General features: G+C 38.1%; 1 protein-coding gene across 1 annotated transcript; it reads right to left on the bottom strand.

Annotated features, from left to right (window-relative positions):
• Window positions 1–29,134: 29,134 nt before the first annotated feature.
• On the bottom strand, window positions 29,135–120,210 carry LOC122805788. The gene is made up of 3 exons (XM_044076054.1): window positions 119,506–120,210; window positions 60,934–61,122; window positions 29,135–30,178 (listed from the first exon to the last, which is right to left on the bottom strand). The coding sequence occupies exons 1-3, from the start codon at window positions 120,208–120,210 to the stop codon at window positions 29,135–29,137; spliced, it is 1,938 nt and encodes a 645-aa protein (XP_043931989.1).
• Window positions 120,211–144,179: the final 23,969 nt, after the last annotated feature.

Here is a 144,179-nt window from a genome sequence, read left to right as displayed (position 1 = left end):
CTGTTGCAGTGAGCATTATACACTAAAGCATAACTGAAATCTATGACAAGAAAAAAAAAATATGAAGTCACTAAGAGTAGGTAAAACAGTTGGCAAACAATTGCATTAACTAATAGATAAAACGTACAGCAAGATTGCTTGGTCCACTGTAAGACAACTAAAACTACTGGAGTGGAATCAGGCATAAGGTATATAGTGCAGCATTTACAATTGGAGTCTTAAAAGACAGAGCAGGCAGCAAGCCAACAAGTCTAAGTAGCTGTAAGCATAAAACTTCTGTAGCTGAATCAGACATAATGTATACAGTACATTTACATTAGTGAGTTTTAAAAAGCAGAGCAGGTCTCTAGTCAATAAGTCTAAATAGCTGTAATCACAAAATTATTTGAACCAGGCATAAAGTATACAGTACAGCATTTACATTAGTGAGTTTAAAAACACAGAGCAGGCCTCTAGTCAACATGTCTAAGTAGCTCTAATCACAAAAATGACAAGTAAAATAAACTTACAGAGCAAGCTGAGAAAACACGGAATGAGTCCGCAGCAAGGAAGAAAACTGTTTGAAAATGGAGCCTGGAGTCCCAGAAGGTAATATCACTTCCTTCCTGCAGAGGTCTGATTGGTGGGATGGGGTTTGAGAGAGTTTACAATACTCTGTATGATCTGTAAATGATCATATGAGGTATTAGTTTCTCTCATTGTGGTGTTTTTCCAGGTCTATTTTTACTTGCTGCTGCTTAGTTTACTGTGGCCAATTTCATTCCATTGACTATCCAATAACCTATTATACACCTACAGAATATATTAACCAAAATGCAACCATATCTTTTGTAGAGGTTAACACAAATGGCAAGCTCAGTGAATGAGCTTTGTTACATGTCCCCCAAATCTCTAAACATACTAAATGCAAGGCTGCGCCAACTTGTATTGACTGCTCTTCCCAGTTTCGACTGTTTGGACACTTTAATCAGGCCTGATTCTGAGGCAGTATAGGTAGCAGTCAGATGCATAGGAGTAAAGCCACCACAGTGGGCTGTTTTAGGTGCCCTAGTTTTGATTTTACCCATAAAACTGAATTTGATTGCTTTTTTGTAGAGAACTGAGAGATGTTTAAAAATGTTTTTTTAAATCAACTACACCTACCCGGTGTGTGCACCATCTCCGCTTAGTGGTCTTGCGTTCTGTCTACTCGTAATGCCAGTAAATGAACTGGAACAGCACAGAAACAAGAAAAACAACCAGAAGTACCACTTGCTCAGCCCTCGACACAGGTCGTAATGTCTCCTGTCTACTACCAGTGGGCTCCCTATATTTTCCTACCCAGGAAAGACATTAAAACTCCACAGGAAAGAAATCAAAACTCCACAGCAACTACTGAAAAGAACACCACCTCCAGGTATCCTGTGAAGACAACTTGTCCTCAATGTGCCCTTCAGAGCGTCATTCCCCATTAATAAAAGAAGGCTCAGTTCTACTACCTGTGGGCTCCCTCTATTTTCCTACCCAAGAAAGACATTAAAACTCCACAGGAAAGGAATCAAAACTCCACAGCAACCACTGGAAAGAACACCACCTCCAGGTATCCTGTGAAGACACCTTACCCTCAACGTGCCCTTCAGAGCATCATTCCCCTTAATAAAAGAAGGCTCAGTGTACGTAGCATAATACTACAATATCATATTATATATCACTTTTTTGCTTGTTAACTATTTAGTATTACATCTTGCCTCCCACGAGATAGCAGCCAACCGCAGCCCGCTCGTACCCATTGCCCTTCCCCAATTTTCCAACTTTTCTTTCCTAATTCCTTAACTAGATTTAATATTGGAAGTATTATTCCCTGCTGCCATTTCTCCTGTCGCCATTAGGTGGCACTATACCCCTAAACTAGACTGTACTCTTATATTATCAACCCATGGTTAAGAACGTAGTTAGACCCTTTTTCTGACAAATTCTCTTACCCTGTTCATTCTTCTCCTTTCCTGACTCACCTCACATATTTCTACCCTTGTCCTTTATACTTTTTTCCTGGTTTTAGATTACAAACTCTCTATAGCAACACTTAGCTGTAGACTTTTTACAGCTACAGATTGTTTTTCCCCCACTGTGGCTTGTCCATCCTTTGGCTCTACCCACTCCATTCGCCCTGTGAGCTCACTCCGCTCCCCTATCCTGCCCCCAAATCTCACCTGCCCCCAGAGCCTCTACATTTAACCCTACTAAACCACACCCACAGCCAAATAAACCTATCCCACTACAGCCCACACTATCAATCAAACTCCCACACCCTAGAAATCTAAACATTACCTCCTACTTTTAAATACGGCATATCTCAAATCATCCTTTCCTGCCCTTCACCTCACCAAACTACTATCCTTAACTGAAACAAAATTAAATTCTTCTTAACTTGTCTTCTGCCCACCCTTACTATACTAACAAACCTCACAACATGCCACCATAACTTACCTACACTAAATAGCAGTTACCACAGCACAAACCTATACACCATACCACACACACACACACCTTTCCCCATTAGTGCTACACTTTTCAAAGACAGCCAAATGCTACACATACATAAATTCCAAATAACAACAACAAATACCACTAAACTATCAGGTGTATACTACATAAAAATAACATAAAATAAAACACACATTACTACATGCTGAACAACTGCTCACATCAGGAGACATACACCCAAACTCAGGACCCAAAAATACCTTACTCCCACCTAGACATAAATCAGACCTACTTATCATTAACATCAAAATAAGAAGCATAATAAACAAACTTTCTGTTCTGCATGCATTTAAGAAGCATTACTACCCAGATATAGTCACAATTACAGAAACCTGGTTAAAACCCAATATACAAAATGAGGAAATTCTCCCACCAGGCTACAACATACTAAGGCACGATAGAACAAGTAGAAAACGAGGAGGTGTAGCCATATTCTTTAAAAACACTCTCAACATAAAACCCCTCAATAACTCAATTCCTTCATTTCAAAATGCTGAAACCTTAATCTCAACTCTTCTCATTAATGATACCAAAAAAATTAACATCATCTGTTACTATATCCCACCAGTCAATAACTGCTCCACCATAGAAGAGATCTTACAATGGACCTCAGATAAGCTCGCACAGGAATAATTTCTATTAGGTGATCTAAATACAGACTGGTTAGCCTGCAACTCCAATATCCCTACAAACCATCTAAACCTCTATGGCTTTGCACAGCTCATCGAAGAACCAACTAGAATAGATAAAAAAATCCAATAAGCAGCCAATCCTAGACTGGACACTAGTTAACTGCTCTAAAGAAAAATATTTCTCCGGATGTCTTTCAGACAGCCTAAGTGACCACCTTCCCACATTCCTACAGTGAAGGCACACAAATCCCTATAATCTTTAGACAAGTTAGAGATGAAAGTAATCTGAACAGTGAGAATCGAAACCATATCCTAAAACATTGTAAATGGGACCCACTACTAACGTTAAACTTAGACAGACCAAGCAGTTGAATACTTTAATAACACTTTCATCAATGTTCTCAACTCAATAGCACCCATTAGAAGAATCAGAGTAAAAACAAACTATGCACCATGGCTAAGCAGGGACACAAGAGCCCTTCTAAAAGCCAGGGATAAAACATGGAAAAGCGAAAAGACTAACTCATCCAAACAAGACTACAAAAAACTAAGAAACCAAGCAAAAAAACAAACATTACTCGATAAACAAAACTACTTCCTTCACGTTCAAAATAAACGCAATAAAACCCCCCCAAAAATTCTGGCATGCCATCAACTCACTACTTAAACCTGGCAAAACATCCACACCAACTCCAGCCACTAACAACACTGCAGATATTGCTTCCCAATTTAACCACCACTTCACAAAAACCATCTTATCCCTCTCTACACAACTCTCCAATAACAGCCCACCCCAAACCAACCCACCAAAAATACCCTAGCCCTCACCCTCTCACCTGTCCCTACCGCAACAATCAAAAACCTTCTATTAAAACTTAAACCTGCCACCCTTACTGCAGACAACCTACCAGCCAACTTCTTAAAAATAGCAGCCGATTCACTATCTTACCGTTCCCATCCTTATAAATCGATCCATTCAAGAATCCTACGTCCCACAATTATGGAAAGTATCTTACATTCTCCCCCTTCATAAAGGTGGAAACTCTTATTTTTCCAACTACCATCCCATAGCTATCCTGCCCCCCTTAGCTAAAATTTTGGAGAGATGCATTCACTCTCAAGTGATGCAATTCTTAAATACTAACAATCTCCTCTCTCCCACACAACACAGTTTCCACCAACACCATAGCACCACTACTGCGCTCCTTGCTTTCACAAACACAATTAACCAATACAGAAATAACAATTATGTCTCAGCAATATTCTTAGACCTAAGGCATTTGACATGGTATCACACCCCTTACTTCTAGACTCTCTGACCTCCCTGTCCTTTGCTCCATCTACCATAGCATTGTTTAAAAGCTACCTAACAAACAGTTTGTTTTGCCATTGTACAGACTGTTGTCTATCTCCCTTACTCCCACCCACTGTAGGAGTCCCACAACGTTCAATACTGGGTCCACTACTTTTCACAATATTCACCAACAACCTCCACAGGTCCTCCCAACATGCCACTCTAATACAATATGCAGATGACTCGACTCTCATCTGCACAGTGCTACCTCTCACTACTCTGCAAAAACGTACCCAGGAATCCTTTACCTCAGTAGAAAGTTGGATCACCCAGATCCAACTTATACTCAAACCAAACAAGACCTAGTTACTCATATTTGCTCCTAATAAAACTAAAACCACCCAATCCCCTTTTACAATCACATCCAGTAACGGCACTAACATCTCCCCTACTGACAACACCAAACTACTAGGAGCAACTATTGATAATAAACTGCTGTTCGACACCCATATATACTACTGAAACACAAAAACCAAGTCAGCAACACCAAGACCCACCACAGGAAGTATCAGAATTCCAAAAAATATAAAATAAAGCAATTTATTGAAGCGCTTTTTGTTGCTTGTAATGTAACAACTTCTTCAGAAAAGCTACACAGTTTCAAACAATAGTTTATAAGTAATTAAGACATGTCATGTGATGACCACACCTCCAGTAAGTCAAGTTCTTAAGGAAACATTTACTAAAAAAACACGTGTTCATAAAACCTGAATACAAAAGCTGCAAGTTTGTCAAATTAAAAATGTCATCAAAACTGTTATAAATGGTTATGCAGAAGGCATTAATCTGTTAGACTCAAACAATAATAAAGTTAGACTAAACTTCAAAAATACAGAATAATCAACCAGTTATATCTCTCTAGAATATTGTGGAACTAAGATGAATAGAATTATATTCAAACAGAATACCAATTACCGTCTCAAACTTCTTAGTTTCAGAAGACAGGCAATGTTACAAGCATCATTTAAACCCGGTACAACAAATGCATTCAAACGGATTTGCCATTCCAGTTCATGTTCATCTAAAAGTAAATTCAGTGGGCCACCTCTCAAATAAGCTTTCATTTATTATTTGGTGACAGTAACTCTGGTGACCATGAGTTAAGGGTGGCTAGTACTTATAATCCCCCACTACACCCTACCCTGAAGATGTTTGACCAAGTATGCAAATTCGATTTTCGATTCATTTTGAATCCTCATTCTTGTCCATCAAAAAGACTAAGTAATGTGAGTCAAAAGGAAAGTGTACTACTGCAATCCATGAGGAACGGTAATGTCAGGGTGGTTAAACCAGATAAAGGTGGGGGACTAGTAGTTTTTGATCAACATGACTACACAGTTAGAATGAGGTATCTTTTAGACACAGAGGCTGACTCTAAAGCATCCTTGAGTGAGGTCAACACTGCATATGAGCGGATAAGAGGCTGTTTCAATGACTTCTTCATTGATGCCATCATTGACATTGGTACGTTTACTTTCATCTCCCTTCCTTGGCCAAAAATCCCATTTATGTTTGTGATACCAAAAATCCACAAGGATGTGGAAACCCCCCCCATGAGACCATTAATAGATGGGAGGGGTTCATTAACTTACCCTTGTGCCAAGGTAGTGGATAATATTTTGAAAAAATAATTGGTGTCAGAATCCCAAGTATGCAAAGACTCATGGACCTTTCTAGAGAATATTAACAACTTGGAATTTAACCCCAATTGCAATTTCTTAACTATCGACGTTAAGGACTTGTATACATTTATTCCACACTTAGAGGGCATAGAATGGGTAAGCCTCTTGCTTAAATCTAAGAAAGCTCCGTCACATAAAATTACCTTAGTGGAGTCTTTTATTAGACATCATTCTTACTAATAATTACTTTTTATTTGATAAGGATTTTTATTTACAGAAACAAGGGGTTGCTATGGGGTCACCCTGTGGTGCCAGCTTTGCCAACTTGGTGATGGCGTACTGGGAAAGTACCTTTGTTCTTGAAGCTGAGCACTTCAGGGCGAACCTCATTTATTACACCCTTTTCTTTGATGACATCTTTGTGTTATTTAATGGAGATGGCATTCAGGCTAAGCTTTTTATTTCATTTTTGAACTCCACAACTGATTTCCTGGTATTTGCATCAACATTTCATACAGCCACGATTGACTATTTAGATGTGAAATTTTTTAAAGATAAAGTCAACAGGGGGTATGTATCACAGATTTTCAGAAAACCCACGTACTGTAACTCATTCCTACACTTTTCCAGCTGCCATCTGTTCCACCAGAAGCGGTCCATTATAAAAGGCCAATTGATAAGGACAGCTAGAATGACCACACTTGAGTTCGATTTCCATCAAGAGTGTGATTTACTTAGGAAGATGTTTGAAAAGCGTGGGTATCCTAGTGACTTTATTGGACCTTTAGTCAGTGAAGTTTCTGATAAAAGAAGACTTGGAATCGTCTCTCCCATCCTTGGGCTAAATAGTTTAGAACAGGACAGTCTTGTTCCTCACATGGTAGATTGTCAAAACAGTGTATTTGTCCCAACACAAATTCCATTACAAACTTTAGCCCCTAACTTCAAAGGTTGATTTATCACTAACTTCAGTAATGATAGTGGCCAAGTCAAACATATTTTATGTAAAAACTGGCAGTTTATCTTGAGTGATATTTCACTATTCAGTAAATTAGGTCCAGTTCCAAATATTGTATTTCATAGAGGCCACAACCTTAAAAACTTACTTGAATGTGGGGGGGGGCAACAACTTAAAACACATAGGTATGCTGGAACAAATCTGTGTGAATCTTGTAGGATGTGTAGATTCATGGAAGTGGGCAATACATTTTGTATAGGTGACAACAAGTACGAGATTAAATTTAAACTCAACTGTAATTCTAGACTAGTAGTCTATATAGTAAGATGTGTCTGCTGTACTGCATTCTACGTGGGGAAGACTGAACGTAGACTGCAGGACAGGCTTTATGAACACACCTATGCTATTTCAGTCAATAAAATTGACAACCCACTAGAGAGACATATAGCAAATAATGTGGGCCACAAATGTACCTTTAAAGCTATAGATCAAGTTCAAGCTAATTTGAGAGGTGGCCCACTGAACTTACTATTAGAGGAACATGAGCTTGAATGGCAAATCCGTTTGAATGCATTTGTTGTACCAGGTTTAAATGATGCTTGTAACATTGCCTGTCTTCTGAAACTAAGAAGTTTGAGACGGTAACTGGTATTTTGCTTGAATATAATTCTATTCATTTTAGCTCTACAATATTTTAGAGATATACCCGGTTGATTATTCCGTAATTTTGAAGTTTAGTCTAACTTTATTACAGTTTAATGCCTTCTGTATAACTATTTATAACAGTTTTGATGACATTTTTAATTTGACAAACTTGCAGCTTTTGTATTCAGGTTTTATGAACACGTGGATTTTTAGTAAATGTTTCCTTAAGAACTTGACTTACTGGACGTGTGGTCATCACATCATATGACATGTCTTAATTACTTATAAACTATTGTTTGAAACTGTGTATCTTTTCTGAAGAAGTTGCTATATTACAAGCAACGAAAAGCGCTTCAATAAATTGTTTTATTTTATATTTTTTGGATTCCTGATACTTCCTGTGGTGGGTCTTGGTGCTGCAGACTTGGTTTTTGTGTTTCAGTAGTTTGTCGGATTTCTTTCCATGGTTTATCTGACACCCATATATCACTAACAATCAAAGTCCATAAAAAATGGGTACCTTATATAGACACAAATTCCTATCTGATCAAGCACGCATCACACTCGCCCAAACTCACCTACTTTCTACACTCATGTAAGCTGCACCTATCCTTACCAACCCTAGAAAACAGAATCTTGTGCAACTACAGTCCTGCTATAATAAAACTGCAAAATTTGCTAACAACTTTACCTACAAAACCCGTCATTGTCAGGCACTAAAAAAACTCAAATGGTTAGAACTCCCCCAACTAATTAACTATCAACAACTGATACTAGCCTACAATATAGTATGACATCCTGACAAAACCCCATCCCTAAACAAACTCCTAACCCAGTATACAACAAATCGCCCCCTCCGCTCCTCGGAAAAATCTCTCCTCCATCTCTAAAGCCAATAACTCCGCAGGCAAAGCTCTTTTCTCCCACAACATTGCCAAAGAAATGGAACATCCTCCCTACTTCTCTGACCTCAGCTCCCTTAACTGTACAGTTCAAAAATTCTCTCAAGTCACACCTATTAAACTCCTGGTTATGCCCATGCATCACATAAGACACTGTCCTGTAACTGCATAACAGAATTATAGATGCAGTCCCCTGATGTTCTACTATGAAACTCTATAACTGCAGCAATGATTAATGCAGTCTCCTATTGTTCTGCTACAAACTCAGGAACTCCCACTATAAAATGTAATTCCCTTTTTCGGGTTAACTCTCGTCTTCCTACTAGTGAAATCATCTTCCACACTATCTGCTTGTTTTCTATTATACTCACAGAAACCTGTTTATCATAAATGGAAGCTGATATAAAAACATGTGTATTGTAAATGTAATTGATTGTTGAGCTGCAAGGCAAAATAAGGTGTACATAAAATATGTTTATTATTAATATTAATAATGTAGAGCATTACCTACAATGTATGTTTATCTCTTCTATATAAGAATTTGGAGCTTTTCTCCCCGGGCCTCTGCTGTAAACGGACTTGTGTCCAGTCGGACTATCCCGGTTAACAAATGTAAAATAAATAAATAATAAAATGTAAGTATCTGCTGAACATCTGCCCTTGTTGGGAGACTAACCCTCTGCACCCTCACTGCGTGTGTGTGGACAAAGCAGTAACTGATTTGGAGATTGTACTGCCTTAGAGTAATTGAAACTCTTGTTTGGGCTGAAAACTAAGTGTTATTTTGACTCCAAGTTACTGACAGCTAAACTTTTAATGTAATTGGTGGTGGTGATGGGGTCACAAACGTTCACATTATGTGTTTCAGGGGTTGTAATGTATTATGTAGGAAACTTTTGCCACTATTGCATATGGTTTGTTGTCTTTAATGTGCTTGATATTTCTAAATCACTGAAACCATCAGTAAAGCATTCAGAAGTCTATTAAGAACCTGAACCAGGTATGGGGAAAGTCCCCCCCCCCACTGAAAACAAACAAAAAAATCTGGTCTCTTGGTGGAAATGGTGAAAGCAATATCTATATCTTCCAGAGAGGGCTTTTATGAGGTCCACTTAAATTTTGATTATTTGGACACTTTTTTGTAAGGACTACAGCCTGAAACAAGTCATTTCTTAGCATGTTTTGGCTGAAGCTGTCCTCTCCTAAGAACTACTAAAGAAGTTCTACCCTTGATACCCCTTTAAAGAGGAGGGCTGTTTCTATGGCTGCCTTAGAGTAGTGGGCAATGACCTGAGGAAGAACCAAGTTCCTACTTCCTTTAATAGACAGAACCCTAAAGGGTAAGGAACATTCTTACAAGCCAATAGAGGGAGCTCCAAAGTCGGTGACCCTGTCCACCATGGTCAGGAATCACTAAACAGACTGGCTTAGACATATGAGAATAGCCTTCATTGTAAAGGCCTTAGTGGAGAAGTTGTACTTGGGGCTTTTCCTGTCTGAGGCTAATGTTCAGCCTAAGTGGGCAGTAGGTAATCTCCCCCACCTACAGAAGGGTGATGCCTGTCTGACACTTGGTCATAGACTGGCATCACAATCTTAGTAGCTCACATCCCAAGGGACATGAAAATGCTGTCAGACTCCCTGAGCTGTCCTTCCAATCTAGTCTAGGAGGTCGGGATTCAGGAGCAGTGCCTGTGTCTGATCTTTTAGAATTCCACAAATAAAACATTTGCTGCTTTGGAGATGTTCTTCCTCTTCTGCTGACTGCAGTAGGGTAAGGAAGAGAGAAACATGGATAAACTGTCCATTCTATACAAGTCCTGTACACCTTTATTTTTCCTACAGATTGTGCCCCATTACCAAGTTAATGTAAGAAATTACAAAAATTATTCTGATTGGTCCATGGTGTCTTAGAAGAATGGAGTTGCAGATACTGGAAGTAGGAAGGGGCTGCATTTCATTCAGACCCTAGATCTTCTGTTGGAACCACTGCTCCTTCTGGACCTTACAATTTAAGTTTTAGCTAGAGGCTAGCAGGAAGTATCCCACAAGACAGATATGCTTCACCAAGTGGACAATGCCCCAGTAAGTCAGTTGCTTGTCATTTTGACTTTAATTTGGGCAGTTGTATGATATTTGGTCTTGCTTATTCAGTTATTCCATGGTTGTCATTTATATGTAGGACATTTTCTGGCTACTGTGACATTGGGCAGTGCAAGATTGTTACCCATGACCAGATGATCAAACAGTTAATTGGAGTGTTGCAGGTTTGCCTACATTTTGAAGATTCCCTCTTGCAAACTTTAGGGTTTGAACTTCAAGGCTGATGGTATTTGCCATTCCACAAAGTCTATAATTCAGTAAATGTATTTTCTGGTAGTTGTCACTTCACTTGCATGATCTTGGAACAGATTCTGGACTGTCCCCAAATTATTCATTGTTCCGTCCTCTGATGTAAAACCCAGAGAAGGGAGAACTGTTCACTCTGAATATCAATCACCAGCTCAGGCTTAACCTGAAAGGGAAGCTGGAGTTTTTATAATAATTATGCCTTTTGAAGTGCTGACACCTGCTAGGTAGAACATCCTTGAGTAGATTGCAAACTGTATTGTATGTTGCTAGAAAATGTAGTGGTCAATGGCCATTCCAGTTTGGGTGCGAATGCTTCTGGTGCTTTAAGAATGCCAATGAAGGCGCGGTTAAATTAATTTGCATAGACTGCCTTTCTGCAGCTCTGCATTTGCCATAATATTTGGCTGCTAAAACCTGTGTGTGCTTTTTGACTGGTTCAGTACAATGATAGTCAGAAGCAAGCTTGGCTGTATTTGTGCAGCAGCCACCTTGTCCTCCGTTCACATCATTACAAAATTGCTTCCCCATTGCAATTCTAGGAATCTCATTTGATTTGTTACATCAGGGCTCAGTTTTGTAATCTGTGTTCTTCTGGTTGTCCGGTGGCTTTCTTTCCACCCAGCTGGATTTAGTGTTTGGGCTTCAGCTCATTTCTTGAACTTCCAAGGAAAGTTCTATAGTTTAAAGATAATGTATTTTCTTACCATATTGGTTGGCATAAGAGGGAGGCTACCTATGATATGCTCCAAATATCCTTCTGTGTTTGAACATCCACACTGACTGGAATTCACTGAAAGTTTGACAAGTATATCCTTCATTATTTATTCTTTATTTGCATTATATGTGCTCACTTTGTGATTAGGGTAACTTTATGGCCTAGCGAGCAACACAAGCTGTTCTAGTACCGTATACAACATCAAGGGCGAGTGCTAGCATAGGGCACACCCACCACTATCCTTCAGTAGCTGCTCCTTTCAGGAGCAAACACTAAAAGCAGGAAAGAGGATGACCCCCATGTTATGGTCAACCATGCAGGACCCTGTCCTAGATTAGTTGATAGGGTTAAGAATGTGTTAGTCATTTGTTAGTTGACGTCCTAAGATGAAATCCCATAAAGTTATTTTATAAGAACCCTCACTGTTTCTAATGAAGCCATTTATTTTGCAACATTTGATATAAATTCAACTGCTGCATCTCACAGCCAGCCCTAATTACCATACACAGTTGAAAGAATAGCTCCTTACGTTGTCAGATGACCTTCCCACTTCCATCTAGAAGCTGTGGCCATTGTTCTTATACAGCTGGTTTTCCATGTATGATGTAACCATTTTGGACTTTGATCCTTAAAGTACTTTTGCCTTTATTTCTGTGACTTTTATATGACTTCTAATGAAAAAAGGATACTTACAAATCTCGCTGAAGGTGATGAAGACAAAAATGTAGAGCAACAATGAGTGAGGACTTCAGAGCACCACCACGGCAAATTAATTCTTCAGATTCAAAACAACTGACCAAATAAAAACAAGTGCTTTATTAAAAAGCAAACACTCAAAGACAAACTGAATAAAATGAGAATGATAAAATCCGATAAGCCTTTCGGCTATTCAGCCTTCATCAGATCGTAACGCTTATTTCTATGTCATCATTTAAAAAGAAGAAACTGTCCAGTCATCTTTCTGATTCTAAAATAACAATGAGGTTAATAGCCAATGGTTGTGGCAAAAATTTTGATTTCTTATAGGGAGAGAGAGAAAACTAACAACCAATCAAAAGATCAGGATAAACTCCATTTGGTGTTGTCAGAACCAATCAAATGGTAATAATAACCACCAATCATTGTTCTTCTCCTCTGTGTCTTTTTACTAATTCGTCCATATCAGCTTCTATATTTAGTAAACAACCTATGGCGTTAACTCTTCATTGTGCTTAACAATCAATGAAGCAAAGGGAACACATCTCTCCTTCACAGGTTGTTTATGAGAGCAATTGTCCAATATAAAGTGCAATAGAAATAGTCTCTTATTGGATCAATAGCGGAAGCAATAGCCAGTGGAAATTAACAGTGTATCCTGCTTACTGCAAGGTTTCAAAAAACAACCAGTCATCAGCTCAACCCCTTGTCAAAACATGATCAGACAAAGCGATAAACTAATGGTAGCTGTCACTACGTACATAACTCCTTTAATTCAACGTGGTGACAGTTGCCAAAAAACATTTTCCAAACCCACAAAAAAAAAAATGAAATGAAATATAAAATCACAGCATCCACAAAAATCGCTGCATATAGCTTAAGCGCAAAATAAGTCTTCAACATCAATTATTCCTAGGGGTTCATTACCGGTTAACTAACAGAAGTATAACCATATTTAATAAACAACCTATGGTGTTAACTCTTCATTACATTTAACAGCCAATAAAATAAAGAGAACTCAACTCTCATTTATAGGTCGTTCAGGAGAGTGATTCTCCAATATATGGCACGCAGGGCCAATCTCTTGGTCAATAACATAGCCGATATCCAATAGGAATTCACAATGTGTCCTGCCTGACTGCAGAAAATGACCGGCCGTCAGCATCAGCCCCTCGTCAATCGAAAACATAAACAAACAAAAAATGTAGAAGATATGAAAAATATATAAAGGATCACAAAATTCACAAAAATCACTGCATATATCTGGGACACAAAGTAACTCTCAGACAACATCAATCATCCCTGGGGGCTTATCACCAGTTAACTGAGAGGAGCACAACGTCTGTGTTCAGTAAACAACCTATGGCGTTAATTATTCATTGTATTTAACAGCCAATAAAATGAGGGGAACTCAACTCTCCTTTATAGGTCATTCAGGAGAGCAATTCTCCAATATGTGGTGCGCTAAAGTCAGTCTCTTATAGGTCAATGAAAGAGCCAACAGCCAATAGGAATTCACAGTATGTCCTGCTTGTTACAGCACTGCAGAAAACTACTGGCTGTCAGCTAGCCTCTTATCAAACAAATAAACAAGCAAAAAGGTTGCAATCACTATGCACAGGGCTCCTACATTTCAATTCAGCAGTGGCTGCAAAAAGACACTTTTCTGAAACCCATGAAAAGATATATAGTGTAAAAATCACAGAAATTGCTTTATATAACTTAACATAGAGCAGCTCTTCAACGGGCATCAATCACTCTTAAAAGCTCATCACCGATCAAGTAACAGAAATATAGCAGAGTCAATGACTGAATTTTTCTTTGGTTATTTGGCTTAGTTTTTGACCTAGCTCAAAATTAACTATTTTGTGTTTATTCTGAATGAGTCATTGACTCTGTGATTGCAACCTTTTTGCTCGTTTTTTTTTTTATAAGAGATTGGCTCTATCGTGCCATATATTGGAGAATCGCTATCCTGAACGACCTATAAATGAGAGTTGGGTTCTCTTTATTTTATTGTCTGTTAAATGTAATGAAGAGTTAACGCCATAGGTTGTTTATTAAACATTGTTATGCATCTGTTAGTTAACTGGTGATGAACCCCTAGGGATGATTGATGTTGTTGGAGACTTATTTTGCGCTTAAGCTATACGCAGTGATTTTTGTGGATTCTGTGATTTTATATTTCATTTCATTATTATTTTTTTGTGGGTTTGGAAAATGTTTTTTGGCAACTGTCGCGGCGTTTAATTAAAGGAGTTATGTACGTAGCGACAGCTACCATTAGTTTATCTCTTTGTCTGATCATGTTTTGACAAGGGGTTGACGCTGATGACTGGTTGTTTTTTGAAACCTTACAGTAAGCAGGATACACTGTTAATTTCCACTGGCTATTACTTCTGCTACTGATCCAATAAGATACTATTTCTATTGCACTTTATATTGGACAATTGCTCTCATAAACAACCTATGAAGGAGAGATGTGTTCCCTTTGCTTTATTGGTTGTTAAGCACAATGAAGAGTTGACGCCATAAGTTGTTTACTAAATATAGAAGCTGATATGGACGAATTAGGAAAAAGATACAGAGAGGTGAAGAACAATGATTGGTGGTGGTTATTACTATTTGAATGGTTCTGACAACACCAAATGGAGTTTATCCTGATCTTTTGATTGGTTGATAGTTTTATCTCTCTCCCTATAAGAAATCAAAATTTTTGCCACAACCATTGGCTATTAACCTCATTGTTATTTTAGAATCAGAAAGATGATTGATCAGTTTCTTCTTTTTAAATGATGACATAGAAATAAGTGTTACAATCTGATGAAGGCTGAATAGCCGAAAGCGCTTATCGGATTTTATCATTCTCATTTTATTCAGTTTGTCTTTGAGTGTTTGCTTTTTAATAAAACACTTGTTTCTACTTGGTCATTTGTTTTGAATCTGAAGAATTAAGTTGCCGTGCAGGTGCTCCGAAGTCCTCACTCGTTGTTGCTTTATATGACTTCTGAAGCCTCTTCTATACGATTTTGGGTGCCTCTGAAATGCCTTTAATCTGCAAATGTCCTTAGGTTAGTATATATATCTTATGATATGTTTTTCTAAGAGACTACATCCATTGCTGGTCATTCATTATACACTTCACTACCAGTGTCACACCAACTGCCTGTTTACATGGTCTGTGTTGACACTTGACAACATCAGATATATATGAATACCTCTAGCTGGCATTTGTGTTTTGCTGCTAATACATTCCCATGTTTATCTTATTTACTGCACTCACTTTGGTGGTGCTGCGGTAGCGTTGTTGCCTCACAGTAAGATGTTGTCCTGTTCGATTCTCAGCTAAAGCGTCTTCTGTGTGGAGACATGCGTGAATGGGCGTACCTTCGTTGAAGGTTGTGCGTCAGAGCTGGCAACTCGGCATGTAAAATTCTACTGCCAATCATTAGCAGACTGGAGTTCCACTGTGGCGACCCCTAACTGGGAAAAGCTGAAAGACGCAACAACTGCACTCACTTTTTGAAATTGGCCTTTTTAAAATGACCAGTGATGAACTGGATGATAAATTACCTTTACTGCATGTTTTTTCTCCATTTCAGTATGTTACTTTTGTTTAAAATTGTCAGCCTCAATGCGAGGTCTAATTTGAAATCCCACAAAGCTGTATTTCTGTACAGTAAATAGGAACAAGTCAAACTCATAACTGAAATCTTTGTCTTCATACATTCAACAGAACATTGAACAAGTTTGAATAGGCCTTTGACATACCTTCATATAATTTACCTTCAGGTCTTACTTCCTGCTCTGTAAGCTCAACCAATAATGGTCTTGTGTCAGTAATCTCACCTAGTCTGGCTGTTCCCATATCTTCATTTAGAAGAAATCCTGGCCAAGGCTGATAACTCTTCTCTTTCCCTGGGGTCTGAAGAAGAGGATTCACCTTCACCTGACACTCCTGTGGAATAACTGCCCTTTGGAGATGCACTGGTTCATGTGATGGAACATTTTTAGTGGGACTGTCTGCAGGTCTATGAAGTTCAAAAAAGGTATCCTGAACTCTTGCAAATAGATTCTCCTCTGCATTCTGCAGTTCTTCCAGTGCTGGATGCCTTTTTGGATACTTTCACTGTAGCTTGTCAGGCAACTGATTCTCAGCCTCCTGTCCCTAAAAAAAAAAAAAAAAAAAAAAAAAAAAAAAAACAGGTTCTATAAAGTTCCTGAAGCTCACGTTTTTGTATAAAAACCCTTCCTCTGATCATACTGTTATTTCTCTGGCCACTGCTAAACCATCCAAGTTGCTGTTCTCTTAAGCTTTTTCATCCTGATAGGATGAACAGATAGGTAAAGTATATACTTCCGCTACCTTAGCTTTAAAGGCTCTTAATTCCCAGACCTATATGACTAGGTATGCACTAGCTGTTCTGACAAACTTTGGGACATTCTGGCTGATGTCCCTGTTTCAGAGGGTAAGACATTACCCTTTGTGCTGTGCTTTTCAAGTGGCTCATCATTCCATTCAAATGCAGTTATGATGCTGCTAAGGCTTCCTCTAGGGAAGCTGCATCAGGGTCTGTAATGAGATGGTGGTCTTGGTTGTACCTTCAGACTGTGCCTGAATACATAAACAATTCAGCAGCAGCAAAGAGAGAGTCTGGTTGTCTAAGGGAGAGTCTAATAATTTGGCCTTTAAGACCCTTAAGAATCAGGGTAAAGTTATGCAGAGTCTAAACATTTTTTCCTCTCCTGTTGCTAAGATTTACAGAAATTATCCATCTAAGCCTTCTTTTGTCCATAGGCAGCCTAAACAGCCTTCTAGGGCCAAGAGTGCTTCTAAGATAGTTATTTTGGACAAGCCATTCTCAGGATTCTAAGGGCCAGAAGCATCCTTTTTATTTATAAATCTGCTTCTGTTTGACACTCAGAAAATCCTACTCATCAGCCAGATTTTTCTGTCCCTCAGGCTATCTTTTTTTTTTTTTTTTTTTTTCCTGTTGTGCAACAGATAATCACAGACACCTAGGTGCTTTCCATCATCCAAAATGGTTATTTATGGTCTGGAAGTCCCTTCCTTTATAGTCGAGCCTTCCTCCGCCACCTCCTTGTCAGCTCTCGCATTTTCCTTTGCTTCTTCAGGATCTGGTACTACAGGGAACTATCCAGCCTGTTACTATTCTCAGCAGGGAACACTGTTTGTATTCCAGGATGTTTCTTGTTTCTAGGAAGGGGGGTCATGGAGGCCTATTCTAGACGTGTCCTTTCTCAGCACCTTTTTCAAGGTTCCCTCTTTCAAGATGCTATCTCTTCAGGCACTCTCTCCTCTGCTTCAACCTTTTCTGATATCCCTGGATTTGAAGGACACTTACCACCCACATCCCTTTATACCCTTCATGAAATTTTTACATTTTCACATTTCTCTGTTTCTTCTTCTCATTATCAATTCTCTATTTTGCTTTTTTGTCTTTCTGAGGGTTTTGCCAAATGTCTGACCCTTGTGGTAGCCTTCTGCAGTTTCAGGAAATTCAGATATTGCCTTACTTGAATGACTTTTTGATTTGAGCACCTCTCAGAAGCACCTGCTTCAGGATCTTCACTGTTTCCATGCAGTGTGGGATTCACCCTAAAGTCTGTGCTGATTCCTTCTCAGGACAAAGGGTTCCTGGGTTGCAAGATTCGGACCATTCCAATAATGGCTTACTTCCTGGTTCACACTGTCCTCTCTTTACTTATTTACAGACCCTTCTACCCCTGACTCTTCCTGTATTTCCTGCAAGGGAATCTCTCAGTACTCTGTGGAATGTGGCTTCTACCATTCCCATGGTTCCCTCTGCCAAACTCCACATGAGGACATTTTCAAGGGTATTCCAAGACTGTTTGACTCTAACACTTCATCTTCTGGACTGTCTGGTTCCTCTCTTTCCCTGTCTCAGACTTGAGCTCTGCTGGTGGATACACCAGACTTTTGAATCCAGATCTGCATTTTCAGGTTCCTCTCCCTACTATGGAGTTGTACATGGATGCTTCTGATCAAGATTGGGGAGCCTCCTCCAACAACCTTAAAGTCCAAGGTATTTAGCCCCATCAAAAACTGGCAGACCATATCAACACCAAAGAGATGAGGTTTCTAATTCTAACTGACGAGGCTTTTCACCCCCTTTAGGTGCTGAGTCCTCTAAATGCTTAAATGTCTTGCCTTCTTTGGGGGCTAGCACTTCAGGCTTGGAATGTTGCAGTCCACCATAACTTGGTTCTTCAGGTGGTTTACATTCCTTCAGAGCACAATCTTGCGTTACTCTTTTAGTAGGTGCAGGATAAATCCTCAGAAAGGGATGCTTTACAGGGAAGCATTTATGGACATTGTAAATCAGTAGGGTACTCCACAAATAGGTCTTCTTGCCTCCCCTCTAAACGGACAACTTCCCCTATACTGTTCAAGAGTGCCAAGTCCTTTGGCTTGGAAAATGGATGCTATGTCTATTTCTTGAAGGGGGATGTTTATGTATACCTACCCACCTTTTCCTCTGTTACTAAAGGTCCTGCACAAAATCATGTGGCACAGGCCCAAACACATGCTGGTGACTCCCTTTTGGTCCAGACAGCACTTTCTTCCCCTTCTCTCTCATCTGGCCAGGAGCAGTCATCCCAAGTTACCTCACAGGATTGATCTAGTCACATGGGCTCGTGCATCTCCTCATCCACTCACTCTTTAGTTGACTCTTTGGATGGTAGGGTTTTGATTCCTTTTGGACACCGATTTAGACACAGATTTTCTGAGGAAGTACTTCAGGTTTTGCAGGAGACCAGAAAGCTCACTACTAAAAGATTCTATTTGGTGTCTTAACAATGGCCTGGACCACTTTTTCTGTGGTTATTCCTACAGTCCTTCATTTGTGTGGGTCGCTTGGAATATTCATCTGTTAGTCATCAGCCATTTCTCCTTGTCTGCATCTAAATCCACCTTTGGCTTTCAGTTTTGAAGTTAAACAATTTCTGAAAGGTGTCCTTCATATTCTGCCCCCAAGAAAGACTATTCATCCTTCTCCTTGGGACCTTAATTTTGTTCATGAGAAATTGAGTCCCCTTTTTGAAGCTGCAGTTTTCCCTACAACATTGTACTTGGAAGACTGTATTGTTGGCAGTTTTTACTTCTGTCAAGAGGATCTCTGAACTCTTTGTTTTTTTACAAGGACAGTGTGTCTGTCTGTACCAGTCCTCTTATGTCCAAGGTCGTTAATGATTTATCCTTGAATCAGTCCATTCATCTTCCTCTCTTCTCTTCTCCACAGAATCCTAGAGAGATGCATCTTCCTACCTTGGATTTATATAGACAGCTCCAGTATTATCTAGAGATGACAAAACATATCAAGGAATCTGAACAGTTTTTTGTTTCCTTTTATACCAAGAAATTAGGTTTGGTCGTATCCAAGCAAACCGTCTCCTCCTGCATTTCTAAGGCCATTATTGTGCTATTCTTTTCATGACAAGCAGGTTCATATGTCCATGCTCATTCTCCCAGGGCAATGGTCTGTTTTGGTGCTTTTTCTCAAGGGTCTGGGTACTAGATCCATTTTGGAAGGTGCTACTTGGTCTTATATTTGCACTTGCATTCAAGCATTTTAAGTTGGATGTTATTTCTAGGGCCAGGGCAGAGTTTTCCAGGGATATTCTTCATGTGTTTTTGCAGGGATCCTCTGTGGCTTCTTCCTCCCATACTTTACAGTAGCTTTTGTACTCCTAGTGAGAGTGCAGCATACTGTAAGAGATGACAAAGGGCCTAGTAGGATTGTACAAGATCTTGTCATAACAATAGATGCTCTACTTCTCACTGTTGCAGTATTTTGTCCTTCTCTCTTACCCCGTTACATTTTTTGCCTTCTTCCTGGCCAAGGGGTCTTTCTTACACCATTTTCTTGTCTTCCTGGATGTACATGTTTCTTTTCTCTGAGGTTGCTCTGGGTTTCTCTGGGGCACTTCAGTTCTAAGGATTAGGTGCTCTTACATCACACATGTACCTTATGCCTTGCACGTAGGACATACATCTGATGTATGGCACCTGGGTAAAGGCTTTGGTATTCTGGCTGGATGTTCAGCTATCCTCAGCAGGATATCTCAAAACTGAAGAAGTCTAGAAAGATGGTGGAGTCTAGGACTCCAACTTTTTTACGGATGTTGAGAGAATTAACAAAATTCAGCAAATCAATAGTTGAGCTTTGAGGATGGAAGCTGTGTTTGATTGAAGACAGAATCTGGTTATCTGTAACAAGGCTGAGAAGCTGCTTATGAATACGTTTTTCTAATTTTGATAGGGGTGATAAAATGGCAATTAGCCTGCAGTTTGAACAATCTGTGTCGAGTCTACCCTTGTATAGTAGAATGAATGCATTTCTCTATAGAGAGGGAATTTTATTTTCAGATATGGATCGGATTATCAGAGTTGAAACTGAGTAGCATTGGAAGCCATTGCATATTTTAAGATATTCACCAGGTAGATTGTCAGGGGCAGTTGTATTTTTTTTTGGTATCTGTGAGAACTGGTTGGAAGAATAAGTGATGGAGGTTATTTGAGTAGGGACATCTAAAGCTTGATTAGTCACCTGGTTGGGTAATGAATATATTATATTGTCTATATAAAGTGGGTACTGAACTGGTTGGATACATTATCATTTTGTTTGTTTTTAGCACTGGCTTCATACCATGTCATGAAATGAGCAGTTTATTGATCTGACATCCAGAACAGCTTTTGATTTATTACCTAATGAATATGTTTTGTTAGCTCCCACTTTACTAACACAGACCAATAAGAAACCGGTTTTATTTTTTGTTTAGCCCTTCCACGCTTTGGTCTCCATTTCTTGAGTTAAGTTGTTAAGGCTCACCATGGGACAAAATTGGCTTTGACTTTTTTTGTTCTGAAGGGCTAGAGTGTTTAGAGCACCTAGGGAGATTTTATTAAATTCTGGCTGCATCATCTTTGGAGAGAGTCTCTAGTGACTTCCAGTTAAGGAGATGTGTATTAGTGTCATCATGAAAAGTAGAACTTTTTTATACCAGGCTGTAATGATGTATTTTGGGGGTGTAGCTTTATTACCTTCTGGTGTTGATTCATAAGTGATCACTTAGGCTGTCTGACAAAATTCCATGGATTGATATTTTATTTGGTGTGGATGTTGGGATCCAGATGAGGGGTGATTTGTCTGGCTGTGGTTTTGTTGCATGTAGTTGGTGTGGTTATAGGATAGGTGAACTGCAGTTGTATATTAGCTGTATTTTCAGATTGATTGGTTCATAAATCTATATATTATCACCCATTATTATGGTTTCATGAGAGATTTTGCAGGAGGCCCAGCAGGGAATACCTTAGTGTTTTGCTGTTGTTACCTGGGGGTATGTAGCTACTATGACTGTGCCTTGTGTTTAGTTTTAGCATGACTAGTACAATTTCTGAGTTAGAGAAAGTTGGCAGGGTATGGTGGAAAAGGGAGTTATCTAGTGTGTTTTGTAGAAAATAGTGATACAGCCAGCTCTTTTGTTGGCTCTGTCTAATCTGATAATGTTAGTTATAGTGTGGCAGGACAATGTCTTAATTCTTTTTTATTTCCTGGCTGAGACCTGTTTCTGTGGCAATAAATAGCACTGCACACTTCAGGTATATCAATGCATGCACTTCAGGAAGATTGCTGTAAATGCTTCAAAAGTTGGCATGGTATATATGAAGGCCAGGGTGGGCTGTGGGTGAGGTGGTAGTGATAAAGGAATTAATGGGGATATTCTGTTTGGTGGCTGAATATGCTGAGCTGGGTCTGGGTTTGGGGCATGCTACTGCCATGGTTATGGAGGTATAGTGGCATGGGTAGAGTAATTCTAATTTGATTTTGTTTTTAATACTCAGTTTGTGGGTAAATGGCTGTACTTTTGATGATTATACTTGACCAGTAGGGTATACAAGGACTAGTGTGGGTCAGGTGTGATTGGGAGATGAGGTAGGATATATGAGGACTATCATAGGCCACTTGTGATTGGGAGGTGAAGTAGGATAAACACGGGCTAGTGTAGTTCAGCTGTGATTGGCTGATGAGGTTCAGAAGTATTTTGCTTTGTGGACATCATACTTGAGTTTAGCTGGAATTAAGCGTGATTGGTACTGGGAGGATGTTAAGTGTGCAAGTAAGAGGAGCGGTACTAGTATGAGGAATTGTGACAGAAACTGGTTTACAAAATGTGAAAAATGGAGGGCTTTGAAGGCCAGAGAATGCAATTAAGATATGAAGAAGGGAGGGTTTATTTGGAAAAGTACAAGTTGAAATGTATAATAATAGTGTTTGTTCTGAAGGTGGTGATTTTGGGATATATGGGCGAGTGTAGGTGTGGGGGTTACTGATATGAATCTCATTTCTAGAGGACAACAGCCCACGTGGATTCCCAACCAGAAGGAGCTGTTCTGGTAAGTGTGATCCAGCTTTGACTGGACTGTAGGTTAACTTAAGTGAATACTAGTAAGTGTAGTCTACCTGGACTTCAAGGCTTATTTATTTTTTTAATTTTTTAATATTAATTATTTACCTACTGGTCACAAGTGTACCTATTCATGGGTGAACTGGAAGCACTGTGAGTGTGTCGCTCAGAATCGTGCATTGGGCAAGTGGAGGCTATGTGAATCAAATCTTGTACTACAGGAAGCAGTTTGGCAGCGGATCATAGCCTTTATCCCGTGCATAAACTATGACCCTCCCACACAGAAGGCTGCTAGAAAAACTGGACAGGGGATTTGGTGGGGGTTAGGACCAAGAGTAAGGAACTGAATACCTCCATGGCTTGAACAGTAGGACATGCAGGCTTCTGTGGTTAAAAGGATTTTGTCAGAAATTAGAACGAGTGACTAGTGGGGAATAGGAAGTTTTCCTTGGATCCAGTACTCTCTTAAACTGTAAAAATATTTGAGGGTCAACCTTTGTTACTGACACCAAAAATAGTTACAGTAGTGGAGGAAGAGTCTAGGGAAGGATTTGGAAATGTAGAATAGATTGCTAGACCATTGCAGTCAATGACTGGTGCAAACAAATACTCTGAACTACTTCCCCTTGAATTCTAGCCACTTGTATGGATGTACATGGGCCCCAGCTATTTAAACTGTACTCCATTTAAGCTGGTTATCCTAAGTGATTTGAAATCTTTCTGCAGTAACCATTTGCTTTATTATGCATGCTATTATGTCAACCCAGACTGAGCCTGACACCGGTCCTGTTTAAATCTGTGCTCTACCCCGGTAAAGAAACTTAAAATAAAATTATTGTACTTGCATCACACCTATTAGCTGGGGGTGGGGTGGAGCTAGGGGTGTTGATCACATGTAAACTGGACTGTCAGGAATGGTAGAATGAGAGGGTGCTGGTAGCCGCAAACACAATGAGAACCTTAGTTAATTCACACTGTGGCTTCTCTTTGTAATTCTAGAGGCTGTATAAGGGAAAAAAACTCCCGAGGCTGCTGGAAAGAAGCCAGAGGAAGGTAAACAGCAAGATCTATGGGATTGAGGGGTGGGGTTATGTGCAGGGCTTATACAGGGCAGGTAGGGGGCACGATATTGATGCCCAAAACTGTCAGAGGGATTAGAAGGGGGCATCCTGAACAGGGAGAACTGTAGGGGAAAGGTATATTGGCGGATCCGGGGAGTAGTTTCTACAATGTACTTTTCATAGTGAAGGCTGGAAACCCAAAGAAAGATCTACTGCAATATGTGCTGGAGGTGGAATCCATAGTGTCACAGGACAGGTAAAAAAATAAGGGGGAGGATATCTGTCTATGCCACCCTTTCATCTCCACCTGCTAATAAGACAAAGGTAATGAAACAGGAGTGAATTATGCTTTTTTGGGCTGGGGGAGATGGACAGATGTGTGAGAGGTTGGGACAATTTAAAGAAGCTGTACAAGGCATGAGAATACATCAGGAATGAAATACACTGAGGTATGGAATCAAATTTTAAGAGAAAGAAATAAAGCCAGACTGGATTCATAAAATATGAAACTGGTGAATAGGAAAAAGGACTGTGTACATAAGAAGGCTAAGGGATTAGATTGGGAGATGGAGAAGACTCACTGCAAGAAAGCAAGTAGAAGGGTAATATGTGGTGGGGAGCTGGGGGGACGAACAGCAATGAGAGACGTGGTCGGCCTTAGGCATAGGCCAACTAGGTGGCTGCCTAGGGCACTGCTCTATTAGGGGTGCTTTTCCAGTATTTATTTGGTATAGGTAGACCAGGATGGGGGCACCAGATGGTGTGGTGGGGGGCGCCGTGGAGCCCTTTTGCCTAGGGCACCAGTTGACCTAAGGCCGCTCCTGATGAGAGAGCCTGGAATTAATTAATAGTTGGTTAAAGGGATGGATGTGTGGTGGGGTCTGCTTTAGATAGAAAAGGGGAAGGGGTCTGCTTTAGATAGAAAAGGGGAAGGGGTCTGCTTTAGATAGAAAAGGGGATGGGGACTGCTTTAGATAGAAAAGGGGATGGGGTCTGCTTTAGATAGAAAAGGGGATGGGGTCTGCTTTAGATAGAAAAGGGGATGGGGTCTGCTTTAGATAGAAAAGGGGAAGGGGTCTGCTTTAGATAGAAAAGGGGAAGGGGTCTGCTTTAGATAGAAAAGGGGATGGGGTCTGCTTTAGATAAAAAAGGGGATGGGGTCTGCTTTAGATAGAAAAGGGGAAGGGAGAGCGAGTTCTGGGAAGGGAGATCGAGTTCTAGGTAGGTAAAACAAAAATGATGTGCAGATCAAGGAGCACAAGGAAAACATCAGGGGCAGATCAAGGAGCACAAGGAAAACATCAGGGGCAGATCAAGGAGCACAAGGAAAACATCAGGGGCAGAGCAAGGAGCACAAGGAAAACATCAGGGGCAGATCAAAGAGCACAAGGAAAACATCAGGGGCAGATCAAGGAGCACAAGGAAAACATCAGGGGCAGATCAAGGAGCACAAGAAAAACATCAGGGGCATTGAATGCTTTGTTTCAGCCTTGACAAAGGACAGTGAAAGGGTGCCATGCTGAGGAGAGCAGTGGACAGATACTATGATGGACAGGGACTTGCTGGGGTGAGAATTGACTGCCCTTATAAAGAACAGCCTAAAAGAACCCGATGGGCTGAATTTCTGGGGTCCTTTGCAATCTAGCCTTTTAATGGAGGTCTTGAATATATTCCTGGCTAATGAAGAAGCCTCTAAGAACTTGACAGAGGTAAGGGCAATGCTCTTGAACAAGGGGAGGTGGACAGGGAGGAAAAATTGAAAACCAAGCCTGTTTAGCCTTGCAGTCATGGCAGGAATAGTCATGGAGACAATCCTGAGAAGGGCTTGTTTCCCTAGAAGACAACACTTTCTAGGACAACAAACAAGGTTCATGTCTAGCAGGAGATCAAAGCTGACCAAGTTTTATGGCTAAGTTATAGATAACTTGATGAGAGTTCTGATTAGTGAAGTCCAGATAAAACACATTTAAGTTCAAAAATGCCTTTGCCTTCATTCAGCACCTCCAGTTTTACTATAGGTAGCCTGTGCGGGCAAAAGTCTGAGGAACTGGATTGCTGTATGGTTGAACACTAGGATTTGGAAGATGGAGGTGAGTAGAAAAATGTCTGGAATTAGGTAAGTGGAGTGCATCAGGGGTCTGTCCTAGATCAGTGTTCAGTTTTGTCCCGGACACATCTGAGGGTGTAGTGAACAGGATCAACCTCTTGGCTGGTGGCACATCTACTGCCTAGTGACAGTCTCTGATTTGGCACCCTTCAACATTTAAGCTGAACTATTCTACAACCAAGTACTCCTTGTCTTCTTCCTAGAGAAGTACCAGATCTGAGGCTGAACTCCTCAATGCAAGAAGAAAAAGAGGTCTTACGGGTGAAAAACTGTAGCAAACTGCACACACCTAGTGCTGAAGGAAATGATTCACTTCAGACCTGACCACAAAAGCAGTATTTCTGTAGCAGACTTTCTGAATGCATTGCTAATCATGTCCACTAACACCTTGCATTAGAGGCAGGTGTCTCCTTCACCCCACCCTAGGTACACCTCTGGCTGATGACTGTTAAATACAGCACTGAATGATGGAAGAAAGAGCCTTGAAAAGGCTGAAAAGTGGGCAGAGGTTGTAGCTGAGACTTGGTGCTAACCAATTTAAAAGTACTGTCCATAAGTAAAAACAGCTTTGCTGAGAGGCAACAGCTGTGGAAATGAAAGTGATGGCATTAGAGCAGGAAAAGCATATGGGGGTAGTGATTCACACCTGAGCTCAACCTCTTAGAGCAAGAAATCTGGACAAAGCCATAAATGAAAGTGGGACAGAGGCCCAAAAATAGGGACAAGTTTTGAATATTGCTCTTACAAACTTAGAAAGTTTATTAGAATAACAAGTTTTGCATTAGCTTGAATTTTCTGAAGGGTACAAAGTCTGAAACTCAAATATCTGTCATTATTTTCTAACTTCAGTCTTTAATGATTTGGCACTAATTTGCCATAAAATCACAATTTTAAGAAAACATACAAAATATATGAGGCATGAAGCTGGACATTGTGTGAAAAATCTATACAGTTGAGAGAGTTGGTTGTATCATCAGGAGCACAATGACAAGACGGTTTCAAGTACCAAAGAACACTTGGGTGTATCCTCAAGAAGACAGAATCGGAGACCAGTGGGGGTAACATTTCTGCTCTGTAGACTACTAGTCAAGCCATACCTTGAGTACTGCCTGCAGATTTGCAGGCCACACAAGGAAAAGGATATTGGGCTGCTGTTAGGAGCCAGTTGTAAAGCAACTAGAATGGTGTGTGAGATGGGATGTGGAGAAGGAATATAACCAGAGACTGTGGAAGGTGGAACTCTTCTCAGAAGAAAACTGAAAAGGTGGGAGGATAATGATGGGTGCACAAGGTCATATCAAGGATAGGTGAGGGGATGATAAGGTCATATTAGAGATGGGAGAGGATCATCTTTAGCAGTATGGATGGAGGGAGTGGGGAGAAGGGTTAAAAGGCAGAAGGCTGTAGGGGTGGAGAACTTCCTGGATTTCTAAAAATATTTCTTAAGGGCTGTACACCCAATAGGAAAGGAACTACCAGAATGTTAATGGAGGTATAATCCATGGAGCTATTCAGAGGATGATAGGAGAGCTGTGGAATGGGAGGGTGGTAGAATGTTAACTGCCCCTTAAATGGCAGGACTGATTGAGGCAGTAGTTTGACAGTATTTCTATCAGTGTTGTGGTATAATACTGTATCTGACAAAGGATGTCAGCAGTTAGAAAGACACTAGTGCAACAGTTTTGTTAAAGTACTGTCTGTGGTAATTAAATGTGGTGTTCTATTACCAGTGCCATGGAACAGTACTGTTTGTGTGCTTGGAGTTTAGCAGTGAGAAGGCATTGCAATGCTGTATGTCTGCGTGTGTTTTTTTATGTAGTGCTTGGGATGGGGGCTGCTGTGTGTGTATAAACTGCATGTGTGTCTCTGTATGACATAATAGTTCCATGAACTCCTATAGACAGCAGTAAATGTAGTAACCTCCAAAGAAAAGACATACTGTGTACATCAGCCTCCAATGAATATGCACGTTCATTCACTCAGACATACTCGCAAGTATGCTGCAGAATAATAGCATTGATGATTGTGAAGACAGTACCAGCAAGAGAGAGATGATAAAGGAAAATACATCTGATGACTTTGGCTACTGGCCAACATTTGTGACCTCTGTAAACACATTCCGTCGCACACACTTTTTGTAAATGGGCAGAAGTGTACATTTTTTACTGCTTTTCATCTGGTGTAATTCAAGTGTTTAGTTTCATGTTCAGTTAGTATAGCTAGTTGATATACTTTATTCTGTTGTACTAATCTACTAATTTTGAGGGGAATAAACTGACACATCTTGAGTTATGAAATACAGTAAAATGTATACAGTTTCTTTTTACCTTGAAACGTTATTAGCTTAGAGTTCCATTTTTTTTCAGCTTTGTTTTGCCACTGTTCAAGAAATTGGATTATGTACAGTCTACAATATAAATCATGAAATTGCTTTGCTGCAATCTTTTAAAGCAGTTTTGCTTTGTATTTGGGTTAGTGGTATATGGTCAGGTAGAACATGCAAACAAAATCATACTTCTGCAATAACTTTTTCATGTGAAACAACCACTAGTTTGCGAAAAATTAATTTTATTTTATGTTTCATGGATTGAAAATTGATGATTGTATGTTAAACTTGAAACATGCACACAAGGTGCATTTTTACAACTAAATGCTAACCAATAATACAGTTCAGAACTTCTCTACAATTACAATGCAGCTAAAATACAAACGAAACATATTTGAAGTCACAATTTGTTAGATGTGATACAAATCAGTTATTGTTATTTCAATAAGAAAATGTTTAACATTTTCTCTAAATGAAACAGTGGAATTATCTGCCTATAGAAACAATTTGCCATAAGTGTAAACAATGGAGAACATGTGTGATTACTGTGAGGCAACAGAAAATATATCTCTAACTACTATTAAGTATAACAGTCTGACCATGTAATTGTAGATGCTCCATTTCATTACTCTATTGCAGATTGTATCCTACTTTTGTTCATAGCTGTATGGTAGAAGGAATTCACTGACCACATTTCTGTCCCGCAGATGCAAAGGTTTACAAAGCCCATAATGTAACTCACAGAGCTGGAAAATAGAACTTATCTGTAATATCTTGCATTCTTAAATATCAATCTCTGGCTATTGTTTCATGTGTAATTGGATCATGGCTGCAATCAGCAACTTCCTGGATCTTTGCATCATGCTGTGGTATAGAATGCTGGAGCTTTCCTCTAACTTTAGGATTTAGGATACAGATCACAAAAGGAAACAGGGATGTATAACACATTGAAAAGAAATAACGGATATCTGTTATGATACGCAGGACTTCTTTGGCAATTGTTAACTGATAAAACCAGATCAGACTATCAATCCCAAATAAGGAGACATACAAGGTGACTAATGTAATCACAGTTTTTGCTGCATGGCTTTCCGCAGCAGGTTTTGGGCTTGGATCATGGGTTCTGATTTCTTTTGCTTTCCTGGCATGCCTGTAAAGGACAAATAAGATATAAGCACTTGTAGAAGCCATAACAATGACAAACAGTAGGTCTCGTGCCAAAGTGAAGAATCCTACTCCCTGCATGGTGGTCTGGTCAGGATAAACAACAATGCAGTATCCTAAACTGAAACTATATTTTGGAATACTGGAGTTATAAGATACTGATGAAAATGATGAAAAAGTAAGGTTGATGTTTAGTACCATGCTTAAGGTATAGAGAAAACTAATGATAGGTACAATATATTTTTGTAGGGTGTGCTTTACACAAGTCCATCTTAGACTACTTGTACAAATAATAACACACTGAAAACAACTAAGGAAACTAGTTAACATAATGGTCAAGCACCTTATAGCCCTAAATACATAGACAACAAGTTTGCATCCTATGTCACTGATGAAATTCTTTACTCCAAACACATGCAGGAAGTTTGGCACACCTCCAGTTAAGCACACGATAAGGCTGGATGCAGCCAAGTGTTCTAGAATTATCTCTGCTTTCTTCAGCTTGCAATCGTAGAGTGCACTGTGCAAAAACAAAGCCAGCACTAGTAGATTTCCAACAATTCCTGTGATGGCCAGCAGAAAAAATAAAATCCCTGTGAGAAGGGTATAAAGTTCCATTTTAGTCTTCTTTTTAAGAAGTATGAAGCTTGTTAATTTCTGAGAAGATGCCTAAAAGAAAAAGAACAGGTTTCTGATGTTTTAAGTGTTGATTTGTAATGATTTAAATGTCTGCATTGATACTAATTACAGAGATTGATCAATTTGATTTGATCACTTCCTTCCCATTATCTTTGGTATTCCACTCCTTATTGCAAATATCCACCAATTCTATTTTGGGCCACAATGATAGTATCTTCCAGTTAAGTAGCGTGTTGTATTCATAGTGAGGCCACAAAAGTGGACCCCTAGTAATTGACAAGATGTAAGTGAAACAAAGTGGGGACAGACCATATTGCTAGCTGCTTGTCATAGCTCAAAACCTCTAAGCACAAGAAATGTGGACAAAACCAAAAATGAGGACACATTTTAACTATTGCTCTTCTAGCCTTAGAAAGTTGCTAGAATAAAATGTTTTGTGTTAGAATGCATTTTCTGAAGGATATGAAGTCTAAAACTTAATGGGCTATCATTATTTATAGACTTCAATCCTCAATGATTTGCCACAAACCCACAAATTTGTATGAGGAAAAGACCAAAAATATGAGGCAAAATCTGGACAGTTGAGAGGTATGCTACTTCTACAACTGTGATATCGGCACATAATGTGTGAAATGGGTTCTATTATTGTGAGCTCTCCATTCTACTTTGCACACAGGAAAATGTACAGTTTCTGCATCTTTATTACTTATTAGTATGATGTATGTTTAGGACCATGTTTCCCTTTCACCTGTATCAATTTCCCACATCAGCCTGCTCAAGTCTAATGAATTAAATGTGTTCTTCTGATATAGTTTCCTGAAAGTGAATTTTACAGGTTTATACCGAACAGCAGACTGTAGTTTATTTTTGTGCTAAACCCATTTGGACTTACAGCTGTACTTGAGCATTTCAAAAGAAAAATAATTGCTTAGTGTAAATAAAACTGAGAGCACAGACTCCTCCCTGGATTGTAGGTAGAACGTGTTTTCTTTCAGGGCTACAGTCAGAAATGTGCGTTTGTACTCCGATTTATCTTCTCGTTTCCCTTACCCTGATACTTGACTCTTGGCCCATGAAGTATTGTCCCCTACACACTGGGAAGGGGCACATTGCTTCAGTTGTGGTCTCTTATTATAACCATGAACGAATGTTTTGCATAGCTCTACACTACAAGCATTAGTTCAGACAGTTTAAGCATTCTCTACTCTTTGAGTACTCTTTCCCAAAAGTTGCTCAGAGAAAAGTACTCTAGTATTCTCTCTCTTCATATGTAGTTATGCTATCCGTGGGAAATTTAAACATTTCTGGTATTTGAGGGGCAGCAGAAAATCCCACCTCTAGTGAACTATTGAGAATGGGAATTAAGATAACAATATAGTTGTACAGTCTGGAAGTGTCTGTGGTGGTGTCTTATCATCCTCATGGTTCTTTGCTCATTTAAATAATACATGATGTCATTCAGAGTTCTGGTACAGATAATAACATAATTTAGAGCCTTTTCTAGGCAATACAATGATGAGAGACTGATGGCATTTTTGAGGAAGATGAATATATGTGCCTGTGTGCTTGGATATAATGCAGTAACGTTATACTCTGATGATACAAAATGGTACCAAATGATTTCTCTGACTTTAAGATGAAGTAAGGTACACTTTTAATAACACCACAGAGTACCACAATGATTATCAGCTGGCTATAATATGTGATAATGGAACTGAATAATATGGGTAACAAAAACCATGTTGGCTTTAATGGTGCACATTAATCATTGCCTCTTTAGCTTTAAGTTCATGCCAAGAAAATAAAAAAAATTGTGTGTGTGTGTCTATATATATATATATATATATATATATATATGTGTGTGTAATATTACATTATATTCTACAATGACCCCCCCATTAATATTCCAAAACATGCACGCTGATTGGCCAGCATACTCATCCCATTGTAAATCCCACAATATACCAATGGAAAAAGGTCTGGTCGCCCAGACTTTTTCCGTTGATATAAAAGTGTCCAAAACCTTTTTTTTTTAATTTATTAAAAAAAAAAAAAAAAACTGAGCAATGGAGACTTTCTCCATTGCTTCCATTTCAAAGCATTGATGTACTCGTATGTGTAGGAATACAAGTCCCATATGCATGTGCAGTACATCAACACAAGGAAGCAGTATACCACAACCGGCGGAAGAACAGTAATGCGCCATTATACAAAGACATTATTTAAGAAAAGTTAGTGTTTGTTTTCTTAAATAATGTCATTGTATAATAACAATAACCGACTCCAGTGTTGTGGTATATTGAAATGCACCCACAGTTAGCACTTGGGCTTCACCCTCGTGATTAAACCATGCCAACCGTGGGTAAATCTTCAATATACCACATCATGTCATCAGTTATTGCTTAATTATATTATATTATAATGTATATATAGATAGAGGCTCCTATTTTACCAGGTAATATCTTTCAATTCATACTGCCTGTCAAACAACCATTATTAAGGTAAACTGATAATTTTTAGGTCATGATGTTAAAGCCTTCATGTAGGTACAAAATTTGCTAGTTGCTAAATTCATCTTTGTTTTATTATTGCTTCCCTATTTATCATGCTTTTCCCACATAAATGCAAAGCAATTAGTGGTTACCAACCGTTCTTATGTAAGTCCTTGAACGGCAGTTAAAAATCTGCCTTAGCCATGTGTGTGTTCCTTTACAGACTAGAGACAAACTGATGTGAAAGCGCTATTTGTTCTAGCATGCCAGTAAATGGGTATTCTAATGGATGATTCAAACAGAACCTGAAGAAGCCCCAGAAAGGAATGCATAGAACTATACATTGCCAAGAACATAATGGAAAACTATGAGAGATATTCATCTGTACAAGTATATAAATGTTAGTTCAAGTGAACCTGGCCTGTGTTTTCAGATTTTCAGGGGATCCCTGTAATCTAGTGCATCTTCCCCAATGTATGTATATGTTTACAGCTTTGAAGTGTCTCTGTATGAAGTGAATGCTGGCAGCTATACCCACAACATTGATCTCCAGTGAAATAACTTTTAAGTCTATGGAGTATGTATTTATTATTTCTGACAATGAACACATTTTGAAGGACTAATGGCACTTTTTGGAAATTTTTTCAAGAACTGCTTTTTCTGTGGCTATCTGGTTCGTGACTATTGATATCAAGGACCTATTCTTAATTCCCAATGATCAGGGTCTCTAATGGCTCTTTGAGCCCATTGCTATGGAGACTACTCTTGATAAAAAGGAGATTGACATTGTTAAGCACTGTATAGACGTTGTGTTGAGATTTAATTTTGTATTTTTGAAGGTGAATATTTTTAAGCAGTTGAAAGGAGTTGCCATGGGAACTGCTTCAGTGCTGGTGTTTGCCAGTCTGGTTTTATGGTCCTGGAAGAGCAATTTTGTGTTTACATTGCCTTTCTGGTCTAAAATCCAAGTGTACCTTAGGAATGCGGATGATATTTTTATTCTGTAGAAAGGGGATGATGATGAAGAATTGGAGGGGTTTATAGCCTACATTAATGGCACCACTAACTTTTTGGAGTATGCACACCAATTTAATTTGGCTTCCATGTCTTTTCTTGATGTTTTAGTCATTAAAAATGCCAAAAGGAGTACATTTGAATCTACCATCTTTAGGAAGGAGACCTTTTCCAATAGCTTCCTCCACTTTGATAGCCAACATCCATTTTGGCAGAAGGAAAATATTGAAGGGACAGTTGATTAGGCTGAACAGGCTTATTTCTGTTTTGAGACCATGATTGTGTGACATGTTCCTAGACTGAGACTACCCACAAGACCTGTTGAATTTAAGGGAGTGGGTGAAAAGTCAGAGCATGTATGCTACAGACCCTTGTGTTATGGGGAGAGCATAATAGCAGGGAGAACCAGCAATGACAACGACCTGTCTAGGGCCATGTTGTTAAGTTATAGTATGGACATACCTTCCTTAACGAAGATTATTGGTTCCCATTGAAACAGTTTTTGGTGAATTTGATGATCTGACCAAATTGGGGTTGAACCCCGGGTTTGTTTATAACTTAAAGACCATACTTGAACTAAATCATAGCAAGGATATGACATCTACAGAGAAACTGGGTATGAGGTACTGTGGGGCATGTTAACAGTGCAGATTTATATTACAAGGTACCCATTTTTTTGGCAGCTGGCTATTTATAAGGGAAGTTATGACTGTAACACCAAGTGGTAGTGTTTGTCTCTCTCCTCCACCTGTCCCACATCTTATGTAGGTAAGACTGAGGGGCCCCTTAGGAAAAGTATTATCAGCACACTTACACTGTCCATATGGAAGACAGTAGATGTGCACTATACAAACATTCTATGAACTGTACAGACTTTAGAAAATGTTCTTTTTGTGTAGTGGAAAAGGTTTTCCCCCTAATTGTGGGTGGAGGGTGAATGGGGGCTTTCCTTGGAGGAAAGGGAACTTTTATTGGCAGATTAATACCTGGGGTATTTGCAGAATTATGAATGATATTTTTGTAGGATATGTTTTGGAGAAGAAATCTTTCTTTGAGATTTTTGCTAACAATGTTTGGTTTTATTACAGTTAATATTAAATTAAAGTAGGTAGGTTTTAATGGTATATTTCCCTTTAAATTGTGTTTCTGTTTTTGGTGCCACAATTTGTGTTTAAACAGCAGCAAGTGATGTCATTTCTTTTAACTGTGATGACATCCTGTTAATTTTGAGAATGAAAGCACTTGGTATCTTAAATTAAAAGGAAGTTGTGGACATTTTCAGAGCAGTATTTTGTTGCTTTTATTTATTTACTTTTTTGTATGCCTGTTTTGTTTTTGGATTATTCTTTGATTATGCCTGCAGTTAATACTTTGCTAGTTTTACATTTTCTAGTTTACAATTTCTAATTGCAATAAAGCATCCTCCTCTGAGCGGTATTGGAAAATAAGAGATGTTGCAGAGGCTAAAAGGCCCTGTGCATCCAAAATCCTGTCTGTCAGCCTGTTACTGCATAGCACCAGCTGCCCATACATTTGTGCTGCTTGGACATTCACTTTGTGTTGCATCTTGCAGCAAGGGAAATAATTTTCTTCTTAAAGGTGGGGGAAAAAAACTACTTATGTACTTGCCGTAGTATCAGTGTCTTCCATTTACTTCAGAAGATTCTAGATGGTCACTTTTTATACTAAAGACTATGAATCTTGCACCTGCTGAAGGAAACAGTATTAACTAACAAAATGCAAACTCCCATACAGATAGCTAAAATGTATTTTTCTGATTAAGAACCTGCATACATATCTTTTCATCAGCCATGCACGATGCAGGGGGCAGACACTGCACTGGTCCTTTTAATAGTGCCGTGAACAACATGTGAGACAAAGATACCTTGTTGTAGCCTTGACACCTTTTCACCCAGGTATAACATTTGGCACCAAATGAGATAAAGATACCTTGTTGTAGCCTTAACACCTTTTCACCCAGGTATAACATTTGGCACCAAATGAGACAAAGATACCTTGTTGTAGCCTTGGCCTTTTTCACCCAGTTATAACATTTGGCACCAAATGAGACAAAGATACCTTGTTGTAGCCTTGACACCTTTTCACCCAAGTATAATATTTGGGACCAAATGAGACAAAGATAACTTGTTGTAGCCCTGACACCTTTTCACCCAGATATAACATATGGCACTAAATGAGAGACATAAGAAGTGGACATGCACAGGAGTTAAATTTGAATACTTATTTAGGTAGTGCAGCAGCAACTATCAAGGGGACCAGCTTGCATGTGGCTAAACCCAGTAAGTGTTGGCTCTCCCCTTCCCTCCCCATTTGCTTCATCCATTCTAGCTGACCTTGGTCCATCACTGGAATGACCTGCTCCTTCTCTCACCTTAAACTTCAAGTGAAATGGAGATGGCATAGATCTTAAGGGTATCCTGGGGGTTATGACCTATGCTTATTTTGCAGCCCACCCACCTCTCTGTTTATTGACAACCTATGGCTACTCCTCTTTGGACAACGCCTTACCTCAAGGAGTGTCTCTGCACACACCCCCTACCCGTGGGTTCACCCATTCCTCCCTGCAGAACTTCAGATGTCTAAGTCACCAGTTGATTCCTTAATTGGCTGTAGTTGCGGCTTTTTCCATCAATGCCATGGTGCTGCCTTATAGTAAGCATTAGTTCTTAATTGAAGATAGCCTTTGTCCTAATGACTATTGAGTATATGTGAGTTATAGAAATAAGGTAAAAATATTTCACTCTCAACTAATCTCTCCTCATTCAACACTGGAGGAGACACCTTAGTTTAATATTTGTAAGCCCTGCATAATCTGTTACCTTTTAAGTATTTCCCACCTGACAATAGGGTGCTGTAATGACTTAAAGGAATGGTTGCAATCCTGGCGGAATGTTGGATATGGAGTTATTACACTAGTGTATCACTACTGTTGCTGTAAAAGGTGTTGAAATCGGAATGAGAAACTCGCTGTTTCATTAATGCATAGTTTGTCACATTCGTATTGTTCACAGAAATAATAACAGCAAAAGTGCAGGACCAAACTAGTAACCAAACCAAAACGGGAAAAACCCAGACCACCACAAAGAAGTCAGCCAGCAACTGCAAGCCCAAGGGATTTTATTAATCCACACTCCAACACTTTTGTCCTTTTCTAACAAAGTACTTCATCAGAACTTTGATGTCTCAAACCAGGTTTGTGCAGTTTTTGGTTGGACTCTTATTTAGGTTCATAGGTTCATAGGTTTATACTAGGCTATCTGCCCTAAGGCATTTATAAGCCTAGCCCAAAGTTTTGTGGCTTATGTTAAAAAATACTGTGCCCATTAGTTTGTTGTGCCTCTGTCCAGCAGTGACACAGAGATGATTCCCGGGGTAAACCTACGATCTCCCATCCACCGGTCAAGATTTCTCTTGAACAGAGCCATCGAGGTGCTCTGCCTCACATGGACTGGGATTTTATTCCACAGCATAGGGAGTCTCTGGGTGACAAATCTATCCCTCCAGCATGTCCTATTTATATCCGTCCTAAGGTTTAAGTTGCTTGCTCTAGTGGATCTGGTAGATTTGGATTTTTTGAGGTGGAGCATGTCCATTAATTCCGGGTTGGACATGGCCTTGTATGTCAGGCACAGGTCACCTCTGAGCAGGCGGTATGCGACTGAATAGAGCTGGAGTTTCTTCAGTCTGGCAGCATATGACAGATTTTGGAGTCCCTTTATCCTTTTGGTGTGGAACTTTTGGGGTCTCTCCAATTGCTGCAGGTGTCGGGTGAGATACATCCCGAATGGGGCATTGTACTCGATCATTGGTCTGATAAGTGAAGAGTACAGGGGAACAATGACCTCACTTGATCTGGATGTCATGATCAGGTGGGCAATGTAGAAGGTCTTTCTAACCACTTTAGCAATGTGAGTGTCAAAAGAAAGGCCACTGTCAACCTGGGTCCCCAGGTCCCTGATAACCTCTTCTGTGCTTAATGGATTGCCACCTATATGGTAGCTTGGGGTTACCTTGTTTTTCCCGAAGGGTATGACTATACATTTTTTGGCATTTAACTTCAGGCCATGGCTCTGGCACCAGTTATCAGTTTCCGTGAGACCCCTCTGAAGGATATCTGTGTCCGATGTACTTTCCACTATGGCACCCAGTTTGCAGTCATCTGCAAACTTTGTCAGCCATAGTCCTCCTATGTTTGCCTGTACTTCTGAGAAGTAGATGCCGAACAACAGGGAGCCAAGGACTGAGCCCTGTGGGACCCCACTTGTGACCGGCTTGGAGTCTGACATGGCGTCAGCAGCTCTAACCCTGTGGGTTCTGTCCTTTAGCCAGTTTGCAACCCATCTTGTGACATATGGGTTTACATTTAAGCTGGTAAGTTTCTCTATAATACCCGAGTGGGGTATTGTGTCGAAAGCTTTTGCAAGGTCAAGGTAGGCTGTATGGACTGCCTTTCCCTCATCAATGGCCTTGGTGACTGTTTCGAAGAAGTCGACCAAGTTCAAAAGGCATGATCTGCCCTTGACAAAGCCAAACTGGGTCAGGTCCAATGTCTGCAAGTCCCCTATGTCTTTGTTTATGAGATCCATTATGATCCTCTCCATAGCTTTGCAGACCAGGCTTGTTAAGCTTATGGGGCGGTAATTTCCAGGGTCCGTAGAGGTACCGCCTTTGTGGAGTGGGACCACAGTTGCCATACGCCACTCCTTGGGCACGTATCCTGTGGTAAGGCTAAGATTAAACAGCTGCCTTATATGCGGGTTTAGTTCCTCATTGAGTTCGTGTAGCGCACAGCCGGGGACACCATCCGGTCCCATTGATGCTGTGTTTTTAGCTTTAGAGAGAGCAGCTTTCACCTGCGCATTAGAGATGTCTGGGAGGCTACACTCCGCTGGGATAGTTATCTCTCCTGTTGGGGGGGAGAGGGGTGTGAAGTTTGCACTGAACCTGTCTGCCAGTATGTTGGCAATGTCTGTGTGTTCAGTGATTTTTGTATCATTTTGGACTAATTCTGCACATATCTGGGAGTTTCCACCCAGGTTTCTAACATAGCTGAAGAAGGCCTTATGATTGTCTTTTGAATCTATTGCAATTTTTCTCTCAAATTTGGCCTTGGATGATTTTATGAGTGCTTGTATTTTTTTACTAATAATGATCAAGGGTGTCTTCTCTTTTATGGATTTTGCTCTATCATGTAACAGCTTTCTCCTCTTATTGTAAAGTTTGTTTATGGCTGGGGTCCACCAGACTGGACGTTTGCCCTTGGTGGAAAGAGTCTTGGTTTTATTAGGGATTGCCTGATCCATGCAGTCCTGGAGGTGTTCGTAGAAGGCATTTGTAAGGGCTTCCACAGCTTGGGTTGTGGTTTCCACTGGCTCGGGGGCCTTGAAGGATACCACACCAGTCTTGAGTAGTGTGAAGTTTGCTTTAGAGAAGTTCTTCACTGTGGTCTTTTTTGTTTGGGGTGGGGGCGGGATGTGGATTTCCAGTGAGATAAGTTTGTGATCTGATCTCACCAATGAGGGATATACTTCTGGTGTAGAGCATTTTGTCCCCATGTCTGTGATGATGAGATCTAGTATATTTTCTCCTCTTGTGGGAACGGTGACTAGTTGTTCCATGGCATTTGAATTTATGAACTCCAGGAACCTTTGGGCTAGAAAGTTGGGGCTTGAGTAATGTTCCCAGTCTATATTCGGGTAGTTGAAGTCACCCAATATAATGGTGTTTGGAGATACATTTATACCCCCCAGTGTCTTCAGGAAGGCTGTGTGGGGTTCCTGAGTTTGAGAGGGTGGCCTGTAGCATGCTACAAATTGTAGAGCAGTTTTGCCTATGGTTAATTGCACCTGGATGGTTTCCGATGCCGTGCGTTGCCACCAACCTGGAGGTGTGGGTATCCTTGATGAATATGGATACACCCCCTCCTTTTGTGGTGTGGTCCGGGTTTTGGGGTCGGAACGCATGATATGAGGTAAAACCTGATAGTGCCGGGGTGCTCTCAGGAGCCTTGAACCAGGTTTCAGTCACAGCACAGACATCAATGTTCTCCATACTGAGAAGGGCCTCGAGAGCGTGCATTTTGAGATTTAGACTTCTGGCATTGAGCAGCATTACCCTTAGTTTCTTCCCATTTTTGTTTTCTAGGGTGGTAGGTTTAGAATTTGAGCCTTGCCTAAAAAAGGCACTATGGGGGTGGCAAATGCCTTAGCCAATATCCGGAATCCCAGGGGTGACGGGTGCAAGCCGTCCCTTGCGAAGCAGCGTGGCTTGTCAAGCATGTCATCCCAGGAAGACAGACACTGGATCCCCTTTGAATGACACCAGAAATTAAGCCAATTGTTAAAGCTGATCATCTTGTCTCTATGTTGTGGCATCATTCTTGGTGAAGGAAGGATACTGCTCAGGGTCAGGGTCATACCTGCCTGGGCTACATAATCAGAGAGCTCCTCTATGTCTCTTTTCATGTAGTCCAGGGAGGTATGTCTCAGGTCATTCACACCAGCATGGACAATGACTGTGTCATATTTGTACTTGCTGTGGAGTGACCCAAGTGCTTGTGTTATGTGGCGGATTCTAGCGCCCGATAGGCAGCTTACTGTGACTCTCTCCTTGTTCAGCCTGGTGAGTGGGACGTCAGTGTGTCTGACTATGGAGTCACCTATGACAAGTATGTTTGGTGTTGTATTTGGCCTTAAGGGCTGTGACTGCTTTGCACACTGATTTTGTGGTTTATGTGGTGCCTGTGGTGTGTCATGAGGTGGCAGTTGCTTGGATGTCTGCTTTGGAGGCCTCTGCTGTTTAGGTAAATTTTTGCTCAGAGCCTCTGAGTATGACTGTGTGTTTATGTGTTTGATTCATTGTTGTGATAGCTTTATGTGAGACTGGTTTTGTGGTGTGTGTAGTTGCCTTCTCCTCCTGTCTGGTCTTGCCAGTCCTGAGTTGAGAGAGCTCAGCCTCCAGTTTGGCTAAATAGCTGCATCTCTCGCAAGTATTTGTGTTATGTGGGAGGAGGAGAGGGTTGTCAGTGTACATGAGGCAATTGTAACATTGCCTCAATATTCCCAAATTCACCAACTGGACAGGAGAGGACTCCAGCATCTGGCCCTTCGACATGCTAGAGAAATTTAGAAGTTAGGGGTGTAACTGAATAAGAGAGGACTTAGTAAGGAAGTGGGTACTCCTGGGGGGGGGGGGGTTGATAGTGAGGGACTTTGTATAATACAGAAGTGCTAAACCTGAAAAGAAGATGCTTTTAAGACAAGTAAAAGCTTTTAGGAACAAGTGCTGCACTTTTTAGTTAAGGGATATACTGTTTAGATTACTAGTAGAGCAGTTCTAAGGTAAAAAATGAAGAACAGACTTTATGGAGGCAGAAAAAGTTTAACCTTGTTAAACTGGCGCTGCCCGATGCTGCTCTAGTGGCAACTCCGCGCTAAATCGCGCTAAAGCACTCTAAAGCGTGCCTGATAGCAGGGGCTGGAAAGAGCCAGGAATTGACCCAAAACGGCCAATAAAACTACAGTTTCAAGTCTGTAACCACTCCCACGGGGGCATGGAAGCAGCTCAATGTTTATCACTGCCACTGATCAACATTTACTGTACAGTGAAGTATAGAATAAAATGGGACAGGCTATGTACATTGAATAAAGTTTTCAGTAATCTGAGTGGTACACATCCCTCATATTAGCTTGTGTACATGCAGTTTTCAGTAATTTCTGAGAAAGTGGAATAAGATTTTTTGCAATGTGCTGATAATTTGCAGCCTGCTACACTTCTGAACAGTGTAGTATATATATAACATGTGGATAGGCACTAATATTAATCCTATAATAGCACTAATATATATATATATATATATATATATATATATATATATATATATATATAAAAACATGTATGCATTTTTCGTTGGATGCAAGTGTTTTTTTTTTTCCTTATCTGTAGTGGCTGCATGCATTACTTGCCTCACAAATATAACTTTCCCAGTCTATATCTCAATTGGTTTCTTTTGGGTTAGCTGGACAGCATTATTCAGGCTTATTCAAGTATGACTAGAACTTGCTACCTCTGTTCCCTATAGTTATGGTAGTTGGTGTTATTTTATTATTTTTATTTATTTTTTTTAAGTAACCTTGGCAATTGGTTCTATCTACGCAAGTCCAATCCCAGTGTGGGGACTCTGCCTTCCTTCTACAATGTTCTATGTGTGAGGTTTTGGGAACCTGAAGAAAAGGGTATTAAGTTAGTCACCTTTTCCCTAACTTGGAGTAGCCTCAGTGCTAGTCTCTTTTGGTGATCAGAGGTTGTGGGGAAAGACTCGCCACATCAGAAGTGCAGAACTTCTCCTTTAAAAAAAAAGTGATTGACCAGTTATTAATTGTACTGTGACTACCTGTCATCTGGCTATATGGTTGCCTGAGGTAGACTGTGAATGGTATTATTACAGTTGGTACACGTGAATAGATGTTTTTTACTCCATTAAAGATTAGAAGGCAGTCCCCCACCCCAGAAAAAAACAGCAAAACTTAAGGCTTCTTGCAGTGATTAGCCCTTCATTACTTGTTGAAATGGAAGAACAGTTGATTTCAGCCAGTCATTGCACCTGATACTGACAACATTTACAAACACTATTGCTAGTCTTTTAAGTGAAAGCATTACTAGGTGGTGATCATGTAAACCACTGTACTCCCCAGTACCCATATTAAACGTCCCTTCCTTGTTTTTGGTTTACAAATGCGGAATAATCAAAGCAAGCCCTGTTTGACTTTTTTTTGTGTAAAACAGTTTATGTATGCAGGAAACAAGAAATGTAGAACAAACCCAAGTGGTTACAGCTCTAAACTTTGAAAACTAAAACACCAAATACCCAGAAAAGGCAGCCACCAACTCCAGAATAGGAACCGAATAGGGAGCCACAGATTGGTAATCCAAAAAGTAGTGTAAAAACTGTTTTATTTAAGCTTTAAAATTACAATGTTAGCTTTTCATCCACCAACAAGGACAGACTTCTTCAGAATAACAAACATCACAAGGTGCTTTATATTGAGTTACTTGAAAGATTGCTAAACAGGCTTAGCAAATAACCATTCAAAAACAAGTTTTCTTCTTAGTCTTGCATGTTTAAAGGTACAGCAGAGAAAACTAGGAAAGTTAAAAAAAAAAAAAAAACTATTAAGTAATTTTAACTTATTCCAATAAGTCAAAAGGACCAGTAAAAGAAATAAACAAGTTAAACAAAAATACAGTTATTACTAATTGTGATTTAAAATAAACAACTCAAAACTCAAAATCACTGCAAAAAATATCTCCGAGCACAAACCTTGTTTTCTTGAAAATATAAAAAACATAAAACTAATTAATAAGAAAATTGTCAAAATCTTACACAATTATTTGTACATTGTGTGACAGTTAAATAACTAAATTTTATATGTGCATTTGTTTTAGATATAACTTCTGAGCCTTTTCATTCAGCACTGGAGTCAGTGAGTCAATTAAACCAGGCGGATGATTATCGTCCTACCTCAGTTGCCATATTAGCACCTTTATCTCTCTTTTTTTCCACGCTCCTCCCCTAAGGTTGTATGGAATTTTTTTCTAAAATTATTAAAGGAAAAAACTCTTAAATTCCTTGCATTCCAGGGTATGTTTATATAGAGCATTATTAGTATTGCATTTAGGGATATAATAATAATGCTTGTATATCCAATTAAGTTGTCTCTCTCTTTTTTCCCCACATAGAAAGTTGTACAAGTGGAACATGGAACTAAATAAATTAACCCCTTACTAGTGCAGTTACCCCCTAAATCACAGAGTTTAAACTGTTTTTTTTAACTTCATGGAACTGGATTCTAAACTATATTTGCATTGACTACAAAAAACACATTTTTGGTATTTCTATTCTATTTATAGTTCAAAGGTGTGTCTTTGTTAAATTCAACTATGTTCTTAATGTTTGCTCTTTTGTAAACAAAAAACGGCTTCTCCCCAAAATCCTTTGTAGTTTTTCATCACTTGTCAAAATTCACCAGTTTTGTTTAATATATTTTTCACAGCATGTGTACCAGTGTTGTACTGCACAGTGAATGCCCTTTGATATGACCTGACAATGGATGTCTATGTGGGTGAATTTTTATTACTCGAGTGTCAAAAAGTTGTAACTTCTGTATCGTATGTTGTAAGGTTATTTTTGTCCAGGTTCAAGATCACTTCTTTACTGGTGTTACTCACATTGTTCAAACCAATACCAAGTAAAGGGGTATAATTCATCCCCCACCCTTCAAATATTTTGTTGCTGATGGCCCTTAAATCATAGGGGTATTCCCTTTCTAAGAACATTTTTTCCAATTTAGTTCTTTTAATATCGAATAAATTCTTGTCAGAAATTATGCAGGCCAGCCTTTAAAGCCTTGTAAAGGGGCAATTCTTTTTAAAAATGGGTGGGAGCTTTTGAAGTGTAAATAACTATTTGAAAATGTTGGTTTTCTGTATATATTGGGTATGAAACCTTTTGCCCCTTTAATAATAGTGGTATCCAGATAGTTTATCTCCTTGTTGTCTTGTTTGTTTGGTAAGTGAAATTAAAAAAAAATAATAATAAAAATAACTTCACTTCCCCATGATTCTGGGTTGAGTCTTACAAAAAAATTCCAAGAGTCCCTAATCATATGGGTAGATACCTCTTGGATAGGCTTCAGTATTCTGTCAATCATTACTGTGAAAGGATATGCCTTTGAACCAGCAGCTGAAATAGGCCTAAAGGGCAGATTAATTATACTTTTTATGTATCTTTGGAAAGATAGATGTCATCAATGGATTAGGATTTAAGATTTTGTATTTGTCAATGTCCAAATATTGCTAAACACACCCTCCACCAAGTATTGGTCAATTTGGTTAACTTTGTTGATAGAAGCTGTGGTATATGACTCACTTTCATAAAGAATCTTTAACATTTCTGCACTATAATTAAAATTATCAAACACTATCCCGCTGCCCTTATTGAGCTTCATAATTCTCACAGAATGATCCCTTTTAATTCTTGTAATAGATTAAATTCTTGCTGGGTTAAATTGTGACTGTGTGTTCACATATACTTCTATGGTAGCGGTCATGACTGGCATTAAACTTTTTTTTTTTTTTTTAAGTATCTGGTTATCTGTAGTGTGTTCAGTCACAGTGTTTTCAAATTGCGCACCAAAATTAATCTTCCTAACATATAATTTAAATTCTACAACAGTATCAACTAAGTTGTACTTGGCTGTTCTTATGAAAGTAAACCCCCTATTTACTCCTAGGTGTAAAGGGACTAGATCTTGTGGGTTGTGTAAGGTATGTGCACACATTAATCAGGACATGACTTTTGTACATTCCAATACCAGGAAGATTTATAATTTTAATGCACATGCCATCTGTAGGACAATGAATGTGATATATATCTTACTGTGTGTAAGATGTGCACATGTTTTTATGTAGAGAAGATGAATTGCATGTTAAACAGGATATTGAATCATTTGTCTTCCATTAGGTTACACAATGCATACAACACTTTATACCAACATATTTCACAGAATCAGGGTCATGGCTTTAAGTTCATTGTCATTCAGAATATACAAAAAGGCATTAGGAGTGGGGATTTAGTTAATGAAACTGAATACCAGGAATCCAGGTGGATCATAGAACTTACTGCACATAGGTCCCCGTACCTTAATGATGTAGTTCCCTTTAAGCCAGCCCTAAAGAAGAGGTGGATGAATGATTGGCTATTATTTCTTATAAAAGGATTTTTTCACCATTAAACTATCTGATGAAGGGCATTTGCCCGAAAGTGCTCATCACAGTTTGTAGAGTATCACAGTTTGTATCAGTGTCATTTGTTTTTATTTTATGGTTTTATAAGCTTGATTAAAACTTTGGACTTTTATCAAGTGATGGTTACTGCCTTTGTTTGCTGCTTAGTATTTACTTTGTTTGGGGCAGTACAACCTTTGGTGAGGTTACTTCTGTTTTTTTTGCTTTTTCAAAGAGGGAAAAGTAATCCTAGGTTATTTCCAAACCACTGTATTTGTAAATGGTGACGTTTCTATGAGTGGCTGTAATATCATTATTGCAGAGCACAATAAATGTCACTTAAAATGCTCTCTCTCTCTTTCCATGAACCCCTGCTTCTCATTACTCTCATGTGCGTGCCCCTTGTATATCTGTCTATGGGTGACATGACCTTGAGGTCTGTAAGTTCTGTAGTGTGGCAGGTTTCCTCAGTTCACTAACCTCTTGGACCTGTGGAGGACTGGAAACTCAAAGGTCCACATGTACTTGCTCGTTGTCATTGGGTAAATTCTGTGGCGATAACTAGGTACCTTCTGCGGATTCCTGGGACCACATGAAGCTTTATTATTTTCCTGTAAAGGACTAAAAGCAACATGAGTATGCCGTTTAACCTGTAAAGGAAATACATTCCCAAAATCATACTGCTGTTTATCCCTTGACAATTTTTTTTTCTGTTTACTTTTTCCACATGGAAATCAAAATTGGTAAATATACAGTCATACACTGCTTTATGTGAAGAAAAAAATAATTTATAATGACGCCATGTAACTGTTGAACTTTGGCTTGTAAACTCTCTATCATACAGTCATTGTTAATAATCAAAGTCAAAAGTTCCAATCCATGTCAATTAAATTAGCTCTGTTAAGTCATTATGAAATTTAGACCCAGATATAACACCATTCTGAAACTTAAAATACCTTAAGTCCTTTTGGGACACTACCCAAATTAATGCATTGATTCAAATATGCATTATCAAGTTGTAAACTCATAATTTTCAAAATGTAAAATTAGTTCTTTCAAATAGGTAAATTCTTGCACCACAGGAATAAGTTAATCAAAATTGCATGTAATGGAATGGCCTGCACCATCAGTTGGTGAAATATTTGCATTAATAGAATGGTACAATTGGGTAAAGTACCTTTTTGGTGGTTCAGTTCAACAGTTCCTTCCCAGTGTTCATAAATACCATTAGAATCAGTTGGCAGATGAACGCTACTTTCTTCAGAACCATTAAGCCTCTGAACAAATCATGTCTCACATCAATGCAAGGTACTGATCCTTAAAAACCACTTTGTAAAAGATTGGTAAGCAGACCAACCAACTTAGTAAGCTCCACAATGACTGAACTAAGGTCTGGAGTACTGCACTCGAAAACCTCAGCGGTGAAAAGACTCTGGCTCCTTCCATTGGAACAGCCCCTTATGCTGCAGCCACCAAAACCAATAAACAAGAAATGTAGAATGTATTCAAGTGGTTACATCAATAAACTTTAAAATTTAAATCACCAGATATACTGGAAAAGGCAACTGCCAACTCCAGAATAGGAACCCAATAGTCAGCCATGGACTGGTAATCCAAGACGCAGTGTAAAACTGGTTTATTTAAGCTTTAAAATTTACAGAGTTAACTAAAAAGCAATGCATAAAAAATTCTCATGGACCACAAACATTGTTTTTTTGAAAATATAAAAAATGTCAAGCTACTGTTTTTTATGCAGTGATTTTTTTGAGTTATTTCAAACTGCAGTTACTAATATCTGTTTTTTTAATTGGTTTATTGTTTTTGCCAGTCCTTTTGACTTATTGGAATAAGTTAGTATGATTAAAGTTTTTAACTTTCTCTACTGTACCTTTAAACATGCAAGAGTACCATGAGTTGTTTTTCAATGGTTATTGGCTAAGAATATTTTTTAACAATCATTCAATTAACTCAATATAAAGCACCTTGTAATTTTTTTTTTACTTTTTATGCATTTTCAAAGAATCATATGCACAGTTTTCATAACATTGAATATATATATATATATATAACAGGGGTGTCTGATTTATATAAAATTCTTCTGCATCTATAAACTTTCAAATCAAAGCTTGCTATAGTCATTACTCTCCAATATTTCAGTTACTTTTGCCATACAAGATACAGTGATGTAGTTCTTTCTTTGATGGTATTCATTTCCAACTTGCGATACTGTTGATATAATACTTCCATGTCATTGTTATGATATTTCTTGCAGTAACTAAATGGGTCCATAAAACTGTATATTTAATTCTTGGAACACAGTCAAGTACAGGGCCATCAAACAGAATCAGAGATTTAGATAAATGAAATTTGTCATTGAATACTACTTGCAAAAAGTAATTAATTTTGTCCAAATATGGTTTAATCAATTGGTATTTATAAAACATATGTAGCCAGTCTGCCTTTATATTTAATTTGCATATCCAACAGTCAATGTTTTTTTTTCTTTTTTTGAACATTGGCTTCATTTTGTGTGGTGTTAAATAAGTTTCCAGTGTAGTGAGAGAGATGATTGTTTTATGTAGAGAAGGATACGTTTTTTGTCTCGTATTATTTGGTATATGAGCATTAATTGTTCTATAGTAATCCCATAAGTTTTCACTTGAATTCTATGAAGCTGCTCATCCATTTATATAAAATATATTTTATGTAGAACATATTAAAATGAAATGTTCTCTAATATATACATGTAAGAAAGTGGTCATAAAATGTTTTTCTTGTAATTTGTCATTCCCTGAAGACTGGATATCACTACCAGCTAAGCATTTATAACACTTGTATATTAAATAAACAGTATCCACACCCTTCAATACTGAAACGATATCCATGCCAAACTATTAAATTTATAAGTTATAATTTAATTCTACTATTCGTAGATGTGTTATAAAATTAACTGTAACATATTTACAGTTTGACATATATAAATTAATAACTCCATGAGTAGAACATACTGCCTGCTTAGTTTGCATTTGTATATTTCATTTAAGCTGCTTGTGTCAGAAAGATTATAACAAATGGTCATAGCATGTATATTTTATTTCTTGTTGCACTGTAATATAAATGTATGTACATCTGTTATTTTCAGGCTATCAAAATCATGCAGGGGATTTTTTATTGTTTATATTCAATATATTTAAATTTAATATTACTTGGATATTACTGATTTACTTGTAAAATTGTGTGCCTGTCACTTTAAATGCCTTGGAAGCTTTAAACTGCTCATCTAGAGCTCCGACCCAAATGCTTACATTATGTCTGGGTTGTTTACTTTTGTTTTGAGCCATTTATACTTTTGTGAAGGAACTGAAAGCTTTTTAGTGATGGGAAATTAAAGGATTTCACTTGGGACCAGAAAACAAGTGTTCTAGCTTGCGATCTTGGTGGGAAGCTGAAAAATCAAGTGAAGCTTTTAAAAGATTTTAAATGGGTTGCAAGCATTTGAGTGCTAATAATAGCTTTCCCATCCCCCAAATGACTTACGTGTGGCACACAGCTCATTTTTACTTTAAAAAGTGATATTTTTAAGGCATAAGCAGTAGATTAGTTTTTAGATACATTTTTCTTTTCCGTCATTGGCAATACACAGCAGTTTCCAAAACTCAACAAATACAGCTGTTTTAATGTAAAGAATTTTCAGTGATTTCACTTTTAATAACATACTAGCTAGGTTGATTGCTTTGTAATTGTGTTTATCTTTATTCATCATGGTAGTGTTGATGAGTTAATGTTAATTTAGTAGCAAGTTAATTGTTTTTGTAAAGGTTGTACCAGGTCAAAATCTATATTAGTGTGTGAAAAACATTAAGCATTTCCACTTCAACTGGTATCTTTGTTCTTGTTGTGAATGGAAATAAGCTTGTGTAAGAGAGTATTATTTAGCACTATTAATGGTATATAGGTGAAATATAGCTAGTTTGTGTGAATAATATTTAAAATTTATGATGGTATCATTATATATAATTATATAATAATGAAATATTTTACTTTCTTAATTTGAGGCTGTCCTTAGGTATCAAGTCACACTCCTTGCCTTGTAATTCATGTTATTTCACATTTTGAACATATTGTTAAATAATAGAAGCATTTAGGCAAGAATTTTCAAGTCAAAAGTATAATGGAAAATGTTATTTTTTTGTCCTTCATTTGTCTCAACTTTTTATATTTCTTGTCATTTGCTCTCCATTCACTTTTCTTTCTGCCTGACACTTCAGAGAGAAACTACTCCAATCCACTGCTTCCATGTTGTCCAAGGTTTTATTACCTGATAAATAAGATAGAGCTGCTTCCAATGTGTCAAAAGTTTTGGCTCCTTCAGTAAAAAAGATTTTAATTCTTGCTGGAAACAAGTGAACTCTGAGCTGTCTTTTAGTTTTATCAAAGGCAAACATTCTTTTCTTTTTGTAATTACACCTGCTGAGTAATCATTATCAAGTCTGATTATGTTGTCCTTGTATTTCACTGGTGAATTTGTTCATGCTGTCTTCAGAATAAGTTCTTTGTCTTGTGATAAAATGAATTTAACTATTATTGACCTTTGGCTCTGTTTTGTTGGATGAAAAAGGAACTTTTAAATATCTGTGGGGTCTTTCGACCATATGAAAGAGATTCTGGTAACTTTAAAACATTTGGTAACCATGAAGTTTGGAAATTCACCATGTCTTCTCCTTCTGTCCTTTCTGGCAGCATATATATATATATATATATATATATATATATATATAGATTATTTCTTCTTGACCTATTTTCTGTCATGTGTTTTATTTTTAAAGCAGTATTTTTAGAAATAAAATCAAGTTGAAGTTCTTGTTCTGTAATTCTATTTTCCACATCATTAAGTGACTCTTCCATGTCAGCTATTTAAGATTTTTGCTGTATCAATAGTTCTTGTAGTTCTATTTCTTTTGTACACTTCTCCTTAAAAGTTTCTAATTTACTGTACGTTGTCAAATTTCATAGATAAGTCCTGCATAGTGGTTAATAAAGACTGCAGTTTCTTTTTCATTGTCTGATCCTGCGAGATGTTCTTTGAGAAGCTCATTTTAAGTGGAAGTTGATGCTTTTTCTTTGGTTTTGACAGAAAAAATAATTAATTGGATCGATTTTTTGACATAGATTTCCAGTAGTGCTAGTAGAAGTAGCTCAGCAAAAATAGTAGGTCTACAATATTCAGTTTTAATTTTTTTTTCTGTCAGAAATATCTTCGTAATAGCAGAGCAGAGAAAAGATGCTGTCAACCTGTCTGCATCTTGGCTATGCCCCTGCCCTTGTTTGTTATTCTGAAGAAGTCTGTTCTTGTTGGTGGACAAAAAGCTAATGCTGTAATTTTAAAGCTTTAATAAACCAGGTTTTACACTACTTCTTGGTTTTACACTACTTCTTGGATTACCAGTCCATGGCTGACTATTAGGTTCCCATTCTAGAATTGAGGGCTGCCTTTTCTGGTTATTTCATGTATGCAGGAGTTTTACTCTGTGTGTGCTTTTTTTTCTCAAATATTTTTTTTTCAATTAAAATAACATTTATATAATATTTTTAAATATCATTTAAACAACTATATGCAATATTTACAATAGCCTGACTTTCAGTTATATACACCGTATGTTATTAAATATAGAATTAACAGATCAGTTATCAGAGATAAAATATTGATTATTGCAGAGTGTCCAACAAAGATACAACTTTCTTCCAAAGATTATTTACCAATGACCTAGGATAGATTCATAGTTCTTTGATTTTTATTTCCATCAATGCAGTTGTCTTCAGTAAAGTGTAGACTTCTTCCAAGGTCGGAAGTGTATTTGAATTCCACCTTCTGGTTATGCATTTCCTAGATATAGCAAGTTTTGTCAATAACAAATGCATATTTGTCTTATTCAGGTAGGGACCTTCATTTACATTTAGTGTTATCAATACTTTAGTTAAGGTAAAGGATTCATTAAATAAAGCTTGTAAAAAGTGATTGATTCCATTCCAATATGATTTAATTTTATTACATTCATAAAAAGTATGACTCCAGTCTGCTTTATTTGACTTTTCACACCTCCAGCAAAATACATTTTTAGTAGTACTGATCTTTTTAATTCTATCTGGTGTTAAAAATGCTCAATGTAAGTATTTCCAGTTAAATATTTTGCAGTACTGTGTGTTAGAGGTGTAATTAACTGATAGTAAGATGTTACTTTTAATTTCTTCTGTTAACTGCAATGACTGACCTTTTGTTAAGAACTGCCAGTATGATGGTTTGGGCATTGTTTTATATGTTATTAACTCTTTATATAGATTTGAAATGGAATTTTTCTTTTCACAACTATTATATATAAATTCATACAGAAAAATTAGTTTTGGAATATCTTTAAATGAGGAATTATTAATTAAGTAATCTGCATTAATCTTGAGTGTACATTAAAATGCTTTGCAAGGTTAACCAGTCCTGTGTTGGAATATTGTAAGCAGCTTTTATCATATGTATATCTAAAACATTAAATGTATTTACACATTGAAACCAGCATAAGAATCCATTTTGCTCCCAGGAGGTTATTGTTTCCCTATATATTTTATGAGGAAAGTTCTTAGTGATGGTAAATGGGGTTAAAAGGTCAAACCAAAGTTTTAAATCTATGTTTGCATTGATAAGTTTCCTAAAGGAATTGATGTAATGATTAATCAGTGTTGTTTTAGAAGGTTTTGTTATATTGTATACTTATGCATAGTATGTTCCGGGGTTTGTTTGATTTGTCTACTATTAAATTTTTTTTAACAGATTAAATTAATTTGTTAATATAGCCATTATTAATTCTTTCCAGTTGGCAAAATAATTTGGGTTTATCCAGTTTAATGTAGTTTAAAGCACATATGCTTTTATATATGTTTCTATTTCTGGGAAGTTCAATCCTCCTTGTTTCCAGGGTATAATGTGATGAGTTAGAGCTACTCTATTCTTTTTGGAATACCATAACAAATTTATTAGTCATGAGTTTATTTCTTTAAAAATGCATCTTTCAGGAATTAACTGTATTGCTAATGCTACATATAGTATTTTTGGCAATAAGACTATTTTTATTAATTGCAATCTGTCTTCAAAAGTTAATATAATTTTGTTCCACTTTTCTATATATATTTTTATTGTTTCAATAATGTTTTTATAATGTATTAATATTGTTTCATTTATATTTTTGCATAACACTATTCCTAAATAATTTAGTGTAAGTTCTTGTTTTCCTATGATGGATTTATCTGTAACTTGTAGGTCTTTTTTTCTTATTTAAAAATAGAAATTTTGATTTTGATCTATTAAAGTGTAGACCTGAAATCTTATAAAATTTCTCCATTACTACTTCTAGTTCTAATGACTTTCTGCTCTGGAGTTTGATAGGGTTAATAAAATATCATCAGCAGAAAGCATTATTTTAGATATGTACTGGTCATAGACTTCTATTCCTTTAGCCAAAGCAAATAAAATAGGAGAAAGCGGGCATTGCATCCTTGTTTAGTACTTTTCGTTATATGGATAGAGTCTGAGGTGAAAGGACCTAATTTAATGTAGGCTAAGTTATTAATATATATGTTTTTTTTAGTAATAAGATGAAGGGAGGAGGAAATTCAATAATGCTAAAGTTTTAAATAGATATTCCCAGTTGAGGGAATCCAAGGCTTTTTCTATGTCCAATCTGATTACAAGTGTTTCTCTATCTTCTTTATTCATATAATCTATAAGAGTAACTATCCTTTTGATATTATCATGTGTTTGCCTGTTATATAAAAATCCAGTTTGATCATTATTGATTGTCTTTGAAAGTGGGATTTTCATTTTGTTAGCTAGGATTGACATGAATATTTTGTAATCATTATTCAGTAATCATATAGGTCTGTATGAGGTGCAAAGGTGTGAAGGTTTATTATCTTTTAGTATTGGTGTTATGAGAGAATATTTCCATGAGGGTGGTATTTTTGCTTCTGATTGGACTTCTAGCAAAGTTTTATGAAAAAGGGAGTTTACTGTTGAAGGGAAGAGTTTGTAAATTTCTGTTATTATACCATCTATCCCTGGAGCTTTGTTAGATTTACTTTCTTTTATCTTGTCAACAATTTCTTTGTAGAACATAGGTTTTTGTAGGTCTAGTTTTAAGTTTTCGGGATTTTATTTTTATATTGATAAGGTTTGTATCTAAGTTTATTTGATTGGTATTTAAATCTTCTTCTTTTTTGAAGGGTTCCATATAATGGAACCAAAATGTTTCAAGGATGTCTCCTATATCTGATACTTTTTTCCCTTTCTTTTCATGATAGATACTACTAATTTTATTTGCTTTAGATTGTATTTTAATTCTTGTAGATAAGTTATGTAGATATCTGGGGGACGTGGCTAATGAGTTTATTTTTAATTTTTCCAAGGCTAGACAAGTTTTGTGTGTTAGAATTTCATTATATTTTTTATTTAATTTCTCTACTTCTTTTTTGACTTCTGGACAATTCTGATTTTTTTTTTAGATTTTGCTGTCAAGAGTCTGGTTTGCAAGTCTAATGATTCAGATTCCCACTTTCTAACTTTGTTTTTGTAACAGCTAAGGGTCTTACCAAATAAATATGTTTTTAATGAGTACCAAATCATGACTTTACTGATTTCTGTTATATTATTAATTTCAGGAAATAAATGTAGTTCTGACAACATCCAGGGTCTGAATTCTTTAATTTTCGTGATATATGATGGAATTCTAGTTGAGAGGGTTAAAGGTTTAAACTCTATTTGGAGCTTCATTATCAGAGAGTCATGATCTGAGAAGGGGCATGGAACTATTGAGAAGTTGAGGATTTTTGTTTGTAAATCTTGAACTACGAATAATTTGTCTATTCTGGTTTGTGTTACAAATCTATGGTCTTTATGGGAAAATAAGGATTTATCATCTTTTACTTTAAAAGTGTCTATTAAATGAAATTAATCAATCCATTTTTTAAGGATTTTGAAATAGTTGCTATGCGAAAATACTTCTTGGTGGTTTCAGAAGCTTCTAAGGTACAATTAAAGTCTCCTCCCAGTATAAGATTCCCTTTACAATTGTTGGAAATAAAATCTAGGTGTTTTTTAATATAGATTAGCTAAGGTCCATATTCTGTACTTTGTATGCTTTGATAGTACCAAATGGCCTTTAATGGGGACATTTTGAAAACCTTATCTGTTTTAGCAGTAACTATATTCTTAATATGTATTGTACTTTAGGTCATTTTTTTAACTATTTAAACAATGTGTGGATTCAACCTTTTGTTACAAATCTCTCTACATAGTACTGAACCAATTGTAAGCCTTTTTTACTTTCATGGTGAATTTTTTAAGCGCATGCCAAAATGATCATCTGCCATATACAAAACAGCCCACATCTCTGCCCACAGAACTGAACTAATTTTTACTCGGCTCACTCTCAAAATAACCATGATTACTAAATCTACTACCTTCATTACTCAAACACTTCTACCTCCCTTATTTTATCTACACTACCTCACCAGTCCTCCCAGTACCAGTCATTCTCCACCTTTTCATTCAACCACATCACTCTACTTACAGCACATACACCACTCAACCATCATATCCCCCACCTCTTCTTCGATAACTGTCTTCTTTTCCCCTACAAACTTATCCCTACCTACAAATACTCTTCTACCATCCCAATTTGCCCTACTCCAATAAAACACATGACCCCCAAAGTAGACACTAAGCAATCCAAACACCTTACTTTCCAATTTTCCCAAATTATCACACTTCTCTCCTCCTCTCTGGCAACATACACCCTAAAAGAACAAAGAAAAGGCAGGCAATGGTAATTTTAACTGTTTATGTAAAAATATTATGCACTTTCGTTGAGTAACATGCACTCAACTTCATCAGATAAAGGTTGAAATAATGCAAACCATTTTAAATAAAAATAAGATAATATCACATGTTCCCTCCCTTCTCCACCTATCACCTGTATTACATCCAGTTAATTATTTAAAGCTGTATTTACCATTACGTTTCAAAGAATTGATTTTTAGTTACATTTTTAACACAGTTACTTTACAAAAGCTTTCAATGTCCTTCAGCCAAAGAAATTATATATATATATATATATATATATATATATATATATATATATATATATATATCTATATATTGTAACCTGATTAAAAACCAAACCATATAAAATATGAATAATGGTTAACATGTTCCCTACTTGTTGTTAGCATTTGAGACTCCTCAATTTCAATACACAGCCAAGGGAACATATTTCATTCAAGCCAGGTAGAGCATAGGACCTTGTCCTTAACTGCCAAACTAGTTCAAGCTTGTAACCTAAAGGCCCATTCCTAATATCAAATTCCACTTGGTCAGTGACCCTAAATGTGAATGAGTGGCCAGGATTTTCTGCTACATGTTTCGCCAGGCGTTCTCAGTTTTAACTTTTCTGATGTTGTAAAGGTGCTCGTACACCCTTTCTTTAAATTTACGCTCGGTCCTGCCAATGTAGAACCCCATACAAGACTGGCAGAAGGGTAAATATACCACCATAGCAGAGTTGCAGTTAAATCTCCCCTTACTTGTAAAGTCAACATCAAGGATGTTGAACTTGCTACCTGTTTGTATATATCTACAATATGAGCAAGACTCACATTTGTACATCCCTGGGGTATGTGTAATCCTTGGTGGGGGTAATTCTAAAAGATTCTTCAGTGTAGTACCCCTCCTATATATCACCCTAGGGCATTGTCCTAATTTAATAAACTCCTTATCAAACTGGAAAATGCGCCAATTTTTTTGCAGAATATGTTTGATATTTTCTGCGTGTAAACTAAATGTAGTAATAAAGGCATAATTATAGTCCAAACTTGGGCTATCTCCATTTTCACAGGGTGACAAATTATTCGTAATGACACTTTGACCTGTGTTGTTTAAAATGGCTTTAAAATAACCATTCACCCTTTTATTTTGGACTTCCTTAAGTAGATTTTTCACTATATGTTTTGGATATCCCCTATTGGTAAACATTTGGAATAATAATCTAAATTCACTTTCAAAATACGTGGTAGTGGTACACATTCTGGTGGCCCTAACTAGTTGTGCTTTTATTATGGACCTTTTTTGATGTTGAGGATGGGCACTACTGTAGTGGAGATAGGAATTACAATAAGTCTCCTTACGATGTATTTTAGCTAGATATCTATTATTGGATGCATCTTTCCTTAACTCAACCTCAAGAAACGCTATTGTGTCCTTGTGGAATGTATAAGTAAATGTCAAAAAAATCTGTCGTGCTGTTACAGTAATTCATAAATTCCTTAAATGTGTATTCATCCTTTTTTAAAAATCAAAAAGATATTGTCCAAAAACCTGGTATAAAAGACAATCTCACTCCTAAATACATTACTCACATTGTGCACAAATTGGTCCTCCCAAAAGGCCATAACAAGATTAGCAGAACTACCGCCTACAGGGGATCCCATTGCCACTCCACTGTTTTGTAAATAAATTTGGCCATTGAACAAGAAGAAGTTGTTAAAGCTCAGCTATTAAGCATATTTCTACTGCTGTCGCCCCCCTTTTAGCTAGTAATAATTCTAGCCATTCGATGCCTACATCTTGTAGAATTACAGTATACAAGTCTTTGACATCGATGGTTGCAAAATTATAGTTCAGGTCAAAGACTTGTTTATTAATTGCATCTAAAAATGACCATGAGTCCTTGCAAATGTATGGTTCTTTTGCCACATATTTTTTCAATAGACTGTCTACATATTTTGCTAAAGGATAGTTCATCGAATCTCTTCCATCCACAATTGGCCATAAAGGGGGGGTTGTTAAGGCATTTATGGATTTTTGGGACCCCGAAGATTACAGGTATTTTAGGGGAGACCATGGTCAAGTAGTTAGTTAAATTCAAATATATCCTATTCTCAATGAACAAGTCATTGACAAAAATTCTTATACGTTTGTTTGCTTGGTTTAACTCATTTAGTGATACTTGTGTGTAAGTGACCAAATTTAGCATATCCTCCATTCTCCATATATAATCAGTACGGTTGAAAAACACCAATCCACCCCCCCCACTTATCTGCTTTTACAATTCTGATGTCTGCTTTCCTTAAAGTATTCAGTAAATCCCATTCATTCTTGGACATGTTCCACCCATCCCTCCGGTTTGAGTTCACACTTTTAGTTAAGTTGTTGCGGTTAGCCAATAATTCCCTTAAATCAATTTCCGACAACTTCAAACATTACAGGCAAGACGAATGCAGAGCAGCACAGCAGTTGAGACGGGTTCCCACGTAATAAATATGTAAAAAACTGCACCAGTCACCATATACGTGGTCCCCTAATGGCAATAGAACGCAGAAAGAGAACTCTCTCAGTGTGATAAACTCCAAGTAAATGTAGTCCAAGTGATATAATACGAAGCAACTGCTGTTAATCCAAAAAGACTTTATTACTAACAACGAGTGAGCGCTTTCGCCAATAGGCTTCTTCAGACTCTTCATGCATTACAAAAACTTCACTCCTGGTTTAAAAATGTTAGGGTCGTTAAGTATATTATAGGCGTAGTAGGAACGATGTGTTTAGGTCCATTCCGACTCGAGCTTTTAGATTAGTTGTATTTTTTGTTGTGTTCCTGGTATAACCAGCTTTTATTCTGGACATGTGTTTTTTAGAAAAAGTCTCCGTACACTATCTTTTTATTAAGATGGAACATGAAGTGTATATCACTTTAATTCTTGTATTCGATAAGGGATGTTGCATCCAATGACAGTGATTGGTGGGCTTTTTAAAGGAGTGAAGTTTTTGTAATGCATGAAGAGTCTGAAGAAGCCTTGGACTACATTTACTTGGAGTTTATCACACTGAGAGAGTTCTCTTTCTGCGTTCTGTTGCCATTAGGGGACCACGTATATGGTGACTGGTGCAGTTTTTTACATATTTATTACGTGGGAACCCGTCTCAACTGCCGTGCTGCTCTGCATTCGTCTTGCCTGTATTGTTTATTTTTACTTGACAGTGCAGCATTTGTTGAGGATGGCGAACGAGGATTATCCTAGCATTGAACTACCGTACGTTCCGCTTGGACCGGAAAGAACTAACAGGTTTACGGAACGGTTCCAGGTTTGTGTGACCGGCGAGGTTAACTCGCTTCTGGACTTTGAACCTATTGTAGACGGGAACATTGACACTCTTGCTGATGTAAGTAATTTAAGTGCTACCAGAGACTTACAAGAACTAGAAACAGCTTTGATTAAGTTAAAAAGGCTACAAGTTCAAAGACAGTATTTTGAAGCATGTTTGTTGAAACGTATAATACCGCATGGGCTCCGCATCTTGAAGATGCCAACATCCGGTAATTTATACCCGGACTTACTATACCGTTGGCAACAGCTCAATTTAGAGCTCAGCTTCAACTACATGAAGCTATTAATTGACTTCCACCTACCTGAGGAGAACAAATTAAGACTGCTGGTGAACAAAATGTTTAGTGACTTTAAATTAAAGTGTATTAACAATGTTTATGTTGCGAGACTTGAAAGAGTGTTAGAGGATGTGTTGCTTATGGAGAAGAGAATGCTTGATCAGAAAAAGGCCAAAATTACAAGGGATACACGGGATTTTAAAAACAATCATGTTTTCACTTGGCCTAGAGACAGGAATGTTTATCCACAGGGTGGTAATGGGTCGGACGAACCACCGGGTCCTAGTTCTAGGTTTTCAAGAAATACCGGTTGTCAGGAAATGAATACTGTTACACACACAATGAATAATGTAGAGTTAGCCATAAATAATGAAACACAAGCCACCGTCGCAACACCAGTTAGGGATAATATTGATGGTGTAGAATTTAATGGCAGTACAGATATGAGTGCAGGGACTGCAGCACAGGATATAGAGCAGGCGAATAATGGCAGGTCAGGAGTAGGCATGGTTCATTCACCCATTGTGGGTGAACAAGTTAGTTCCGGTTCAGGAATAGGTATGGTGGGGCATACCAATGACACAAATGATAGTAACTCATTAGCAGGAGCAGCTGTAGTCAGACCTAAAACGAATGTTATGACCCCACCTTTGAACATACTACCAGCACCCCTTCCCATAGCTCAGAATCATTTTTTGGAGAAGAAACGTGCGACAAGCAGGGGGAGGCAGAAGAGGAAAGGATCTGCAGAAGAACAACATGGTCCCACGTTAAAGAAAATGTGGGGGAAACTAAATCACTAGTCATTAATTTGTCTTCAAGGACATTGAATAAATTTGAGGAACAGGTGTTAAATAAAGGTCTTGGGTTTATTCCCACTAAGGACAGTGATTTGGTGGATACCATCATAGACACCAAATTGTTCATCAGGAACATACAGTTAAGATTGGACTTTGGGGGATGTAGTGACCAGATGAGCACCAATAGGTATCGTGCAAATAGTGTATATGTACCATCACTCCACCCAGCCGTTGAAGTGTTTGGTAATGTATTAGAAAATGATATCTATAGGAATTGTCAGGATAAGAGGCCAAATAGACATGGACAGAACTTAAATTTTAAGCAGAGGCAAGCCTTGAAAGCCTTAAGAAGTGATAGATCGATCATTATCCGACCAGCAGATAAAGGTGGACCTGTGGTCATTATGGATACATCTTACTATGATGAGAAAATGAAATCAATGTTAAGTGATACACAGTTTTACTTAAAAATAGATTATGACATTTTGATAGACAAGGTGTTTAGTGTTTATAATACTTTGGATGACCTTGTTATGTCCCTTCATATAACCCAAGAATTATATGACTTTTTTAGAGTCAAGGACCCGACCATACCGGTCATTCAAGGACTACCAAAGGTCCATAAAAACAGCACTGACCCACCGATGAGACCCATTGTAGCGGGTCAGGGGTGGGTCACCGAGCCCCTTTCTATTTATCTAGAGGATGTTTTTAGACCTCTGGTCAATGAGAATAGCAGAATACTAAGAGATAATAAACAATTTTTAATAGATCTATATTCTCACACTAAACACTTGACATATGACCAGCACTTTCTCTTAGTAACCTTAGACGTGGTGAGTCTTTTTACGGTAATCCCCAATGACACAGGTATAAAATTTATCACAGATTATTTAAAGACGCACTCACAGTTTTCTGATAAGAAAATAGATCTAATTACTCTATTACTGGAAACTATTTTAACAAACAATGTTTTTGTTTTTAAAGAGGAGATATACTCACAGAGGGATGGCGTAGCTATGGGCACGTCATGTGCCAATAGCTACGCCAACCTAGTTATGGCTAGGTGGGAGGATGTATATCTCTGTGACAATCGCCAATTTAAAGAGTATGTAGGCATGTATTGCCGTTTTGTGGATGATCTTTTCTTTTTGTGGCTGGGTGATGAAGAGTCCCTCAGGAGTTTTGTGACGTACCTTGATATGACCACGGAATTTTTGAAATTCACTTTGAATTTCTCCAGTGTAAACATTTCTTTTCTGGATGTTGAGATATGTAGAATGTCCAATGGTATGTTGAATACATCCATACACAGGAAGGGGTGCCATAGAAATAATTTGCTTCACAGACGAAGCATGCACCCCCGCCATGTTTTCAACAACGTCCTAAAAGGACAATTTATGAGAGTATCCAGACTCAACCCAAATCAAGCTAGCTATGAAAATGAGAGACATGAGATGAAGGGAATGTTTTTAGAGGGGTTATTGTGAAGAAGAAATTAATGAGACTATTGAAGTTGTTGACTCATTGAGGACCAGTAGTGCAAGACCTTATTTTATGGAGCAAGTTGAACAAACAAACAATGAGAAATTACCACGAACTGAAGTAAGGGCCATTTTAACCTATAGTAAGACAAATTTAGAAGTGAAAAGAGCTATGCATAAACATTGGGATATTCTAACGTCTGATAGTGGGGTGAGGGATGTAGGACCGGTACCACATATTACATTTAAAAACCATCCCAACCTGAAAAGTATATTATGTAGGCCGAGATATGACACTACCAGGGTAAATGATGAAAACATCAACACATTACCATGTGGTAAGTGTAAACAATGCTCTTACATTAACAAAAACACTACGTTTACACACCCTACAACAGGACGTATGTTCTATTTTAAGACCAATACTAACTGCGAGAGTAAAAACGTGATCTATGTTGCGACGTGCAATCTATGCACCGCTTATTACGTAGGGAAGACCAACCGCACTCTTAAAGAGCGCATTAGAGAGCATAACTATCAGATTAGGATAGGTTCAGATGTCAATGCTTTGTCAAGGCATAATAAAAAGGCAGGTGCACAACACACTTTTGAATTTTGTGTTATTCAACAACTTACACAAGGTATTAGAGGAGGAGACTTGATAAATAGAACCTTGGAAAATGAGACTAGGTGGATTATTAGATGGAGATCAGACACACCCCCTGGTCTCAATGATAAGGTACAAATCAAGCCATTCCTAAAGAGTAGGAGGTTGTGTAGGAAGAGATAATGATTATGAGTTTGTTTGAATTACTCTGTCATACTCAGAGAAGTAATGGAAAGATAGTTCCATCAGGGTCATTGGTACCTTTTTCAATCGTGGGTATTTATTTAGATTTTGCTACATTGGTACTCTTTCAACCTGATCAAATGTTTCGTTTTATCCGTGGGTATTTGTTTGGATCTTGCTATATTTGTAATTCATCAACCTGATCAAATGTTTTATTTTGCACTGACTCCAGACCTGTCTATTTAATAGTTTTTATGTTTCCCCTTTGCCTTCTGATATGATTTTATGTATGTATAAAGTGTTCCATATTCATGTTTTTTACTTTGTTTAACGGGCACTTGCATAGTGTTCACCATATTAGTAACTATTACATCTATACGTTAGTTTAGAAGATATAGTAAGTGTAGGCATATGTTTTTTAACAACTCCTAACCATGTATTGATATAAGTTATATGTATTGTTTTAATGTTGATAGGGTTATGTTTTTTAGATAGATTACATCTGTGTATGTTCAGAGGTTAATTAGGGCAGTTTCACTGTCTTAACGATGTGTGTAAGTAAGATAGGATTATGTGTATTATTAAGTCACAGAATAGAATTATGCCTATAGGGCATGAGCAACTTAATACGTAGCGCGTTTTTAAATGTACGTAGATATTTTTATTTTTGAGAATATGTATTTACTTTGAGGTATTACAAGAAATTGTATATTTTTAGACTTTAAACTGTTTTAAAAATGTTAGGGTCGTTAAGTATATTATAGGCGTAGTAGGAACGATGTGTTTAGGTCCATTCCAACTCGAGCTTTTAGATTAGTTGTATTTTTTGTTGTGTTCCTGGTATAACCAGCTTTTATTCTGGACATGTGTTTTTTAGAAAAAGTCTCCGTACACTATCTTTTTATTAAGATGGAACATGAAGTGTATATCACTTTAATTCTTGTATTGGATAAGGGATGTTGCATCCAATGACAGTGATTGGTGGGCTTTTTAAAGGAGTGAAGTTTTTGTAATGCATGAAGAGTCTGAAGAAGCCTATTGGCGAAAGCGCTCACTCGTTGTTAGTAATAAAGTCTTTTTGGATTAACAGCAGTTGCTTCGTATTATATCACTTGGACTACATTTACTTGGAGTTTATCACACTGAGAGAGTTCTCTTTCTGCGTTCTATTGCCATTAGGGGACCACGTATATGGTGACTGGTGCAGTTTTTTACATAACTTCAAACATGTTTAACAATGGATGGCGAGGTGGGTTATATGTACTAAATACTTTAAAGTCAGTATTCTCATATAATCCATGATTAAATAACAAACCCAGATTAAGTTTTTGCATATAAAGTTTCAAGTCTATTAGTACCTTACTAATGTCCATCTTTTTAGCCGGTACAAATGACAGCCCTTTGGACAGAGCATTCACCAACTCAGGCTGAATAACAAACTCCGAAAAATTAAAAATTTTGAAACCTCCTGTTGCATCCGCATTTTCATGTGGTAAACAGTGTATTAGGGTCATGTGCACTAATTCACAAACTGGTATTTTCAAAGTCAATGTGATTTAAAAAGTACTTCACTTTCATAAGTTTGCGTTACCTTTTGCACCCTGTCCTTTTGTTGGTGGTCTTCCATTCGTTTCGACCACTGTTCTGGGCTAGCCTGTTCTTCCGATCTTGACAAAAATTTGATGTTTGAACTTCTTCTCCTGTGTTTGTATTTAAATTAGTATGAGTAACTTTGTTGTTATTTTGAATCTGTTCAACCTTTATCTGATGAAGTTGAGTGTATGTTACTTGATGAAAGTGCTTCATTTTTTATATAAACAGTTAAAATTACCATTGCCTGCCTTTTCTTTGCTCTTTTTGAGTAGTTTGTCTTGTGGATTATTAACATACACCCTAACCACAGCCCCTCTTCTCCTCACAACTTGTATCCCCCTCCCCTTACTCCTGCCTCAACAGGAAAATCCCTTCTATTCACAACACTGAATGCACACAAGTATATATGTAACAAAATTTCCAACCTCCATGCCTGGCTTCTCCATAATAAGCCAGATATCTTGTCCATCTCAGAAACCTGGCTAAAACCACACATAAACGACTCTGAAATACCCCCCCCCCAACTATAGTATCATTAGAAAAGACAGAACCAAGAAAAAAAGGTGGTGGAGTCACCCTCCTCTACTCATCCTCCCTTTCAGCCATTCCCTATACCGAACCTATTCCACAATTTGCCAATGCTTAAATACTTCTGGCCCTTCAGATAAATAGACACAAACATACATGTATAGCCACTCTCTATCAATATACGTGAGGATATCCTCTCCTGGCTCTCCACCAGCATCGGTAATGAGACAATAATCCTGGGGGACATGAATATTAACTGGTACACCATTCAATATCCTACAAACTCCCTAAACTTAAACCTTTACAGCATATCTCAGCTAATCAACTCCATAACTAGACTTTCTAGGGACTTCTCTTCTGGTAGCACGCTTTACTGGATTTTGGTCTCTTACCCCCAATATATCTCTCATAGTGGCACCCTCCCTGGCTCTCTGTGATCACTTTCCCACTTTTGCTCAATGCCTTCCCTCCTCCTTGCAGTTATCACAAACCTATATCTCCACATGATCACTAAAGAACTTTAACCCTACCACCTTCTCAAACTCAGTAAAACATCTAAATTGGAGTCCTAAAAACCCTCCCCTTGGAAACTGCCATTACCCACTTCAATACAACATTCTTAAATCTTGTAGACACCTTTGCCCCTACCATAACAAAAAGAATTAAAAGCAACACAGTCCCTTTGTTAACCAAAAATACTTTATCTGTCATGCGCCTCCGAGACAAAGCCTGGAAATGCTACAGGAAAAATAAAACTCCTATATTCCTTAATGAATACATTCTACTCCACAACAAAGTAAAAAAAAATTATTACATCAGACCACAGATCTTATTTCTCCATACTCCAAAATAACCACAAAACAAACCCTAAAAAATTCTGGAGTGGAATTACCTCCCTCCTTAACCCAGGCAGAAAAGAAAATCCCTGCCCTGATCCAAATTTCTCTGACCTGGATCTAGCCACCCGATTAACTCATTCTTTACTGACTCCATAAACAAACTAACATCATCCTTCAGCAACAGCGCTACATCCTCGTCTCTACCTTCTCCCATCTCTTCCTCCTCAGCCACTTCCACCCCCCTCAATCTCCACCCTTCTCCATCAGACCCATCCCAATACCCACCATAAAAAAACTCCTACTGAACCTGAAGCCATGTTCCAATACCCCTGATAACATTCCCTCCTACTTTCTAAAAATATCTGCCGAAGCCATTGCCTTGCCCATCTGCATTCTAATAAATTGGTCAATCCAAGAGGGCTTTGTACCCCAGCTATGGAAAAAGGCCTTTATTATTCCCCTTCACAAGGGCGGCAACAACAATAGCATACCTAACTTTCGACCTATCGCCATCTTATCCCCCATCTCTAAACGCATTGAAAAATGCATCCACTTACTACTTGTACCTTACCTCATAGATAATAACCTGCTAACCCCCACACAACATGGATTCAGACCTGGCCACAGTACTACCACCACTCTCCTCTCCTTCCTAGAAACAGTTAACAAAGCCCATGACTCTGGCTGTATAGTGTCTACCCTCCTCCTAGACCTGTCTAAGGCCTTTGATACTATCTCTCACAACCTTCTCCTAACTAGACTTTCTAATCTAAAGCTATCCTTCTTCCATCAACTAGTTTACAAGCTACCTCTCTAATCGGCAACAAGCAGTGAAATGGAAAAAAGCCACCTCCTTAGTACCCCCACAGGTGTACCCTAGGGCTCCATATTAGGCCCTCTACTGTTCAATGTTTTCATAAATGACTTTCACCATACCATCCCTAATGCAAAATTCATCCAATACGCAGATGACTCAACAATTATCTGTTCTGCCACCTCTACCCTCTTAAATAAAATTAGCCCAAGATGCCTTCTCTTCCACTGAATAATGGATGCTAGATAATCAGACAGAGTTCAAGTGCAAAGCACCACGAAAACCAACTGGTAATAGACAATAAAATCCACGAACTTCAGGCTCCTTCTTTACTTTGAAAACTTTAATTTTAGATTTGACTTTAAAACAGCGAAGAACAAGTAAAACCACAATAAATCAAGCGCTTTCACCCAGGCTCTCCCAGGCTTTTTCAAGACAAGTTATAAGCCATTTTCTTTGACCTTTTATACAGGAATATTATGTGCAATCATGTGATCAATTTAAACATTTAATTATTTAATTGTCACAGTTAATTAACTCTTTGTTTCCAGAAAGAATACTTTTTAAAAATCTCCTGTGTGCTGATAATGTTAAATACCTGAGTAAAGAACTACCAACAACATACAGTTCTTAGTTTCAATATAACAATAGTTTAGTTTATGGTGTTAAATGGTTAGAAAACCTTCAAGTTGTTTGCATATTTGCATTATAAGTATAATAATGTGTAAACCTGCCATCAAATTATTACATTGCAGTAAAATGTCTTCTCATGTAACAAATGTGTAAAAATATTTATTTAAAACATTTAAAATGTATGAATAAGTAAAATAAATATAATAAATGTATAAATAAATATATTGGCTGTTTTAAATACTTAGAAACTTAAAAACTCTGTCTCAACAGCCCTGTTAAAATATATATTAAAAATACATGCCGTGAATAAGCATTAAAAATACCCATTATCAATACGCTTTGCGAATACCTGTTAAAAATGCGTATAAAAATGCATATCGAAGAAATACATATTCAACATACATTAAAAGTATGCATCAAAATACATATTAAAAATACATGTTAGAAATAATTAATGTGCAAGTCCAAAATGTGAACAAGTAAACATTATAATTAGGGTTATAATTATAATGTCGACATCTTGTACCAAGTGTGTATGCCAGATCCTACAGTGTTTGATAGCCATAGCCTCGTTCTTCTTGTTAAAATACTTGCATGTAAAAAACTTTGTTTATAGATTATATACACCTAAATGTAACAAATTGTTGTGGTAAGAATCACTACCTAGAACATTCTTTGAGTAGTCTTATAGTATGCTTATGTTATAATTTTGCCCTTCTGATAACCACCTAGCTCTCAATGCATCAAAAACTAAACGTATATTTACCCCTTCTAAAACCACTGCCATAGATAGATTAATTCTCCATCAAATACACCTCTCGAAATACTATCATATGCATAATTACTAAGAGTCCTCATAGGTGATCAGCTGAAGTTTGACATCCACCTACAAACAAATTTAAAAAAAAAACCTCACCAGAAACTAGTTATGCTCTATCGCCACAATCGATACCTTACTCCCTCAACCAAATTTGTTCTGTCCACCGCATACCTTATCCCATCTCTCCTATATGGTGCCCCAGTTCTTACTAACCTGCAATCTTCACTCAAGACAAAACTCTCTTCCTGCTACAACAACATTTCCAAGTTTGCCACAGGCCACAGATCCTCCACCCACCACAATACTTCCCTGCACAAGCTAAACTGGTTAGAGTTGCCCAATTATCTTACCTACATTCAACTCACCCTTGCTCACAAACTCATCTTTAATCCTTCCCTCTGTCCCTCCCTTTCCTCCACCTTCAAAATGCACCTACCTGATAGACTTCTAAGATCCAATAACCAGAATCTGATTGAATTACACAAGCCTGCTCACCCACCAGGGAAACATCTTCTATCCTTCTCCTTAGCATGCCTTTGGAACTCCCTACCACCTCTCATCTGCACCACCAACAGCCACTCTACCTTCAAAAGCTTGCTTCACTCACATCTAATATCCCACTGGGAATGTTCTTGCTCACACCCCACATAACTCCTTTAGCAACTCACCCTTGTTCTCTTTTCACACTTCTCCTACCTCTCCCCTTCCCACCTTAAACTAAGATATCTACCCCCCCTCCCTCAGATCATAAACTATCTACCTCCTTTTCACTCCTCTCCTATTTTTTCCTCTGTTCACACCTCCCTGTCTCACAACTCTTATAAGTTTATATATGTATTTCTTCCTCTACTATTATATCTCTACATTAGGAATAAATACTTGTAAATAATTACTAATGGCTTTTTGTAATTATATAATCTCTGGATCTAGCCATGCCATGTTTTATCTGCTCTTCTGTATTACTATTTTGCTAAAAAATGTGTTTATGATGTTTTATTTTACTAAAAATGTGTTTACTATGTTTACTATGTACATTATCTTTGTGGAGATTTTCTCCCCAGGACTCCATTGAAAATGGGCTCTTCCTGGTCCAATGGACCATCCTGACAAACAAACTGCAAATAAATAAAAATAAATAAATGATAGGTGCAGAGTATGAGGGTGAGCACTATATTCCACTGTTTAGCTCCATTCTTCAATTTCTGTAATTTTCAAGTATACAAAACACACCCGCCTTAGCTCAGTGATTTTATTTTTTATTTTTATTTATTTTTTTTTTAGTAAAATTGCATAATATTGCTATAGACTGTTTGTATCTAAACTGAAACTTTGTAGATCCCAGGTGTTGCCATTCACATAGTTAACCTTTCCCCAAATAACTTTTCTTTTTCCCCCCTGCATGACATAATGAAACTCGTCTGTATACCAGTTTTGGATACCTTACTTATTTTTAATTCTGATACAAAATTGGTTTCTGGCTGATCAAGTGCTCCAGTCTAGCTCTGTCAATAAATTATTGTTTGAAACCTTCAACAAATATGTAGTTGCCTATTAAAATACCCGAGTACATACAGCCTGTTTACGGTTCTCCTTGGAATAACCCTGACTGGGTTTGAGAAATACTATATGCAATTACACAGGGTTGAAACACACTAAAAAAAGACCCTTACAGAATTTATAAAGATGGCCATAATCCCTGGAGTACTTTTATATGCTACTGCATTCCTGGAAGACTTCAGGTATGGGTTGGGTAGCTCCACTGTGCATTCACAGTTCACAAAGGGGTTAATCATGGTTTACAAGAAGTACATAAGCCTAAACATTAGACAGAACTGCAGGTCGGTCTTTAAGATTGATACTCTGCTGCTTGCAACACAGCTGAGTATAACATCAGCCTCAAAACTAATAACGGCATGGAGCATGTAACTAAGGGGATACAACTGCACACGGTGTATGTGTCTATGGTACATGACAGCACATCAGTGCTTTCAGACCCTGTTCCACTTGCAACACTGACAGAAAAATCCTCTCACCAGCATGAGAAAATCTAGCACTAGATGTCTTGTAATAAAAAAACAAGGTAAAGCAGCTCCATTGGCATGACCAGAGACCCATAAGGGTTTACACACCAAGCCTGATCATGTCTGTGGAATAGAAAGAACAGTGTGGCATCACAAGCCACCTCTCTGACACTGCATCGCAATGCATTTTACATTGATAAGAGTATCCTTTAGATGGAAAAAATAACTTATTTTATTTTATTCCTCTTCAGTGTTGTATTGAATGAATTGTAAATGAACTACATTTCTTACTTTGACTAACTCTGCCACCAACACTGCACTAGTGTGATGTGGCAACTCTTACAGGGGGCTGGGAGTGGGCCACCCTTGATGCCTGTTTTTTGATGACATTCTGACTGCTCATTTTTTTTATTTTTGTATGACTGACATTCACCTCTTGGCTTCTAGTGTCATAATCTATATATTAACAGATGCGTCACTCAAAACATTTTGTAAAATATTATAGTCCATTATTTGTCAATGTAGACCACAACTTTTTTTACGAATTTTCTTTCTAGGTCAGTAAATTTATCCATCTGACTTAGTACAACTTCATCTGTTTGTAACTTTATTAGTCCTTCATGCTAAAACAATGCCACACAGCCTTTCTCCTCCTCCAAAACCTTAGCCAGCCATCCAACATATACATACAAGTATAAATGTAAGCTTTCATGTGTGGGTACTGTATTAGAATATCTTTAAAGCAGGTCCCAGACCTCTATCCAAATTGTATACATATTCACAGATTTGTTTTTAATCCCTATACACATACCATGATGGAAATATTATTAACTCCTTTAGATTCTTGTTTTGTATAATGGCTTTATACCTGTAACTTCATGTAAAACAGCTAGTTGGCATGGCCTCAGTAAAATCTCCAAGTCATATGTTGCACCCATTAAACAGTTGGTCCCGGATTCTAGCAAAGTATCGGCACTGGAAGTGAGTTCTGGAAATAAAACTAGAAACTCACTGGAAGGAGACAAAAAAAAACATTTATGACTTTTTTTCCTTGGATATAATCTAGAAAAACAGTAAGAAATGTTTTTTTAAACCTATTTTTCTTGGAAAGCTGACCCTGACACACACATAATGATTTCTACAAAGTCTTCATATGCTGAATTGTCCTTTTAAGAGAATAATTTCAGTAGGTCTAAATTCTGTTCAGGAACTAACTCAAATAGACTATTTTCAGAATAAACTGGAAAATGTAAAAGATAGCCACTTGAATTGGAATAGTCTATAGTTCAGAAATGCAGCAGTCAGATAACTGATATGAAGACTAACTGCTGTAAATGGCATTGATGGAAGACTGAAGGAGGAAGACACCCACACAGAATGTGCTGAGCCAGATTTTTTTTTCAACAAAATGTATTTAGAAAGATGGACTAATACAAGAATATTTGGTGTACCTGAAAAGTATAAAGGCAGTGACTTGATCTAATTTTCAACAATCTGCATACCATGGATATTAAATCTATAAGAAGCTCGACCCTATGGAATTTATTATTTAAAGTGAAGTAGTCAATAAAATCAAAAGTTTAGACTAGTAAAGCCCCAGGAATAAATAGTATAATTGCTTAAATTTGCACAATACCTTAAGAACAAGTGACAGTTTATTAAAGTCCTAATGAAGGCTATCTCTCATGGAAATGTCTTAATTATACCAGTCCCAACACACAATAATTCAAGTAATTGTTGATTATAGACAACTCTTCCTAACAATTAGGTTATGAAATACTTCAGTAACTAGATATATTTATTAGACTTGATGGAGGATAATCAAACCGGTTTAGTTTTAAACTGACAGACACAAGATAACTCTTAATATCTACTTTAATCGAAATCTAATTTTTTTAAAATAAAACACATGGCTGCTGAAAAGCCTTCAGCTAACCAGTAGCATCTTATGCTAGATGCTTCAGTTTCAAAATCAAATAATGAGATGGATGTACACGAGCAATTAGGCCAATATTAAAATGCGATTTGTACCCCAAAAATTGACTTACAGTTCTAAACAAGGATACTGAATCATTAGGATGAAATAAGATCTGGAATAAAGATATTTGATATCAAATGTCATTGACTATTGCTGATACTAGGAAGTCTTTGCATAAAACTATAGACAACTTTGAAAAGCTGTCAGGACGTCTATTTAATCGACCAGCTCAAGAGTCCTTGCTTTGATTGGAACACACAAGTTATACTGTATTTCTTTGTAAATAAGACCTAACCAGAGAATAAGGCCTAGCATGGTTTTCCAGGGTGGTCATGATATAAGCCCAACCCCAAAAATAAGCCCCAGTTAAGATCATCAACAACACATGACGAACGTGTTGAATTATAAAAATAATATTATTGACACCCGTTGACTGAGGTTATCATACTCTGCTCGCCATTTTTGGACCATGCGGACACCCAACTTCTCTTTACAGAAAGTCATAAGATTCATTCCCTGGGAATCCTCCACAATTCTTACTGTAACCCTAATCATCACTCACACTTGATGGTTGAAATCCTTGGCCCATAAACACTGGCTGGTGTACTTTGATCGGTCAAAGTACAGACAACTCCCATAAAGCACACGCACTTGATGATGAACGACTGTGGTTGTGTCTTCTCTTCTTAACCGGTGCCATTTTGTATTGCCACATCAGTCTTGTAAGTCTTCAATTAACCCTTCCCAGGACAAGATGAGTGCAAATAGAAAGAGCTATTCTGTCAAGTACAAGAAAGGAATCGTGGACTCCCAGGAAAAGAATCTGAATGATTTTTGCAAAGAGAAGTTAGATCTCTGAATGGTCCAAAAATGGTGTACAGGGTATGATAACCTCAGTCAACAGGCTAACGAGGGAAATACTAAGAAGTGCAAGTGTGGATCAGGTCATCAACCATTATTTCCTGAGCTGGAAGACATCATCTGTGAATGGATTGCTAACAGGAGATCAAAGGCTTTGGTTGCGCGCAGGGCTTATATTCAAGCATTTGCCCTTGCAATGACACCACAGTTAGAAATAGCCCCAGAAGAATTCAAACCATCGCAACATTGGCTGGATGGCTTCCTTCAGCAATATGAACTGTCTCTAAGAAGATCAACAACACTGTTCAGGCTGGAAGATACTGATGTTATTAAACGTGCACTTGCATTCAAGTCCTTTGTTGATGGCATTGACTTTTCTAAATACCAACTCTCCAACATGATTACTATGGATGAAACTGCAGTGTTTATAGGCCACGGATCTCAAACAACAATTGATCAGAGGGGTGCCTCATCAATCTGTGTTACGTGTGTACATGTTACCTGTATTTTGGCAATTCATCTAGATGGAAATAAACCCCACCTCTAATCACTAGCAAGGGCAAGAAAGATAAGATTTCATCGTGTTTCAGGCATTTACATTCTTGAAACCGAAAAAGCCTGGTTCACACAAGCAGTTATAAGGAAGTGGGTCGATGAAATGTTGCCACTTGTTTTGCGAGGTGGAGAAAGAGGTCTGCTAGTCTGGGATTCAGCCAGCACTCACCGCACTAATGAAGAAATTCCTTGCATGGAGAAGAATAGATCAAATAATGATTCCCGCAGGAATGACTGCCTATCTGCTGACTCTTGATATTGCAATAAACAAGCCATTAAAGGACCATTTGGGTATGGAACTCAATGACTGCATTGAAAATAGAATGGAGAGAAATCAGCATGGAAACTTTGTGAAGCCTAGCCTGCAAGAGGTCATGACTTGGGTGAAAAATTCATGGGATAAAATCACTGACAGCTGTGTTGCCAATGCACTACGAGCAGGCTACCTAGACAAGCAGTGCTCATTTAAGAAGAGCTCAATTGCTAGGCATGACAGACTGGGGCCAGTGATGCTACAGGAAATGAAGTCGCAAGAAATTCAGGCTGGAATTCGGGGGTTGGAGACTTATGACAATGTTCCAGAAGAAGATGACATGACTCTATTTGAATAACTGTGAAAGCAAAGGTGTAGATATTCTGAAGTTGAAATGTTTGTTGCACTGTTTCTGTAGATTCTCATACAACTGTTAAACGCATTACTTAGAACTGTTGTCCAATAACAGAAAAGTATCAGATAAATGTCAATTTGTGTTTATGAATAAATGTCGATTTTTGTACATGAATAAATGTAGATCGTTGTATGGGCAGGGTAAATAAGGCATCCCCTGATAATAAGCCCTAATGCGTATTTCAGCGGTGAAAAGAGTATAAGACCCGGTCTTATTTTCGGGGAAATACAGTATATAGGAATAGTTTTGAAAAATGATCTTTAAAGATGTAACAAAAATTACAGCAAAGTTAGAAATACAAAAATGAATCAACTGAAATACAATTTTGTTGCCAAATTTACTGTATATACTTCAAACAGTGCTGGCTCCAGCAAAGAAATTAAAAACTGTAAATAATACATTTTTAAAGTTTGTGTTTTTCAGATAAACCGAGTGTAGTCTATAAATGTATTATAAGATGGGATGTATGGGGGGATTAGAAACTCACATGAGCACAGTTTTGTAAAGTGTTTGGAAATGTATTCATAGAACCTTTTATATTCCTGATAGAATTTCTAAAAAAAATACATCTGTTGGAGCTATAATCTAGAAATAAAAGCTGACTGGAAGCCTACAATATACGAATGTAATGTTTTGAAAGATTTTTGGGGAAGATTATTTTAGTCAGATATTATAGTCTGAACTTTTTTTCCATAAAAAAAAGTTTTGTTCCATGTTCCTTTTTCTATCTCTTTGATAATGTAACAATATCATAACTTCTGGAGGATGATGGCTTTCACAAGGAAGCGGAAAGTGTTGCCTTGATTTTCAACATTTCTACAGCTTCTATATTTACTGGTTGAAAATGAACGTAAAATGCCAGAGTAAGATTTAGTCTCAAAACAAATCTCAAACAGGACAAAGGTTTTAAATCTGCTGGAGAAGTTCAGCTAGAACTTTCTAGCCTTTCCAGGACTACAGTGACTAAAATCTATTAGCTTAACACAGAGATTTAAATAACAGGATGTGTTTAAAGGAATTACTAATAAACTATGCACATTTTGTAAATAGTTTTTTAAATAGTTTAATTTGATTTAAATAACAGCGCTAATAATTTGAATGAAAACAATTTTAATTACAGTTTTAATAATTGTTGGGGAAAAAAATAAAGCTCCATTTCTGCCACTGTTAGATGTGCATACTAGTGAAATATCTTGGAAGTTGAAGGAATGCCTGTCATCCAATAGTGATGTTTTTGTTTTGTGTGTGTGTGTGTGTGTGTTTGTGTACTATGTGGGTCTTGTTCTCCTTTCCTATACCACCATACTCCATAATTTATTCCAACAATTTCCGATCTGTTAAATGGATTAATTCCCACTTATCCTTCCTACTGTCAAAACAGGTGATGTCCTTCCATTTCACTCTTGCAATATTCATTAAAATAGGGATCCCCTGCCAATGGTGGCATATGTCACACATGTGCTCCTTGAGTGTAATGTAGGGCATACAGGTGATGTCCAGACATACCATCCTCATAACTTCTTTGCTACCAGTCCAACACCATGTCTTGATCGTTGGTCTGGATACCTGTTCTGTTGCTGGTTCACCAAGCTGTTTCCGGTAAGTGCACCATTGGGGTTCTTTTGATCTTATCTTTTTATTTTTTTTATTGTTGCTTGTGGGGCTTCATGTCATCTGAGAAGGGTAAAAGCCAGTGTGGGAGCTAGATTCCCCATAAACACCATCATTAGCAGTGCTTGTTTGTCTTGGCACTTCCCATGACCATGTGTCCTGTTAAATTTGTCGGGGCTTTGTTCCCAAGACCACACATAGTCGGCTCTGTTTTTTTGGCCTTGTATTTGGAGAATAAACATATTAAGCTTTTAGCTAAAGGCATACTGGAGGGACAGCCACCCATGAAGGCGGCCAAGAAATCTAGGCTGGATTCTTCTGTTGTGTAGCCACATCTGAGCATCTCTCCTGAGGCAAGTGAAAGACTGGAAGATCTCTCAGCTCCCCTATTTGATTCTTCTGCCACAACCGTTTTGGAGGCAGACATTGATCCAGCCTTACGAATGTCCTTGAAAACCTTACAGACATTCGCTTTGGATGTTCGGGGGCACAGCGGAAGATTATTTCCAAGGGACCTATGGGTCTTCCTCAGATTTTGATCAAAGAGGAAGTCCTGACTACTATTGAGTGCTGTCCTGGGTCTGAGCCTTCTAAGTTTTATATGACGACATCCCCTTGAAGTAAAAGCAAAAGGTTAAAACATATTTCTCCTACTCCTAAAGACCCACAGAGTGAATGGCAGAATTTCACTCGGGGGTTGTTTAATGCTTTGATGGCTTTAAAATCTCATCATGGATGGGTCTGAGGAAGAGGAATCTACTAGACCTGACACCCTTTCAATTAAATTTCTTTTGGGGACAAAATCTCCAGAATGGAGTTTTTTTTTTTTAAATGGGATTGTGCCCAGGTTTGTGAGGTACAGAAAAGATGTGAGCTCCTGCAAATGGACAATCGACCTTCTGCTGTTCCTCCTGTTTTGGCTGCTTTGATGGATGCCTTTTCTACTGCTTTTAATGCTCCTGATTCCCAGACCCCCTGCCTCCTCTCAAGTCCTTAACCCTCATTTCCTTTTTTCACTGCCTTCTTCCTCTGGCTTCCATTACATTTAGGGAATTTCTGAGCGCTCTTGGGTTCATGGCTTTCAACATTCCTGTGCTCCCTTTTGTCATACTCCACATGAGAAAATTTCAGTGGTTTCTAAAGTCAGCTTAGAGTCAACATTCTCATTCCCTTGAATTTTTAGTTCCTCCTCTTCCATCTCGAGCAGGAACTTCCATGCTGGATTCAGCAGTTGACTCTCAATCCAGGGCTCCCTTTTCATCCACCTCTTCCCTCTCGGGAGCTATTCACAGATGAAAAATAGGGAACTGCATTCTGCTCCCTAAAGGTTCAGGGAGTCTAGTCCTCTCATCAACAGAAGGAACACATCAAAGTCCGAGAGATGATAGGTCTTCTGCTGACTTTTCAGGCCTTTCATCCTCTGTCCTCCTCAGAACCTCTCAAGGCATTTACAGACAACAGCACAGTGATGTGGCATGTCACTAAATGGGGGGGGGGGGTCAAGGTCTTTATCTTTGCTGGTTGGCTCTCCTTTTGTGGGAACTAGCTATCTAATATCAACTGACACTTCATGGCAGACTCTCTGAGAAGATCCAGAACTCAATCCCACAGATGGATCCTTCACAGGAATGTATTTCTGGACATTGTCCACCAGTAGGGTTCTCCTCAAATGGATCTTTTTGTCTGCTCTCCGAACAGACAGCTTCCTCTATTTTGTGCCAGAGTCCCAGGTCCTCTGATTTGGAAGGTGGACATCCTTCTCTTTCTTGGAAGGGGATGTTTCTTTATGCCTTTCCTCCCCTTCCCCTCATTTCAGAAAGTCCTGTTCAAAATATGACTGGATACTTCCAAATCTTGTTGGGGACTCCCTTTTGGTCGAGACAGCATTGGTTCCATCTTGTGCATTTAACCAAAGGCAATCACAATTAACCTCACAGGGTGGACCTACTCACGTAGGACAAGGGGTACTTATCCATCTTCCCCTGTCCAGTCTTTAACTGACACTGTGGGTGACTGGATTTTGATTCCACATAGATACCTTTTTTCTGGTTCCCCTATATATGATCGAATGTCTCTAAACTCAAAAGTCATAAATTCTAAACCAGAATCTCAAATTTAGAGAAACTTGAACATATGAAAGGGGCAAAAACAAAAATAACACCTTTCAAATGTTTTTGCGGGGGGGGGGGGCTTCGCCCCCTGCACCCCCCACATCCCCCATACTTAAATATACCTACTCCGAGATCGCACTATAGAGAAGAAAAGGGAAATCTCCCATTCCGTGCTATACTCGTAAGCACAAAACGGAAGATTTTCCATTCCTCCGCTATAGTGCGGTCACGGAACATTCACATTTAAACTGCTAGTGTACAGGGGGATCTGCCCCCCTGCAATAAGGTAAGTTATCTTATTATTTTTTTAAACCTAAGGGTCCCATTCACAATTTCGAGTGAATGGAAGTTCGAGATTCTGGTCTCGAGATATGAATTTCGAGCTTCAATCCATTCGATCTTGTGAAGGAGAACCTTTTTTCTGAGGACATGCTTAGGGTCTTGCAGGAGGCCAGGAAATCCTACTTCTCCAAATGGAAGAGATTTTCAGTTCGTCTCTCGTAACCTGGATCCACTTTCTGTGGATGTTCATTTTCGTTCTTTCTGATTTGTGTGATCTGCTCAATGCTGGGTTGGCTTATTATTCTGTTAAGGTCCACTTATTGGGCATCTCTGCTTGTCTGCCTTTATCGCCTCCTTTAGCCTCTATATTTGAAGCTAAACAGTTCCTTAAAGGTGTCCCTCACATTAGGACTTCCAGGAAGCCTGTTCCTCCTCCCTGGGATCTTTTTTTTTTTTTTTTATCTAGAAAAATTGACGCAGGCTCCTTTTGAGCCTACAGTTTCAGCTTCCTTGCATCATTGCTCTTTGAAGACTGTACTTTTGTTAGTTCTTTTGCCAGATGGGTGTCTGAGCTTTAAGCCCTTATTGCTTGTCATCCTTTTGTAGTGGTTCATACGGGCAGGGTGTTCTTTCGTATTAATCCTTTTATGACCAAGGTGGTGGAGTTGTCCCTTAATCTAGGCATTTGCCCACTTATTTCCCTTCTCTGCAATCTGCCAGTGAAGGTGCTACATGTGTTGGATTGTGCATAGACAACTAAGATTTTATTTGGATAAGACTAATAATATGAGGAAATGTGTTCAGTTGTTTCCTTTCATCCTAGTTTTTTCGGATTGCTTGTGTCCAAGCAAACTGTTTCTTCTTGTACTTCTAAAGCCATTTGTTTTTGTTATTTCTTTCATGATAAGAATCTTCCTTCTACTGTTAAGGCTCATTCTACTAGAGCTGTGGTTTCTAGTGTTTCTTCAAGGGTTTGGATACTAACTCTATTCTTTTCGCAGCTACCTGGACTTCTGTGCATACGTTTACCAAGCACTAGAGGTTGGATGGGATTTCCAGAGCTAGAGCTGGTTTTGCTAGGGCTGTCCCTCATGGCTTCCTAGAGAGCTCTGCAGGTCCTTCCTCCTCCCTCCCCTCTTCCTGAACTTTGGCACTCCCCCTATTGTAATGAGTGCAGCAACACTGAAATGGAAGGACATAGTAAAGTAATGAGAGACCTTACCATAATGGTAGATGTCCTTCTCTTCACTGTTGGAGCATTCACTCCCTTCTTCCTCCCCCTGGTCTATTTCCCTTCTGGTTGTTTGATCTATCTGTCATCTGCTTGGACTGATATTCCTACTGGAGCTCTCAATTCTGATGATGGTGCTTCCGGACATCACCTTTATACCCTACACTATGCAAGGAGCATGCATGTGATGTATGGCATACCTTAAAGCAACCTAAAGGCTTTGGTATACTGGCTGGATGTCAGGCTGACATTAGCAGGGGATCCATATTGTTATGAATACTGCAGCAATGAAGAGAAGGACATCTAAGATTATGGTAAGATCTTACACCACTGTGCTTTCCATAAGTTTCTATACTGGGGCCAATGCCTTTCAACATATTTAGAAACAACCTACCCTATGCCAAATGTCGAGCATCCCTCATACAATATGTAGATGACTCTGCATTAATCTGTTCTGCCAGTAACCTAATCATTCTATCACACTTGGTCCAAGAGTCATTTCATCAGTTGAAAGCTGGCTGAGTAATTGCCAGCATCTACTCAATCCCCCACCCAAAAAAACTCTGCTAGTCCTCCCAAACGCTGTTAGACATGTCAAACTAGATTTCTGAACTCGCTTGCATCCAACTAATTTTACTCCCCTAATATAAAACCAGAACAAAGAAAACCCTGGCAGACTTATTAAACCTACACCCCTGCTAGGTCACTTCAATGAGGAAACAAAATGCTCCGCATAACCTACAGATCACACTTGGCAGCTGGAACCACTCTTTCAGTGATGTAGCCCAAATCTGTCAAGTCCTGGAACTCTATCCCTTTATTCCTTAAACATTTCCAGTTTTAACACCATGGACACCTGTACCTGTGAATACACAATTCTTATAACTGATGCATGACCACCTGTTTACTATAATTATGCGTTTCTCGCTCTGATTCGCTAACACTTTCATATCTAAGCAGGAGATAATGGTTTAACATCAAAAGAAGCTCTCCCTTTTTAATGATACCATACTTCTAATGTATGCTCTTTTTACCTCCTTCGGCAGACACCTACTACTACTATTTATTTCCTGTCTAGTGTACTTCCATAACAGTCTCATTTCTCTAGAAATAAACTCTCTCTCCATGTCCATAATTTTCTCTTCTGCACATTGCTCATCTTGTTCTGTTTGCTAGTAGAATACTCTATTGTTTCTCCCTTCCATATATTCGAATTTTAGTCAGTACTTTGAATAATTATATTAGTTTACTTGACATGGGCTATCCATGTCTGCAAAGTATCTTGCTATTTGTAGTACACAGTGTATTCTTGATCATAATTTATCTTCGCAATATTCTTTCGATCTGTTGTCTTTTATCTATTGACAGGTTTTTCCTCCCCTTGTATATAATTACTAGTCAGTTACTGTTTTAAATGTTTTTGAAGTAGCTTTTCTCCCTGGACCGCTGCTGAAAATGGGCCATTGGCTTTATCGGTTATCAGAGGAAAAACAAACAAAAATTAGCAAGTTTCTTAACATGGCTCTTCCACTGAATCAGTAATGAAGTATTTGCAGCTGGCCAAAAGTGGAAGGATGCTGACTGACATGGAATTATATGGATTAGATAGTGAAATTTACTCCACACACTGATTTAGGATATTCAGGCAAATCATTAAAATACTTCTAGATTGTATCTGCTGTCCCTGAATAGGCATGTTGCATGTAGATCCTTGGCCAGTTTTGGATCACATGACACTTGGAATGAATTCTACATCTCGACACCCCCAAGACCGTATATGCTCCTGATGTATTATACTAGCTTAGGAGCTTTAACTGATTGGAAGTCTCTCTTCTCTTTCATGTTTCTTGGAATCCAAGGATAGTGAATCTTATTGTGATGTGATCAACATGTACTCTTATGGTGTATCTTCATATAGATCTCTATTAATGTTCTTTCAGAAAAAGTTTAGTATTCTTATTACATTCCTGAAGTTTTTTTTGACATTCTTATCTTAGTATATTTAGCTCTGCAGTGGTGGTGCTGCGGTAGCGTTGTCGCCTCACAGTAAGACATTGTCCTGTTCAATACTCAGCTAGAGCGTCTTCTGTATGGAGACATGTGTGAATGGGCATACCTTCATTGAAGGTTGTGCATCAGGGCCGGCAACCCAGCATGTAAAAATCTACAGCCAATCATTAGCGGACCGGAGTTCCGTTGTGGCGACCCCTAACTGGGAAAAGCCGATAGACCCAAGAACAACCTTGGTATATTTAACTGTGACTTCTGACCTGTGTATTCAACTCTCTCTTTTATGTTGTACCATAATGATTGGATTTGTTTATTTTGAACTTTTTACCTTTATGTATACAACTATTATTCTCATTGTGTGTATTCAGCTGTCTCTCTATTGTATGTGCCTGTTAATGTGGAGCTTTTCTCCCCAGGTCTCCAGTGAAAATGGGCTCACTTCAGCTCAGTGGGCCATCCCGGAAAAAATGCAAATAAATAAACTCCATCCTGTGTAATGCATTTAAGGGTTTCCTACAAGTTCATCTGATGTCATGGGTGAACAGACTAAGAACAACATGGAATAAGTAATCTGATGGTTTGAAACCATCTCTAGGTGGGCTACTGTGACAGCGGCAGAGCACTGAAGTCAAAAGGCAAGTGGTAGAAAAAAATACAAGTCAGAGGCAATATGAAACAGAAATATAGACTCAAGTTGGATCATTTTTGTCCATGCAATTAACTTGCTGAATCTACAAACTTGTCTAGGCAATTGGCACAGAGATGCAAACTCTAAGCATGACAACTGAAGACCAATCCCCTTGATAAATTTTGATGCTGATTTTAAATAGGATAATGCAGCCATTCATGCACTGGAAATACTGCATGGAAATTTGAGTCTGCTATGAATCAGTAGGTGGAAATAAATGACGACTTTGGATTTTGTTTGATTTTTAATCAAAGTCGCTACTTTCAGGGAGGACATTAGAACCCAGCTCTCTACCTGTCATCTAGTTAGGGAAATGTAACGCATTCAGTGCATTAGGTTTGGGTATGTTATGGCCATTGTAATACTGTGGGATGCCTTTATCCTGTTTCCATAGGGGAGGGAGGGTACACTTCCTGCTTGTAAATATGCTGCTACTACCCATCATTCTTTATTATAGAAGTAATCAATTTATTTATTTAAATAAATAAATATAAGCAAGGTTTGAAACACAAGCTCTCCTTAACAGATCAAGAACAAGAGTACATTGAAAAATGTGGTTTTGTTAAAGTGGTTCTGTTCATGTTAAATGAAGAGTAGTACATTTTTATTCCAAATATTATGATTTATTTTTTCAAGCCTGTATCAGCATGCATTGCATTTTGTTTTAAAGCTACTATCACCTCCAGTACAACAGCTTGCTTGACTGGCACCCTGAGTATCTCCCAGACTGAAGCCCCTTTAACCAAACGTTGAGAACCAAAAAGGGGTTAATATTCCCTCCATTCATAAGTATATGTAATGAGCACCTCCATTCACAAGTATATGTAATGAGCACCTCCATTCACAAGTATATGTAATGAGCACCTCCATTCACAAGTATATGTAATGAGCACCTCCATTCACAAGTATATGTAATGAGCACCTCCATTCACAAGTATATGTAATGAGCACCTCCATTCACAAGTATATGTAATGAGCACCTCCATTCACAAGTATATGTAATGAGCACCTCCATTCACAAGTATATGTAATGAGCACCTCCATTCACAAGTATATGTAATGAGCACCTCCATTCACAAGTATATGTAATGAGCACCTCCATTCACAAGTATATGTAATGAGCACCTCCATTCACAAGTATATGTAATGAGCACCTCCATTCACAAGTATATGTAATGAGCACCTTGTTACACTTACTAGCACACTTTAACCTTCATTATGTACACAAATGCACTATTATCTGCATTTCTTTATGAAGCCCAGATCTCCTTGTGGGCTCATAAATGTATACTAGTACTTCACTTCCACCCAATTGGCACCTGCCAGTCACCACCCCACCAATAGCCTGCACTCTGGGTTACACTTCACCCCACACTAGTTATGGCTCTGATCCCTACAATTGAAAAACAAGGGAGATGACTCGCAGGCCAGTACCTATAGATCCATACCCTTATTAAACATTGAATATAAACTTTTTTAGGGATTTGCATTGTTCAGATCAGTTCTCTTTAATACTGGATTGTAAAGAAGGATTGGCCTTAGGGCATCATGATTGCCATAATGCTACTAGACGTACACAATGGCTTCTGTTGTGGGGGGATCCTGTTCATCTGCCCCTTTCTCTGGCTGCAGGAAAGACTTTTTTGATAGTGCCCATCCTTATTTGGAATATTAAGGATCTTGTCTATCTCTAAGGTGCTGAGTCCCATCTTGATCACTATATTATTAAAGAAAGACCACAGATGTTAAAATGGGACCATATATTGCTAGACCTAACAAGCAAACTGGGTGATTAAAAAAGGCAACAGAGTGGTCCTGATCATGTTTAAATGAGCCATGGATGCCATGCCAGGCCTACTGAAAGGGATGTATCACATGGGAATGCAGAAGAATGGTAGTGGTGGTGTTATTTAGATTAGACTATTCATTTGTTGATATAAACCATGACTGTGATAATAAACGCCTAGCAGTCTTTGCAGATATTGAGAGGGTGCATCTGGTTAGTCATAACTAGTAAACAAGTTACTAGTTATAAGAAATATGTTTACCTTCCTGAGGCACTGAGTATGGAATTCACTTTTAATGAGTGCCTAACTTTATGTATCTCAGCGTTAAACTTGACTGGGACATTGTAGCGCAAGTAACTTAAATGTGGCAGACATTAATAGCATCATACATAAGATGGTCAGTCAATAAGACAATCTAGCCCTTTCAATGAAAAAGGTATTAGAAGACATTAAAATGCTTTATAGCCCAATATTGTGTACTGTAGGCACTGATTTGTATATCGGTCCAAAGCAAGCAGTAACATGGACAGGAATACTAGTCTATTTGTGTTTTCCTGTAGGAATGGAAAAGACTGCACTGCAGGCTGTGTCATTTCCTTGAAATGATGTACCGTCCTAGAGGGTTGAGATTAATAGTAACACCAGAAGAAAGCCAATTAAGCACAGGACCAGAGTGCCAGCAGTAGGCTGCAAAGACGACTCTTTAATTAGCTAGTCACATTGTGAACAGCATTTATTCAGGGATTCTCGAATTTCAGTATCTCGAGACTATAAAGCCGAAAACTCACAAACCCGAAACTCCAAAACCACGAAACCACGACAGTCAAAAAAAAAAAAACACTACACCACACAAATACACCTACCTCCCGACACTACAACAAACCAAAACAACACACATGAACACAACAAAACACACACACCTACCCTTCCTATAAGCAGGGGATAAGCCACAACAAAACACACACACCTACCCTTCCTATAAGCAGGGGATAAGCCCCCCTGCACCCCCACAACCCCATTATTTATATATACTAACTCCGAGGTCGCACTAAAAGCCAAAAGACTGAAAACCCAACCCCACACATTCTACATCCCCCTTGCACAAACACACATCACATACGTACAAGCACCACCACTCTCAACACTTACCCACTCACACCTACCTACCCTAATCCACACATAAAACTCCCCAACACACACATACACACACCCTCCCCAAAACCCTTAAAAAAATTACACTTACCTAACGTGCCATCACTACTGCGGGTTCAACATTTCAGGGTTCAATATTGTGCAGTTTCGTGCAACTGCAGATTTGACACTTTGGTCTCGAGATACTGAAATTCAATATTTCAAGATTCCAAAGTGAACCCTTATTCAGCCATCATTAAACTGATGAAGCCATACAGCAGAATAAACTATTGTATATTCCTGATTTGTACACTAGAAAGCCTATAGATTTTTTTGTCCCAACTTCCTACCAACCTTTTGTGAAGTGATGGAATAAATGACCTCTTGTCAGAAGTACAGAAGTATAAGACCTAATCCTGTGAGTGTAGGCATTTCCAAAAAATAAATAAACCTCTCAAAAAGGAGCAAATTGTGAAACTTGCTGTTATAGCTTTTAAAATGTTGTTTTCTATGGGGAGTTCAGTGACTTCTGGCAAAGTAGTGAGAACAGATGTCAGTGTATGTAGCAGAATGGATTTAAGTGAGTCCAAATGTTCTGCTGTATAGTTTGAATTTATATAAGCAAATGAGGAGAGGGGATTGCTGCTTGTTGGTTGTTATAGTAAGCTGTGTGAAAGTCTCTAAACCAGGAGACGTAAATCAGTATAACAGCCTCCCCTGAACTGCAAATTGCTGCCGATGGTCAAAGCTATACTTAATTTTTTTTTTTTTTAAGGTAAACTGCTACTCTGCTTGAACAAATACACGGAGATCAGGAAAATAACTTGTAACTTATATGTGGTTATCTTCATCCCATATAGAGAAGAAATGGAAAAATCTTAAGAATATTATTGAATGTCCAAATTATTTCAATCTCAGCATGACGGGCAATACATATAGTGCAAACATTGCTAGTTTATACTAGTTTTTAACATTTAACATATTTTTCTATTTCTTGTAATAAAAAGTAGGCTTGGGACAGAATTTTGCCTTATCTCTAGAAGGTAATGTAGTGAAACTGGAGAGTATAAACATAGCCAAGATAATGAGCAAACCTGAAAAATGTTTTTTTTTTTAATATGGTAAGATCTGTTTTATATTGATGAAATGAAGCTTTGCATCTCAAATGCTGTTAATGTTTTTGTTACTCTTGTACATAATGAATATAAACAGTGTTGTAGGGTCACTAAATCATTCCCAGTTAAACACAAATATACAGTGTTTACTGATTTTATTTATAGTTTAATATGGCCCTACTGAGCAACTGTCTAGTTTCAGAGGGAACCTGGGAAATTTTGTGTAATATAGTTAATACAATTATAGTAAAATCAGCTTGTGCAGATCTGTATATAGGTTCATAGGTATGTACAAGGCTATTAACCACCAGGGTTTTTAGAAGTATAGCCTTACAACCCAACTTGGTTTTGTCCTAGAGTACATTGGATGCCTATATGGTGGGGATATGTTAGGAGTCAGCTAAGGGTTATGGGGGTGGGGGGGTGGGGTTATGTTTGGGATTAGTTAATTTACTGTCTTCCTCTGTCCATCAGAGACATGGGGGTCAAATGGGTGGGGTGGGGGGGGTTATGCTTTTCCATTCAATGTTCATTCGTGGCCTTTTTCAAGTGAAACCTTGAACTCTGCTTCACAAAGATAGAGAGCCTGTTCCATACTGCAGTGATCCTTCAAGACACATCGGTGTCTCCAGCATGTTTTCTTTGCAGGCAAAGTTCAGGTCCTTGGATATAGTGTTCCTGGTGCTCTCTGTTTAAAAGATGTGCAAGAAATTTATTAGAGGTTTGTCTGAAGATGCCTTGTATGCCAGGCAAAGATAACTAATCAGTAACCTGTAGGGGACCTTAAGGTGATCTGTGTAGGTCAGGATATTCATACCCTGAAATCTCATGGTGAAAATTCTTTTGAGGGTGTTCCAGCTATTGCAAGTTCTTGGTTTGGTACATGCCAAAGGGGGCATTGTGTTCAGTAAAGTGTCTGACAAGTGCTGAGATGAGTGTACCTGGATGTTATACCCTTGATTATGAGTTGGGTGACGTAAAATGCTTTTCTTAATATCCTGGCTACATACTGATTGAAGGCCAAATTACTATTAACATATGCTTTATCAACAGAGTAATTAGCTTGGGTGGACTATTTTCCAAAGGGTGCTATAATATGTTTCTTCCTGTTGAGTTTTAATCTGTGGCTCTGACACCAATCATTTTTTTCAGACCCTCTTGAAGGATTGTGTTGTGGGGAGAATCTGATGGCTCCCAATTTATTCATCTGCAAACTTGGTAAGCTAGAGGCCTTCAGCAATAGACTTAACTTCTGAGAAGCAGATACCATATAGTAGAGGGAATTGTAAACAGTATTACAGCACATAATATATGGAAATTATAGTAAAAATAATAGATGTAGAATACCTAATGCCACACATGCAGACACTCAGTGGAGCCCTGAACATCAAGGCCCTAAGACAAGCAAACACCCTTCCCAGGACTCTTGTCATAGGAGACTCCATTGAAAGAAATTCTGATGCCCATCTAACCAGGCTGAAAAAGATGGTTGCTTATCTGAAGCCAGGATACACCAAATCATGTACACACACAAATTATTCTACCAGAGGTACTGGTATGGTTCCATCAGTCTTTGGCGGTGTAAATGACTTGAGATGTACCTCCTTGGATTATATATGAAGAAAGACATGATGGAGGTCTGTCTCAGGCTGGTATAAGCCTGGCATTGAGTAACAGATTAGCTTCACCGAGGATGATGCCATAAAATGAGCAAAAGCCCATTGATATAAACAATCTGTTGCCTTTCTGGTGTCATTCTAAGGGGATCCAATATTTATCAACATGGAAGGACATGGTTAACAGACCACCTTGCTTTGCCAAAGATGCTCTGGACTGTTCCCTCCAGACTTTGAATATTGGCAAAATCTTTATCCATACTCCTAGTGTATTTTTTTAGACAATGTCAAATTAACAAACACAATAACAAAGCAAAATCAACTCCACTGAACGTCAAGGTGTTACTGCTCAAAAATACACACCCCAAGCCCTCCTCACACTTGAATATACCCATCTGTGCAGTTTCCATGACATGGTTAAAGCAGTAAATAGTACTGCAGCAGTGCAATGTTTCAGTGCCTTACGCACTTAGTCCAGTAGTTGCACAGACAAATGTGGAGGTGTCTCAATATCCTAACTAAGACTACAGTCCCTCACTATCTAACCCGACATAACACATCAATATACATCAGTAACAATTCATACCTCTAGGGTGGTCAAACAGGGTAACATGCTGGAGTTCCTTCATTTGTAGAGTACCATAGACAAAATCTCCCAAAAAGCCCATAGTGCATACTTGGACCTAGTGGCAATACCATCAGACCTGAAACCCTACTCGCAGGAGACATTAATTGCCTGTCTGTAGAGAGGGAATTCTTGACAGCCTCAAATCTATAGGCACAGCAATTCCTGTACTTCATAAATATAACCACCCTTGACCAAATAGTGAATACACCCACTAGATGCTAAAACATACTGGACCTTGTACTCGCAAAGATGGGAGAACGCTGCATCACCCCCAGATGTCTCCTCCTTGGTAAGGTCTGACCACAAAGCTGTCTCCTTTTAAAATCAAAATGAACTCTAACCTCAGTGAAAAAACAGCACCATTTAGAAACTATTCCAAGGTGAACTACCATGTAAGTGATGGTTTGTCAAAATTCAAATTCCCCTCCAAACCTTGAGAAATTGGCAGCCTATGCTGAATTGCCGTCAAACTCTAAAACCATGTCACTGCCTGCATAGAGGCTGCTGTACCTACTAGAAGTAAGCTGATAAATAGACCCTGAAACAAACTACCCCGGTGGAATCCCAAGTTAAACGGGATATATAACAAAAGGAAAAAATTATGGTAAAAATCAAGAAGAGTAACTCCCATAAAGATAAAAGTGCTCTCATAAAATTAAAAATGCAACTAAGAGGGACAGAGTAAAATAAAGTCAACTTGAGGTTGCTAGCCCCTCAAGTGAAAGATAACCATAAGACCTTATTCAGCTATGTCATAAATTTCAAGGGCAACACACCGCAATGTGCTGAACTATTGTGCCACATTCACCAAGCGTGTTGATACTGCAAACGTGTTAGTGGAAAAATTCAGTTTCAACTTTACCTCCGTCTAACCCCCAACCATCATTTACAAGAAATACCCTCAAACATAATCCCTCTAACTATAACTAGGGAGCATGAACTGGGTGTACTTGCCAAAGGGAAGAAGACAGCCATAGTGTGTCCCGATAAAATCCTGGGATGCTTCCTGAACAGTCTAAAATATGACTTATCAGGAAACCTGTAGTCACTATTTAACTTGTCTTAAGCAGTATTTCCTCCACAAGAATGGAGGACTGCGAATGTCATCCTCTTTCATAAGGAAGGCCCTTCAACAGATCCTAGAAGCTACAGACCCATTAGTCTGACTTGTTATGGAAATTATTATCATGGACATTGTCAACAAGGACATAGACTTCTGGACACTGGATCCATCTCAGTTGGGCTTTGTCAAGGAAGGTCAAGCTTACTGAACCTGGTGGATTTCTTTGAAAGGTCGCTAAAGCAATGGATAAGGGGAAAGAGATGCATATTGCCTACCTAGATCTGGCTGTAGCATTTGATAGCATACCCCACTCTGGAATGGTCAGCAAACTTACCGAACTAAGCATATACCCTTTATAACACACTAGTGCATAATAAGACTGTACATCTCCCATGATCAAGGAGGTCTAGACCTCCTTGAAACTGACATACAAGGTCCATAATTGTGCAATTGTACACACATTCATGGACATCCTCAGATCCAAACTAGTTCTAAAGTATAAAGAGAAGTTCTTTAATTAGGCATCTTTACTTCGTTACCAGCAGCATTTTGGAAAGAAGTGAGAATATAAATCAAACCAGAAGTAGATGAGAATCGGACAAAAAACGAAAGTGCCAAAAAGGGGATGAAGAAAAAAAAAAAAAAGAATACAAATTCCAGAAGAAAAGGGAAAATTGGAAAACCCACAAACAGTGCCAAGGATAGAAAACTTCTGGAAGAAGTACATGTTAACCAAGATTTGACACTGGAAAGGTTATATAGATGAGAATTTAAACCAAAAGATGAAGGGCAAATAATGGTGGTCCAAGATAGTGGGATTATGTATACATTTATGTTCTAAAGACAAAGTGGGAGAAACCGACAAAAGCAGAGTCTGTAAAACAGATGTGGAAATGGTTGCACCTTTCACTGCTGAGCGAGATGCTCGTGGCTGAGAGTCGGTGTACTGAAAGGCACAATAACGTGCCAAGACCGCTGCGGTGAGGATTGTGCAAACACTATCATACTGAAGTAGCAGACAGACATTGAAAATGCCAACTACAAAGCATTATTCACAGTTATGAAGTCTGGATCACATGGCATCACCCAATGCCAACAGTTAAGAAAATAGATGGAAGAAAACCAGATGTCAGTGTCCCAGAAAAAAGGCAAAGGCGCTAATAATTGAAACTGATATATCCAAGAAACACTGTCTTATGTACTGAGAGAGAGAGTCTGAAATTTATACACATAAATTAGCAATGTAGGAGAGAGACATGGACAACAGCAACAGAAAGAGGAATAGGGTTAATAAAAATATAATTTACAGTCCTGCTTAAATATCCTACCAATACATGCAACACCATACCTTTACAGAAGGAGGTAATTCTGGACACATAGGGAGAGCTGAGAAGTACACTCCTGGCAAACATCAAACACTAATGCGATACTGAACTTAATCATACCCTGACTTAGGAATGGGGTCCTTTCCCATCAAAAATATATTTGGAGATTGGAATGAGAGTAAATTTTTTCAGGACGTGATAGTTCAACAGAACCTAACTATCTGGTACTCAAATGAGTCTATCTTAAACAAAATGATTATGCTATATGCATTTTATATAAAATGTATATGTGGATATGTGTGTGTGTGTATGTATGTATGTGTGTGTATATATATATATATATATATATATATATATATATATATATATATATATATATATAGATATATATATAGATATATAAATATACAAATTTTATATGTGTGTGTGTGTACATAGATATATATTTATAGCTATATTTATATATATATATATATATATATATAAAATCTATCTCTCTCTCTCTCTCTCTATATATATATATATATATATATATATATAGATATATATATATATATATATATAGAAACACTTTGGAAACTTGAAATACTGAAATGTTGAATTTTAGTATCTCGAGACTGAAGTGTTGAATCTGCAGATGGGCAAAAGTGCAGAATATCAAACCTGGAAATGTCAAACCTATGGTACTGATGACGCGTTGGGTAAGTGTGTGTTTTTAAGGGTTTTGGGGAGGGTTTGTGTGTCTGTGAGTGTTAGGAATGGGTTAGGGTATGTAGATGAGAGTGCGAGTGTGTCAGTGTTGAGAGTGGTGGTGTTTGTATCTGTGTGATGTGTGCGCGAGGGGGTGTGTGGAATGTATGTTGGTGGGTTTTGTATGTGTTGGTATTTAGTGCAACCTCGGAGTTAGTTTATATAAGTAGAGGGGTGTGGGGGGGGCTTGCCCCCCTGCTCATAGAAGTGTGTGTGTGTGTTGTGCGGAGGTAGGTGTAGTTGTGTTTGTGCTTTAACGGTTGCAGTTTTGGGTTTTGTTTTTCGTTTTTTTGGTGTTTCGGCTTTATAGTGTTGAAATACTGAAATTCAATATTTCAGTAATTCGAGATTATAAAGTGAATCCATATAGATAGATATACATGCACAATATTAAAAGGGCAATATCATATGTTAGTCTTAATAGAAACAATATCTACCCATATACAGAAATACTTAAACAGCTTTATTCCACTTGTCATATATGTCCCTTCCTTAAGTGAAAAATGTTTATAAATTGTAAAGTACAGTTATGTGCAACTGAAACATTATACATCCAACACACACTGGTTGATCTTGCAAAAACTTCTGGTTTATACATGTGAACAATGCAATTGTTTTCAAAAAAGTGGAAACTGACTATTAGCTATCAGCCAGAATTATATGTAATGTTGCAACATTATGGTCTGTTATGGACTGCTAAATATGCATCAGGAATTTTAGGTTGTTTGAATTTCGGATAGTTCTACAGAAATATTGTCTCTTTGGACTGGGGATGTTTAAGATTAAATGGGGAAAATTAAGTGATTTGTGGTCTAATACTCCGTTACACTGTCAGTTGACAAACTATTTGTAGTTTAATAGCAATGCATTTTTTATGGTGACACGTGTGTTATTATATTGCTTTTGTCATTTGTTTTGTTTCATCTGTTTAGCTTCAGGTTTAAACAATATAATAAAGTTAAAATAGATCTGATGGTACGAGTACAACGTTCTTGCACAATGAGCTCGTTATTCACAGCTTAAACTGATCGGTTTTCTGGAACACTGTGTTCTAGTTGACACTTATCAGGAACCAGTAGGGGTATATCTTCTGTTTCGTCTAACCATAACACTATCTGTATTCTCCCCATGTAGGATCATAGTTTATCAGTTTTCTGCCTTGAATCACTTGTCGTGTCTTACTTTTCCCCCCATCTAACTTCAATTAGACTGCTTGGCCTGGTTGACGCTAGGTATATTTTCAAAATTATGTTGATTTTATAAAGGTTTTGTGTGAAGCTTCAGCTTGTTTAGTCATTAACAGCATTGTACAGAATTATTTTAGGATTAAGTTTGTGTATTTTTTCCAAATATTAGCTGAAAAGGATTTAGTCTAATGGCATTATATGGAGTAGCTCAGTATGCTATGAGAGTGCTCTGTGAGGATCTGATTGCATTAGTATTTCTTCTGGCTAGTTGTACTGCTTTCTCAGCTTCACCACTTGAGTACAGATGGTGCAGGTGAGACCACAGATGGTAGAATGTTGGAACACACTGGAGATAAACTACCATTGTCTTCAACCAGGTCAATAGGATGCCTATGCCTTGAAATCATTGCCTTGTATCTAGCAGTTATTTGTTGACTTAGTTGCAGTTTATGCCTGGATTGTCTATGTCAAGGGAGTGTAACGGTCCATAGTTATGAGGTAGAGTTTGCCTTCAAGGTTGCCCAAGTCAGTAACTTTCCTTTTCCTGGATCTTGTGGGGATGGTGTTGATTTAAGTGACTCTGAATTGTTAATTTACAGTGTGGAACTGGCTCATGTCTCTACATTGTTGCATATACAATATGGAACTGGTACTTGGGCACCAGGTTTACAATGTCTTGGTTGATATTTGAACACCCCATTGATGTTTTGATTCTTTCTTGGCGATTAGTGAGACCTAGATTGCCCTAAAATTGCTATAGCAATTCTGCTCATGGAGATGAGGGTGTTACAACTTTATCTTTTTTTAATGTAATTAGAAACCATCAGACTCTGATGTGCTCTATATGGTACTTGTGTGCAAGTGGTTTGTATCCAACAACAATCTCTTTTGCATATGTGGCATAATAGCTTGCAATGTTTGGATGCTTTGGGTAGCTTGCTTACGCTTATCTAGTCTACGCAGTTACTGCTACTGTTCTCATAATGTTTTGCACATAAGCAATAACAGCTTCTGCATTACATAAAGCCTGGCCACGCATATGATTTCTGGATAACCCAATTGCAGTATCCAAGTTTCTAGGCACATAGATTGATTTGACATTGAAGTTTTAGTCTCATTAGTTGACACCTGGCTGGCAAATTATCTAAGTTATACAAGTTGGTTAATGAGACTAACTACTGAGCCCTAACAGGAATGTGGAGATGTTCTCGCATTCCTACATAGCTGCAAGTTGTCCTTGATCTGAGAATATCTCTGCTCAGCAGCAGTAGGCATTCTAGAATAGTAGCTAAAATGACTTATCACTCCTTTTGGAATAATGCTTTCCCTAGGTTATAGCTACTAGAATCATGCTCAACATAGTATGGTAAGTGACATCATAGTAGGGTAGCACTGGAGCTGTTAGCATTTCTTTGACTCTGCTGAATGTTTGGCCTTGAGCATGTCCCTATGGCCAGGTTATATCTTTCTCAAAGTCTGCTAAAGAATGCAGTACTGTCAACTTTGCTGTTGCTCTGATTTTATTTGAATCTCGTCTGATTCCATTAGCATTACCGCTATGACCAAAGCACTGTAGCTCTGTTTAATTAAATCAGTATTTATCTTGATTTCGCTTTAAATCAAAAATTTTAATAGTCTGCACTATAACAATACTATCCAGAACACAGAGTAAAGCAATCATTTTAACTGACCGATTTCAGGTGCAGAGCTTATACCAAATGGCAATCTTTGAAAACAGAACCTTCCCTAAGGGGTAATGAAGTTGTCACTTTTTGACTTTTTGTCCAAAACCCATTGGAAGCATCTGGTATAGAAAGTTTTGCATTAATAAGCTTGGGTGCTAGGTCTTCTAGTGTATGTAGAATGAACCTTTTGTGCACAACTGCATCCCTGAGTGTTTTTTAAATCCACGCGTATTTGCACTCTACCTTTTTTAAATCTCTAGGACCATGGGCTCATGTCATTCATTTTGCTCAGTTACTCACACCTCTACAGTGCTTGTTTATTTTTTAGTTTATGTTGGTGTCGTTGTGCTCTCTGCACTGGTTTACAGTGCTTGTTTATTTTTTAGTTTATATTGGTGTAGTTGTGCTCTCGGCACTGTTTTCCTACTGTTTTTTTGGCTCATTTCCTCTTTTAAGCTCTGCTCTTGTCCTATATAACAAAGAAAATGACATCCTCCTGGGTGTGGTCGTGGAATTTAGAACAGCACTTGGTTTTAGCTTAATTTTTATATACTCACAACCAAGCAGGCCATCTTCCCTAAATACTTCTGCATTGGTATCCTTAATTTTGACAGCCAAGTCTGTTTTGGATGTCCCAGCTCTGCTGAGCAGATTTACATACAGACCACTCGGCACACAAACACCAAACATAAATGTGTGCTTCCACTCTGATATGGCTAGAAGGTTACTAACAAACTTGTTTGCCTGCAGGGTTATACAGTTCAGTATCTTCTTCATGCAGCGGTGGGATGCTTTGTATATGGCACTTGCTATTGCATAACACCAGCAGCACCTGTACTGATTGTAAAACTCTCTGGAGTTGCATGAATAGGAATTATATTTACCTGGTGTCTACTTCTGCATCAGACATAGTAGTGACTGAACCCAGAAAGAAACCTTTGCCATTATTTTTCATTTAATTTTCAGAAGAAATTTCTTTAATTAGCTTAGTATGACAAAACGGCAGAAAAATGTCTGTCTCTTGCATCACTTTTACCTTCTGACACATGCAGAATGCATTATTAATGGTCACACCTGGTGCTGTTGCTTGGTTTACATTCACTCTGCTTTTCATGAATTTGCTTAGTTGGACAAACATTATGCCTCTCTTTAAACACTCCATTAACTTTACATTTTACCTCACATGTTATTAGCCATGTTTAAATTTTAATATTTTGCCTTTTGAGTAATTTTGTGTGTCTGGTGATTTGTATTGTTCTTTTTAAGGATAGATTGTGTTCAAGTTGTACATTTCAAGACACCTCTACATTAATTAGCCCAATAACAAGTCTGTCCATCTTTTGTACCATTAAATCCACATTTTTCTTCCATTTCATACATATAGCTTACAAACATTTCAACTTGTTCACCATTTGCTTGTATAAATCTATGGAAACATGCCCTTTTATGCATTGCATTCCTTTCTCGCACAAAATATTCAATGATTTTAATAATCACTAACTTGTATATTACATTAGTCCCCTGCAAATGCGAAAGAACTGCAAGAGGGTCCTGCTTCATGCCTGTTGAATGAAAGGTATTCACTTGGATTTTATGTACTTATTTTATTTGGTTGCCACAGGAAACATCCCTCAGATGAGATGTTGGACTCTATCTGCTTGAGTTGGTTGTAGCTCGATGCAAAAGATCCTACAACACCTATCAAAAAGAGTGAAGGAGTTCCTCGATGCCAATGCCAAATTGTCCGTAGTAATGGAAAAATACTACTTGCCTCTCCCCTGAAAAGAGGCCAGGAACCTAGTGGGATAAATAAATAAAATAAAACTGTGTGAACCGGTCTCCAAGCAGGCCAGTTGAAATGTTTCAAGAAGTCAAATGGCTCTGGTGGGCTAATGTGTGTCATTATTGATGAAATTCTTTGGCTGAATAGTTAACATTTAGTAAAATGCTTCATCAATAAAGGTATTCACCTCTGAACTTTTCGATGCATTTCAAGTGAGATGTCATTAAGTGTTGGGGTGCTTTCTTGGTTTTCATTCAAGAAGATTCCACTTTGACACAATATCAGATTGCACAGTTAATGCTACCCAGTTATCTTTTGTTGTCTTAGAAATGCCAGGCTACTTCATGATCATTTCAATCAAACTGGGTAAGTTTGAGGTTATAATTAAAAAGCTCAACTGAAATAAGACAGCATCTCCCACCCAATTGACTCTACCTTATAAACATTGCATTCTGGTACGTTTACAATCTTAAAGGGGCAACCCCCATATCTCTTAAAGTGAGAATAGCTATATTACATGTGATACTTAGATACACTATAGGAGCTCTCTTCCACTTGCCACATTAGCTTATTGTAGCAGGTCTAGGCCTTGCATTTGACCAGGTATGTCCTTGCCCTGAATGCTTCGATGTTAGATTACAGTGCAATCTGACATATTTTTATTAAATTATTCTAACAAAAGTATAATGAAAGACACTTTTAAATTTCTGGTTGTAGTCATCATTTTAGCTTTCTTGATCTGCTCTTCCCTCTTTTTAGACTTTATTATTCTACTGTATGAATCCAAGCAAGATGAATTAAACAGACTGTGCTCCTGTGTCATTTTTCCCCCATGAAGATAGATACTTGTTCTTCGTGGGTTTGTCCAGTTAAACTTTGAATTAAATAACGGCATAAAATAAAACAATAGGCACTTTCCGTTAGAATATTAGAGGTATTTATGTGGTTTGTTGGCTCCCAAGGAGATGTAAAACTGCTTCAAAAGCAAACTGCAGAATTTACAGTATATCTGAAGGTGCAAACATATTGCTCAACTGCCCAGAATTTTGCAGAATGTACTTTATCTTTGCCCCATTCCTTATAAATATTTTGGCATTAGTTTCATATCCTTTATTGTTTGGAAAAGGCATTTTGATACAAATACCTCTTCTGCTGAAGGGAATTGGAGTAATGCTTAAACCTGTCCTAATAGTGGGCCTTTGTTCCCCCCACCCCCAATTATGTTTGGCTTTTCCCAGAATTCTTGAGCAAGAAGTTGAGGTGTGGGTGTGAGCATTATTTCTTTAATAACTACTTATTATCCAAGACCCTGTATAGTTGTAACTATGCCCAAAATTAGCTGCTAAATATCCTGTGGCTTGACCACTCCTTAATTTTATATTTTATTAAAGCACTTTGAGTTATTGTTATAAATATCCCTAGAGTAAAGTTTTTCGGTTATTGGAAGTAGCTAGGCTCTGCATTGTATGTGTATTTACAAATTCCCACCATTTGTTTGAAAATGTGTGTATTTCCTTTTACTCTAGGGCTGTGTATATTTTAGCTGTGAATACTTAAGGTGCTCTTGATTAAACAATCACAATGTATGGAAAGAGTTTTATATATGGCGACAAAAAGGTGTCTGATGTCTTTGCTCTGCCGATAATTCATAACAACCCATTGTCATACACTGCACATCATGTTACCTTATCTCCAGGTTTGCATCTGTATCACTAAACTGGCTTTGTACTTTTTATAATATAAAATCAAGTACTTGTAGGCTGAAAATTGAACTTCAGAGAGAGTTTTGTGTCTTTCTTTTCAGAATGCTTATCATCCAGTCCTGTAATATCCAGCATTGCACAAGATGAAGCAAACGTTTAAAGCATGCATGGTAAAGTGAATGAATCTTGTTCTGTAAGTGGTAGCTAAACTGTATACATTCTTACAACAGTCTTATGTTTGAGCACTGCTATGCAAGTTAAATTTTCTGGATAAATATTTTGCCTAAGCTCTCACGTAATGCAGAACCATTTGGGAACACCAGGCAAGCGGAGTGCTTGTAATGAAATATGCTTTGCTTAACTATTTTCAAACCATTTCATAAAGATTTTGGAGATAAATGAGGACATACCATTGTTTGCTCAGCTACTTAATGCAAAGGATGCAGTTGAAAATGTTCACATAGGTTCTGAAGTTAAGGGAAAACATATCTTAAAGAATTATATTGTAGTTTTTTATTCATTGCTTGACATTAATACTCGAGGGTAATGACTTACAATCTGAGAGTTATAGTTAAATGGTACAGTAAATTAAAAACGGCTAGCTCACTGTAAACTGGAAAGCTTTCAGAGAAGCTTTTTGCCTATATAGACCTTAGCAAAATACCAAGTAAAAATGTCAGAAAAACTTTAAAAAGTAAAGCACAGTACTTAGCATCATGAATAGTAAGGAGTGTGTGCAGTAACATGTTTTATGAGAGTAAGGAGTTTGTGCAGTAACATGTTTTATGACAGTAAGGAGTGTGTGCAGTAGCATGTTTTATGACAGTAAGGAGTGTGTGCAGTAACATGTTTTATGAGAGAAAGGAGTGTGTGCAGTAACATGTTTTATGACAGAAAGGAGTGTGTGCAGTAACATGTTTTATGACAGTAAGGAGTGTGTGCAGTAACATGTTTTATGACAGTAAGGAGTGTGTGCAGTAACATGTTTTATGACAGTAAGGAGTGTGTGCAGTAACATGTTTTATGACGGCTGCACTTCCTCATTGCCACTTGAGCTTCAAAACAATGACCATCATTTCTTGCATAGTTTCCTGATGAAACATGTTTAGCTAGGCCTCAATGGCTGGGTTATGCTGTTTTTAAGCAGTGAATTTGATGCAAATAGCATTACCACTGCTAATTCATTAATCAAAAAAATAAAGCAACTCCATTTTACCAATAACTCCTATACATCTTGTTGCTATGGCTCCACAAGTAAATCCAGATTACTTTAGACATGCATGTACTGAAAAGTATCTCTTTAAGCATCGTTAATGGTGGCTATTGTTGTGAGCTCTCAGTTTCATTCACAATTAATTTATGTTTTCTCTGTCTGGTTATTTCAGTCGATTCAGGGTCACGTGGAAGTTGTAGTTGATTCCATCATGCAGCTCTGTTTTCTCAACCTTACCCAGGAGACCAAAATGCAGGTTTTAAACTCTTATTTGGTGATATGCCATTATTTTAACCTCTGGAAATGTTAGCAGTTGTAGAATGGCATCAACTGTTCTTTAAAAGGTATATTTTAGGGAATGCGAATGGGGGGTCTGCATTGGAAACATGTGCATTGTAACGGAGAACTACTTTTTTGTTCTCCCCTGCCTCATTCTGCAGTACTTTACCCAGTGCCCCTCATCTATCACTGGGTCTACAAATTGCCCCTTAAGCCCCTCAGACTTCATCTGGTAGGGATGGGACTGGCACTGGCACAGAGCATAAAGCTACTCTGGGAATCTGTCTGACTTGCATCCTTCAGGGGGTTCTTTATGACCTAACCCATTTCTTCCCCACCCCTACCCTGTGTTTGCTGACTATCATTAGAGGGCTAATCCCCTCCTTTGACTTTGCCTCACATCAGGGAGAGTAATCAATAAATGCCCTTCCTGTCAGCATCTCAGATGCTAGTAGAACCCAGGTCAGCTGGACCAGAGTTACAGCTTTATCCAACTACTTCACATTGATAGCTTAAGTTTAACTTTTGTTTTGAGGTTAGTACTGGTGACCCCTAACTGGGAAAAAGCCGAAAGAAGAAGACTGTATCTTCACTAGGTGGTAAGGAATTTGACAGTCTGCATAATGACTGTATTTGGAACTATGAACAGCTTTCACTGCTGCTACATTATAGCCAAAGTGATATCTTAATTTAGTTCAATAAAATACAAAAACTTTGACTTAAATAATTTTGCTGGTACAGCTGTAAAATAATGGACTACAGTGCAAGATAAACATGTATTCTCAGAAGGAAAAAGCAGCAAAATCTCATTGCCTGATCTAACACTGACACAGATGGGGGATAACAATAATTGGAAGGTGACGAATAGGAAACCATCACTGCGAACCTTGTACCGTTGGCTGGTATCATCTGTATTCTCTCCATTACTGTTGCCTCTCCCAATTGTCTATGAATATTGAACAAAGGCTGCTTTCTTGGAGGCTGTAGAAGCCCCTTGTAGTAAGATCTTGTAGTACATGAGAGGTGCCCCACTGTAGGGCTGTCATATTTGGAACCCTCTACATTAACCTCCCTATGTGACTGCAAATCTGCAAGTCATATGCAGTTGAACTTGGACTGGGTTCCATCCTTCTGAACTTTAACCTCTGGTCTACAGCCTAGGCCCTGTTGTGCAGAAGGGTGAGATACTGACACTGACCCCTCTGGTTCAATCACTGTCTTTGGATGGTGCTAGCAGGGAAACTAATGCTGATTTGCCCACCCTAGTGAGAGGGGAAAATGACATAAAATAACCTGCTGTATCACCAACCCAAACTTGATGGTTAATGTACAACAGGTAGCAGCTATTAGTCTATGTGGACTAACCTGCTAGTTGCATCCAGTGTACAGTCTATGCATGCAAAGGGTTGTGCCAGCAGTTTCCTTTGAGCAGAACCTCTTAGTAAAGCCACAATGGGGAGAGTTTTTGGGGAAACCCTCATGCAAATGAGTCTGGCAGCTCCAACCTCTGTTTCCCCTAATGGGAGAATGAATGCACTCATGGACTTGCATTGAGACTGTGAAGGAATGAGCCCTGTAGGGTTTTCACCCAGTACATAGAATGAATGGGATGGCTCTTGCCTCCAGAGGAGAAACAAATGGGTCAAGAGGTGGATAAAATGCAAAGGGTTGAAGCGGAGTGGAAAGAAGGGATGATTAAAAAAATAGCATGCAGAGTTGTACCTTAAGTCAGATTTGATTCTGTGACTGAACTGAAAAAAACAAAACAAAAAAAAAAAACAGGCTTGAATAGTAAAAATAGCTTGAAGTAGTTAAGTCCAGCACAGTATTGTCTGATGTTGTGGCCCTCTCCCACCATAATAGATTAAACTGCACTAAACCATGTTGTGAATTTGAGGCTGTATTTTTCTGTGGAGGGAGGGGTGGGGGTTAATCTCCCAAGTTTGTTTGTCCCTGCTAGAATTGGGTTAGTTTGTTACTGCCTCTGCAGGGTCTGCATTAACCTTGCTCAGTTATCAGAGGGTTCTGCCCATACCATGCTGCTTTGTACTCCTTATTTCACATAGTGACTAACAAATAAAGTACAATCTTATCCTCCATGAGCCAGTCTGCAAATGAATTCAGTTTGTTACTTCAGCCAGTACTTTTTTCTTTTTTGAATTAACACTTCAAGACCACTGTCTTGTCCATATTTTATATAAAATTCTGTAAAGTTTTAAAGCTGTTGCCAAGTACTTGTAAACAATGGAATTTATAGAATTTAGCATTTTTTTAAACTAGATCTCAAAAAACTTGAATTTTCTTCTGTTTTTGTGTTTTACATCTAAAATCTCTCAAATTGCTTCTGGTCTGTTTACATAAAAAAAAAAAGAATTGTGTTGACTGGAATCGGAAACCAGAGTACCAGACATCAGTACAGAATTTTGGCTGATAAAAATGTATTTTCACTATTTCAGTAACTGTAAAACCAGTGGGCTTCTCCATGATGGAGCATTTGGTGCAAATCAAATAAAAACCCCAGTTCTGTTGTCATGATGTGGGCAGGTATTGTGGGCATGATCCACAATCTTTTATGTTGTTCTGAGGCAGGAGTTCATGTGAAGTGGAGGAACCCAATCGCCTCATTTTTACTTTTTACCAATCTGTTTAGAGTAAGTTTTTAAGCTGGTAGAGGTGCAAATAAGTTTGAGATGCTCAGTATGTTACATAACCACAGTTTTGATATGTAACTGTGCATTCATTTTTGTTCACGGATTTCCTTACACTTCCAAACACTTAAAGGGTAACCACTTGTACCTAATGTATTAAGTACATATGTAAAATAAAATAAATTATCAGAACTGGTATACTTAAAGTAACTTTTTATGACAGTCATTAGGAATGCATGGTATTTGGAAGTCTGTAGAAAATATGTATTTTATTAGCGGAAACGTCATGTAACTGGAAGACTGTCGTGTTTTACTGTTAGAAATGGGAGGGTCAGACTTTTGTTCTTATTTTTTCTCCTGAAAAGCAGAGTGCAGAATCTCTGTCCGCTAACTGCCCTAACAGCTACATTACACAGCTTCAGCCTGACTGCTTTCACCATCAGAAAAGTTTACAGTGACAAAATTGCATGACTACTAGTATAATTTAAAGATGATTCTGTGGCACTGAACTCTGATTCAAGCTGTTTTAAGATTTTATGTTTGACTAATACTCCTTATACGCATTAATGGGATGGGACTATAGTAGTTTTGGACTATCAGAAGTCCCCTGTTGCATCTTGGTAGTACTGGCTTAACACAGCAAGTCTGTAAGACAATAACTTATTAGACATGCTTCCTCCTTTATATGGTTTATTTTTCAATTTTGCATTGTTGACTTCTTACTAGTAACTAGGTCATAAATGAAAAATGTCACTGATCCAGTTCACTTACTTGCTAAATTAAAATGATCACGTTTACTCATTTCACTCACACTGCATAGCTTCAGGACTATGATTATTAAGTGCAACTTTAGGAAAGCAAAGTAAGAATGAAGAAATGGTTACCTTTTGTTTTTAGCAAAGACAAACGTATGGCATTTCACTTTCAGTACGACAGTGTCTTGTCTGCTGCATTTAAAGATCTGCTCTGCATTTGAATGGAATTTATAAGCAGGCCACAATGGATAGCAAATCTTTGCTCCTCCTTGTTTTAATGAAGTAACAGAGCCTGACCAGATGTTACACCCTACCTGATGGGCATAAACTTTATAAAAGTACTGAGCAAGCGCTAAATATCAGCTTAATTAATCAGGGCATTGCCTCTACTCTGAGACCACGGCACAGTTATGAAGCCTAATGAATCACAATAGGCAACTGCTTTAACAAAAAACATTATACTTTTGTACAAGTAAACAGAAGATCAAGTCTGTTTCAAAATAAAGGCAAATTAAATGTAATTGAGCATATCTAATACAGTTTCGGCTACATAATGGTTTAATAAATACAATAGTGTTAAGTAATGTTGCAACAATAATTTTAGTATTGCCACTGACATTTATGTGTAGTCTGTTTTTCATTTTCTTCTGTGTAAGCTCTGATTCCAAAAGCCCTTGTCTCTCTCTCCTCTATAACTAAGGAATACCTTGCCTCCTTTGTTTTTTACTCTGGCAGCTGTCATTTTGCTTATCTGCCTTTACCGGCATTATTCCCCCTCCCCAAAAGGCACCAAAATGCAAGCACTGTGCTATGGATTTGTACTAGGTTGTTGAAAGCATTTTGCAGTTACTGTTAAAATAACTTTGTTCATAAAGCTGCTTTTCTAGCATTTAACGTATACATAAATGGCATTTTGTTTAATTGTAAACCGGTTCTTTCCCAGATGTAATATTACATATAATACCTGGCTGAGTTATCTTGCATGATACGGAGATTATTGCATCAGATTACATAAATATGATGGTAAAAAGGGACTTGCTGTGGGAGTGTGTTCATTTAGTGTTTGGTGACGTAGCTAGGAAAGCCCTATTTAGTCACTGTTACCCATTTGCAGGGGTGACCCATCTGACTAAATGACGAAATAGAGACTTAAGGCACATTTAAAATATACAGCCTGCATTAAGAATTGCCAGACTGAACAGAGCACAAATGGAGAGAGCAATGTGCAGTACAGATCACCATACCTGAAACTGTGCAGAATATCCATATATTTGCCTCCTCTCTTGGTCTGTTCCTCCTAAAATCTGTGGTTTTCTAGTAAATCATTGAGGATTAAATTGGCACAAAATGAGAAAGAGATTTGAGTTTCAGACTTAATATCCTTCAAATGCATGCTAATAGAAAACTAGTTCATGCAACTTTATAAGTTTGCAAGAGCAATACTGAAAACCTGGCCTGGTTCAGGACCTTTGCCCCTCTATAATTTTGCACTAATAAGTTGAGAGGTATACAGATCACTATACACTAGGGGATCTGCCTTTCTATCTCTGTCTCTCTCTTTCTCTACCCTTTACTGTCTACCCTTATCTCAAACTATTCAAATCTTTGAAACTATACAGTGTTGACACAACATTCAGCAGTATTTTGTTCAGCATGACTTAAGCTTTGATAAGACAAACAATCCATTTCTGTTTGCTTGTTTTTGAGATTTTCTGAAAATGCAATATGATGCTTCTTCACAATATGCGTAAATAATGCTTGGTATGTCTCCAACTACACAATTCATAACACAAGTGTCAGTGACAGTTAGCTTCAGTATCCTCTAATGTCGCAGCGGATACCATTCAATAGATTCGAAGTCGCAGTTATGGTAATACTCATGAAAAAACTGCTTTAATTTGAAAATAGGCAAACATTTAGCAAACATTTGAGTGTGATTCAATATGTTGACAATATATTTTTTCTGTCTCCTACTGTATTTGACACTTCCTTTAATCTACAGATATGATCAAAATATTTATAATAATACTTTTTGGGATGTTCCCATTGCAAACTCTTTAAATTTCTTAGAAATTCCGTTGTATGAACCCAGGACTCCTTCATTGAAATCAAGCTGTAAGCTTACCAAGATCTCTGCTGCAATGGATGTGCTGCCAGTCAGCATCTGAAGCCAATGGTGTGCTCCATTTGTTTGTTTAGATAGCGTGTGTGTGAAATGCCCCAGTTACATTTAACTGGTGGTTAGAATTTGTGAGGCTCAAACCCTGTACCTTAGTTACAGCAGCCTACCCACACCACCACTTGTGATTCAGGGAGTTTAGTCCATAGGTCTCAACTGTCTAGGTTTTGACAAAATATTTGGCTCATACTTTTGGTCTGTTCTTCTTAATTTGTGTTTTTCTGGCAAATAAGTGAGAATGGAATTCAGTAAATAATGATAGCCCTTTACGTTTCAGTATTCCTATCTTTTTTGGAAATGCATAACACAAAATATTCAGCCTTCTTATCTTTTTTGGAAACGCATGGTAACACAAAACACTATTTTTTAGCAACTTTTTAAGATTATACAAGCAATATTTAAAATGTGTTCCTGGTTTCGGGCCTTTGCCCCCTCCTCAAATAAATTTTGCCCTTTAACAGATTTCTTCTGCTGTGAAATTGAGAAGTTTAGTTGTGTCAAGTGGGTGGTGCAGTGGTAGTGTTGTTGCCTCACAGCAAGAGGTTCTCTGGTTTGCTTCTTGGCTGGGGTGCATTCTGTGTGGAGTCTGTATGTCCTCCCTGTGTTTGTTTCTTCTGGGTGCTCCAATTCCCACCCATGTTACAATGAGATGCGTCTGGAGCATTTCTCCCTGGGCCACTGCTGAAAATTGGCTTTGTTCCAAGTTGGACTTTCCTGTTAAATAAATAAATAAATTTACAAGGAGCCAAGAGCTTTGGGGAAGAGAAGTTTAGTCCTGCTTATTCCAAGTCTGTTTGCATTGTTAGTAACACAACAGGTAGTAGCCTTACTTTTGATACAAAAGGCTATGGGTTCCACTCCCACAGTATGCAGTCCTGTGAATGTCCTCCTTTGGAGGAATTACCTAGTAACTATGAACTTATCAGTTTGCCATCCATTCCCTAGTGTAATATTAATAGCTTATCATTTTTTAATGTAACATGGGCAAAGTATTCTTCAAGGGCGACAGCCACTTTGTTTGTAGATGAAACAATGAAATACAAAGTTGTTTCCTAGCAGCAACCTCTTCATTAGTTACAAATCCCCTTAATGTGGAATTATTTAGATGGCTTACTTCTGCAGAGATTTTGCATATTTACTGATATTGGTGGAATGTAATGGCAGAAGTCTGAGTGGCCTTCTATGGTTGAAATTTTCTGAAATGGGTAGTTTTGTCATTATTGGTTTATACATTTTGTTTCATTGCTTACTAGAAGACTGTTCAAAACTACAAATTTAAAACACACTATAACAACTGTTGCTGTATTATACAAGGAATATAATTTAATACAATCAGGAAGATGAATCAAAGAATGCATACATGTATGCATGGCCCTAAAAATGTGCTTGAAAACAGCCCAGAGGAAAGTGTGAAAGGCTCAAAATCATGGGCAAATTTTAAGCTTTGCTCTTGTTACCAAAGTAATGGATGAAGGTAAAACAGTTCACACCACATTACCTTGACCTGGCCAAGCCTTTTGACACAATCCCCTACTCAGGTGTAGTACAAAAATGAATAATGTTGGAGCAAACACTTGCATCACTAGCTGGATTGCCAACTTGCTCACAGGATGCAGGAGTTCAAAACAGGGGAAGAGACCAATCACCAGTGGAGTCCCCCAGGGTCCGGTGCTGACTGAGACTTTTTCTGTTTGGCATATACATCTCAAAAGTAAAAGGAAATACCAAAGGGCTTTGGCCGGCTAAGTTTGAGATGACTGCAAGCTAGGAGCAGTTATTGAACCCCCAAATGACTTAACCATCATACGGGAAGGCTTGTCCCAAATAATAATGGTGTCAAAATCATGACAATGCCCTCTGAGAACTGACCCAATTGTTTGGCATTTGGGAACTTGTGTGTACAGTGACCTAACTTTTGACCAGCATGTGCCCAGAATCATAAGAAAGCCTTTCTATATTGCACAGCTTATAAGCAAATTGATTGTGACTAGATCTAGAGAGGTTATTGTCCCCCTTTACAAAGCCCTCATTAGGTCAATCATTTTGTATAATGCCCACTTTAGTATGTATCTGTCCAGCCCCATGCAACAATTGGAATACCTTCAGAGATACCTTGCTAAAAGGATACAAGTCCTAAACAATAGGTCTTGCAGGGACCACCTCAAATATTTATTAATATACTCAGTATCCTACAGAGTGCTTAGAGGTCACATGTCTGGCATACAAGGCATCCTCCGACCTAATACAGATGGACCTACTGAATATCAGCAAGTCAAATGGCATCAGCAATACTTAGTTCAGGTATCTAAACTGAATTTTCCAGAACAGACTATCCATACAAATAAAACAAAGCTCATCCGTCCACATTCAAATGCAACTTGGATCTAAGGATGGGTAATAGAAAATGTACTCCAGGATTGCCCCTCATGCCACTAATGGATAGAGGCAGTTCCTAAATGTTGCATCCCTTACAAGGGTCCCCTCAAATTATCTATGGTATGATCACAGTTATTCTCACTGGGGCTATTATACAGTTATCAGCCATGGGATAGCTAAGACCAATCAGAAAATGTTAATTCAAGCACCGAAAAGGAATTGGCTAAGCTTAAAATGTCCTCCAAGTGAACCTATGTTATGGTAGTAAATAGTTATAAAAAATTACCCTTTTTAGATCACTAAGTGCCCCTCTCGTCCTCTAGTCTTCAACAGCTTCTGGCGCCTATGGTGGTACTGCAGCTAAACATGCAGGTTATTCTGTGTAATACAGCAGCAGCAGTGCTATCGGCAGCATGCATGGCACTGCAGCTAAGCATGCAGGTTCTGGTTAATGCAGCAGTATCAGTGCTATCAGTAGCATGCAGGGTACTGCAGCTAAACATGCAGGTTCTGGTTAATGCAGCAGTATCAGTGCTGTCGGTGGCATGCATGGGTACTGCAGCTAAACATGCAGGTTATTCTGTGTAATACAGCAGCAGCAGTGCTATCGGCAGCATGCATGGCACTGCAGCTAAGCATGCAGGTTTTGGTCAATGCAGCAGTATCAGTGCTATCGGTAGCATGCATGGTACTGCAGCTGAATGTGCAGATTGTTCTGGATCATGCAGCTGCAGCAGCAGTTCTATCACCCAACAGCAATCATGTGTTAGATTTCAGCTGTAAATAGTCAATGATTGCTGGAAAGAGTCGCACCTAATATTAACTTACATTAGGTAAGTATTGCCAAGATGAGATTAATACCTCCATGAGCTAAAATCTGCTCATGCTTGGTTAAGTCTAGCATAAAGAGTTTTTCTCCCTCTAGACATGGCAATGGTTAATTATAAATTGGATAATTTGCAAGCATGTTATTAAACTAAATCTACTACAGTTTTACTAGGATATTAGCTGTATTTGATTGTTAAGCCCTAAGCATTTTGAATGTTGCAATTTTCCTAGTTAGTCATTTAGGTTTTGATTAACTATTTGCTGATGCTTTATAATACGGCCACCGATTATCACTATCAAGTACGTCGCTGATGTTTTAAAGATTTACTCCATTTCGTCATACCACATTTATCCTATTTGAGCTCACAATATTGGCAGAACCTGTGTGGCATTTACTGGGTGTAAGACATAGAACAATGCTGCTTGGGACACCAGTCCATTGCAGGACATGTGCCAGTCCTATACATATTACACCTACACCTCTGGGTAATTTGAAACATCAGCATTTCATCCTGTTACCTTGTTTGGGAGGTAGAACTGAAAACTGGAACCAGATGAACACAGGAAAACTGACTTGACCCTAGCTAAGGTTGACAGTTGGCTCTAATGTTCCCTGGAGCTGTTTCAGTTGACCATTTAGGTGATCAGTCCCTTATCTCCTGAGTCATGGCATTCTCTTTGATTGCTGAAGGTGTATTTAAACAGGTTTCAGCCAATACCTATAGCCAACACCTGCAGGTGGCTTGCTCTGTGACCCTCGAATAAGTTTTATTAATGCATTACAATTTCCCTGTAGTGGTTTATTAAAATTCTTATTTTCATTTACAGTCATTTGGACTATGACGTAACTTGTTGGCTACTAAAGAGTGCTGTTAATCAGTGTTCATGACAGCATTTATTGGATTGTTAGTGATAAGCTTAGATGGCGCATCGTTGCACTAAGCAGTGTTGCTGTCGGTTAGCACTTGGTTCTCTGGTTTGTTCCCACCTGGAGTGAAGTCGTTACCCTATCTTGTTGTGCATTCAGTGCAGCACTGGAAGCAGACTGAGGCACTGCTGTGGCTGTAAAGGAATGGGAGTTGCATTGTCTCTGTGTAATGGGTTACTGTCATAGATTCTAGTAAATACTTATTGTACCCATTTAAATGTTAAGTGGTTTGTTCTGTGGTGTCTCCACTGGAAGTTTATTCTAATGATTGTTCCTTCTGTGCTGTAGTTCAGGGACATTCTTAGTCATGGTCTATGAGAGTTAATCATGAAAGTGGTCACTTTGGTGGCAGCAGTTACTATCCCACGAGTGATGGGCAGTTGTATTTGTACTGGATTCATCACTGAGGGAATGTGCAGTAGGTAAATAGAAGAAACCCGAGTAGAAGCACAATAAAGGACATAACAGGCAGCAGAAATACAAGGAGAGGGTGTACTTGGGCATGTTAAGCAAAGGTAGGACAGATATCAGGAAAACGAGGGAATAGGCCTAAGTGCAGATGGCATCAGACTGACAACAGGAGTTTTACATCAGTTTAGATACTCCTTTGCTTAACTCATTCCCTCCAGTAGAGTTCTTGTGAGTGTGTACCTTTAACTCCCAGTGGGTATGGCTTCAGCCTTTAAAAAATGAAGTTATCACCTTACAGTTCTAACAAACACTAATTCACAGAGGTCATATATCAATACAATTGTGTTTGCCATCATGTATGCTACAAGATAAAATATTCTGATACCTTGTATGTAGCATGGTTTTGGAATTATTAATGCAAATATGAAAAAGCAATATTTGATGCCTGGAGGTGCAGTAGGAGGTAACTGCAGAAACGCCTGGAAACGTCACTCTGCTGTAATGAGTAAATGTATATGGTACCACTTTAGATATATTGTTAAACTGTTTTACTGTATACTAAACATTTCTTCAACTTATTGTATAATTGCTTTTTCTTGTATTACTGTGGAAGTTTTCTCCCTGGGCCTCCACTGATATAGGGCTTCGGCTCAAGTCGGACTGTCCTGGTCAACAAATGTCAAATAAATAAAGGGAGGAACTGAAGGGTAAAATGCAGGCACCTGTGTTTGAGTCCTCGTGAATTTAGGTAGCATGCTAGCAGATCCTCTGCAGAATTTCATCAGATCACTGGTTTAGTGGAGAAAAGGTTGAGGACTGGAGAACAAGAATTTTTTTTATCCTTTTACAAGGGTGGAACAGAAAAATCCAGGAAACTACAGGCTTTTGTTAATTTAATAGAAGTGATAGGGAAACTCATGAAGAAAATTTCAGGGGGAAGACTTAACAGCATTTCAAAAGGATAACAATCTCCAGTCCATTACCAACGTGGCTTTATGATTAGAATGCATGGTTCTTCAGAACTGATGTAGTTTTGGTACTCTGTTACAAGGTAATTTGACTGAGAATAATGAAAGACATGTTCTATGAATTTAATTAAGACATTTGATTCCATTCCAAAAATGCAGCTACTGGAAAACAGGCGCAGTTAGGACTAGACCCAAGACTTACAATCATTGGATTGCTGTATAACTGAAGGGTAGGATACGTGGTTGTGGTACAGTCATTGGATTGCTGAGCAACTGAAGGTCAGGATACGTGGTTATGGTACATACATTGGATTGCTGAATGACTGAAGGGCAGGATATGTGGTTATAGTAGTCACTGGATTGCTGAACGACTGAAGGGCAGTATACATGGGCATGGTACAGTCATTAGATTGCTGAATGACTGAAGGGCAGTATACATTGTTATGGTACAGTCATTGGATTTCTGAGCGACTGAAGGGCAGGATACGTGGTTGTAGTATAGTGACTGGATTGCTGCACAACTGAAGGGTAGGATATGTGGTTGTGGTACAGATGTCTGGAATAAAGTGGCAGTGGAGGACCTAGTGAAGGAGAATCTCTAGTGCAGGGTTTGGAAAGGCTGAAATCTGGCAATTTCGGATCAGTGGAAACAAAATACTGCACGTGGGACAAAACAGAGCTGTTTATATTATCTGCTCAGGTACTGAAACTGGAGTCAAGAGCAGAAATAAAGATCTGGTGATATTGATAGCTTCTGGTGGGCCAAGCCATGTGCAATGCAAGAGGGCATCAGCACGCAATAATGCCGGGTGATGTATCCTCAGTGGAAAAAATTCTAGGAGCAGAGCAGTAATATTTGTAGTCTGAGGTAAGATCAGACAATATTTTTAGCAGTATACACTTGTGGTATGAGAAAAAGATATTAGGCTGCAGAACAGAATGCAGAGGAAACCCCCCCCCCCCAAAAAAAAAGCAGTGGCGGCTGGTGACTTCAAATCAAAGGGGGGCTGCAGGAGACAGCTGAATAGGTGGGGTCAATGGGAATGGGTGTGACCAACTAGAAAGGGGAGGAGCTATGCTCAAAACCACAAAAACTTTAATTAAATACGCTGCCCCGGGGGCCAAACCATCATTATGGGAGTCCAATCAAGAAAAAAAATATTTCAATCCATTGGCTGCATGACAGCTTACTTAATATCTAGATGGAAACAAAAAGGATGTGAGGCATGAAAAAATAAATTACTTTTTAAATACATTACTGGAATGCCACTCAAAATCAAGTATAAGAAAAACAAGCAGCACTGAACTCAAATCACTTCTCCTTGCACTCCAGTTCTAATTATAATTTATATTCAGCTTTATTAAAGTACCAAGTAACATGCTGAAAGTAGCAATCTCTGTGATACCCTCACTTGTAAAAATGTTTCTTATCCAAAAAAGACCTGCTGCCTGACAACTATCTACTTGGTTCATGGGGAAAACATGACCAAAGTAAAAAATGAAAAGCAAACAAGAAACGAGCTCAAGATACATTGCTTAAAGGATTACTGCACAGGATATGGACCACACATGATAGATTTGCATTCTGTTTAGTTTGCAGGTAAAGCCTGTAATGAGCTTAACATAATCTAATCCTGGCTTTTATTACAAATACTGTCATATGCATTTCAATACCCAAGGCTTATACATTATCTAGTTATGTAAGTATCCTCTGCATGGCAACAACAGAAAGGGTTTCAATGTTGGCAGTACTGCTTATTAAAACTTACTTGCATCTTACAATATCAGACAAGCTTACCTGATGGTCATTAAAGCATTGCTACTTAAACACAGAGCAAAATGCACTTTCTGAATAATAATAAGCATATATCAACAGTATAAAAATGACAGAAACCAGAACATTCTGCAAAATCTGTGACAGATGAAAAGCCACTGTAGTACTTGTGTTTACCTTGGAGGGGGGGGGGAATAGTCTGCACATTTACACTGCATAACTGCTCCTTGCCTTGCTTGGGCAGATCCAGAGTGGGGTGCAACAAGTTTGTCACAATTTGAAATGTCTCTGGCTGACTGCGATGGCCCTGACACATTTGTCATACCTCTCAACCTCAGAGCAAGAAATCTGCACAAAGCCATACACAGAAGTGGGACAAAGGCCCAAAAATAAGGGCAATTTTTAAATATTGCTCTTATAAACTTAGAAAGATAATAGAATAGTAAGTCTTGCATTAGTATGAATTTTCTGAAGGGTATGAAATCTGAAACTCAAATGTCTGTCATTATTTTCTAACTTCAGTCTTTAATGATTTGCCACAAAAAAACACAATTTTATGAAAAATGGACCAAAAATGTGATGCAAAAATATAAAATAAAAATAGCCACACAATACAGCTGGGAACCTGTCAAAGAAGGGACACTTTTAATATTAGTACTACTAACTTGAGCAGCTGACAAAATAAAATAATCTACATGCATTTCTGAAATAAAAGTAATCTATAACTGATTATTACAGTTATTTATTAATTGTAAACCCTCCATGTTTTCTTCCAAAATTGCCATTTTGCAGAGGGATTATTAGGGGAAGAGCAACATTTTGAGCCAAAATTGGGGACAGTTGAGAGGTTTGGATATGCCTAATTCTATAAAGCAATTTTATTTGCATGTACCTCTCAACCTGTTAATGCAGGATATCTGGACAAGGCCAAATATATTGGGGGAACATACAAACACTACTAAGTTGATAGAATAACAGGTCTTGCTTTAGCATGCATTTTTCTGAAGGTTATGACGTAAAACTCAATGTCTGTCATTTAGTGACTTCATTCCTAAATGATTTGCCAGAAAACCACATTTTATGAGGAACAAACCAAAAATAAGAAGCAAATATCTATTCATTCTGCAAATATATGGACAGCTGAGAGGTATAGTTCAACCAGGGCTGTCTGAGTTTGCTGCCCTTCCCCTCTCAAAATCATGGTCGATTGGAGCCTCCCCCCTGCAACCATTCCAGTCTTCCATTTATTGGTTATTTTGCCCCATTTACCAAAAACACTGTAATGTGCATACTGCTTTACTTCTGCAATGATTTGGATTTCATTTGAAAGTTTTATTTTGCATTTTTACAGCACAAACCCCAATAGATATCTGCTAAACAAAGCAATGCAGTCTCACAACGAAAACAGACTTAGCATTAAAACTTCTCTGCCCTTGAAACTCACATGCATTGAAACAGCATTGAAACCCACATTCAAAGAAAATACATTTTGCCAGTGGCAGATAAAGATTAACTTTGGTCTGTTTTCAAATCATAGGCCCCTTGAACACGAAACATACACATGCTCTTTGATACACCTTCCCGATTGTATTAAATTGTATTCCTTGTACAATACAGTAGTTAGAGGGCATTTTAAATTTATTGTTTTGAACATTAGTAAACAATGAAACAATACACTAATGTCAAAACTACCCAATTCAGAACATTTCCATCATAAAAGTCTACTCAACCTTCTATACCCCACCAGTATCAGTAAATATGCACAATCTCTGAAGTGTAAAAGTCATCTAAATAATTCCACATTAAAGAAATCTGTAACAATGAAGAGGTTGCTGATAGCAAACAACTTTATATGTCATTGTTTATTCATCTACAAATAGAGTGCCTGTTGCCCTTGAGGAATAAATTGCCTATGTTACATGCATTAAAAAAAATGATAAGCTAGTAATATCGCAATAGGGACTGTATGGCAAACTCATAACAGGTTCATAGTTACTACTCTAGGTATCTTTGCCAAAAGGGACTGCAGCATCCACCCACTTTACAACACAGTACAGTATCAGCAATGCATCTATCTACTGTGGGAGTAGAACCCACAACCTTCTGCATCAAAAGCAAGTACACTACCTGTTGTGCTATTAACAAAGCAGACTCAGAATAAGCAGCACTAAAGTTTTGTTCCCCTGCAGCTCTCAGCTCCTTGTAAAATCTACTCGACACACAGTTGTATCTCTGAACTTTGCAGCACAAGAAATCTTGAAAAAGCCAAAATTTATTGGGGGGCGGGGACAAAAGCCCAAAAACCAGGGGCCCATTTTAAACATTGCTTGTACAATGTTGGAAAGTTGCTAAAATAAAATGCTGTGTTACCACCATACATTTCACTGCCATGTCTTTAACCCAGGGGACCCTGCGCAAAACAATCAGAGAAACATACCACTATGCCAAATCAGCTGTTTTGTGAAAGAGAGGAAGACAAACTTAAATGGCTACCATTTAGTGAATTCAGTTCTCACCATAGCTGTCAACCTCTTGGCACAAAACACCTGAACAAAGCCAATAATGGGGGAATACAGCCCCCAAACATATTCAGTGAATTCAGTTCTCACCATAGCTCTCAACCTCTTAGCAAAAGCATGTGGACCAAGCCAGTAATGGGGGAATAGAGCCCCCAAACATTCAATGAATTCAGTTCTCACCATAGATGGCTCTCAACCTTAGCACAAAATACCTGGACAAAGCCAATAATGGGGGAATACAGTCCTAAAAATAGGAACAAATTTCATATATCCATGTTATAAACTTAGACATCTGCTAGAATAAACAGTTTTGCGTTACCATGTACTTTCTGAAGAATATGAAGTCTGAAATTCAAATGCCTGTTATTTTTAAATATTTAACCAGGAAACTAGTCTGACTTGGAACAAAAGACAATTTTCAGCAGAGCAGGGAGAAACTCCAGAGACATCTTTGTAAGATGGGAGGACATGCAGACTCCACACAGAAGGCACCCCAGCCAAGAATCAAACCAGAGAACCTGTAGCTGTCAGGCAGCAATGCTACCAGTGCACCACTGCACTACAGACTTTGCAAGCCAAGGAAAAATGTAGATACAGAAACCATAGATTTTATGAGGAACAGAACAAACATGAGGCAAAAATCTGCAAATATTTTTAGAAATGGTGGTGGATAGGGAATTCAGGTCCTTGCCACCTGCATCCAAGGTACAGGGTTCAAGCTTGAGTATCTCTACCCACCACCATTTGTTCTCTCTAGCCACCAGTATATAGCAACTGGGGCATTACACACACACACACACACACACACACACACACACACACACACCAGTCTTCACCTACCTGTTTCATGCACAGAACATAGCCAGTGACTGACCAACAGAACATGTCCGAAGCCACATAATCCATCCAGCCAGCAGTGACCAACAGAACATGTCCGAATCCATCTGCATGATGCCCATCCAGCCAGTGACCAACAACAGAACATGTCCAAATTCATCTGCACGACACCCATCCAGCCAGCGACCATTTGCAGTATAAGTCACGAAGCATGCGCAGTGAAATCCCCACAAGAGCTCTCAGCTCACCCCTCATTGGCCCTGTCTGCAAGGGAAGCAGTCCGGAGCTCCTCTGTTCTGTGCGGTCATTGACTGCACAGATTCCTGGGTATCCTACAGCACAGGTTGCTGGGTACCTCTTTCTCTGCATCCAGACTGCTGATAAAGGCAGTCTGAGTGTCCGTGCATGCAAGAAGTCGGGATTTTTTTGTTTCACAGATTTTTTTTCTTTGTTTTTTTCTAGGTGGGAGGGCTGCAGACCGGCAGTCCAATAGCACAAGCCGCCCCTGCCCAAAAGACATTAGGGTGCAGAACAGAATGCAGAGGAATGCCTCCAAAAAGATATTTTCTTATGAGGTGGTGATGATTCTTAGATTCTTAGACTCTTGTAAGCTGAAGCGTCTGTGTACCAGCTGAAATGAGTGACATTTCGATTCCCTTTTCAAACAGTGAAGTTCATTTGTTCTACTACACTTAAAGTTGCTTTGCAATTACAGTCAGCTTTGAGGGGGTTCTGTCATTGTTTTCTGTATTTTCTCTGAATCCTAAGTTATAACTACTGACTGAAGGCACTTGTACTATTTGCATTTATTTCCACTTAGGTTATATGCTGTACCTAGTATTTTAACACAGGCCACCCAAAACTGGTTTAAACTTTTTTCCCCTCTGAATTTGAAGCTGCAGCTTTGAATTGACTTGGTGTTATAGTTTGTACTGTGCTTTAATCAGTGTTGCTACATTTATTTGCTGTTTTATGTCACTTTTCAGACTTGATGGTATGGCCAGGTATACAAGTCAGCCAGTGCTTCTGCTGTTTAAACTTGGTGAGATTGGGAATAATTGCTGTAGTTCTGTGAAGCTACACGTTTGGCTAATTTAATTTCTATTGCTAAGACCTGTACTTAGTACAGTGGCTCCGCAAAGTCCATACACATGGGCACTTCCATTTGTAACTGTACCTGATATAACCCAAATCTGATCAGCAAGTACCATGAGCTGTTTATAGCTGCATAACGTACAGAGTTGTACACCTAGCTCATTAAAAAGCAGCTTGTAGCAGCCCCTAACATCACTACATTGTACAACTTTGCCAACAACCACTACAAATAACTACATACTATTTAGTAATGTTTCTGAGCTCTACTGCTAGTCACATATATACCCAAGTTACATATTTACCTAAACAGGCACACAATGTACAGAACTCCATAATAAAGCTCAAAAATTGCTTAGATCTTGTAAACTTTTTCAATATCCTGGAGAATAAATTCAGTGAAAATTTTACTCCTGTGGTGACTGTCCAAAGTCAAATGATCCCTGTAGTTCTCAAATACCCCATCCTGACTAAAGACTATGTATTGAAGGTGCTGTCCAAGACTGAAAACGCTTCCCCCATGGGACCTGATAACGTACATGGCTGTTGGTTAAATAGTACCAAACATACCCCAGTAGAAATTCCTACACAAGTATATGTAACCAGTCTGATTACAGGCTCAGTCCTGGAAGTGTGGCATACAACATTGGTGGTGCTACTCCATAAAGCTATCCTTAATATTGTCCCTGGAAACTATATCGGTCTGTTAGCCTGACAAGTGTATTATAACAGACTTATTTAATCCACATTAGCAGTCTCATCAGGCTAGATCCACAACAATTTGGGTTTGTAAACGGTAGATCTAGCCTATGAACCTGATAACTTTGAGAAGGTAACAAAAGATGTTGACAAAGATCACACTGTTCACATTGCTAACTTTGATCTGGCCAAGGCATTTGACACCGTTGCTCATGCTAGCATAATTGTTCAACTAAATGATTAAAAAACATTGTTATGTGGCAAGATGATAAATTGGCTTCAAGGCAGAAACCGCAAGGTGCAGCTCACAGAGGCAGTATTGGAGAACATAAGTGACTTGTGGTGTCCTGCAGGGCTCAGTGTTAGATCTGCTTTTTGTCAGCATTTACTACTCTAAGTATAGATTAAAAACCAAGGCCTATGGCTAAACAGGTTTGCTGATTGCAAACTGAGAATCATCATCCCACCCCTGTCTGAGCTCTGCAATAATTACAAATGCATGGTTTGTTGAAGATAGGTTTAAAGGCAACATTGTTGCAATGGGCAGACAAACAATTCTCCTAGCATATAGCACTGACGATACACAACTTCAAAATTTAAAATGTAGGAGACCTGGGAACCTGGCTTGATAATTCCCTCTCCTTTGACCATCATGCAGCAACAGTTCTAATGACATCCTACTTGCTGCAGCCGATGCCAAGATATCATTGAGAATAAAAAAAGATTAGTGCTGAATAAAAGTGAACAATAATCAGTCTGATTATAGAATACAATCCCTCCTTTGGGATGTACTTCAGCAGTTGACCTAAGCATTGCCTTCTGAGCAATCAGGGGCACAGTAGTCTAGTATCTCTTGTACCTTCATAAATGAAACAGTCCTACAAACACCAGGAGATCAAATACATTGCTCAGCAACTCCCTCACTTCTGGAATAGACTCTACTCACAGATAAAGCAGTGTGATAACATTGTCTTCCTTCTAACAGGACCCAGATAATTGGATGGGTATTCATAAATTCATCCTGGGCATAGCAGGCATAGCCTTCCTTGAGAAACAAGGTGTGGTCTAGGGTGGAAACTGTCAAGGACTGTCATTTGACTGCATTCTGAACATCCTATGATTACTATAGAAGGAAGGCTATAACAGTTTGCAGGCATGACCACTCCTCATGTGAGACCATGGAACAGGAGTATGCAAGATCATGTTAAGGAAATTGAGGGGTCATTCCAAGGAGGAGAGACAGCAAGGAGGGGGGATTCTTGCAGCAGATTGCTGGACTAACACTTTCCTCTACTTCCTGAAATCTATCCTGGACCCATGGAAGGAAATATTGCAATGTTAGCTGCTAGTATCCAAGGAGGCATAAGTGACATGGTCAGGTGGAGAATAGGGAAGGCGGAAAGTAGAGGTAGTGGGGGTTAGAAAGCTAAATGTACTTTAGACCAACTAGATAGACATGGCGGGGAGGGGGCAATGCAAATTTTATCACTTTGGCCAACAGTTGTATTTGGTCTCTGTGCACAGACTTATTTTACTTTGAAAGTTAGCACAATAAATGTAAGTGCTCACCTGTAGCAGTTTTCTTTATTCTAATATTTTGTTTTAATTTGTATATATTTTTCATCTGGGCAATGTTTAACCTTGCATGTATTGTGCTACCAGTACTGTAATGTGGGTAGAATCGGATACAAGAGACTTCCCCTCTATTGTACCATTAACTCTTTTTGCTACGTATTTTCAGTTATGAAATACAAGCTCATTTATAATTCATTAATTCAAAAAAAAAAAGCAAATTTTTAGTTATGTCCATTCTTGTCCATTTTTAATTGTAATTTACTACTTTTCTACCTAAATAAATCATATTGGGACACAGTTTGTTCTACAAGTCATATGTTTTGTTATACCTTTTCTGAAGCAGTTTTCTTTGGTTATGGTTAGTCAAATACCCACAAAATAGTGCTTAAGCAGTATTTTTTCATGTGAAAGTAGTAGTTTAGGATGTTTTTCTATTCATACAAACAGCATGCACTATCAAAGACCGGATAAAATATTTATTTTTACAATTAAATTCAGGTATGTAAGACATGAATAATTCAAAACACGTCATTTGCAGTTACAGTGATGCTAAAAGCAAATGCCAAGATGTAGATGAGCTATTCCAAATATCGCTTCATTTTTTAGATATGATTGCAGATCAGTAGTTATTAAAAACATGAAAATATTAAGTGACAGTTTATTTAAATGAAAGTTGATTCCAGCTGCAGAGCTAGCTACCTATATAATTCTTGCAGTTTTTAGCAAGAATGAGAAGAGGAAAAATAAATCATGAATGTGACATCATTTTTTTCTATACTAGATGACATCATTCTTGTGTTCTAGGTAAGCAGGGGAAAACAAACTAGCTATTGTATACTCTTGTAGAAAATGCAGTTTGACACTGCAATGTCAATTAGTTTTATCAAGCAGGAGTGAGATGTCCTGTCACTGTAGATCGCTTCATATTTTTATACATTGCTCTGACAAAAAGAATTCACTGGATGTTTAGCAGTCCCATGACATCAGTGGCTATCACTTTTCAGAACTGTGAAACTGGAACTTGAATCAAACAAATGTACATTTTTTTTAAAGCCTGCATAATAATTGTATTCAAAACTTAGAGGTGGAGTTTTTCTGAAACTGTTTGGAGAATCCTTGATCAGTTCTATGTATTTGTTTCAAGTGTAGCTCTGGCTGCAAAAAGCAATTTCCTGGACCTTTACATCCTGTTGTGATACAGAATATTGTAGCTTACCTCTAATTTTTGGGTTTAGGATGCAAATCACAAAAGGAAAGAACAATGTATAGCACATAGAAAAGAAATAACGGATATCTGTTAAAATAGGGAGGATTTCTTTTGACACTGTTAACTGATAACACCAAATCAGGTTGTCAATCCCAAACAAGGAGACATACAAGGTGACTAATGTGATTACAGTTTTTGCTGCATGGCTTTCCGCAGCAGGTTTTGAACTTGGATCATGGCTTCTGATTTCTTTTGCTTTCCTTGCATGCCTGTAAAGGACAAATAAAATATAAGCACTTGAAGAAGCCATAAGGATTACAAACAGTAGGTCCCGTGCCAAAATGAAGTAACCTGTGCCCTGCATGGTGATCTGGTCAGGATGGACAACTATGCAGTACCCTAAAGTGAAACTATATTTTGGAATACTGGAATTGTTGTGAGATGATGTAAAAACTATGAGGTTTATGCTTAAAGTCGTGCTTAAGGTATAGAGAAAACTAATGATGTGAACAACATATGTTTGTAATATTTGCTTTACAGGGACCCAGCTTAGACTACTTGTGCAAATAATAACACTTTGAAAACAGCTAAGGAAACTAGTTAACATAATGGTCAAGGCTCTTGAAGCCCTAAATATAAAGACAATGAGTTTGCATCCTATATCATTGAAGACATTTTTTACTCCAAACACATATAGGAAGTTTGGCACACCTCCTGTAAGGAATACAAGAAGGTTGGATGCAGCCAGGTTTACCAGGATTATCTCTGCTTTCTTCAGCTTGCAATCATAGAGTGCACTGTGCAAAAATACAGCCAGCACTAGTAGATTTCCAACAATTCCTGTGATGGTCATCAGAAAAAATATTATTCCTGTGAGAAGGGTATATAGTCCCATTTTATAATAGTGTCCTTACGAGGTATGAAGCTTGTTAATTTGGAGAAGCCTGAAAGAGAAAACACATTCACGATGTTAGATGTAGACTAGTACATATTTAAATGTCTGCATTGACAGTAACTACAGAGGTAGGACACTTTGGAATGATGTACTCCTCCCCTTGAGTATTCTTCCCCTTAGTCTAGTTTATAGTACTGTTCTGTTTAGGGCCAGTAGGACAGTAATAATAAACTGAGTAGTTTGTCGGTCATAGTGTGGCCACAGAGGGGTCTACATCAGTTTGAATGGCTATTCAGCGAATACCCATTTGTTGAACAGGTATATATCAAAGCCTTCTTCAGTAAACAGCAGAGTTTTGCTAGAACAAACCAGCGGTTGTCCACTGTCTGGAATTTGCTGTTTTCCACACTCTAGTGCAATGTCAGAATTGGTATATTTAGTTGGGGGGGGGGGAGAGTGCGCAGCCCTCCAATTTGGCAGGTTTTAAATTTTTTTTTTGCGGTTGCTTGGTTGGACAACCACTTCTTTGCCCTGGTAAAAATCCACCATTCGCTGAAGAGTGGCTTCGATAGATAGGTGTTCAACAAATGTGTTTTCGCTGAATAGTTATTCAATGAACTGATATAGACCCGCCACAAAGTGGGTCACCAGAAGGTGATATGTTGTACCAAAATCAAAGGGAGAGGTTAGCATTTAGGTGGGAGACCTTTTCCTAGAAGACTATGATTTTCTGCAGATAAACGGAAGTACTTAAATACTTGTGCCCCAATCAATGATATCAATATCGAATATGTAACATTATGAACATTTTCTGTACAGAGTCAGTTGTCTGATACACAGCGTGCATACTTGCAAATGTCCTTTGATATATATATATATATATATATATATATATATATATATATATATATATATATATATATATATATATATATAATTACATATACACACACATATTTTATATATATATATATATAAAATATAACTATGCACACAGCCAATCTATTTAATGGAGCAATATGTAGGATATTTCGTTTGGTCCTCCCTGATATGATTGATTCATTCTTCATCTCCAGTCGCTGGTTCTATGGTTATCACATATGTAGCTTAGGGAAATCAGTAGGTGCATAGTGTTTAGGTTGACCCATTTAGTGTTTCGTTTTACACCTCTTTTCCCCAAGTTCCTCTTTATCATTTTTGATATCTTTCCTTAATGCACTGTAACAAATCCATTTTTTGTGTTTCCATTAAGCGACAGACTGTTCCATGTTCTTACGACCATGTAGGCTTATACCTGATACTTTAACAGTAACACAAAAAAAGCAGATATTGCCTTTGTGCAGTGAAATTGAAGACTGTTACCTTCTGGTTGGCAAGTATAACTTGCATTCTATTCACATGTCATTATGGTGCTGTTGAGGAACATAAATACACTTGGTATTGAGAGGCAGTAGAAAATTTGGGTCTATATTGTATTGTCGCAAGCTGACAATATCGAATCTGATATTGTCGGCACGACAATATTGAAAGTGAAGAATATCAGCCAGGTAAATGGAAATCTCAATAGGGGGAGATTTCTGTTTACCTCAATGTAGTGCGGTCTCAAAGTTGGTATATTTAAGTAGCAGGGGGTGTGGGGGGGGGGTGCAGGTGGGCTTGCCCCCCTGCCTACGCCCTTTCGTTTTTTTATACTTATTCTATATTTTACTGCATCTATCAATTGTGTTCAACATTTATTGCTTCGATGCAGTAAAATTTCGACGAGGTAATATAAATGTGCAAATTCCATTACAGTTGAAATACTAAAGATTCCATTGAACAGAATAATAACATGCTTGTACAGATGTAATGGGTACTTGCATGCTGTCAGAAGGAAATTTCCCATCATCCCAAATGGTGTTTTCTACTCGGGGTTATATAATCAAATGCTTCACAACATAATCAAGCAATCCAGGAAATGCTGTGGGTTGTGGCTTCTAAGAACCAGTTTGAATTTGTATCTAGTGGAAATTTATTGCAAATGAAATAAATCACAAGAGTCAAGTGCTTTTGTTCTTCTCTGTTAAGAACAGAATTGCATAAACTGACTCCATTTTGGTTTAAATAACTAGTGTAATTGCACAGCAAATGAAATCACTTGACAAATGAAAATCTCCCCAAGCTATTCTTAGAGACTGTCATCTCAAAAAGTACTAAAATATCAGAACTTTAGTTAAAATTCAAAACACAAACTTTTTTGACATAATACAAGTATAGTTAAAAACAAAACAAAAAATACATTAAGTAGTCAATTATAGACAATAAGTTGTAATTTAGTGTTTTTAATTGTAAGTCAATGTTACCAGGAATTCATATAACCCTGGGGTCTCAGAGGCATTTAATAACTGCCAATGCAGTTCATGATATTTCAACCTTTTCTTTCAACTTCCACCTCTCTCAGAAATATATAACTTTCCAAGATTTAAAAATAATAAACTTTACAAAGTTGTCAAACACCTTAGAATGTCTACTTAAGATGTTTTTGTCCCCCTTTTTAATTGCACAGATATGTTCGTAAATCCTAGTTCATAATGCACAATCAGTCTTTAAAAACATAGAGCATTTAAGGCAAGATGCAAGGTAAACTACTGCTCTTGTTGTACAGTTTTATCTACCCATGCAAAATAAAGTTCTCATAAGAGGGAATGGTGATTTTTATACTATCATAAATAAAGCTACATTGTGAGCAGACCCCACACTTGTACACCCCACATTTTTGTCAATGTTTCCTGTCGCATTTGTACTGCACTTAAAGACAAAGTAGAGACTTCAGCTAATCTTTGAGTTAGACCAGTGGGGCCAAACACCCCAGACCAATTTTTGTAAAAAAAAATCATCTACACTTGTTCTGTACCACAATTAAAAGTGAGAATCTTGGCATTAAACTGATGGTTGTTCCTTGTGTTTAATACCCCAAACTCAGAAGACCCTGAAAAGTCTCTAATTGGTTGCTTTTCCTAAGACCACATTGATGACTATGTTATTCATGAATTTCAGGGGGTAAGCCCTTACCGAAAATATTGTAAGTTAGCCAGTTCTTGTTAGAGCTGAACTATCATCAGAAATTAACCTGGATGGCCTCCCCATTTGCCTTTTTTCCAAACTGTTTCTGCCACAGAGTGATTTCTTGAGTAATGTAGGTAACCATTAGAAAAAAATTCCTTCCTAAAATTGGTTGATTCCCATTTACTGCATACTGAGTTTTTAAGAATGGTGACATCCGGTACAGAGTTTGCATTCACCCACCCACTGTTGTGTGAATGTGGAGTTTGATCCATCTCTGAGGGCTGTGGGGGTATGTCTCCATGGGGCTAAGGGGGGCATACCCCATGCAAAAATGTTTTGCGGTTGACCAAAATGTTTTTCCAGTCATTTTAATTTCACAACATTGTTACTCACTCGTCTCCACTGAGTTGACATGATTCCTTTGAATATTGCTACTGTAAACACTAGTGCGGATTAGACAGATTTTTTTGGTACATTAATGTAGTAGCCAGTTTCTGATTGCAGGATTGTACTCCACTAACATTTGAGAAACAGATGTCTGAACTGGAACAGTCTTTACCTATTATTAGATAAACCTTTTAGTCAGACCACCGGTTGTCTTAGGTCAGTATGTTGGCATAGCTTGGTTGTTGCATTAAGAATAATTCCACATACATTTCATAGTAAAATTATAAAAGAAACGGTCTCTCATCACCCCATTCCAAGTGTGAATGAGAGACGTACTTTCACCTGAATAACTGGCCTTTGAATATACCATTCAAAAAGGCTGAATGTGTGCTAAAAAACTTGAATGAGTAAATGAAATGACAACACAAGTTTTAACAGGTAGTGTTAAACTCTGGCATCTGAGTGTTATTTGGGGATTGCAACACTTAAACTATATGCTGGTGAACAACAATTGTAATTGCTATATGGCATGGACTCTTTGGCTTCAGTCTGTTTCTGGCCAAAGTCCAGACAGCCTAATGTACACTTTATATTGTGATAGTGGATACAGTGAAGATAGGCTGGCCATTTCCAAATTCTGAATAAAAAGTAATGTAGTGAGCTATCAGCAATATAGTTAGAAATAGACTAAGACCAGCATCCCTGCTTCTGCTGCTATGTTCTAGCATGTTGGAGATAATAAATGCTGTGTTCTGAGTTTGATTAAAAGAACACACACACACACACGCACACACACACTTTGCTACTTAAATCTGTATAATGACTTTTCAGTCCAACAGTAGAAAATATTGAAGTAAAATGCAAATTTGGATGTAATAATTCTGTTGTAGAAATGTACGGTTGTCTAGGTAAATTTACTATAACAGTAGATGTCCAAATGATCTCTGCTGCAGTAGCCAAAGCTATGCGTTTTATATCCTGCAAGGCTTCAGGCACCTTCCACTCGCCCAAACCAATAGCTTGAGATGAGCTGAATAAAAAGACAGATTTGGGTGCCCAGAACTTCAGAGCTTTGATGCCAACTGAGAGAGAGAGGCTGAGCCCTGAGGAGATCTTGTTGGAAAAAAAAATGCCTACACACTGAAATAAAAAAATGCATTAAAAAACAAGAGGGGTGGGGGTAGAGGGAGAGGCTACTGCAACAGTGATCATTCGAGCATCTGCCATGGGAAATACTGTACTGTGTTCTTTGTGTTGATCATTACTGTGAGAGCCTAAGCTGCATGGGTAGATTGCCATAGCGTAGAACTGGGAGGTAGAAGAAACCCTGGGCAATGGTCCTAGCAGAGCCTGACCTAGACCTGGAGAAAGAATCTGGCTTTTACTTTATAAAAGTATGCACAGAGGACAAGGTTGCTGCTTCTAGAATACTTCTATAATTCAACCTTCCCAAAAAGCCATAGATGAAATCAAGGCATGATAGAATATGGCTTGACCCTGCATGGAATAGTTTTTTTGCAGAGGGAATAACAAAAAGTATGGCCTGAGATATCCATTTGAAAATGGTCTGGTTTCATACAGGTTGTCCCTCCTCCTTGCCTTAACAAGAAATGAACAACGGAGCAGAAATTGCAATGCTAAGATACTGCGACTGTCTGTGGACATCTAAGGTATGAATTATCCTTTCTCTGTCATGTTGGAGCTCAGGGAATAACACAGATATGGATAATTTGGCATTAAGTAAATCTGAATGCCACTTTAAGCATAAAAGATTCATTCTCAAGGAAACCCTGTCTTGGGGAAATTGAAATAAGGTTGACCTACCATAAGTGCTTTCAATGTGGATATTCTTGAAGAGGTCAGAGCAAAGAAGTAAAACTTTTTTTTTTTTTTTTGTTCCATCTTAAGAACCTCAAGTCAGCCAGCTGAGCTGGTTCAAACGGAGCAGGTGTTCAAACGGAGCAGGTGTTAGCTTCTCTAACACAAAATGAATGTCCCAAGAAGGAGCCACTGATTTTCTTGGAGGTCTCTTATGCAAAATCCCTTTAAAAATACATCACTTATCTATCCAGTCATCGTCAGTCCAACATTACAAAGCTTATTCAATTCATGCCTTCCTTTAAACATCATTCCTCCTTCAAAACATTATTCTGCATTTATTGTTCCCACCACGCATATTTTTTCCATGTAATCTGTTCCTACCCTTTTCAAAACACCCACTTCCAATTTTATTTATGCCGCTATATATTTACTACCTCTAGAACAGTTTCTTTAGACTTTGATTTCCATTTTCTAGTAAATGCTTTTTGGCAGCCAACAGAATTCAACTCAGCGAGGCCTCACTATGTCTAGGCAATTCTGATTCTTTATCACAGATAAAAAAATCATTTCCTTTGTTACATCAGTTTGCCACCCAGTATTTCTGAATTTTCAGTCTGCCAACTCATTACATTCTGAAAAAATATGTCCATCTCTTGTGTCTCTGCTCTTGTGTGACTAGATCCAGTCTGTGAGGTCAATTCCAAAAGAAGGGATAAACACTGTTGCCTTGGCCAGCAAGAAGTCACCACAATGATCTTGAGGGATTTCTTTTGACTCTTAAGAATTACCTTAAATATCGGAAAGGGTAGAAAAGCATACAAGAATATTCCTGTCCAAGGAAAGGAAAAGGCATCGGTCTTCCAGGCTTTTTTGCATGAAGTCCTGGAGCAGAATTTTGTCAGTTGATTGGTTATTGGGAAGGCAAAAAAGGCACTACTTGAAGAACTCCCCACAGATGGATCAGATCTTGGAAGACCCTGATCTAGTTTCCATTTATGAAGGTCTGCCTTTGTCCTGCCACAGAATTTGCTCTGATAGAAAGAATGCAGGAAGTAGTGTGAGCTTCTGCTGTAAGGCTACATCCCATGATAACCTGTCTAGTCTGCAAAGGTGGTAAGACCTGGTTCTCACTTGCTTTATGCACCACATCACTGTGGTATTGTCTGTAACAACTTGATGTAGTCCTAGGGACAGATGTGATTAAGAGAGTTGAGTGCCTTGATAAGGGCAAACTTCATTACACTTATGTGCTAGTGTCTATCTTTGTTGTCTTGGATACCTTGCACTTTTATCCCCCTAGCAAAGTGCAAGGTAACTCTGCTGACCATACTGGAGCAGGAGGGGAGAGGAAGAGACCTTCATTCGGGGTACTTGATGTCTCCACCAAGTGATTTCTCTTCTCACACATCCCAGAACTGGACTCTGAAAAGATAACAGGTGTTGGTGTTGGGCCCAAAGACTCTTCAGATACCATTGCATCTTTCTCAGTGGAGTCTTGCCAAAGGTATCATGAGAATCATAGATGCTGTAAGACTCAGAACCTGAGGTATTCCCTCCCTTGCCCACTAAGGGGGACCCCAACAGTTGCAGAAGACATTGCTAACCCCCCAGTAAATTGTGCTTGTATGTGTAACATCAGAGACATCAGGGGGAAACTCTGGAATAGATCTAAAATATAGATATATTTTTCCTGTGGAAGAAAAACTCTTTGCACTGAGGTTTTCTTGGAATTCCAGCCTGCTTATGACATCTTCCACAAAAGGGAGAGATTCCTGACACTTTGAAAAATAATCTGTATTGATAAGCAAGACCTCTAAATGTGGATCCCATGTAGCCTGCAATGTGGTATAATGGGGCTAGACACTTTGTCACCACTCTTGGGGCAGTGGATAGGCCAAAGGGTAAGGGATAATGCGATCCAGATACATAAAACCTTAAACATCTGAAGCCTTAATGGATAGTAACGTGATAAGCATCTTTTAAATCTAAGGTTACCAAACAGTCTTAAATGAAGAAGGGGTGAGAGATGGTGCCTAGGTTCAAGATCTTTTCACAACACAGTAACAAACTGATTTAAGAAAAAGGTCCATGACTGATATTCAGGCATTTTCTTTTTCTGGCATCAGAAGCATTCTTGAATAACCCCCCACCCCACCCCGTGAAAAAGGAACAATTTCTATTCCTCCCCTCCCAATAAAGCATGTGGTATAAAACAGGAGTGAACAGAGGGGTTTGGTCTGGGGATCTGGAACAATTCCCTGCAAAGGAGGAATCTCTTCCCACTGAGTCAGTCTCAGAACCCATTTGTCTGAAAACAACCCGGTTCCAAAGAGAGAGACAGACATGGAGAATCTGACTTTCTGGAAGGCATAATAGACTACCAGGGTGGGAGGTAGGACAAGGCCCTTTATTCATTCTGACCATTGTGACTGTTGTTTTGAGGGTTTCCTGCTTTCTTCCAGGGACCCTCCCCACCATTGTTTTTTGATGTCTGCTTGCCAGCATATTGCTGAGACTTTTTTTTCTTGCTGCAGTTGAACAAGTGAGCAAAATAACCTTTTGGAAAATTTAGAGAGGGAGGGAATAAGGGAATTCCTGCATATCAGCTTTAACCCTTTCATAACATATTGATAACTTTTGCAGCAGTGGGACCAAAATCTTTATCCAAAGGTAAATTTACAGCTCATTTTTTTACATCCTCTAGGAGGTTCTGAGAATGAAGCCAGGCAAACCTCCTCAATACAGCACTAGTGACATCCTCAGTGGATGTAGTATCTACCATCATAAACTCTCCCCAAATGAGGCGTGACCTGAAAAATGAATGCACAAAGTAGATTTTTCCTCACAGGGTGGAACTGCAGAAAAAAACATTTCTCATATTTTTGAAACCAATACGGCACAACAAACGAAAACTACTTAAACACAAAAGCTAATGAACTTGGCACCTATGGACAAATAATCTAAGTCAAGTTTAGTGCTTTTGTTCTTTATTTGTACATAGAACTTCCAAAAAATAAAAATGCTTGCAGCGAAGTTGAAAAAAAAAAAAATCACATGATCTTATCTAACCAATCAGAGAAAAGCATTATAAACCAAATCCTTAAAAACAATACCAGGTTATTTTAAAAAAATATATCTAAAATGATCTAAATGCATAACTTAAAACCACTGAAACATATCCATTATAGGTACAGCATAAGTGGATTGTTTGACTAAACTTTGGAAACAAAGGGTTGTCATACCTAGCTGATGTCCATAGCCATTAGAGTGTCTGCAAATTATCCCAACTAACAAATTAAAACAATGAGTAACAAGGTTATCAACATCGGCTGGGTATGACAAACCTGTTTTTTCAAAGTTTAGCCACACAGTCCACTTATGCTGTGCTGATGAGGCCATAAGAAGGCTGAAACACGCATGTCCACAGGTAGTGGGGTTTAGCTTTATTGGCGTGAAGTATCTGTAACATACTTAAAGATAACAATTGTTATACAGAATTATTACTCTATAACTCCACATTCAAATTTTCTATAAAGTAACAAAATGTTGCCTTGTCTTCTATGCAGACCTCCTCCTGAGTTAAATAAGCCACAAGTATCTTTGCCTGGCATACAGGGCTTCATCAGACCCAGGCATGATGGATCTGTTGCACATGCATAAAACAGCACCAGAAATACCAGATCCAGGGATCTGAATTTCACTTGACATAAACAAAACATGCTGGAAAGACAGATGTGTCCCAAAGGATCCCCGCACTACAGAATAGGCTCACCATCCATATCAGAGTTCATCCCTGACCCTATTAAAATGAAACATTGACAACTGGATAGGAAATTGTAAATTTATTCCCAGTCTGCCCTCCATGCCCCTCATGGATAGAGGCCATCAATAACAAAAGTTTTATCCTATCCAATATCCCACTCACAAAATCCTTGGTTACTTACTAAAATGCCCATTCTCCCTATATAAAAGCCTATGATACTCTCAGACCAAAATGGTTTAAGGGTGTGTAGCAAGGCTTGTAAGGGCCCTTGTGGTCATTAGCCAAGTAACAACCTATGAACCTATACTAGCCACAGTTTACTTTCGGTAACTCTATCTGCAGATTTTCTTCCACAAGAACCCATAAGCATAGTTTTTGTCTGATCTTCAGACTATCTTGGTAGTAAACAAATTTCCTGTTCCCAATTCTCACTATCGGATCCACATGCTGCTGTCAGTATCCCAGACATTGCTGACCCTGTTTGCGCACCTATTCAAATTAATTGATATTTGTGTTTTTCCTGGTGAATTTTCTTGGAAATCTTCCAAATCTCCTATTGTGCCAGTGTCCTTTTTTTTTTTAACCTCCTCCTCATATTTTTCCAACTTCCTTAATTCCATCAAACCATAACTTGTTTGATATATATTTTTATCCTGTAACATCAACAGTTCTTGATTGTGCCTCAGAATTTTGTCCGACTTACGTGTGCTACTGAGAAAGGGGGACACACCATGCCAAGCATAGACCGACCACAACATAAACAAACTGAATAACAGGATTACCACTGAATACACAGCTGAAATAGATTAAGCACTTTTGTCTTACAATCCAGACTTCTTCAGAATCAAGTTAATCACACTCCCCTTTTTAAAAGCCCCCATTAGGTCACATGACCCTTCTTAGAAACGACAACCTTTTCATAAAACACTTTGTAGAACACTTCATACAAAGGTGCTAAAATGTGGTACAAGAAGCATCCATATAAAATTGAATATATAATATAAAAAACATTATTTAAAAGAAACACTATACCTATAATGATTTTAGTTTTAGAATGCTCATAATAGAAGAATAATCATTACATCCCGGCGTTTTGACAGCATCAGTAATCAACTGCCACTTTAATTCTCCTTTGTGCAGGACTTTTTTCCAAGGACCCCTTTGCACTATTGACACTACTTTTTCTAGGCCCTGGAAAACAAATCCATGATCTGAGTAATTGTTATGTCTATATAGTGCACTTGTAATTGTTATGTCTGTATAGTGCACCTGACATTTTTGTTTCTACCATTGTACTCATGTTCATAGATCCTGGTACTAAGGTAACATTTTTTTCCCCAGTGTAAAATATTTTGTTTCTTACAGGTAGCTACAGAGACCACCACTTTGGTTTCGTATTTAAAATATCGATCCATTCCAGTAATCCACCTACGTTAATGTAAATATTTTCTACTTTTTTATAAAACATTGCTTGCACTTTTTTAGTACTAATGAAACTCCTCTCCTTGTTTTCCATTAACTTTTTGAAATTGCTGTACCTATGAAAAAGTCCAAGCATGTTATGCAGTTTAAACATTTTGCAGATATGGCAAATGATGTCCCTAATAGCCCCACTATCCACAAACAATTAGCAGTCCTAGTACGGGAAAAGCAATCTTTTTCTTTCCTGTCATTATTTTTACTTTGCTTAGTACTCAAACCCAAAATAGGGAAATGTATACATTGTTTCCATTTCTTAACTGCCTTTGTCCTGAATACAACTGAGAAAGGTAATAGGCAACCCCTCTTTTCAAACAGATTCCTGCAAAAATAACTATTCAGTGCAGATTATTCTTGCTAATCTCAAAATTTGCCCCATAACTAGGATCTTCTTTTGAAGATAAGGGTGGCAACTTCTGTAGTATATAGGGAGTTGGGGTAGGTGGGTTATAATAGGGAGTTTGTGTAGGTGGGTTTTCATTAAATATTGGGAACAAACTTATTGAAACAGCCTTCTTTAATAATAACATTCAAGCAACAACTTATCATAGGTTAAGTTGTACGTAAAGTATGTAGGTTTTGTTAATATAAACAAATTATTTCAACTCATCCCAAATTACCCAACAAAAAATGCATGTCATTAAGAAACCTGTTGTATCAACCCTGTACCTTGCACTTCCATGCAGTTAGGAGTTAATGGCATGCAATATCTTCACCACTGTGATTCCAGTATAATGCAATGATGACAGAGCAGCTGTAGGACCATGCAGCTTCCATTAACTTAGGCCTTACTAGAGCAGGTAAGACCATCACTGCTTTGCATCATCATAACCGTGTACTATCCCAGACAGGCTGACAGGTCCATCCTATACCAGGAAACATCTCCGTGATTGTTTTGCAGTTCAGAATGAACCTTAGAATAGGCTGGTATGCAGGTACCATCTGAATCAGCAAAAGTAGGTGCCAATTGCAGATAATTTACATGCACATACATGAGTGAGGCACACAGTACACAACCAAATGGAAGTACATGGGTAATGAAGTGTTTCTGTAGCCTTTGGCATAGCATGTACTCTGTGGTTAATGCCATTAAATTGTTTTATTGAGAAAAAAGCCAGATTCTAAGTCTTGTTCTAGGAGAAAATTACTTAATTTGAGAAAATGTTTTTTATGATTCCCCCCTCCCACCACCATCAACTTGTTTATAAATAGGCTTTACATTGAAGTCTTACACCAAGAAGAAGTATTTTAGAATTGGGCCCAGTATTTTAAAATGATAATTTTTAATGCATCTCATATTATTACTACATCCCTTATTTTATCACTGCAAACCCCAAATTAATAACATTGTAGTCCTCTCAAAGTGATTCTAAATATTTCAAAACTTGCTTCTTTTTCCCCAGGTCATCTAGTTGCTCCTTTGTTCACAGACTAGTATATTTTTGCACATTGTTTTGGTATAGCTACTAACATTTCTACATTTTTCCATTAAGACCATAGTGTGTGTGTGTGTGTGTGTGTGTGTGTGTGTGTGTGTGTGTGTGTGTGTGTGTGTGTGTATGTATGTATGTACTAGAAAATTTACCATCTTTCTTTCTTCTTGTTTGCCACTCTGCATTTTACTTGTCTTTTTTGTCATTTTATTTAAAAAGATAAGTACAAAGGACCTGTCTGTTTAATATACATTTCTAATCTTTTGTTTAAGAAAGGATATAGAATTAGTTTAGTCATATGCATTTTTTCCTTGGTCAGAGCACAGATTTACTTATAATTTACACTTTAAAGGATGGCTTCATTTTTTTACCTTGCCATTTGCTTCTCACTTATCTTTATTAATATGAAAAAATATTCCGTTAGTGGTATTGACTCCTTTCTACAAAATAAACAGTGTCCTTTCCTGGTGTTTTACTCGTATGCTGGTCTCCAGACTGACTTCATATTTTCACATAGTCTGTTTGCCTGCATCTTTACAAGATGTTATACTCTACATTCCTGACTGTAACTGAAATCCCATTGTTAATATTTTGTCCTATTTTCTAAATGTACATTGTACACTTTTATCTACACATGTTCTTTGAGTACTGTTAACAATTCATCTAATATTTCCTTAAAGGTGTACCTGTCAATAGTCAAATTTCAAAAAACGTAAACAATTTTCTATCCACCCCAGCTGCCAAAACCATTTTTTTAGTTAACTTTAACCAATGAAAGAATAGTAATAGAATTTTACCTTTTGTGTACAATTCCACTGGATATTTGATTATTTGCCTCTAATATGCCTTCCCCATGTAGCAAGTATCCTTTTACACTTCTTTTCATTTCAATAAAAGTGATGAAACTGTATCCGTTCTCCTCTTTCAACCCATTTTCTTTCTTGGACTACATTTTTTCTGCAACTTTAAATAGATTTTTTTAATCCTGCCAAACTGACTTCTTACAGAAGCTTCATGGAATTCTAGAACCACTATTTTGTAATTATTGTGCATTTCCTGACTTGCATATTGTCCACCCCCAATACTCCCCTTATTTTCTTTATAAACTTCTTACCAGTGCAGTTAGTTTGTAAAATATTCGACTCAAATGATCTCTCCATAATTAACCATGGACATTTTATCTTGTTGGCCCCAGTTTCATAATCTATATTAGAGTCCCTCTGTTTTACAGCCTCCTTAATGGTTAACTACAAAATCGTGTATTCTGAAACACCAGTTGTATTCCTTTTGTTACTATCAACACTTTGAAAGTATAACCTCTTACAATAGCCAGGAGATTTAGCAGTAAGTGGGAATCCTTATTTCTAATACCACCTTAATTGTCTTAATGCCAAATACTAGTTTTGCCCTTTATTTGGCTTTACTAAAATTTCCTAAATTACAGTTTAATATTAATCATCCAAACAATGCCCCACTGTAATTGCATGCTTTTTATGTTTTCAAATGTTTGTTGTCTTCATTTGCATTACAAGGTGCATGCGTACAAGCCTAGAGTGTTCTTCTTGCTCACTATCAGTACAACATGCTTTACATGAACAGGAAAATCTGTCTCAATTCATACCCTATCTTCTGTGCATCATTATTTCTCTCCAAAAGGCCCAATCATATCTAGCCTTGCAAAAGCTGCTAAATGTTTTTGTCCTTTTCCTTGATTAATAGATTACCTCTTAGACCTATTAGTTTCACCTTTGTTTCTTGCCCATTTCCCTGTCAATATTCTTCTGTCCATACCTTTCATGTCATTTCCATAGATTTATTAATTTCCATCCTAAGCTTCCTTCTTTCATTTGAAGGTTTCACCCCTCTTTTTGTTTGCCTTTACTTGCCCTTTGATCAGGTGCTCTTTGCTTCTCTGGTTATGTTTCATCAGCCCCTCACCCAATTGTTTTAGTAATTTACTTCTGTTTCCTTACTTTTTGAACCATTTTCTGATCTCTCTGAAATTCCATTCTTCATCTTCATCCTGTTCTGTTTTGGTTTAAGCTGTTTAATTCCACCCCCAAAATAAATTGCACCTATTCTTCTTGTACTTCGTATTTTGATTTAACTCTATATGGCTAGCCTGCTGTGTACGGACTAAAAAAGTATAATATATTGTGAAATAGAACACCGGGAACAAATTTAACAGGTGCAAGAAAATTATTAAAACTCTCAATAATGTTAACCTGTATATTACAGTCGAGAAATATGCATTTACTCTAGAGGTGAGGATAAGATGCTTGTTTTCAGATTTTGGCAGCGAGTGTTTTTCTGTGTTGTCTGCATCTGCTGGGCATTCTGTGTTGAACAGACTTTAAATAAATTAAACCAAAATTTGATTTGATTTTTTATTTAACTTTATAAAATGTAAAGTACAAATTTTTCTCTTCACTTGTGATCTTGAAACCATGTGAAGTTGTCATCCATTTTTGAGGGCATCATCAGGAATCGGCATGATACCTTATCCTGTCATAGATTCATAGAAATTACATGACCAGGGTCTTAAGACCATTCACATCTTGACTATACCCTGCCTCAGGCTTCACATCCTTTATTCAGAAGACCATTCTATGAGTAAATCTTTGTATGCCCATTCAGTTATCTTGCTTATTTAAAGGAAGATAGTGAGATGCACTATTTAACTTGCAGGGAAAGTTCATTCAGGAGATTTTAGAAGTTGTAAACCTGACCCTCCTTTATGTTTAACTGTTGAAGATTAGGATTCCTGGTTCCAGCATTGATGGAGATACTGGACTTGCAGAGAAAAGGAGGTCTAGGACAATCTGTTATCTCCTTTGGCTTACGTAATACAGATCTCCTCTCAAAAACCTGCAAAATACTGAGTAAAAGGATTGAACTTCCACCATCTCTTGCTAGATTGAGACTATAGGCCAGGTATCTTTTTGATTAGGAACCTTTAGGCTTTTCTAATTGGGATCTCTCTCAATAAACATATCAAACACAGCATTGTACTCTATAACTGGCCTGATCAATGCTGCATATATAAGGGAGTGATTACCTTTTCCGACCTTGATAGTCTCACAGTGAAATATCAGAACTTGGTGCACTGTTAAACTGTGCCATTCTTGGATGATGAGTCATAGTGCAGTGTACCATTAGGATGCCAGTGAAGTACATTTTATGGCTCTTGTTGGCTTCCACAAGGATGTAAAACTGCCCTAGTAACAACTTGCCAACTGTAGGGCACTGTCTTTGCAGCTGTGAGTATTTTTATTCATAACGCTTGACAATTATGTAAGACTTTCAGAGATGTTAAATATGCTGCTAATGTTTTTGTGGCTTGGCAGCCAAGCAATATGTTGTTTCTAGAAATGTTCTCTAGCTATAAGTAGTGGTTTTCAGACTCTGACCAAAGTGCGTATTTCCAAACCTGTGTCCCTGTTTTGTCTTGGACCATAATCTCTGTACATGATGGCTTTTCATGGAGTCAGATGTGACTAGACATAATTAGATGGTAACTTTTTTTCTAAATGCGTTTCACTTTTATTCATACTTTTATCATACCCAAGTGGTCATGTTCTAGAAGATTATGTATAACAAGGGTTTATGTGTATGAAAAATCAAAATTCAGCCTGGTGTTGCTTTACTTCCCAGTGCATATGGTAAGAAGCCCTTGTCATGCGGTATACAAAGATGTAATGTAGAAGAATTTTCTCGTAGTACATCAGTAAACTGTGTTCATTCTTGAGTTTGAAATTTAAAACTCAAATGTTTTTTAATTTGCTTAGTGAAGCAGGTTCACAGTGTTTTTGGGAATTCAGCATCCACCTTTGTACTTCAATTGAGTGGTGTGAGATTTGAAGCATGCAAAACTGATATGGAGTAAACTTTAGAGGCAGTGCTAGGTAAAAGGAATATATTTTCACATGATCTGATCCTGGTAAGTGCTATTATATATTTTTTTGCATAAACATCGAATTTCAGCTATACTTTCAAGAAATGTAGAGCACTCAGAACTGCAAACAGTGGTTTTAGCAAAACATAATTCCATAATTAATACACAAATTTCAGAGATTGAGTGAAATGCCATGTTAACACTTATGATGTATGTAATTGAAAACAGCCCCCTAAGTTCTGTTATTTTTGCCAGAGAGGTATAATGAGAATGGTTAAGGGCAGAGATTGTTAATAGTTGTTTAAATTAATAATTTAGGAGAATGCTCTTCATCTTACCATGCTATTTATGTGATTAAAATACTGTTCAGTCTATAAAATGGGTAAAGCAAGTCTTATTTCTGTAGACTGAAGATAGCCAAGCATCTGCAAGCTAGCTAGCTATAAATATAAACTGTCACTATTTATATCATGACGCAGAAGTTGGTATTCCTACAGAACTAAAGTGAAGCAAGGGGAAACTGCATACAAACTTAAACATAATTAAAATCTTTATTATCTATCACAACTTGTATGCTAGGTATACGTCTCCACGTCTACAGAAGTAATTGAGACCTCTCAAGCTTTTCCGTCAGTACCATAACTGGTACCCACCTCTTAGATTAAAACATCCTGGTGAAACACATTATACCTCCTGTTACCCTGTGTGAAACACTTGCTTTCTGTTGAGTCAGTGATGCCTACAGCCTAACTGCACCAGATTCATGAATTAACCTTCTGCTAACTAAATTCACATTGTGCAAGAGCTACTGATCATTTCAAAATATCTTCATGCATGACTATATCTGGATGTAATACTTGTTACAATATCAGCACTATATTTCCCCTCCATATTTATTACTAAATGACTGTAATCCAAGATTTAAAGCCAAGTTTGCAAGTAATTCATGTTTTATTGTTATCTCTGCATACAATACAATTTTAGGAAATGTGAAATGAGGAAACTATGAATAGATTGCTCCACTGAAAACTACAGTTCATCTACGAAGTACACACTAGCAGTAAACAGCAGTATCAGCTATTAAATACAAACCTGTAAGGTAGCAGTTACATCTGAAAGACCTTTGCATATCATTAGCTGTGTTACTTTGAGTTGATCTTCATTGTTTGACAAATTTTCTCATAAATTCAACTTTAGGAGAGCAGACCGGTATTAATGAAATTATCTTCAACCTTAGCGAGGAGGGAAGTAAAATGTGACACTTTATAGTAACACAGCATCTAGTCTACTGATGTATGAAAACCTGCAGTGTACATTTATGGTATTTATAAGCAAGCACACGTGATAATAGAAGGAATTTCTCCACCTCGTTTCAGTATAAAATAAATGAAACAAGGTCATCCCCTTTCACATAGCATAAACATCATAACTGCAGTGAAAAAGCAGTGTAAACACCAGCTTAATTAATAGGGGTATTCTCTATACACTTTGCAGAATTCATCACATAATAGCAATAACTATACGCAAGAGCTTTAAACAAAGTACAGTGCATTTAAAAAGCACACTTCTTTGAGGGGTGGGGTCCAAAACAAATGCATTCAAAGGCAAATGATTTATAATATACTATACACACACTAAAATGCAGTTGGCATTGTATTTAATATATTAAGTGCAACAATTTTAATAACTATCATTTTGGTACATTACTTTTTTTACTGAAGATTATAGTGAAGCTAATGGACATATGAACAAATAATTTGATAAGTAGATTTCACATTTTTCTGTGCAGCATCCCTCCAACTACTTAATTGTTTCTTGTGCCTTTTGCCAAGGAGCACCTTGTTTCAAACTGCCAGTTGGCATTTACTTTTATCCCAGCATGCCTCAAAAAGGGTCAATGGCACACAGTAATAAACAATATTTCCTTTGTACTAAGCTATTCAGATGCCATTGCATCGTTTTGATATAATGTTCATAAAACTTTAGCTGTACATAAATTGCATTTTTCTAGAGTAAAACGCATTTCTCACTTTTTAGATGCAATTACCCAGAATATTGCATACAATGTTTTCTTAACAAAATCACATGTAAAACTATTTTGAAGAAGAAGCCTGGATGGAATTATTTTGCTCGGTTTGTTAGTTCATGCTGTATGAAAATGAAAAAAGGGATGTGCATTTTTCTGGCCCGAAGGTGTCAAAATTATTTTGTGTATCTTTTCCAATTTAATCTCTTAAGCCTCCTAGGCTCATAAAGTGCTTATGATTTACAGAATATGCATCTTTGTTAGAGGTAGTGGCCATTTGTGTGTGTTATAGGACTACTTGTCATTATCTTTAGTGGCCAGTAATTGGATTCTGCATTATATTCATGTTCTGTGTAATTTGCTGAGCAAAAAAGTTCAAAAGCCTCACCCCCAAGAAGTGTTTGCCTGTCATGTGATTGACTTTCTTTTTTAATTCTCCAGTGCCAGCTTTCTGTTTTCTAGCTAAGAAACTAACCCTGTACTCTCATGTCTCTGCGTACTGCTGACTTGAATTGCGTAAGCCTAATTTCATAGTCTCTTCAGAGGCAGTGCACAGTCCAACCTAGACTTGAGTACCCATTAAAGCAGCACGGATTATTATTTGATCTAATACAGTACTTTTATGATTATGGAAATATGGTTTGTAGCCATAGATGAATGAGAATCTTCAGAATTTTACTGAAGCTTATCCTCCTGCTTTGTTCACAACACAAAAGTTAAGGTTTGCAGCAAGTGCTGACATTTAAAGTAATTGATATGCATGCAGTTAAATGACTGTGTCTGAACATATCAGCATATAAATATGTTGCAATTTAAATTTTTAGTCTTGCAGAGTTTGTTGCTAGGGCAAGTGTTGCTAGTTCCTTTTCTAATATCTTGTCTGGTGCATCTGATTTTTGCTTTGTTCTGACTAATACTGGAGTAAGTGGTGCCTATGTGTGCAGAACTTTTAATGGAAATATCTGTGTGCTTTAGTGTGCAAACCAAGAAAATGACTAAAATGTTCTGCTATTCTGGTGCTCCAGACAAGAATTCATTTGTTGATCAGGTAAGCCCACTGGACACAAGTGTACCCTTTTCAGGGATGCCCAGAAGCACTATGTATTTAAGTGACTTAGTCGCACAGTAGGCAAATGGAGATTGAAGAAACTAAACCTTCTGGGCTGTAGGAAGCAGGTTATTAACCTTTTGTTTTATTTTTTAAATGGGATGCTGCATTGCAAGAAGTAGAGAAGGCTGGTGTCTGTGTGTCTACCTCTGTCTGTGTGCCTGCCTGTGTCTGTCTGCCTGCCTGTGTCTGTGAGTGAAGTGGGCCATACGTTTCCTTTATGTAACCTTGTTAAACAACATGAGCAAAGCAAATTGTGTACTAGAGGAGCAATGGAAGGGAGGGTACAGTACATGGCAGGAGGGTGTACCTCAAAATGTACAATTCTGTTAAGCTATAGAACTTACAGTTATGAATAGTGCAAATTATGAACAGCCTTTTAGACAAGGTATAGGTCCACTCTATTCCAAGATAGTTTGTTGAAGTGAACTTCTGGATGCCAGACTGTGTTGCTTGCAAAATTTTATATGCCAGTGTTTTTTACTTGTCAGTTTTGTATGCCTTGGTGTCTTGGTATCACTTGCCTAGTTAGTATGTCAAGTTGTGTTATTGGAAAAAAAAAATCTGTTATCTTTGCATACAAAAGTTGTCAGCAATTATCAGTCTTATTAGCTGCATTAATTTACATAGATCACTTACATAGGTTACTGTCTCCAATTTTATATGCAAAGTTGTTTTACAGAACAGAATATAACAAAGTGAACAGAATAGCTAATTGTTTGCCACTCTTGTATAACAAGGAATAATTGGTAGGTTCAATAGTACAGTTTTTATAATAGCAAAATCATTAATAGTGACCACTTCAGTTTCATCGTGAGACAGAGGTGATGTAAAACCAGGTAGTAATACAATTAATAGGTAATTTTTTTTTAATTCTGTTGCTGTCCCTCAGCTGAGTGAGTATTAAACCTTGTGTAGCCCTAGAGGTCATTTGAATTTGAGATTTCTGCCTTACATAGTCACTGATTTACTCAGGTGGTTCACTGCTCAAATGAGTAAAACACACAAGTGTACCCTTTTCAGCACTATGTATTTAAGTGACTTACTCAGTACTGTGGATACTTAAGGAAACTTTCAAAAGAGAGACATTCATTCAAATGTGTTAAGAAGACTGAAAGAATTTTTCTCTAAGAAGGCTGTGTTATTTAAGCAATAACCAATGAGTTGTTATGGTATACTGAAAATGTACCCATGGCTGGCATAGTTTGATCATGAGGGTGAAGCCCGAATGATTAAACAAAGCCAGTCATGGGTAGTTCTTCAATATACCCACATCCACAAGTTGGCTATTGCTGTTACGCCGTGACATTATTTAAGAAGCAAAGTACTTACTTTTCTTAATGTCTTTATATAATGGCACTGTGCTGTTCCTCCACGTTTTCACATTCTTCCACTTTGTTGATGTACTGTGCATGCATATGGGACTTGCTTTCCAAAGCACTGATGCACTGTGTAAGAGCAGGAATGCAAGTAACACAGAAAAGATCTCAGTTTTGTGTTTTTGAAGTAAAACCAGAAAAAAAACATAAAATTCAATTTAGAGGCGAGACAAAAATACAAGGAAAATCAGGTACACTTCTTTAGTTTTGCAGAAAATTCCTGATTTTTCCTTGTACTTTCTCTGCTCTCTGTATATATACCTTTTGAACTCTTAACTCAAGAAATATGCAGAGACTTAACTAAGGGGGACAAAGGTCTCTACTGCAAATGTTGCTCTTATAACCTTCCATAGCATATAATAGAAGAAGGTCCAGCCTGAGCAGCTGGACTTTTTCTATTGGTGTATGTATGCTCCATTTTACAATGGGCACAGTGGTCGAGCTGACCAATTGGTGTGCATGTTTTTGAATACTAATAAGCTAAAACTATATAACTGACAATATAGAATGGTATTTGCTGAGTGAGTTTATTTTCATATAAAAGGGAAAAGAAGAGATAATTTAACAGCCATTTGAATATTGATAATTTATTATGACGGAATAGTGTATACAATTTCTTTAAAATTTGTTTACTGGGCAGGTGGACTGGTACATAACCCTTTTCAGCCACCTCCCAGACAAAAGAGCATATAGACAATAGTTTAAATAGCAGATGCAGTACATGTAGACATTTCAGGGAGGCTGCGGTTGTTCAGCAGTTAGCGTTGCCACCTCACAGTAAGAGGTTCTCTGGTTTGACCCTCGGCTGGGGAGCCTTCTGTGCGGAGTCTGCATGTCCTCCCTGTGGTCATGTGGTTTCCTCCAAGTGCTCCAGTTTCCTCCCACATCTCAAAGACATGCTGTAGGTGGACTGGACACACTAAATTGGCCCTAGCTGTGAGTGTGTGGATGTGTGTGCCTTCTGTGAAAGGTTGGGCACTGGGCTGGCAACTCAACACTGTAAAATTCCACTGCCAATCATGAGTGGACAGGTGATCCACTGTGGCGACCCCTAACCAGGAAAAGCCGAAAGAAGAAGTACATGTAGACATTTCCACGGTAATCAGGCAAAATGCAAAAAAAAAGCCGAACTGGGTAGGATGCAGTGTCTGTAGGTCCCCAATATCTTTATTTATGAGGTCCATGATGATCCTTTCCATAGCTTTGCAGACCAAGCTAGTCAGGCTTATGGGGTGATAGTTTCCAGGATCCGTTGAGGCACCACCTTTGTGGAGAGGGACCACTGTTGCTGTACGCCACTCTTTGGGTACATATCCTGTAGTAAGGCTGGGATTGAACAGTAGTTTTATGTTTGGGTTTAGCTTTTCTTGGAGTTCATGTAGGACACAGCCCGGGACACCGTCTGGTCCCATTGATGCTGTGTTTTTTGCTTTGGAGAGGGCGGCTCTTACCTGAGCATCTGAGATATCAGGGGGGCAGCACTCTGCTGGGATAGATATTTGCCCTTTTGTTGGGGGGGGGTTTGCGCTGAACCTGTCAGCTAGGATGTTGGCAATGTCTGTGGGTTCGGTCTATTTTTTGCCATTTTGGACTAATTCTGAGCATATCTGGGAATTCCCACCCAGGTTCCTAACATAACTAAAGAAAGCCTTGTGATTATGATCATCAATCATTTAGAAGTTTCTAGAAACATTATCATGGTAGAGCTGGGAAGCTGCTTGAGTTTATTAGTATTGCATTGATGCTCTGTACATAGTCAAGTAACTATACCTGCAAATCTTATTTCAAGCTGGTTGTAGGGGCAATGAGCTGACCCAACACAAAAGGCTAACCACCCCTGACACTAAAGTTCCCATTGAAACACAATTCAACTCCAACTTTGTGAACTCAATTCTATCCTTAGTATCACAGGACAGTTTCTTCCTCACTATCCCCCCAGCACAAATAACACTAATGCAAGCTTTACCCTCAAAACAGTTTCCACCACTTCAATCAAAAGCATGCTCTCCAAACCAAAAAACGCATCAACAGCAGCCGACCTACTCCCCAGCTATTTCTTGAAACTCACAGGAGATGCTATTGCTATCCCAATCTCCACTCTTATAAAACTATGTGCCCAAACCCTGGAAAATATCTTATGTTACACCCATACATAAAGGTGAGACCTCCGCTGAACTTAATAACTACAGACCCATTGCTTTACTCTCCCCCCTGGCCAAAATCCTAGAAAAATGCATCCATACCCAGATGCTAAAATATCTCCTAGACAGCAACATCCTGTCACCTACTCAGCATGGTTTCAGACCTGCCCATAGTACCATTACAGCCCTCCTCTGCTTCACAGACACAGTAAAGTCTCAAAAATGAAGGCCTGCAAGTGTCAACTCTTTTTTTGGATATGTCCAAAGCATTTGACATAGTCTCACAACAAATCCTGTAAAACAAACTAAACCAAACCAATATCACCTATCAAATTCCACTCTTGCCTGGTTCCAAAGCTACTTAACTGACAAGTACCAAGCTGTGAAATGGGAACATTCTCTCTCTCCTCAGCTGCCCATAACTATAGGAGTCCCACAGGGTTCCATCTTAAGACCACTACTATTCACAATCTTCACAAAAGACCTCCGTACCTCCACACAGCATGCATCTATCATTCAGTATGCAGATGACACTACCTTAATCTGTGCTGCACAAAGCATTCCCACCCTCCTGCAAACAACTCAACTAGCATTCTCTGACATTGAAAACTACCTTACCAAAGCCCAACTTATCCTCAATCCAAAGAAAACTCAGCTTATGATTATAACCAGTTCTAACAAAAACACTGATTAACAGTCAAGTCACTATCTACTCCACAAATGCTACTCCAATCACTCCAGTGGCACAGGCTAAGCTTTTGGGAATAACCATAGATTCCTACCTAAAATTTGACAGTCATCTCAACTTAAGTATTAAAAAAGTACATGCCAAACTGGGATCACTCTACTGTATCGAACCATTTCTTACCAACAATACAAGATCAGCCATTGCTTGTTCCCAACTTCTATCCACCCCACTCTATGCATCTCCCATTCTGACTAATCTCAACAAAACTGAACTAAGCAAAATGGAAGCCTGCTATAACAGAATTGCCCGCTTTGCTGCAAATTGCTCATATAGAACTCATCACTGTACTGCTTTGAGACAGCTCCACTGGCTTGAACTGCCCAACCTCCTAACCTACAATCAGCTCTGCCTCTGTCATTTGATCTATTACCTCCCCAATAAGTGTTCTGCCCTCAAAAACCTAGTACAACATCACTCAGCCAAAAGGCCTCTTAGATCATCAAGCAAACTACTACTAGAAGTCACCAACAGCTACAATAGCTTTGGAGATGCACTATATAGTAGTTCAGTGGCTAAAAAATGGAACTCTGTCCCTACTAGCATTCAAAACACATCATCCAAAGCCTCCTTTAAAGACCTCATCAGGCAACATCTCAAGCAAAGTTGGCAGTGCCATGGTTGCTCCCCAGGCTAGTGAAAACGGATAAGGTACACATACTAAACCTAGAGTACTTGATAGTTTTCAATCTTACTCAAAAACACTGGCTAATCTACAATGTATGTACTGTACCTGTGTACTATGTA

Source organism: Protopterus annectens, chromosome 7.part0, assembly GCF_019279795.1.
Source record: "Protopterus annectens isolate FY-2018-M chromosome 7.part0, PAN1.0, whole genome shotgun sequence".
In the NCBI taxonomy this organism is placed as follows: domain Eukaryota; kingdom Metazoa; phylum Chordata; order Ceratodontiformes; family Protopteridae; genus Protopterus; species Protopterus annectens.
The sequence above is the reverse complement of the archived record's forward strand: the minus strand, read 5'-3'. Positions and strand labels throughout refer to the sequence as shown.

What these genes read in the sequence shown, in the direction of transcription:
- LOC122805788 (XM_044076054.1), bottom strand. Translation starts at nt 120,210, where the DNA reads ATGGGACTATATACCCTTCTCACAGGAATAATATTTTTTCTGATGACC. An exon ending in AAAGCCATGCAGCAAAAACT is followed by an intron (nt 61,123 to 119,505) that starts GTAATCACATTA and finishes TTGTCCTTTTAG; the next exon opens with GACGTTGTTGAAAACATGGC. An exon ending in AATTCCGTGGTCATATCAAG is followed by an intron (nt 30,179 to 60,933) that starts GTACGTCACAAA and finishes TTTTTCTTTTAG; the next exon opens with GCATCTTCTCAGAAATTAAC.